This window comes from Salmo salar, chromosome 19, assembly GCF_965601325.2.
Source record: "Salmo salar chromosome 19, fSalSal1, whole genome shotgun sequence".
Taxonomy (NCBI): domain Eukaryota; kingdom Metazoa; phylum Chordata; class Actinopteri; order Salmoniformes; family Salmonidae; genus Salmo; species Salmo salar.
The window spans coordinates 20222952-20367130 of record NC_138309.1 but is presented as its reverse complement, the minus strand read 5'-3'; the positions used below and the strand labels follow the sequence as shown (position 1 = coordinate 20367130).

General features: G+C 43.0%; 2 protein-coding genes across 6 annotated transcripts in view; one reads left to right on the top strand and one right to left on the bottom strand.

Moving 5' to 3' along the window:
* LOC106578559 (rho GTPase-activating protein 12) overlaps nucleotides 1-13348 on the top strand; it is a 110889-nt gene extending 97541 nt beyond the window's left edge. For 4 of the 5 annotated variants that reach the window (XM_014157542.3, XM_014157543.3, XM_014157538.3 and 1 more), the window contains 10 exons: nucleotides 2602-2683; nucleotides 3067-3195; nucleotides 4000-4203; nucleotides 4493-4595; nucleotides 4724-4843; nucleotides 4978-5076; nucleotides 5257-5334; nucleotides 5545-5679; nucleotides 8661-8766; nucleotides 9109-13348. In XM_014157542.3, coding sequence (XP_014013017.1) covers nucleotides 2602-2683; nucleotides 3067-3195; nucleotides 4000-4203; nucleotides 4493-4595; nucleotides 4724-4843; nucleotides 4978-5076; nucleotides 5257-5334; nucleotides 5545-5679; nucleotides 8661-8766; nucleotides 9109-9283 — 1231 coding nt within the window. In that variant the 3' untranslated portion in view covers nucleotides 9284-13348. The remainder of the gene's footprint in view (nucleotides 1-2601; nucleotides 2684-3066; nucleotides 3196-3999; nucleotides 4204-4492; nucleotides 4596-4723; nucleotides 4844-4977; nucleotides 5077-5256; nucleotides 5335-5544; nucleotides 5680-8660; nucleotides 8767-9108) is intronic. The other variant, XM_014157541.3, reaches the window with a different exon arrangement.
* A 35551-nt stretch (nucleotides 13349-48899) lies between these two features.
* LOC106578558 (zinc finger protein 438) lies at nucleotides 48900-141291 on the bottom strand. Its single transcript, XM_014157536.3, has 5 exons — nucleotides 141170-141291; nucleotides 78400-78518; nucleotides 64731-64818; nucleotides 58126-60039; nucleotides 48900-52466 (listed from the first exon to the last, which is right to left on the bottom strand). Exons 4-5 carry the CDS (start codon nucleotides 60009-60011, stop codon nucleotides 51869-51871), a joined length of 2484 nt encoding a protein of 827 aa, XP_014013011.2. The 5' UTR covers nucleotides 60012-60039; nucleotides 64731-64818; nucleotides 78400-78518; nucleotides 141170-141291; the 3' UTR covers nucleotides 48900-51868.
* Between the last annotated feature and the right edge of the window lie 2888 nt (nucleotides 141292-144179).

Below are 144179 nucleotides of genomic sequence, written 5' to 3'. Positions count from 1 at the left end.
CAACATAATGGTGTTGAGAGCAATGCGGCGGAGGCAGCAGCAGAGTTAGGAGATGAGGAAACAGCCCTTGCCTTAATTGTCTAAGAAAAGTGAGAGAGGAAACCCAAACTTAATTAGGTCTTTTAAAAAATGTAACCTTTCGGTTACTGACCCAACGCTCTAACCACTAGGCTATCTGCCGCCCCTACGGTCCATATTCAATAACCTAACTGTTAAATGTGCCTGGCTTTATAAATCACCCATATACAGTGCATTCGGAAAGTATTCAGACCCCTTGACTTTTTCCACATTTTGTTACAGCCTTATTCTAAAATTGATTAAATTAATACATTTCCTCATCAAGCTACACAAAATACCCCATAATGACAAAGCAAAAACATGATTTTAGAAATGTTTGCAAATGTATTAATAATAAAAAAACAGATACATTATCTACATAATGTTATGAGACTTGAAATTGAGCTCAGGTGCATCCTGTTTCCATTGATCATCCTTGATGTTTCTACAACTTGATTGGAGTCCACCTGTGGTAAATTCAATTGCTTTGGAAATGATTTGGAAAGGCACACACCTGTCTATATAAGGTCCCACAGTTGACGGTGCATGTCAGAGAAAAAAACCAAGCCATGAGGTCGAAGGAATTGTCCGTAGAGCTCCGAGACAGGATTGTGTCCAGGCACAGATCTGGGGAAGGGTACCAAAAAACTTGTGCAGCATTGGAGGTCCCAAAGAACACAGTGGCCTCCATCATTCTTAAATGGAAGAAGCGTACATGTCACGTAAAGAGAGCAAGGTTTGAGGGAATAGGGAATGTTTTTCCTAAACAAATTAAGGATTTTGGTAACACAACTTTTCAGTCAGAAATGTCTGTAATTATGTTGCAGCTTCAGCAACACAGACTATACACACTGATGTTCTGTGGTGGTCCCTGCAGCCGGGAGGAGAGAGAGACAACAGGTGCTAGTCACACAGTCACAGGTTTTTTGTTGTTGTTTTTTTAACAGTGCAGCAAGTCTGCGCCAGGCCTGGCACAATCAAATCAATTGCGGTTGGACTCCCTCGTCATTTGTGTGTCTTAATTATTTAATCAAACAGCTTGCTTAAAGTATCAGACAAGCTGAGTGCATGTAGTTGATTTAATTAAAACACATAGGATGTGTCTATATATGGAAAAATACACTAAATCAAGAACAGATGACTCTTGATCAACATTTTTTTTTTTTGGACAGCCCTAGTAAATATACACCATCAACTTAGTGAATATCATTGGTGTTTAATATGAGGGTTTCAGCATGAAATATGCTTTATTTATTTTTTTACACAGTATGTATTTGTTGTCAATATTTTTGCGTCAAACTAGTGGCAGTTGTGAAAAAAATCTATAGTTGGGATTGTTGCAGAGTTCATTCAAATAATGCCATTGGTGATTAGATGCTTTTTCCATTAATTAGGCTATTTTCTCTTGAACCATATCGCAGGGTTTCCTGAACTAGGGTTCATGACCCAATTGGGGGTCGCTTGCTTTGAAAATGGGGCTGCGAGAGAAAGTTTGTGTTTGGTTCATAGAACAGGGGTTACGTCAGTAACCTCCGGTAGCCGCTAGATGTGGTTGTAATAAACAGAGCTGTTTCTGTTTTCTTCCTACAAATGTGGGTTTAAGCTACAAAATATTATGACCCGATCACTGAAAGATAAGACTCTCACGATCACGTACGTTCTGTTTCCCTCTGCTATACGCACAAGCCGTTAGAACCTAGTGGACAAGACCAGGCACTCAATCAGACTGGGGGTAAAATAACATCATCAATGATGATGATCTTTTCTACACAGAAGATCATACAACATTATTGCCTGATGATCTTCTGAACTTCCCAGTACCTTTCTGATGCATTTCAGTCACTTCACATCATACTGTCTTCAGATTGAAATACTGTAGAAAATACTGTCAGACTGATTTGTAGTAGACTGTCATAGCCCAAATTAAAAAAGTAAACATTTGCCGTGGCCCAGTTGGTAAAGCATGGCTCTTGCAACGCCAGGGTTGTGGGTTTGATTCACGCGGTGGGCCAGTATGGGGGAAAAAGTACAAAAATGTATCCACTCACTACTGTAAGTCGCTCTGGATAAGAGCCTCTGCCAAATGACTAAAAAGGTTTTTAAAAAATCATGGAAATTATTCCATAACTTTCTTTACATGGTGGGGAATGTTTTTATCTCAAAGTTGGGTCATGGGCCAAAACGGTTTGGGAAGCCCTGGTCTATCTACTAGAAACTCATGGACAATATGTTCAGATATAAAAACTGAAGACTTTATATTCATATTTTTTTCCCTAAAAGTTATTCAAGTAAACATTACCAAAGTTACGATAGATGATCATATATTTTCTAATTACCAAAATGATTGAAGATTCCGGTTGCTTTGCAACACTAGTTGGGACTGGTTGATAAATGGTTGTGTTGTGACGTGGTTGATGGTTTTATAAAGGGTTGTGTTGTGACGTGGTTGATGGTTTTATAAAGGGTTGTGTTGTGATGGTTGAATAATAGACGTGACATGGTTTATGGTTGATAAATGCTTGTGTTGTGACGTGGTTCTAACAGGAAGAACTGGACATCTTCGTGGACAGTACTCCAGGGCTCCTCACTGCTCTTCGCTAAAGGACAGGGGAGTGGCACCAGCTGGGTACGTACCCCATCAGCCGCCTTGTTAGGAACCATCTTGGGTTAAAACAAATGTGGCAGAGTTTGTACAGTTGACTTCAGTTAATTTTTTTCTGAAATAAAGTTAGAGATGAATACCTCCCCTACTTTTCCAATAACCTGCAGGAGTTTTTCACCTCAAAAGGAGGGTGGAAGTTTTAGTGCCTAAGAACTACTTGGTTGGCTGTCTATCTCTATTTAGTAGTAGTGCTAGTGCACCATACGGATTTCTATCTGTTCTTTAGTTTCCCTTGTCCCTTCTTCTTTCATCTGTCTGTGACTCTATATTTCTCATTTGCCATCCTTCTCCTCTCCTCTTACTCTCTTATTTCCCTCTCCTTCTTCCTTTCCTCTCCTCATCCAAAGCCGCACTACCGTAGTGGCTCCATCCCTGAGCTGCTGCTCACTCTGCTGGCCAACTGGAAGCGTTCGGTCAAGCCCTGCCCAGCTGTCTCCTATGTCCACTCTGTCCATGGGCGTGCCCCAGCTGCCACTGTATGTCTCCTCTGTCCCTGTGCATGTGTTCCATTTGTCCCCCTGCCTGTCCGTCATGATCACACTATCCCCTCGCCCTATCCCCTGCCTGCTGCTCATAACCTAGCCTGATTGGTTGACCAAGGGATGTAGAGGAATGCGTTTCCTCTGCGCCCCCCCCCCCCCCCCCCCATCTCTATGGGCACCATCACTGTTCATGACACAAACTGTTCACACCCCTCTTGTTGGTGGAGATCATTTTGCAGGTTTAGAGCTTATTTTTTTGCAATTCCATACATTTTGCCATGTCTAATGTGTATTCATATGATATTTGAGTGATTCAAAAATGTCAACAATATCTATGGGCAAAAAAACTAAAGAAAAAAAAAAACTTAAACTGAACATTTCTGACAAGTTATAAAAAGCTCTCTAAGGTACGCCCCTCCCCCCCTTTGTGCCCCACAGTTTGGGAACCACTGGCCTAGATAAAGGTGTTGTTGATATGCATACAATACTAACCTACTGAGTACAAAACAATTCGATAACAGTTGAACTTCCCCGTACGGTACTAAATGTCCAGCTTGCAACACAGTGGTGTGAATATGATCACCCGTGGTTTATCTTCAAGTCAACGTAGCGGTTAATAACTACATGTAACTATAACACAGTAACTTGTAACAACACTGCTTTGGTTGTTTTTAATGCAACTTGAAATAACAACTGCGCGAAAAATATTCCTGAAAGATTTACCACTATTACTATCCTTGAGTTGGAAAAACCCAGCTCTCATCTGATTTGTCTGAATGTTGAATTATTTCCTTGTAGAAGTTTGTGGGTAACCAGTCGAAGCCGGAGTTCACTGTGGATCTCAGAGGGGGGTCAGTTGATTGGGCATCCAAGGATAAGTCCAGCAAGAAGCACGTCATTGAACTGAAGACCCGCCAGGGGACGGAGCTGCTGATCCAATCAGAGATTGACAGCGTCATCAACGACTGGTACCGAACCCTGACAGACACCATCAGCACACATGTAAGGGGACCTCTCTCTCTTCAGTCCAGAGCTTAGTATCTACCACACCTATAACATACTATTTCCCAAGTCATAATCAAATCCTGCACTAGCTTGCTCTGTTTAGATGTCCGTCAGAGGGACTAGTAAAGTACAGTACAAGCCAATGACGCTCTAGAATCTCTGTAATGAGGGTCTTCTGAATATTCATTTATTTGTATCTGTTCAGTTCCGCGTCCCTCCATTAGAGGGTAGAACTGGTCCAGGTTGACTTCCCTAACGGAAGTTGTGTGTGTTTGTGTGGGGACAGGCATGGGAGTCAGATGAGGCCATAGAGGAGGACATGCCTGAGTCCCCCGGAGCAGAGAAACAAGACAAGGAGAAGGACCACCGAGACTCCAAGAAAAACAGAGGTGCCTTGACTAAATACGCTGTGAGAGGGTGTGTTTGTGCGTGCGTGTGTTTTAGTGATCTTAGAAGGTATTGTCACCAAATGCCCTCTTGGTACCTGCATAGACATTTTCCTTCCATATGGTTTCAGCGATGAAGACGTCTATCAGTATGGACTCCACTGACCAGAAAAAGACTAGAGTGAAGCTGAAGAAGTTCCTGACCCGCCGACCCACCTACCAGGCCGTCAAGGACAAGGGATACATTAAAGGTATGGATGGAGATTTGGTTATGGGTTCCGAGAATGGACCTGCTGCTGTCCTCAACTAGAGGAAGCTAAACGTATTGATAAAACCCTTGATAACGAAACATTGTAATTTGACGTCTCTCTGTGTTGTTTCTCAGACCAGGTGTTTGGCTGCAGTCTGAGCAGCCTGTGTCAGAGGGAGAACACGTCAGTGCCCAACTTTGTCACCACGTGCATCGACCACGTGGAGACCACAGGTACGAGCCATACATCTCTGTTCCTTTATCTGTTCCCTCTCTCTGTCTTTTGAGTTATGATTACAATTTTTCCAGAGATGAGATGTCAAGATTTTTGTAATGATGTGTGCTGAGTCACAAACACGAGTTCTAATGCTGTTTCTCTCTCTCTGTCTGTCTCGATCTCTCCATCTTCCTCAGGTCTGAGTATAGATGGCATATACAGAGTGAGTGGGAATCTAGCTGTGATACAGAAGCTGCGCTTCGCTGTGAATCACGGTAGGGCATAACTCCCTTCAATGATATAATATGATGTTTTAGCTTTTTCCAGTAGCTTTGGTACATGGTTAGTGACGAAGCTACTGGAGGTATAGTCATTTTGTAAAGAGGTTTGGGTGTCAGTCAGTCCAACATTAACTTGTGTTGTGACTCTCAATTCTTGAACAGACCATGATCTCTTGTCTTAAAAGCTGTGTCTCTGTGTCCCAGATGAACAGTTAGAGCTGGAAGACAGTAAGTGGGAGGACATCCACGTCACCACGGGAGCCCTGAAGATGTTCTTCAGAGAGCTGCCTGAACCACTCTTCACCTACGACTCCTTCAACGACTTTATCAACGCCATCAGTGAGTAGTAACACACTTAACTACACTGTAACACACTTTACTGTGTTGTATAACCCTGTACTTTACTGTATGCTTGTCCTACTGAGCCACTGTTTCTAATAGTTACATTAAGGTTTGATGGTTCACCTAAAGACAATGTCCATTAAGACATTGACTTCACGCTCAATTTACCACTTTGTTTAAGTGATTCCAAATATTTGCTGTTTGAAATGTGTCCACAAGATGGCGCGCTTATCATTTGAATTCACCCAATTAAATTAGGATAATGTAAATCGGGGTTCTTTTTTTATTTTGGGGGAGGGACACAAAAAACTCTCAAAACACCAGCAAATCAGCTCCAAGTGATTTTAATTTTGGAAATCTGTTCCAAAGTATACCCACGCATAATTAAGCAATAAGGCAGTGCTGTATCATGAGTACAGTCACAAGTAAATGGCATTGTTTTATTTATCTGTGACTGTCTGTATTCATGATACAGCACTGCCCCACGTGCTTTATTGGTTTTACAAAACTGTTACCAACATATTCAAATAACAATGAATTAAACAGTTTCATTAAAACGTTATTTTGACAAGTTAGTTGTTTTGGTCATTTTGCTACAGACATGAAACAGTCCGTAATTTTTTTCCGCATAGTTGCGATGCAAAAGGACTGGTCGTCCCTTCTAAACAAAATGTTTGCTCTGCAGGCTGGGTAACGTTGTCACTAGCCAACTTCAGCTGAGTCACGCCAAACATTGAACCTGGAATTGACAGTACACTAGCAGCATTTCAGTGTGTTTGAACTTTTTTTCTATTTGCATTTACATGGATGTGTCCAGGATAATGAAGATGCGTGATTTCGCCTGGCTCAGAAATAATCTATGGTACAGAGATGGAAATTCAAAAGTGAAACATTGTTTCCGAGGTCGGACAGGGAGACAGCGAGGCTTATATTAACCCCCGATGTACTAAATGTTAGGCTGGAAGCGAGGGGAAATAATTTGCGAGTTGAGATCAATACAAGAGATGATTCATACAGAAACATGCACATGATATTATTATGAGACCCAGTGATTATTGTCAGATGGAACTGTAAGCAGGCCTAGTGTGCCTGTGGTGGCCATTACAACACGACTAGGAATGCTGCTTGTCCAATCAGCATCCTGGGTCCAAACAACTAGTTTTATAATGGAGAGATACGGTACCAATCAAAAGTTTGGACACACTTACTCATTCAAGGGTTTTGCTTTATTTTTTTACTATTTTCTACATTGTAGAATAATAGTGAAGACATAATAGTGAAGACATAAAAACTATGAAATAACACATATATGGAAACATGTAGTGACCAAAAAAGTGTTAAGCAACTCAAAATATATTTTAGATTCTTCAAAGTAATCACCCTTTGCCTTGATGACAGCTTTGCACACTCTTGACATTCTGTTAACCAGGTACACCTGGAATGGTATTCCAACAGTCTTAAAGGAGTTCCCACATATGCTGAGCACTTGTTGGCTGCTTTTCTTTCACTCTGCGGTCCAACTCATCCCAAACCATCTCAATTGGGTTGAGGTTGGGTAATTGTGGAGGCCAGGTCATCTGATGCAGAACTCCATCACTCTCCTTCTTGGTCAAATAGCCCTTACACAGCCTGGAGGTGTGTTTTGGGTTATTGTCCTGTTGAAAAACAGATGATAGTCCCGCTAAGCGCAAACCAAATGAGATGGCATATTGCTGCAGAATGCTGTGGTAGCCATGCTTAAGTGTGCCTTGCATTCTCAATAAATCACTGACAGTGTCAACATTAAAGCACCATCACACCTCCTCCATGCTTCACGGTGGGAACCACACATGCGGAGATCATCCGTTCACTTACTCTGCGTCTCACAACGACACGGCGGTTGGAACCAAAAATCTCAAATTTGGACTCATCAGACTAAAGGACAGATTTCCACTGGTCTAATGTCCATTGCTCATGTTTCTTGGCCCAAGCAAGTCTCTTCTTCTTATTGGTGTGCTTTAGTAGTGGTTTCTTTACAGCAATTCGACCATGAAGGCTTGATTCACGCCGTCTCCTCTGAACAGTTGATGTTGAGATGTCTGTTACTTGAACTCTGTGAAGCATTTATTTGGGCTGCAATTTCTGAGGCTAGTAACTCTAATGAACTTATCCTCTGCAGCAGAGGTAACTCTGGGTCTTCCTTTCCTGTGGCAGTCCTCATGAGAGCCAGTTTCATCATAGCGCTTGATGGTTTTTGCGACTGCACTTGAAGAAACTTTCAAAGTTCTTGAAATTTTCCACATTGACTGACCTTCATGTCTTAAAATAATGATAGACTGTCGTTTCTCTTTTCTTATTTGAGCTGTTCTTGCCATAATATGGACTTGGTCTTTTACCAAATAGGGCTATCGTTTTATACCACCCCATACCTTGTCACAACACAACTGATTGTCTCAAATGCATTAAGAAGGAAAGAAATTCCACACATTAACTTTTTACAAGACACACCTGTTAATTGAAATGCATTCCAGGTGACTACCTCATGAAGCTGGTTGAGAATGCCAAGAGTGTGCAAAGCTGTCATCAAGGCAAAGAGTGGCTACTTTGAAGACTCTCAAATATAAAATATATTTTGATTTGTTTAATACTTTTTTGGTTACTACATGATTTCTTCAATGTAGAAAATAGTAAAAAATAAAGAAAAGCCCTGGAATGAATAGGTGTCTCCAAACTTTTGACTGGTACTGTAATTGTGATCGTTTACAGATGTAAGCAAGGTTTAAAATGATAATGTTTTTGTCAAATGTTATCTGTTTGTGATTCTTGCAGTCAATTTCAAGTCTAACAATTATTTGTAATTATGTTCTAGCCCCCTGACCATCCTCTCAATAAAAAATTGGCCCGTGGCTGAATCTAGTTAATGATCCCTGATGTAAATTATGTGTTTTTCCTTATGTAGTGAAACTAATGGTGTACTTTTACTTTTCCCTCTCTTCCAGAATGCTCGGATTACAAGCAGCGAGTAAACTTAATAAAAGACTTAATCAAGCAGTTGCCAAAACCGAATCATGACACAATGCAATGCCTCTTCAAACATCTCAGAAGGTAAGCAAAAGGCCTGCTACATTTCGGCTAAGCTGCGATATTACCCATAGTATTTTTATCGCATTTTGCATATTAAGTTTTTCGAATACTAGCAGTAGCTTACATAATACATGTAAAGTTTTGTATCCAGCGTGTACCTGAACCCTTTGTTGACCAACCAACATATGTATTGTGATTTCTAAATGATAGGCCTATCTCACCATATCGGATCAAAGGGCAGTTCGGGAAAATGTCAGATGGGCTGGTCCATCTTTAGCCCAGTGGGCCTGTCTAAATTGGGGGGATTACTCCTTCTAGTCCGTCCCTGTATCTCACTCTGTCCTCTCCTTCCTGTCTCTCCAGGGTGATTGACCATGGAGAGGCCAACCGAATGACGACCCAGAGCGTAGCGATCGTCTTCGGCCCCACCCTGCTCAGACCTGAGACCGAGACTGGGAACATTGCTGTTCACATGGTATATCAGAACCAGATTGTTGAGCTCATCTTACTGGAGTATGAGAACATCTTCGGCAGGTAGAAAAGAAACACCTGATGAAGAGACCTGTGAGAGAGAGAGGATGGTCTGGTGACTGGTCGGACCCAATACTGCTTATTTTTGTGACGGAAACATTGCTGCTGTGGACCAAGCGATTTAAAGAAAGAAAAACTAAAATGTAATTATTGTTCATTTGATAATAAGATTAATAAAGGAAGCTAGTGAACGACTTTGCACTTAACATTTTGAGAGAGCTAAGTATGATGTAAATAAATACAGATTTCATTCACTTGGGTTACAATGCCTGCTGCGAGTAGCAGGGCGGAGCCATTGCTTCAGGAGGAGGGTGTTGATTGGTTGGTTGGTGAGCTGGCTGGATCGTGTCGTCATTGCCGTGACAATGGACGGAGTGCAGTGTGAATGGCGTGGATGGATCTCCCTTGATTTGATCCAGTGGATTTGAGTATTCAGGGTATAACTGTTTTACACTGGATTCCTATGGCCAGTATTAAGTACAGACAACACACAACAAGAGCTTGGTGAATAAGACTTTCATTGTTTTGGACTGGAGTGGAACTGAAGAAGAGTGTTATGGGATACATTAATGTGGCCCGCCGGAGTGACTTCCTCCTTTCTCTGGTGACGCCACTCCAGATCATTCAAACAGCAACAACTACCCACTGAATGACTGGCTGGGTGGTCTCTCCCTCTGTCAAATCAATGGAAGCCCATATCCTGCTACTACCATGTGTTATAGTAAAGACCAAGCTTGGTTGTGTGTATTAAGACTACTCTCATTGCTTTGTGTTGGAATAATATTACGCTGAACATCTGAACTGTATATTCTCAGTTTTGTGGAACATTGACCTCTGATAGGGCTGTTGGGTTGACCATATTACTGCCACACCTGCAGTCATGAGTCATGACTACAGTAAAATTCCACGTGACAATTGAGTCACAGTAATCTCCTTTTATGCACTCTGGACATGCTTTAGTAGTATCCAACTTGCTAACTACCATCTGATCCTAATGGCCTGGTTCTCTGGGCTCTATTGTCCCTCTAACCACTCTGACATTAATGCAAATTCAATTGAAATATCACATCAAACACTTATCATCAAAACAGCGGGCCTATACAGTGTAAAACTCACCTCACTGTGATGATCAATTTGAAGAAAGACGTTCAACTGCAGGTTGAAACATTGTAAAACATGGTTGGTTTGGATGTTGTTTCAAAGCCTAACACAACGAAATGGCCACCGCTTTCAAAGGTGATGATTCATTCTAAACATCCATATGCATATTAGAGCTTATGCATATTCTTATGAGCCCAAGCCCCTGCCCCATTAAAAAAAGAAACTGAATAAAAATGATGATTCTGCTGTTATACAATTCATAGTCTACCACATATTACCATGGCAGAAAAACATGAAACAAAACTGATTTAAGATGTATTTGGTACATAATTTGTCTAGCCTTTTGAGTTTGGACTGTATTATTATGCATACTGGATAGGACGTTACCTTATGCTACGCTCCAACATGTCTATCCATGAGTCTGGGAGAGAACGTGTTGGTTCATTGATTGGGCAGGGCGGTTTAGCCTACAATTATTGATTTTGTATTTGATTTTGAATAGCCTAGTAATAGGGATTTTTTTGAAAAATGTTTTCATAATTCATTGGGTGACACATTACCTTTTAGCTATATCTCACCACCATGCATTTCCATCTCCTCCTCTCTTTATTAATTTCTCGTGCGCGCAGACAGTTTAGGGAAATATGTTTCGTTGCGATGTTCCCGAACAGATTTCACTTTTTTGGGCAAATGAAGCACAGGAACAAGGTTGGAGATCCAATGCCATACAGTGTTTTTAGTGGAATGTCACCAATCGGGCAGCGAGAGCATGCTCCTCAAACAGTGGTTGATACGTGTAGAGGAATAAGTGTTTTTATTTCTTTCTCAGCTGCTCATATGAAGCACAATTCCGCTATAAAACCGAAGTAGCCTACAAAACGGACCGTCGGGAAAGCGGGCTGCCTCCATTCGCTGTGCATACAGATGACATGTATTTTTTTCCCCCTGTTCCTGCCCATTTAATAATGGGCCATTCTAAATCGGAGCTAATTTGACATATTAGTCACGACAAGATTAAACTGAGAATAATCTGATGGGTGAAAATATGAGCACTTGATGGTAGAACAGCTGTGCAGTCTGAGGCAAGGAACAGAGCAAGCTTTTTTTTTGGTACTTTCTCCAATCATCAATCATCAATTAGTCGCACCATGCAGCCCATACATGTTTTGATTTCTAAGTCATTCTAAGGTTTGTATCATCCACAACTAAAGTTGCCAAATAACTCTAAATCTACCATATAGGACTGGTTTCAAATGATGACTTTTATGCTCAACATAGACATTCATATGCGCACTCGCGCCGTAGTGGGAAAAATATCCTTTCTATTTTATTCAGCTAAGTTCAATTATACTCTTCTTACTATAAAATCATATAAAATAATAGCATGGGACTTATAACCATATATTGTCAGCTAATTGGACAAGCCTACAGCCTATGTCACAGAGCATAGCCAGATAACTAACATACAGTAAGTAGTATGTTGTTCTTCTGAAATATATTTTCTACATATCATATTTCTTTAGATCTGACTAAATTAAATAATGGATTTATTGTGATGGTATATATTGAATTGATTTATTAGGTTTTTTTAAAATGTCTGTTCCAAAGGCATGCATCAGCAAGCCTTTGCTGGAGGCCTGGAGATGCTAATTGAGTTTCTTGTTAATTACCGGTCAATTACCATGAGAGGGGCAGCCTTTTGCTTGATAATAACCGGCTGACAAAATTTCATGACCGCCACAGCCCTACCTCTGACTTCTGTGATATTATTGTATGTGCAGTATAAAGCCCAAGTGGTATGGATGAATACAGAATCAGTATTAAATATGGGGTCTCTTCGAAGGGACCCCTGGATCAACTGGATGGGACATTACTCATATGTATTGCTTATATTTCCCCTACTTTATAATGACAAAATAATTCACCATAAAATTCATTCCAGGGAAATTAACTGGACCCGCCGCCAGATCTACCCTTTGACCCCAGTGAAATCATCAACAGTGGTCAGTATGTCACATGACTGGCTTTGGGAAACATCAAAACAAACCTGTATTTGGTGGGATAAAACAGTAAATAAACTGCTTTATGTTATGATGAACAATGAGCTGAAGACCATTTTGTGTCCCAAATGGCATCCTATTCCCTATGTCGTGCACTACTTTTGACCAGGTCCCATATGGATCTGATCAGATGAAATGTAGTGCACTATAGAGCGAATAGGGAACCATTTAGGATGTAGCCTAAGATCTTCCCGAATGTGTACAGATGTGTGTCATTGTGAAGTCTAATGTGCTTGGTATGGTAGGCCTCTGCTAGTGACAGGCCTTCTTCATATTTGTAAAGTGGACATGTAAGTAAAGTGTTGAGTGGTGATTCTCTCCCTCTCTTCCTTTCTTCCCTCGTGTCATGGAGTTACTGCAAACAGGACAAGAGAGATGAGGATGCCAGGGAATAGCAGTCAACCCTAGCATTACTATTTCAGATCAATTGTTGAGTCCCAAATGGCACTCTATTCCCTATTTAGTGAGCTAGGCCTCAGTGCCTGCTTTACAATCCCTCTGCTTACCTAAGCTAATATGAACTGGACTGGGACTAGAGAGAAAATTGTACTGGAAAAATAGTATTACATTAAATTAAAGTTGACTGCAATGGAAGGTAGAACGCAAAAAAAGCCTCTGAATATTATGTACAGCAACCTACATCAAAAAAATTGTCATTGTTCAAAGTCCCTTATAGTAATTCAAGTATGTATGCTTTGATGGTGAGTGGTTGGTTCAAGTGAAATATCATTACATGATTTTGTAAATCTGAATTGTCCACAAGAATACATATTGATGCTTACAAAAGAGGAAGTGGTTTTGAAAGTGTATCTGGATTTTGGCGCACGGTCAGCTGCACATTTTGAATGTACTTTTCAGACCAACTGCTGTTTGTGACATTGCTATGTCTAATAAAAAAAAACTAAGTGGGACAGACTCAACAGTGTAACTTTTTCACTTTCTGTTAAGGGTGGCAAAGAATAACACTAGTAACTCACTACAGTACAGTCGTATACGTAACAAGTCTGATTCTCTGCCTTCTTGGGACAGGTCTCCCTTGTAAGAGATGTTTCTTACCACAATGGGATCGACCTGTATAAAGGCTAAATAAATCCATTGCAGGTAAACTGGGCCAGAACTGGACTAATAAACACAATGTGCCGATGAAGGTTTGAAAGCAGCAGGTGGACTTCCTATATCGGCTCTGACCAGAACATCAGTCGATAAAGAAACATGAGAGTCTGCTTTCTAGGCGTCTCAATTAGCGTCCCAATCAACAGCAGCTAATTGTCTCTATGCTACAGTGAACATCTCATTGACAGCTAATGGGACTTCACACAATTATAATTTAACCATGACTCATGAATCACACATTTAATAACCATTATGCCTGTGTCCCAAATGAGACCCTATTCCCTATGTAGTTCACTACTTCTGACCAAGTCCCATAGGGCTCTGGTCCAAAGTAAAATACAGAATAGGGTCTCATTTGGGGATACAGGCTGCCTTTTTCAAAGATTTTCTGCTGGAGGCCTGTAATGACAACACACAATTAGTGCTAAGTGATTATTTTATTTAGTTGCAGTAGTCTATGCCCCTGTATTTTTGCAACTGCAGCCATTCAGTCTTTGAATGTCATTACTATTTAGGTCCGTGTTTCCCAAACTTGGTCCTCGGGACCCCAAAAGGTGCACGTTTCGGTTTTTGCCATAACACTACAAAGCTTGATGATTAGTTGATTATTTGAATCAGCTGTGTAGTGCTAGGGCAAAAACCAAAACGTGCACCCCTTGGGGTCCCGAGGACCGCGTTTGGGAAACCCTGCATTAGGTCAAATCCAGCTCCAATCCTCAAGGATGTAGTAGCATAATTGACGTCTAATTAGATAATTGCACTAATGCCAGCTTTGATGAAAAAGTACAAGTCATAATATGAAGTGCTGCTGTGGCCCTGAATGAGTTACACAGAGAGAAAGACTATTTAGCAGTGTCCCTTCCCCTGCTGTGTGTGTGTGTGTGTGTGTGTGTGTGTGTGTGTGTGTGTGTGTGTGTATTTCAAGTTTTTTTTGTCACATGCACTAGTACAGTGAAATGCCTTTCTTGCTCTTTCCCAACAATGCATTAATCAATATCAGTAGTACTGTAAATAAAAAGTCAAGTAGAACCAAAAACACATGAGAAAAAACACTGCCAGATCACTGACGACCTCCCTGTAGGCTGTCTCATTGTCGCCGGTGATCAACCGGTGCTGGTGTTAGTCGTACAAGGCCACGCAGTCGTGGGTGAACAGGGAATACAGGAGGGGACACCCCTGTGGGGTTACGTGTTGAGGATCAGCGTGGCAGAGGTGATGTTTCCTACCCTCGCCAGCTGGGGTCGGTGGGTCAGGAAGTCCAGGATCCAGTTGCAGAGGGAGGTGTTCGGTCCCAGGGTCCCAAGCTTGGTGATGAGTTTGGAGTGGACTATGATGTTGAACGCTGAGCTGTGGTCAATAAATAGAATTCTCACATGGGCATTCCATGTATCTAGGTGGGTGAGGGCAGTGTGGAGTGCAATAGTGGTTGCGTAGTCTTTGGATCTGTTGGGGCGGTATGCAAATTGGAGTGGGTCTAGGGTTTCTGGGATGATGGAGTTGTGTGCCATAACCAGCCTTTCAAAGCACTTCATGATTACAGATGTGAGTGCTACAGGGCATTAGTCATTGTGGCAGGTAGCTTTAGAGTTCTTGGGAACAGGAATGATGGTGGTCAGCTTGAGACACGTAGAGATTACAGACTGGGACAAGGAGAGGTTGAAAAGGATTGTGAATATACCTACCAGCATGTTCTGCGCATGCTCTGAGACCGTGTCCTGGAATACCATCCGGCCCTGCAGCCTTATGAGTGTTGACCTGATTTAAAACCTTACACAAGTCGGACTCATAGGGCGAGATCACCCAGTCCCCTTTGTCAGCGGAGGCCCTCATGCACGACTCGGTGTAGTTTTTGTCCTAGCGTGCATAACATTTGTTGAGTTCGTCTGGTAGAGAGACATCGTTGGGCAGATCACTGCTGGGTCTTGTGCCCCAAATGGCACACTATTCCCTATGTAGTACACTCCTTTTGACCAGGGCCCATAGGGAATCGGGTGCTATTTGGGATGCAGACATAATCACAAAGGCTATTACCTCAGGCTAACTAGCGCTGGTAATTCCAATATGTATGGAAAACATAACATAGATTATGGGTGTAGGACAATAACTTAAAGGTACTATCATTAAACGAGTTGCATTTCAATAAGTGTCTGAGAGGAAAATGAACAGTTCACAGAGATTAATTGGGCAATCTTTTCTCACAGCAGTCTGCCCCTTTCTTCCTCAACCATCTCTCCATCTCCTTCATTTTGTTTTTCCTTCCCAGCCCCACAGTCTATCTTTATGCGCCTCATTAATGTGTCAGTGTGTTTGATTTCCCCAGATCCCTATGTGTGGTACCTAACTCCAGCCTTCTCAGGGGGTAAATGGGTGGGGGACTGTATTGGGTGCGTAGGCTACTACAGTAGCCCAGGTCTGGATGATGACGCTATTTTACTATAGGCCTACCAGACACTGACATAGGCCTACCAGGCACTGTCATAGCCCTACCAGGAACTACACTGCCTGCCTGCTGAGGGTAAATACATGTATATCTGGAGATCTAGTATTATTTGTCAAGGGGTACGGATACAGACTGCCTTGTATTTATTGCCTATTTAATAGACTTGATATTATTACTGAAAGGAGGGAGAGAGAAAGATCTATGTCACTAGCCCCACTATGGTACTTTCAGCATTCTGCAATTACCTTATGTAAATCCTGGCCTGGAATAATGCGGCTGCCTGCTATTTAAAATGCATTGAATTTCCATGGAAAATGATCCACTACTGCCGCTTGAACCTCGTTAATAACGGCGACAAGCCAGATGACATTTGGAATACTTACACGCTTACATAGCATTGCAAACACTTCCTTCGGCACCTCACTTCCTAATTCTCTCTCCTGCTTCCACACTTTGTGACCACACATTTACAAAAAGGATAACTTTGAATGAAGTACTCTGGCAAATTAGTTATTTCATTAAGTGAATGGGTTTTCCTGCAAAAGACAGACTAGGAAGTGTTCCATCTTTGATCATGCGGCGAGCTTGAAGTGGAGTGCACTGGCTCTAGCAAACATCAATGAAATAGGTTTAAATTCCACCTTCTATTAACTCATAGACTGCACTATTGTCAAAGTCAGATTGGAACGGCAGTGAATTCCTGTATGAACTAAATCACTGTGTGGACCATTGACTCTGGATCATGCAACATCCAAAGGTGTATACTGTAGACAAAAATGTTAGTCAGTTCCAATACAGTAATTGATGGATCTTGGCCTAGGAAAAGTTTGGACAGGTTATTTTGATGCACAAATCAAATCAAATGTTATTAGTCACATGCGCCGAATACAACAGGTGTAGACCCTACAGCGAAATACTTACGAGCCCCTAACCAACAATCCAGTTAAAAAAAAATACAGATAAGAATAAGAAATAAAAGTAACAAGTAATTAAAGAGCAGCAGTAAAATAACAATAATGAGACTATAAACAGGGGGTATATATACAGTCAATGTGCGGGGCACCGGTTAGTTGAGGTAATATGTACATGTAGGTAGAGTTATTAAAGTGACTATGCATAGATGATAACAACAGAGAGTAGCAGCAGTGTAAAAGAGGGGGAGGGGGAGCAATGCAAATAGTCTGGGTAGTCATTTGATTAGGTGTTCAGGAGTCTTATGGCTTGGGGGTAGAAGCTGTTTAGAAGCCTCTTGGACCTAGACTTGGCACTCCGGTACTGCTTGCCGTGTGGTAGCAGAGAGAACAGTCTATGACTAGGGTGGCTGGGGTCTTTGACAATTTTTAGGGCCTTCCTCTGACACTGCCTGGTATAGAGGTCCTGGATGGCAGGAAGCTTGGCCCCAGTGATGTACTGGGCCTTTCGCACTACCCTCTGTAGTGCCTTGCGGTCGGAGGCCGAGCAATTGCCATACCAGGCAGTGATGCAACCAGTCAGGATAATCTCGATGGTGCAGCTGTAGAACCTTTTGAGGATCTGAGGACCCATGCCAAATCTTTTCAGTCTCCTGAGGGGGAATCGGTTTTGTCATGCCCTCTTCATGACTGTCTTGGTGTGCTTGGACCATGTTAGTTTTTTGGTGATGTCGACACCATGGAACTTGAAGCTCTCATCCTGCTCCACTGCAGCCCCGTCGAAGATAATGGGGGCGTGCTTGGACCTCTTTTTCCTGTAGTCCACAATCATCTCCTTTGTCTTGATCATGTTGAGGGAGAGGTTGTTGTCCTGGCACCACACAGCTAGGTCTCTGACCTCCTCCATATAGGCTGTCTTGTCGTTGTCGGTGATCAGGCCTACCACTGTTGTGTCATCGGCAAACGTAATGATGGTGTTGGAGTCGTGCCTGGCCGTGCAGTCATGAGTGAACAGGTAGTACAGAAGGGGACTGAGCATGTACCCCTGAGGGGCCCCTGTGTTGAGGATCAGCGTGGCGGATGTGTTGTTACCTACCCTTACCACCTGGGGGTGGCCAGTCAGGAAGTCCAGGATCCAGTTGCAGAGGGAGGTGTTTAGTCCCAGGGTCCTTAGCTTATTGATTAGCTTTGAGGGCATTATGGTGTTGAATGCTGAGCTGTAGTCAATGAATAGCATTCTCAAATAGGTGTTACTTTTGTCCAGGTGGGAAAGGGCAGTGTGGAGTGCAACAGAGATTGCATCATCTGTGGATCTGTTGGGGCGGTATGCAAATTGCAGTGGGTCTAGGGTTTCTGGGATAATGGTGTTGATGTGAGCCATGAGCAGCCTTTCAAAGCACCATGGCTTCAGACGTGAGTGCTACAGGTCGGTAGTCATTTAGGCAGGTTACCTTAGTGTTCTTGGGCACAAGCACTATGGTGGTCTGCTTAAAACATGTTGGTATTATAGACACAGACAGGGAGAGGTTGAAAATGTCAGTGAAGACATTTGCCAGTTGGTCAGCGCATGTTTGCAGTACACGTCCTGGTAATCTGTCTGGCCCTGCGGCCTTGTGAATGTTGACCTGTTTAAAGGTCTTACTCGGCTGCGGAGAGCGTGATCACACAGTCGTCCAGAACAGCTGATGCGCTCATGCATGTTTCAGTGTTATTTTCCTCGAAGCGAGCATAGAAGTGGTTTAGCTCGTCTGGTAGGTTCGTGCCACTGGGCAGCTCTCAGCTGTGCTTCACTTTTTTAGTCTGTAATGGTTTGCAGGCCCTGCCTTCCGACGAGTGTCAGAGCCGGTGTAGTACGATTCGATCTTAATCCTGTATTGACGCTTTGCCTGTTTGATGGTTCGTCGGAGGGCATAGCGGGATTTCTTATAAGCTTCCGGGTTAGAGTCCCGCTCCTTGAAAGCTGCAGCTCTAGCCTTTAGCTCAGTGTGGATGTTGCCTGTAATCCATGGCTTCTGGTTGGGGTATGTGCGTACGGTCACTGTGGGGACGACGTCATCGATGCACTTATTGATGAAGCCAATGACTGATGTGGTGTACTCCTCAATTCCATCGGAGGAATCCCGGAACAATAATACACACATAATGACACAAACTGCCTATCAATACAGAGAGAACATGTGTGAGAACATGTATTCTCTTATTTATTTACAGTACCCTGAACAAATGGTGCCTTTATGTCAGCTTGGATAGTGTTGAACACTCCTGTTCCTTTGCAGTTGATCATACCTGTTCTGTACTTATGCAGTCAGAGTGAGCTGGTGACGTAGATAATGTTATTAGAGTCCAACAGAAGGTAAATGCTATCATTTCGCCCATCTCCCTCTCCCCCTCCAAGCACCAGGCATGGCTAATGTTAGAGATGGATGCATGGGGGCCAGTGGCACATCGCTCCTCGTAACTGTCAACTAGCCAGCTCCTCTGGTGGGAAATACAGCCCTCTGTTTGCTGTTATATATTGGTCTGTTAAAGCAGTTAAATTGTCAAATAAAATGTCCTCTGACTTGGTATGCGAGTGGTGTTTTTATGCTCTTGTCAAACAAATGTCATGGAATTTGGACGGTTGACATGTATGAGGCATGCCATCTGTCATTCCTGAAATTCTTCGTTTTTTGGGGTATAAATCAAACAGAATAATTCCTTATTGAAAATGATCCAGGGAACAGGAGGGATGAAGCCAATCTTTTCCTGAGCACAGAGATTAATTATGCTAATGAATACCTATCAATCGCCATTTGAAAAAAACATGGATATTAACTGAGAAAATGTGGGTAGAAATGCCTTAAGTAAACGTCCACACTGACTGACTGACTCAAGCAACCCAGAAAAGCCTCTCCCAACCCCCCTGCTCCTGTCCTGACACTAGCAGCCCACCTGCATAAAGAAAAGACTAAAACACTGAGGTGACATCAATGATTCATGGCTCATAATGGACAGCCCCATACCTCATCCCCTACAGGCCCTGTGAGAGGGAGATCAGGGGCTGTTCTGGAACCACACAGGACCTGATAGAAAAACACCAGCAGCATATGGCGCATTTCACTTCAAACACTCACCCTGGGAGTCTGGGGCTGCAACCCAAATGGCACCCTATTCCCTACATAGTGGCTACTTTTGACCTGGCGCCATAGGGCTCTGGTCAAAATAAGTGCACTATGTCGGGAATAGGGTGCCATTTGGGACACAGAATTGGCTTGTAGCCTTCCACACTGTGGTCTGCTTGTCATGAATTATAGAAATGAGCTAATTGTTTTCTCATTTGGAAATTCAGGGGCCTGGCCCTCTATTCTCCACCCGTTTTTTAATAGCCTCTGTGCAGTGGTTGGTACATGATTCAATAGGACCTACCAGTACGTCATTCTGACATTTTTTCCAAATCAGAGGTGGTCCACTTTTTATCAAAACGGAGCAGGGGCAAAGTTTAAAAGCGGACCTCAGATCGTAAATTAACACATACAGGTAACTGCCAAAATAAAGTAAACACCAAAATAAAGTGTCTTAATAGGGTGTTAGGCCACTAAGAGCTGCCAGAACAGCTTCAATGCACCTTCGCATTGATTCTAAAGTGTCTGGATCTCTATTGGAGGGATGCGACACCATTCTTCCACAAGGAATTCTATTATTTGGTGTTTTGTTGATTGTGGTAGAAAACACAGTCTCAGGTGCCACTCCAGAATCTCCCATAAGTGTTCAATTGGGTTGAGATCTGGTGACAGAGACACACTTTAAACCCCCATGCTCCTTTGAGACCCCTCTTTCAAAGTCACTGAGATCTCTTCTTCTAGCCATGGTAGCCAAAATAATGTGCAGCTGGGCATTTTTAAACACTATATATACACAAGTATGTGGACACCCATTCAAAGGAGTGGATTCAGCTATTTTAGCCACACCCGCTGCTGACAGGTGCACACAACCATGCAATCTCCATAGACAAACATTGACAGTAGAATGGACTTACTGAAGAGCTCAGTGACTTTCAACATTGAACCATCATAGGATGCCACCTTTCCAACAAGTCAGTTCATCAAAATGATGCACTGCTAGACCTGCCCCGGTCAACTGTAAGTGCTGTTATTGTGAAGTGGAAACATCTAAGAGCAACAACAGCTCAGCCCCGAAGTGGTAGGCCACACAACCTCACAGAACGGGACCGCCAAGTGCTGAAGCATGTAGCGTGTAAAAATCGTCCGTCCTTGGTTGCAACACTCACTACCGAGTTCCAAACTGCCTCTGGAAGCAACGTCAGCACAAGGACTGTTCGTCGGAAGCTTCATGAAATGGGATTCCATGGCCAAGCATCCGCACACAAGCCTAAAATCACCATGCGCAATGCCAAGCATCAGCTGGAGTGGTGTAAAGCTCACCGCCATTGGACTCTGGAGCAGCCGAAACGCGTTTTCTGGAGTGATGAATCACACTTCACCATCTGGCAGTCTGACGGACGAATTTGGGTTTGGTGGATGCCAGGAGAACGCTACCTGCCCCAATGCATAGTGCCAACTGTAAAGTTTGGTGGAGGAGGAATAATGGTCTGGGGCTGTTTTCATGGTTTGGCCTAGGCCCCTTAGTTCCAGTGAAGAGAAATCTTAATGCTACAGCATACAATGGCATTCTAATCGATTCGTTGCTGCCAACTTTGTGGCAACAGTTTGGGGAAGGCCCTTTCCTGTTTCAGCATGACAATGCCCCTGTGCACAAAGCGAGGTTCATACAGAAATTTGTCGAGATCGGTGTGGAAGATCTTGACTGGCCTGAACAGAGCCCTGACCTCAACCCCATCGAACACCTTTGGGATGAATTGGAACGCCGACTGCGAGCCAGGCCTAATCGCCCAACTTCAGTGCCCGAACTCACTAATGCTCTTGTGGATGAATGGAAGCAAGTCCCCACAGCAACGTTCTAACATCTAGTGGAAAGCCTTCCGAGAAGAGTGGAGGCTGTTATAGCAGCAAAAGGAGAACCAACTCCATATTAATGCCCACGATTTTGGAATAAGATGTTCGATGAGAATGTATCCACATACTTTTGATCATTAAGTGTATGTGACCCTAAGCATGATGGGATGCTTGCTTAGTGAGTACCACTTCCTCCCAATTCGGTCCGTACCTGGCTGGAACACGTGACCGCCCTCCTCAAGCAACTTAGCCGATCAAAAGCTAGCTAATGAGGCGACGTGAGTCACTTAAGTCTGAGGAGTACGTTTCACACATCCCCAGAAACAGAGAAGAAGCCATCTGACATTAGAGGTAGCATGTTAGCACGAATGTGATGTGACAATTCCCGCAGAGTTTGTGTGTGTGGAGGAGAACAAGGTGTTCTGATTAATTTGGGAGATGGAGGAGATAGCGGTTTTACAACCTCTCATTAATTCTCTTCTATAGAATCTAGTACAGTAGCTTGCACATACACATGCGCGTGCGCACACACACACACACACACACACACACACACACACACACACACACACACACACACACACACACACACACACACACACACACACACACACACACACACACACACTAGCAAAACCTGTTAACATGAATTCCCCCGATGGAGTCCCTGGCTCTGGTGAGTTAGATACTAATTAGGCCATCTTGATGAGCGTTTTGAACATGCTCTTTAGGAGAAACCTATTTCATAATTAATAGTGTGTCTGTGTGTGTTAGCTAGCCAGGAACCTCAAATAAACCCCAAACAAACCTGAGTAGATCAACGATCTAGTAATACTTCAACAATCACTGCACCTGGTACTCTACTTCAATCTCTCCTGCCCTCTGTGCCGCTCCTTGATTCAGAAACGAGACAATATTGATTCCAGAAAAATGCAGAAGCACTCTCTCTCAATTCCCCGGGCTTGTATCCTGCCATCCTCTCTCTCCCTCTCTATTCTCTCGCTTTCGGCCTCCCCTCCCTCTCTCAGCCACAGGTAGGCTATTCCCTTTTGAGGCCACATGCGCTGCTTGCCTTGCCAGCTCTCTCATAAGCTCATTGGGTTTTGCCTCCGCGTCGTCTTATTTCATTAGCTCACACATTTTTACGGACATATATAAATTGCTTTTACATCACTGCCAGGGAACTACGCAGGAAAAGTGGGTCGATCATATATTATGTTGATCCTCCTTGGCTCCAGTTAAACCTATACATTACATTTGAGTTTGTCGCAACGCAGTGCAGCACTGGCAGAGCCTGGTATAAGAGGTATAATTCTTCTTTGTTGTGCTGTCATGAGTCTAATCTCTCCACAGGGACATCAGCTCTGCTGTCACTGGCTGGCTGCAGGGTGGATGGAGAGATGGAGAGATAAAGGGGTAGTATGAGGAATGCGGGGATAGAGGGATGAGTAATCGAGGGATATGAGAGCTAGAGTAGCCAGACATTGTTCTCTACTTTCCAGAGATAGAGAGACTTCCACTAAATTTAGGCCTATACTATGTGCTTTTAGAATCTGCCACCACCGTCACAATGACATCGCCCAGTTTTTATATCCACTCTGAATCCAACATTCTGCATCCCACCCCCTTCTTCCTCCTCATCCTGAATGGAATGTTTCTAAATTGAATGCATCACAAACCTTAAGATGGCTACTAATAAGGAAAGGCCATGAAATCGTTGGACTGAGTCAGTATGTCATCACTCCGTTTCTTTATTACTGTACAAGCAGGGATGTTGCTTAGGACATGAAAATATAAAATACAGCCACTTCATTCTCCCTCAATATGGTGTAGGTTTATCTGTGATTGATAAAGAACTTTATTGGTCACAACAACTTCTTCCTAAAAACCTACCAGAAAACCACCTTTTATCATCGGTCCACCTCCTTGCAATGTCTTAATCTCACCACTAGGGGGCAGTGAAGAACACGTTTTAGCCATCATCTCCAGTCAGTCGACCCAGATGCTTCTTTCTCAATACCTGCCTCGGGCTGTGCTGTTGTTTGTTCTCCTCGGATTAAGTTCCTCAAACCTCCGTCCTCCTCCGCAACTGAGAAAGAGCCTACAACCCAAATTGCACCCTAATTGCACCCTATTCCCTACATAGTGCACTATGTTTGACCTGAGCCCAAGGGGTGCACTAAATATGGAATAGGGTGCCATTTGAGACACCACCAGAAAGAGATGGCAGCAGTGCTCTCCAGCTAAATCCTTTCTGGTGTAGCCATGTGGGTACACAACACACCCCCTCACTGCGGTTTGGTTCAGTTCTCCTAGCTCTCCATGTAAGTCAGCCATATTGATGCCAGGCGATTCATGTGATGCCAGGCCCTGATTATTGAAGGCAGGGGAGGGGGGTTTGGTCCCAGGGTGGAGGCGGTGTACATGGGGAGGTTTGTTAGTGAAGTCCCTCTGGCTGTCTCTGAGGTGGAGCCTCAGCCTGCGGTAATTGATTTGTCAATCTGGGACCATCTGGTGTGTCACAGAGAGGGAGATGAGGCTCAATCTGCTCTCCTGACAGAGAGAGGGACACCAGGCCACTCTGAAAGAGCAGGGGTAGGACAAATAATAGGCTCATACACTCACACACACCATTTTGCTTTTAATACCCACCACCAGAACTGCTATTGGTGAATATATGCCCTATGAAGGGATGGCCTGTGCTTTGAGATCCCCCTCTACATGCCCATGCTGGTATTGTGACCATTGTTAACAACACGCTGCCTAATTGTCCGCCAGCTCCTATCAGCCCTCTGTAGTGCGCATCACTGCACGCTCCCTGTGACTGTGACATGGCTGGGAGGGTGACATACGGTGGGACAGGGCATGGAAAGGTATCGGAGAGAGCACCCAAACGGAAACAAACAAATGCCTTAACCCCACTACAGGCCCCTGGGAGTCGGGGGTTAGATCTGGTCATGTGGACGCTGTGGCCTAATGACTAGGGTTAGCTTGAGGGGACAGAGTGATATACATTGAGTGTACAAAACGTGAAAGACACCTTCCTAATATTTAGTTGCCCGCCCCCTTTTTCCCTCAGAACAGCCTCAATTCGTCGGGGGAAGGACTTTACAAGCTGTCAAAAGCATTCCACAGGGATGCTGGCCCATGTTGACTCCAATGCTTCCCACAGTTGTGTCAAGTTGGCTGTATGTCCTTTGGGTGGTGGACCATTCTTGATACACACGATAAATCCTTTAACCTGTCTCCTTCTTTTCATCTACACTGATTGAAATGGATTTAACAAGTGACATCAATAAGGGATCATAGCTTTCACCTGGATTCACCTGGTGAGTCTGTCATGGAAAGAGCATTTGTCCTTAATGTTTTGTTCACTTAGTGCCTTGCAAAAGTATTCAGACCCGTTGGTTATTCTTCAAATTTTATTTTGTTACAAAGTGGGATTAAAATAGATTTAATAGAAAAAAAGTCAATAATATACACAAAATACTCTGCCAAACTGGAATAAAAATGTGTAAGATTAATATAAAAATTCAAATCAGATAAAAAGTTACATGGACTCTGTGTGAAATAATAGGGGTTGACATTATTTTTTAATGACTACACCTTCCTCTGTCCCCCCTACATACAACATATGTAAGGTCCCTCAGTCAAGTATTGAGTTTCAAGCACAGATTCAACTACAAAGACCAGGAATACTATTTTTGGCCCAAATCCAAAGTCTTATGTTTGGGGCAAATCCAACACAACACATCCTCCTTATTTTTAAGCGTGATGGTGGCTGCATCATGGTGTGGGTATGCTTGACACTGGGGAGTTTTTCAGGATAAAAATAAACAGGATAGGGCTAAGCACAGGCACAATTATAGATTTGACACTGGGGGAGAGGAATTCACCTTTCAGCAGGACAATAACCTACAACACAATGTCAAATCTACACTGGTTGCTTACCAAGAAGACACTGAATGTTCCTAAGTTGCCAAGTTACAGCTTTTTATTTAAATGATTTTTTAAAATTTCACCTTTATTTAACCAATTAGGCCAGTTGAGAACAAGTTCTCATTTACAACTGCGACCTGGCCAAGATGAAGCAAAGCAGTGCGACCAAAAACAACAACAGAGAGTTACACATAAACAAACGTACAGTCAATAACACAATAGAAAAGAAAAATAGAAAAAAATATGTACAGTGTGTGCAGATGTAGGGAGGTAGGCAATAAATAGGCCATAGAGGAAAATAATTACAACTTAGCATTAATACTGAAGTGATTGATGTGCAGATGATGATGTGCAAGTAGAGATACTGGGGTGCAAAAGAGCAAGAGGGTAAGTAATAATATGGGGATGAGGTAGTTGGGTGGGCTATTTACAAATTGGCTGATACAAGGTACAGTGATCGGTAAGCTGCTCTGACAGCTGATACTTAAAGTTAGAGAGGAACATATAAGACTCCAGCTTCAGTGATTTTTGCAATTCGTTCCAGTCATTGGCAGCAGAGAACTGGAAGGAAAGGCGGCCAAAGTAAGTGTTGGCTTTGGGGATGACCAGTGAAATATACCTGCTGGAGCGTGTGCTACGGATGGGTGTTGCTATGGTGACCAGTGAGCTGAGATAAGGCGGGGCTTTATCTAGCAAAGACTTATAGATGACCTGGAGCCAGTGGGTTTGGCGACGAATATGTAGCGAGGGCCAGCCAACGAGAGCATTCAGGTCGCAGTGGTGGGTAGTATATGGGACTTTGGTGACAAAACGGATGGCACTGTGATAGACTATATCCAATTTGCTGTGTAGAGTGTTGGAGGCTATTTTGTAAATTACATCGCCGAAGTCAAGGATCGGTAGGATAGTCAGTTTTATGAGGGTATGTTTGGCAGCATGAGTGAAGGAGGCTTTGTTGCGAAATAGGAAGCCGATTCTAGATTTAATTTTGGATTGGAGATGCTTAATGTAAGTCTGGAAGGAGAGTTTACAGTCTAACCAGACACCTAGGTATTTGTAGTTGTCCACATATTGTAGATCAGAACCGTGCAGAGTAGTGATGCTAGTCATGCACTTAGTTTGACTAGCATTTAAAAGCAGTTGGAGGCCACGGAAGGAGTGTTGTATGGCATTGAAGCTCATTTGGAGGTTTGTTAGCACAGTGTCCAAAAAAGGGCCAGATGTATACAGAATGGTGTCGTCTGCGTAGAGATGGATCAGAGAATCACCAGCAGCAAGAGCGACATCATTGATAAAAACATAGAAAAGAGTCGGCCCAAGAATTGAACCCTGTGGCACCCCCATAGAGACTGCCAGAGGTCTGGACAACAGGCCCTCTGATTTGACACACTGAACTCTATCTGAGAAGTAGTTGGTGAACCAGGCGAGGCAGTCATTTGAGAAGCCAAGGCTATTGAGTCTGCCGATAAGATTACGTCGATTGACAGAGTTGAAAGCCCTGGGCCTACTGTCTTTTATCGATGGTGGTTATGATATCGTTTAGGACCTTGAGCGTGGCTGAGGTGCACCCATCACCAGCTTGGAAACCAGATTGCATAGTGAAGAAGGTCCGGTAGGATTCTAAATGGTCGGTGATCTGTTTGTTAACTCGGCTTTTGAAGATTTTAGAAACAATGTCTATAACAGTTTGGGTCTAGAGTGTCTCCCCCTTTGAAGAGGGGGATGACCACGGCAGCTTTCCAATCTTTGGGGATCTCAGATGATACGAAAGAGAGGTTGAACAGGCTAGTAAGAGGGGTTGCAACAATTTCGGTGGATCATTTTAGAAAGAGAGGGCCCAGATTGTCTAGCCCGGCTGATTTGTAGGGATCCAGATTTTGTAGCTCTTTCAGAACATCAGCTGTCTGGGTTTGGGTGAAGGAGAAGCGGGGGGGGGTGGACTTGGGCAAGTTGCTGCAGGGGATGCTGAGATGTTGGCTGGGGTAGGGGTAGCCAGGTGGAAAGCATGGCCAGCCGTAGAAAAATGCTTATTGAAATGATCGATTAGCGTAGATTTATCGGTGGTGACAGTGTTTCCTATCTTGTGGGCAGCTGGGAGGAGGTGCTCTTATTCTCCATGGACTTTACAGTTTCCCAAAACATTTTGGAATTAGTGCTACAGAAAGCACATTTCTGTTTGAAAAATCTAGCCTTAGCTTTCCTAACTGACTGAATATATTGGTTTCTGACTTCCCTGAAAGTTGCATATCGCGGGGGCTATTCGATGCTAATGCAGAATGCCACTGGATGTTTTTGTACTGGTCAAGGGCAGTCAAGTCTGGGGTCAACCAAGGGCTATATCTGTACTTAGTTCAAAATTTTTTGAATGGGCCCATGCATATTTAATTAAGATGGTGAGGAAAGCACTTTTGAAGAGCAACCAGGCATCCTCTACTGACGGGATGAGGTCAATATCCTTCCAGGATACCCGGGCCAGGTCGATTAGAAAGGCCTGCTCGTTGAAGTGTTATAGGGAGTGTTTGACAGTGATGATGGGTGGTCGTTTGACCGCGGACCCATTACACACGCAGGCAATGATCACTGAGATCCTGGTTAAAGACAGCAGGGGTGTATTTGGAGGGCAAGTTGGTCAGGATGATACCAAAGAGGGTGCCCATAGTTACGGATTTAGGGTTGTACCTGGTATGGTCCTTGATAATTTGTGTGAGATTGAGGGCATCTAGCTTAGATTGTAGGACAGCCGGGGTGTTAAGCATGTCCCAGTTTAGGTCATCTAACAGTACGAACTCTGAAGATAGATGGGGGGGGGGGGGGGGGGGGTGATCAATTCACACATGGTGTCCAGGGCACAGCTGGGGGCTGAATGGGGTCTATAACAAGCGGCAACGGTGAGAGACTTTTGCTGGAAAGTTGGATTTTTAAAAGTATAAGCTCGAATTGTTTGGGCACAGACCTGGATACTATGACAGAACACTGCAGGCTATCTCTGCAGTAGATTGCAACTCTGACCCCTTTGGCAGTTATATCTTGTCGGAAAATGTTATAGTTAGGGATGGACATATCTGGATTTTTGGTGACTTTCCTAAGCCAGGATTCAGACAGTGAATAGAACAAACTTAGGGAGGAGGCTTCTAATGTTAACATGCGTGAAACCAAGGCTTTTACGGTTACAGAAGTCAACAAATGAGAGCGCCTGGGGAATGGGAGAGATGCTGGGGCCTGCAAGGCCTGGGTTAACCTCTACATTACCAGAGGAACAGTGGAAGAGTAGGATAAGGGTACGGCTAAAGGCTATAAGAACTGGTCGTCTAGTGCGTTCGGAACAAAGAGTAAAAGGAGCAGATTTCTGGGCGCGCAAGAGTAGATTCAAGGCACAATGTACAGACAATGGGGTGGTTGGATGTGAGTACAGTGGAGGTAAGCCTAGGCATTGAGTGACGATGAGAGAAGTTTTTTCTCTTGAGGCACCATTTAAGCCAGGTGAGGTCACCGCATGTGTGGGGAGGGTGGAACAAAAGGGCTAGCTAAGGCATATTGAGCAGGGCTGGAGGCTCTACAGTGAAATAAAACAAAAATCACTAACCAAAACAACAATAGACAAGGCATATTGACATTATGGAGAGGCATGTGTAGCCGAGTGATCATAGGGTCCAGTGAGTAGCTAGGTGAGCTGGAGGCACGGCGATTCAGACAGCTAGCAGGCCTTACATCTGCTTGAAATACTATGGCAAGACTTGAACATTCCTGTATTGCCATGATCCCCAACACCTTGACAGAGCTTGAAGAAATGTAGAAAGAATAATAGGCCAAATTTGCACAATCCGGGTGTGGAAATCTCTTAGAGACTGAACCAGTCATAGCTGTAATTACTGTCAAATGTGTTTCTAACATGTATGTACTCAGGGAGCTGAATACTTATTTAACGACTATATTTTATAAAAAATAAAAAGGTTGAGATGCTGGGACAGATTCAGATCATTCTGTCATTTCACATGTAATCCCATGAACACACACACACACACACACGCACATCTACAACCTTCTCATAAGGTGAAACCACAGAGACTGGCCTTACTCCCAGACACAACAACAGATAGCTCGTATCCAGCCATGCCTCTCTGCTCTATCAGCAAGAAGAGTGGGAGGAAGACTGAAACTCCAGATAATGTACAAAACAACAGGTGCTGCCTTAGTGCATTTTTGACATGCTTTGATAAATGTGCAAATTCTTTCATATCTAACTGGATGATGGTGTGCTTAATGGAGGAGAGAGAGAGAGGTAGAAAGAGAGAGCAAGAGAGGCAGGCCTCAGTAGCAGCAAGGTGGACCTCTGAAATTTGTAGTTTGAGGAACCCCCCCCCCCCCCCCCCCTCCCTCACGGAGGAGTTGAGACAAAGCCAGGGTCAGAGTTCATATGTCCGAGGCGTGATTTCCAAGGGAGCGTTCAGGGGTCAACCATAGCGAGAGGAGAGAGCATGACCAGAGAGGAAGAAGTGAAGCTAGAGGGTTTACTCTGCCCCAAATCTGTCCACGAAAATAAGACCAAGAAGTGAGGAATTGTTGTATGGAGGTCAATGAGAGTGTGTCAAATTTAGTCAACAAAAATGTGAGTTGCTATGTCGCTACGTGGGACTTATTTGATCAAATATACATTTTGTAATGGTTATGAAGGCACTGATATAAGTGGGTGCACGTGGCATTTCGGCAACTTTATATCAAAGTTGTGCCTGTTGTTCATACGCGTATCTGCCCTCTCATTGGCTAGAAAGGTAACACCTGAAATCACCTCCTCTCTCCTGCCTTCCATCTTTAAGGACATTTCGAGCAGTCACGCAACCATCTTGTCAATATAATAGATCATCTGTGGCATGACACAACCCTAACAAGAGGAGGAAGGAGGGGGAGGAGGAAGAATAGGAGGAGTACAGGGAGGAGGAGGGGGAGGAAAAGGTGGAGGATAGGAAGAAGGAGAACAAGATGTTCCCGGTCAGGCTCTAAGGGAAGAATTGAAGTTTGAAACCCGCCTGGAAACATACTACAGAAATACATATAGTGTGTGCAATACTCCTATAATGTGAAGAATGGATTAGTTTGGCTAGGGTCAGGGTTGGTGTTCCTCAGGGTTTTGTTGTGTCACCACTGGAGGTCTCTGTGGTGCTGTCTGTCCAGAGAGGTGTTACAGTAAAGAGTCTGTTGCTCTTTTTAAAAACTACAAAGAACTTCTTCTACATTGAGTCAAAATGATTGGGATTAGTGTATGGGAAGGGTCCACTTAAACACAGCTGAACGGCGAGCAGAAAGATGTCTGACTCTGAATGCATATGAAAAGGTTTCGATCTTCTCTTATATTGGGATAGACCAAACCTTCATGACACGGATACCGTAGCTGGATTTTGTTCTTGTATGACTCTCAGGCGTAAGTTGGGATATTGTTTCCAAGCTCCATTGAAAACAGGTGCTGAGTCTCACCAGTTGTTCTTTGTCCTAGCAAAGACTTTGGGGTTTTGAGAGGGGAGCCAAGCCAACACCTGCCCACATCTCTCACTGCTTCCACAGGAAAACACAAACCAGCCATTAAGAAGAATAACAACACATATAACTGTAACTTGAAAACGAAAAATGCAAATTCCACTTTATACCCTTGATAATAGTCCTTTATCTTGACAGTGATAAATGGGCTATACTATAATCACAGCTAGCTGTAACTGTGTAAATTATGGAGGGTGGAGAGGAGATGAGATGTGTGCGTTTGGTTTAACTCTGGGCACAGCTGTGCAGGGGGGGTCTGATGTCATGTTTAATGGGGGTCCGTGGGGATGTGGAGGGGGGAAACAGACGGGGGAGACGAAACCAGATCCCTGGCCTCCTCTGCCTTGCAACTCTGAGAGGACGACAGCGTGTAGCCACCTGCTGCATACATAGCACAGATCTGACCTCTCAGTTGGAGGAGAGAGAGAGAGGGAGAAAGAGAGCGAGAGAGGAAGACAGAGTAGAAACGGTCATCAAAATTGTGAAACGTTTATAAAAACAATTCTAATAAATTAAAAAATCCAGCAGATATTGACTGAATTTGAGCACAACACATTTTTCTGGCATGGACACATAATGGAGTTTAAGGATTTTGGTGGGAATTCAGGTATTACATTTATTGTACAATGTAACTTTGTTTTCTTAAAATGCACTCATACATACATTTTGTAATGGTATCTGGTTTAAAAAAATATATATATTTTGTGCTAAAAGAAAGACAATTATGTGCCCAATTTGTGGGTGTATTTGCATATATGAAACAACCATAAAGGGGTGGAACAGGGCTGCACCAAAAACTTGCTCTGTCTGAGCCTAGCTGCACTCACCTGCGCTGTCTAGACTGCCACATGAATTACTGTTGTTGTCATACGTTCTGTTGCATAATTAAACAAGTGTGTCAACAGCAGATACCCTTGGATGAAAAATGTACACGTTTGGCTCTAGATTACACCTATCTACAGTGCATTCAGAAAGTATTCAGACCCCTTGACTTTTTCCAAATGTTGTTACGTTACAGCCTTATTCTAAAATATATGAAATTGTTTTTCCCTCATCAATCTACACAAAATACCTCATAATGACAAAGCAAAAACATTTTTTTAGCAATGTTTGCAAGTGTATTAAACTTAAATATGACATTTACATAAGCATTCAGACCCTTTACTCAGTACTTTGAAGCACATTTGGCAGCGAATACAGCCTCGATTCTTCTTGGGTATGACGCTATAAGTTTGTCACACCTGTATTTGGGGAGTTTCTCCCATTTTTCTCTGCAGATCCTCTCAAGCTCTGTCAGGTTGGATGGGGAGCGTCACTGCACAGCTATTTTCATGTCTCTCCAGAGATGTTCGATCGGGTTCAAGTCCGGGCTCTGGATGGGCCACAAAGACATTCAGAGACTTGTCCCAAAGCAACTCGTAATTTATCTTGGCTGTGTGCTTAGGGTTGTTGTGAGGTCCTAAGAGCTCTGGAGCTGGCTTTCATCAAGGATCTCTCTGTACTTTGCTCCGTTCATCTTTCCCTCGATCCTGACTAGTCTCCCAGTCCCTGCCACTGAAAAACATCCCCACAGCATGATGCTGCCACCACAATGCTTCACTGTAGGAATGTTGCCAGGTTTCCTCCAGATGTGATGCTTGGCATTCAGGCCAAAAAGTTCAATCTGGGTTTCATCAGACCAGAGAATATTGCTTCTCATGGTCTGAGAGTCCTTTAGGTGACTTTTGGCAAACTCCAAGCTTCTGTCATCTGCCTTTCACTGAGGAGTGGCTTCCGTCTGGCCACTCTACCATAATGGCCTGATTGGTGGTGCTGCAGAGATGGTTGTCCTTCTGGAAGGTTCTCCAATCTCCACAGAGGAAATCTAGAGCTCTGTCAGAGTGACCATCGGGTTCTTGGTCACATCCTTGACCAAGGCCCTTCTCCCCTGATTGCTTTTCCCTCTACACAATCCCGGACTAACCTTTAGCGTTCTTATAGATGCAACGGTAAGGCAATATATTCCATAGAGTACCACAGTATGAGTCATAATACCTATAAAACCTAGCAGTCAAATATGGAAATGATTCCAATCATTTTTCAACCGTCAATTTTTCCCATAGGGGGTTTTAGAAACACTTAAAATAAGGTCTGTGTAATGAACTATCTAATGTTAAATAAAGGTCTGGCAAAGAACTATCTAATGTTAGATAAATGGATTAATGAATAAATTGGCTAAAGTTCTTTAAATTGACAATTCTGTGAACTGTCTTGTACAAGTTTTAAATTGACACAATACCTGTTTAGCAAAGGTTTCAGCTTGAGATGACGTGCCGGAGCTTGCTGGCAGATGTGATGGCTTAACACTGCTTAGAGTCTTTTGACACGTCATTCTAAGTAGCATAATGAAAAAAATCCCCATCAAAATCCGTCAGTTTAAACTAGAGATATATTTTTTTACATGGGCTGCGTCTCAATCCACACATCCGCCTATGTCGTCCTTCCGCATATGCAATGGAAAGTGGCAGAGCTACAGCGCTGTTTGTCAGGCCAGGAGACATCCCAAAAATGTGTTATTCAATGCGTTTCTATGGGCTATAGTAGTAAAGGCCAAATTCAATATTTTATATTTTCATATTTTTGGGGCATACCCAAAAAGCTAACTGATTCCATATAGCAGAACCCCCCCTCCCCCCAACAGATTAGATTTTTAAGAATTTATATTTTGTTGGTGGTGGACTGTGGCCTCCACTACCTCCTTTATGTCATTGTGGTGGATTACACTGCTAGAAAAACAGCTAAATTCTGTAATATACTGTACAGAGAGATTTCTGTCCACTTACAGTTGGGGCTCACTGCATGGCCTTGAGAAACCTCTAACAGTTGTTACGTGTGTAGCCAGTGTCGTACGACACCATGAGATGTACAGTGTGCAAGAAATGACATCGGCTACTGCATATATGGATTATTCACTTAAAACGTGTACTTATTATTGGAGTGCAAAAGTGAGATACATTTGATAATTGGGTTGGTGGTAGATGTAAGGAGCGTAGAGGATGGGTTGCGAATGTGAAAGAAGATAGGGCATGGGTGGGGGAGTTTGGAGGGAGAGATGAGAGATGGAGGGATGAGAGAAGAAGAGAGGGGGGAGCAAGAGCCATTAGGGTAGAAGAGGGGTGTGTTTCCTCCCTCTCCTGCTGTCCTGGGTTCATCACTAATGCCATAATACACCCAACTTTATGGGCCAGGGGTCCACCACGGGCTGTAAGCTGACTCTGTGGGGCAGGTGTGTGTGTCCGTGCACATATTGTAGGTGCGTGTGTGTCTGAGTGTGTAGGTGCGTGTGTATGAGGGGATACAGGAGGAAGCAATGAACATGCACCTCTGGGTGTGTGTTTTATGCCAACATGGTCTCAGAGCATTTCGTATTATTCTGTACGTAAATCTGAGACACTCCATGTAGTATGATATGTTACGTTTCTTATGGTATGTATTCATTTGTGGATTGCTATCATCCATTTTGTGTGACATGTTACAAATTACAATTCGTACAGAATGTTGAGAAGTTGCAAAATGTGTGATATGGTATGAATACCAATTTACTGTGGCTAACGTTATCTTGGTGGCTTAGTGGTTAACACTAACGTTAGCTAGCTCTAGGGGTTAAGGTTAGGGGAAGGGTTAGCTGAAAGGTTTAATGTTAGGGTTATGGGAAGGGTTAGCTAACATTCTAAGTAGTTGCAAAGTATCTAAAAAGTAGTATGTACTGTAGCTGCAAAGTTGCTGAAATGCTAAAGTTGTCCGTGAAGCGATTCGGACAAGCAACCTTTGGGTTGCTAGACGTTTGCGTTATAGGCCCACCCTCCCACCTTAAGTAACCTTCTGTCTTATGTAACCAAACTTAACATATCATACTCATTTCAGTGTCCCGCATTTACGTCTATGAGACCAGTCTGGTTCTGCAGGAGAACAGAATAACAGGGGCAGCGCATCTCCGTCCGCACAAACCAATGTCTGCTTTCCCCCTTAATGGATGGGATCAGGTTTTCCTCCCCCTGCTTCTCCTTTGAAATGAGCACGCTTGCATGTGAGTCTTTTTCCTCTCAACCGCTGTACAAAAACCTAAATATGGAAACCATGATTGCAAATTGTTTAGACAACCTGAAATGGTTTATCCTGGGGCTTTTCAAACAGAGTTCCCAGATCAAAGCAGAAGAAACATGAATCATACAGTATTTCTGTAAAGAAACTATGCTTTTTCCTCCCTCTGACATACAGTGCCACAAACAAGAACGCAAAGAAAACAGAAAAGAAAACAGTGCAACTTGGTAAAGGTGCTTGTATCAGAGAGCTCACAGATCTCAGTGAAAACTCTTGATCATAACAAGGCCTCAATGAGATCATTAGAGACTGCATTGCCGCGTTTCTCTCTTCACCAGAGAGCGATAGTGTATCAGTGTAGGCAGTACTCTAAGGTTGCGTCCCAAATGACACGCTATTCCCTATAAAGTTTACTACCGGTCCTGGTCAAAAGTATTCCACTAGAAAGGGAACGGGTACACATTCTAACTGGCCTGTCCTGGTAATATTGCCGGGGCTAACAGGACTCTCTGCCTGACGGTAGATACTCCTGAGAGACATCACATCATTCTGCTACAGCCCTCTCTCTCTCCCTCTTCTCTCTCTCCTCTCTCTTTTCTCTGCTCTACACCTCCCCAGTGGTCAGTAGCATCTATCAGTGGTGTCGCTTCTCTGCTACAGCAGTAGGCAACTAATCGAGAGGGTTAGCCTATATTCCCCCAGGAGAAATAGTCTCCAGATTGCTAATTGGTGAAAATGTCTATTGCTTTCCCTTCCTTTTACTCTGTGTCAAAGGTTCTTCTCATACCTTAACCAAAAATATCTTCTGGTTTACCAGACAACCATATATTTTGGCTAATCGTTCCTACTTTCCCTTCTGTATTGTCTGTTTTAAAGCTTACAGCTATGCAGTACAACCAAGGTGTCCACGATTTCAGAATTATTTTGGCGTTCATTCAACCTTTAGGATTTTATTTTAAGCTTTTAAGTCCCTGAAACGCCCTCTTCCTCAACCTTTCTTCCTTTCTATGGCTCTGTCATGAGTTCTCTACAGAAGACTTCTTTAGAGAAGTGAAGCTGTGGTGATGATGATGTCGATGTCTGCTGTGATGATGTAATCTGGGATGGTGTCAGTTTGACGTACACATGCTCTATGAGGTGTTCCAGTACACATGGGGGGTGATGTCAGTGTGTCATGTCACCAAGAGTTCCATCATAAGTCAGGCATTACACGGCACACTGGTACCCGTCATTTCCCTTATTAGAAGTGTTGTGAAGCAGGGAGTTATGACCAAATTAAGTTTCAAGTTTTATTAGTCGTACTTACAGGATACACATGGTATACTGTACACCGTCCAGCGAAACGCTTACGAAACGTTTACTGCAGTCCGTCAATGTGGATCGGGGCGTGTTCCATCCTCTGCTTCCTGAAGTCAACAATCGACTCGGGTGACAAGCCTGACATAAAAAATACCTGACATCACTTGGTGTATCCATTACCCACACCTCACCTCACACTTTGCAGGCATCACACATTCCCGTGCCGCATGTTGGCCTCATGCACGTCAATAAGTTTCTCCTCAGTAGAAAAGGCCAATCTGTAACACAGATCTTCTTCAAGCTGTCATGTAACCCTTTAATTTAACCCAGCCCACTACTTTTGACCAGGAACCATAGGGCTCTGAAAGTAATGTACTATATAGGAGCCTTTTGCGACGCAGACTGTGTTAATAACAGGTTTAGTGTGGAGGATAATTCCTTCTTTGTTTCCTCACGGTTAGCTGATTGTTATGGCTGAGCCTTTAGGACTCCTTAGCCACCTTGACCATGGGCAGGTGTGCAACCCACCCCTAGACACTCACTCACACTCGTACACATGCACGTACACAAGTATGCACACGCACAAACATATACGTGCGTACTCATGTAGATGTGTGTGCATGCATGTGTGTGCACAAATGCAGCCAAGTCAGCCCCTTGCTCCCCTTGTGATCTGCAGCCCCCCCTCCGAGGTACACCTCATTTGCTTCATGGTGAAGGGGCTGATTAAATATTGAAGGTATGGAGTACATTCTCTGGCATCAGGTGTAAAACACTCCTATAATCTTAGATAGCTGAGCTGCACTGTGCTGTGGAGAGCAGTAATTACACCGGAGTTAACTGTCTGAAAGAGAAAGGGGTCGCAACACTAAGAACCACCCACCTCTGTTCTTCTCGCGCACGCGCACGCACACACACACACTGATCTCTTCCATACCAACCCTGCATTCCAGCTCTGCTGTCTTTCTCTGTATTTTCCTCAAACTTACTGCTTGGCCCTTTGAGGCCTTTGTTAGCAGCAGCATCATAACTGAGAGAGGAATCATTTTATTTTTGTCTTGAATAGATTCAGATTGGGTGAAGTGAAATAGGGATTTACCTCTGGGTGAAGTGAAATAGTTGTCTCTGGTTTGAGAAAGGTTAGAGAGTGCCCTTTATCTGTACAATGACACATATTGTCTCTGTAAGAATAGGACAGAGAAGACAATGGAACAGTAGGCACTCCTAAGCACCTCCATACGTTTGACACTCTAGTGACAATGCCAAAGGAATCTTAGCACTGTATGATGGTGATTCTCCAAGTCACCATTTAGTCATTATTGATGTAGGAAGTAAAGGGACTAGCTTTAAGGTAATTTTAAGACCTCGTCATACCTCTACCCCGCTCCTAATCCACAGAGCCTAATTTTTTGTAGCTAGTCTGACAGACTTACATTCATTCTTTCATTACATGAAGTCACCTCCTTTATAGGGATTCCCCTTCTATAATGGTGACTATACAATGCTCTAGCTCTGGTTTCAATGTGATGTGGCGCGTTCCCTAAGGAGGCTCTGGTTATCTCCCAACGTAACCAAATACAGCACGTCGTCTTTAGACACACAAAGAAGTGACATGCTATCTTAAGTGAAGGCATATGCCTGAGCTTAAACTCCTTTAACCCTATGAGTTTAAATCCCAGAATAAAGCCTTTGGTTTTCTGACTGAATATATTAATGCTTCAGAATATCCTCCCTCCAGACATCAATGGAAGAGTCACACAATTACCCCTTCGCAAGGTATAATTTTTAGAGTTTGTGGATGACAGTAATAACCTGTTTGTTCTGTGGCACTCTGCATGGTGCTGCTGGGGAACAGAAACAGACAGGAGAGCTGAGCAGTTAATGGCTCAGTTAAATGGAATGGCAGCTTGTTTTTGTGCATATTCAGGGACTGTGGACAAAAGTAGTGCACAATATAGGGAATAGGGTGCCATATGGGACAAAGTCAGAAACAGATTACTGTATACTGTACATCAAATCTATTTATTTGGATGTACATGTCTCAGCGTTTGATGATAGGGACTATTCTATATTAATGCCAAAATAAATCACAACGATTTAAATGTAATTGAATTTCTTTTGGCACTAATATTGCTCCATATTTCACTCCATTGTTTTCTAATCCAGGGGTATCGTATAAGATTCAGCAATCCTCTGCAGTGGAGTAACGATAAGTGAGCTTTTCAGCATCATTCTGACTATCTACCTTGTTAGCCTTGTCATGGAAAACACTGTGCGGTCACACACAGACACACACATACACATACACATTCCACCACACCATTCATTTCATCCCATATGGAAAATGTGTCATTTGTTACACGTGTCTGCAGTTAGAATGTGTTTCAGTCAAGATCAGTTCAGTGCAGCTGAAACAATGTCTCAGGTACACATCTAGGGTTGTTTCATCATTTTGATACAGAGGATGGGAGCACTTATCTCTTCAGTGTTGATTGACAGGTTGGATGAGATCAGAAAGAGACTCACGTTTGATCCTAATACTTTTAAATCCAGAGGGAATAATGAATGGAATCAATCTGACAGTTTCTTCACTTCATTCTCCACTTGTTGTTTTCCCAAAATGTAAGTCTTAGTTTCCCATAATCTCTCGTGTGCAGATTCTGCATGTAGACCGAAGAATCTGTCGTGACTGAATGGGATGCATGAGATCAGGAGTAGTAGTAGTTTCAGTTTTGGGGTTTTCGTCAATGGTTATTTGGACGTATCAGGGCGAAGGCGGTGCTTAAACTGGTTTGCTTCGGGTGCGTTGCAGCGATCTGAAGGGGCTTTCCTTTCGCCAAGGTGGAGACTCAACATTTTTCCCATAGCTCCCTGGAGGATTCAGCCCTTTTGGCCTGCAGTGAAACACGATGCTTTTGCTGATCTGACGGACAGGCCGGCTCTACTTGGCAGGTCCTAGTTCTTGGCGTCTCCCGTTGCCCGCAGCGATGCCATGGAACTAGCTTTCAGGTCAGGGTCGGGGGGTGGCGATGGGCAGCATGCCTCCTTCCAAGAACATTTCTTTTTCATATTATCTCAGAACAATAGGTCATTTCCTGTGAGCTCGATCCTGCAAAGCAGTGAAAGTTTTGCCAAGCTCCAGGAATCAGGCAGAGAGTGTAGCACACAATCATATATATACACACACACACACACACACACACACACACACACACACACACACACACACACATTGGCGTCAGAGAGGCCTAGCATTGAGGTGATGGATTGGTATGGCAAGAAGAGGTTTTCCATCCAGGCACCATTAAGTCTCTTCTCACACAGTACCTAATCTGATCTGCCTTGAAGCACATTAGCTAGAGAAGATCGGTAAACGCTTTACTTGAACCCATCTCTATAACACCTTCATAACAGTGCTATGAAGCTTCATAACGGTGTTGTAAAGCTTCATAACATAGGAGATTCATTATTACTGGGTTATTATTCTAGGAAGGAGGAAGCTACATTTACGGTCCTAATATGCCAACCTCACCATTCCCTACAACTGGCTATTGTCCGCCAGCCACTCTAAATCATTGAGGTTGCTGCCTGGTTTCTTTTCAGCCAGCGTTGGTGGTAGTTTTGATGGTGGTTTCAGTGATTTCTCAACACCGACTGACTAAACACAGGATATTAAAAACACAGTAAGCACAAAGGATATTAGAGGAGGTCAAATGAGGAGAGGTAGCCTCACAGTCAATCTCACCCCTTTCAGAGATCAAAAACCATTTTGGCAAATGTACCAATTAACATTTCACAATCACAGCAGAAGCTTTTGAAATACCTCTCGGTAAAGTGAGTGAGTGGGCAGGCTGACTGACTCTCTCTCAGTGTTGCGTAACAACGCTCGGTTCCGGTGTTGTATTATTGAAGCATTTGGCTCTGATTATCAGGCGAATGAAACATTGAGATGTTAGTGTGATTTCCCCTGGGAGCTTATTGTGTATGTGTGTGTGTGTGTGTTTCTCCAGGGAGGTTTGCTAGCTGTGCTTCATAAAGCTGCTAACAGGTGTTTATTGGGAGGAGGAGATCTTTATTAAAGCTACAGTCTGGGATTCAACAACAAAGCACCACTATAATTGAAATGACTATTGAGCAAATTCCCAGATCCCAGTCTGTAGATTTAAACAGCATCGATGCCAATTATACTCAGACTGCCTTATTGTTTCATCTTCCTGTTTTATGTACTGTTGGTGTGTATTCATTTAATCCGAACAGGTAGCTAGCACTCTAGGTTTATAATAGCTTCCAATGTGCTTTAGAGGCCCTCGCTTAACCGTTCTCCTTCGGCACATGGTTGGTGAGATGGTGTAACATCCCCCAGAGTGTATAAATGGCGTGCTATAGCGAGGCGTGGTAGAGAGCAGTTAAAACCAGTCAGCCATTTAATATGAGGAGCGCTCTAAACAGCAGTTTCTTGCTCTCTCTCTCTCTCTGTTTCTGTCTCTCTCTCTTTCTCTCTCTCTCTCTGTCTCTCTCTCTTCCTCTACCTCTCTCTCTCGGTCTCTTCCCCTCTCTCTCTCTCTCTCTCTCTCTCTCTCTCTCTATCTCTCTCTCCCTTTCTCTGTCTCATTCTCTGTCTATCTCTCATTCTCTCTCTCTCACACTCGCTCACTCTCGCTCACTCTTGCTCTCTGCTCTGCAGCATAACATGGTATTGATTATGTTGATGGACAGAAAAAGTGTTGCATGTCAGGCCTGTGTAAGAATGAGCACTCTGTAGTAGGTCACTGTTCTATTATCTTCTATTCCGTAGGACCCAGGCAGGCAGGATGGAGATGGAGGTGTTTTGGATCCGTGCCACCACAGGGGGAAGGTACTGTCTGTTGAGGGGATTATTACCGGAGAGTGACTGCTACAGTGCCTTTGGAAAGTATTCAGACCCATTGACTTTTTCCACATTTTGTTACGTTGCAGCCTTATTCTAAAATGTATTAAATAAATAAAAATCCTCAGCAACCTACACACAATACCCCATAATTACAAAGTGAAAACAGGTTTTTAGAATGTTTGCAAATTTATTTAAAATACATTTACAAGTATTCAGAGCCTTTGCTATGCGACTTGAAATTTAGCTCAGGTGCATCCTGTTTCCATTGATCATCCTTGAGATGTTTCTACAACTTGATTGGAGTCCACCTGTGGTAAATTCAATTGACTGGACATGAGTTGGAAAGGCACACACCTGTCAATATAAGGTCCCACAGCTGACAGTGCATGTCAGAGCAAAAACTAAGCCATGAGGTTGAAGGAATTGTCCATAGAGCTCCGAGACAGGATTGTGTCGAGGCACAGATCTGGGGAAGGGTACCAAAACATTTGTGCAGCATTGAAGGTCCCCAAGAACACAGTGGCCTCCATCATTCTTAAATGGAAGAAGTTTGTTACCACCAAGACTCTTCCTAGAGCTGGCCGCCCGGCCAAACTGAGCAATCGGGGGAGAAGGGCCTTGGTCAGGGAGGTGACCAAGAACCCAATGGTCACTCTGACAGAGCTCTAGAGTTCCGCTGTGGATATGGGAGAACCTTCCAGAAGGACAACCATCTCTGCAGCACTCCACCAATCAAGCCTTTATGGTAGAATGGCCAGACGGAAGCCACTCCTCAGTAAAAGGCACATGACAGCCCGCTTGGAGTTTGCCAAAAGCCACCTAAAGACTCTCAGACGATGAGAAACAAGATTCTCTGGTCTGATGAAACCAAGATCGAACTCTTTGGGCTGAATGCCAAGCGTCATGTCCAGAGGTGAAGCATGGTGGTGGCATCATCATGTTGTGGGGATGTTTGTCAGTGGCAGAGACTGGGAGACTAGTCAGGATCAAGGAGAAGATGAACTGAGCAAAGTTCAGAAAGATCCTTGATGAAAACCTGCTACAGACCGCTCAGGACCTCATACTGGGGCGACGGTTCACCTTCCAACAGGACAATGACCCTGAGCACACAGCCAAGACAGCACAGGAGTGGATTCAGGACAAGTCTCTGAATGTCCTTGAGTGGCCCAGCCAGAGCCCGGACTTGAACCTGATCGAACATCTCTGGAGAGACATGAAAATAGCTGTGCAGCTGCGCTCCCCATCCAACCTGACAGAGCTTGAGAGGATCTGCAGAGAAGAATCGGAGAAACTCCCCAAATACAGGTGTGCCAAGCTTGTAGCATCATACTTATGTAAATAAGGTATTTTTAAAATAAATTAGCAAACATTTCTAAAAACCTGTTTTTGCTTTGTCATTATGGGTTATTGTGCGTAGATTGATGAGGGAAAAAAAACAATTTAATAATTTTCATAATAAGGCTGTAACCTAACAAAATGTGGGAAAAAGTCAAGGGGTCTGAAGACTTATCGAAGGCACTGTATGTCCACATAAGAGGTTGTGAATTGGGTGCCATTTGGAAGGAGAGAGAATATATCCAACAGAACCCCTTCAGGATCATCTGTCCAGGGGCCCAAAGTGACTACCCTCATTCACTGTCACCCTCTCCCTCTCTCTGTCCCTCCCTCAAGGGCTGTGCACGTTTCTGCTGTGTTGAGCAAATGAGCAGCAGCTAGCCTCAGCCCCCCCTCCCCCCCCCCCTCCCTCCCTCCCGCCCTCTCGTCAATTTAATTTTCTCTACATCACTGTAGATTCATCACCTCTCTGCGTTTCTCTCCCGAAAGCAGTGAAAAGGAGGGGAATTATTCCTGGGCACTGACAGGAGGAGCATGGAAGCCCCCAGGGGTGTTGGGGGGGGGGGGGGTGAGAGGGGTAGAGAAGTGTGCAGTCAGGGGAGTGTGGATCGAGGAAGTGAGGAAGAGGGGGAGGGAAGGAGGGGAAGAGAGGGCTCATCGAGCCTGAAAAAAATGTGACTCATCTAAATGCTGCAGAGAAAAATTGATTCTGACTACTCTGGTCGGGTGGACGGTGCATGAAGCCCAGTTAGAGCTCACCCGCGTTGGGGATGAATGGGGCTAGGTTGGGTTGGGTGGGTGGAGGTGGAGGTGTGGAGGATTACCCATTAGTCATACATGCATGAACACACACACAGTAGTGCATGCTAGTGCACAAAAGAACAGTCATACTTGTGAAGTGGGGTTTGATTGGTTAATATCTAGCTACCTGGTTATATTATCTTGTCTAACGCACACACGTGTCTTAGTGAAATTAATTCAAGTGAATTATGACAGATTGAAACGATGAGAGTGTAAATGGATGATCCTGAATGCCACCTCCCCCTCCTTCAACACCTCTTTTATCCCTGCCATCATCATCGTTATTCAATGACACCATCACATGTCCTACTATATGCAGGAACTAATTAACCTATCAAATCAGCCAGGGGAATGTCCCAGCTTGTCTGTGTAATTGCAGGTGGGGGTTTTGAGGGATGAGTGGGGAGATGGGTGTGAGACGGAGTTTACCCTGCTCCTCCATCAAAGACACACACACACACACACACACACACACACACACACACACACACACACACACACACACACACACACACACACACACACACACACACACACACACACACACACACACACACACACACACACACACACACACACACACACGTACGAGCACACACTCACACACCGATGCTTTACATAAAGCTGGGCAGAGGGCCATGCCTGCAACTATACAGTAGCTACCTTAATAAATACATTACCTATTGAGATGCAGCAATGCCTGGCTACACACTAAACTTGCTAGTTTTGCGCCACAGCAGACAGGGCCCTTTGTGTGTGTGTGTGTGTGTGTGTGTGTCCATCCATCCGTCCATCCATCCATCCTCCTGCAGGGTTATTTCATTAACCTTATTTGTAAGATTGCTCAGTAAATGTAGGTTACCACTCAGGCAGACATAATTCCCTAAAGGCAGAGAGACATTAGAATCCCGTTATCTCTGTAGAGTCCCTGGAGCGGAGTGGAGCATCGCTCTGACTAGGGAAACATTCTCCACGTCTCCTCTGCTTTCTATACAACCGGATGCATTGATGGCAGAGGGGTTGAAATAGCTGCAAATAGCTGTTTATCTGGCCTGAGAAAAGAGATGGGTAGCTAGAGAGGGAGGGATGGGGCTGGACAGAACAGAACCCTTCAGGGCTGTCATGACTTGAGACACAGCCATAGCAGCCCTGTGTAGCTCCTGGGTAGCCCCTGTGTAGCTCCTTGTGAAACCCTGTGTTAAGTGAGTGACCTATAGATCAGGGCTCAGGGATATTGAGTTATGTGTCTCACTCTGAGGACCCTGAGCAGATGGTTGAAGTCCCACTAAGAAACATACAGTACTGTTCACTGGTTACATCTAACCCATCCATAGGGGGATAATATATTCCACATACAGGACAGTATCATTAGTATTTTGTATCACATGGGTAACAGTTTCATTTCACTTTAACATGGACTTTCAGTTATCTGTATGCACTGTACCAGAATATAAATCCTGGTTCATCCTGGAATCAGACATTATGTATTTTCCGCCCACCTAGCACATCGCCATTCTGTCATGATCAAGTTTTTTCTGCTCTGCTTTTGTTCTTTAGTTAATATCAATTTATCATTTGTTTGAGTATACAGTAGCCTACAGCTTACCTTCTCTCCTGTCTCCCGTAACTGCTCTTAATTGAGACACATACATCATCAGGCCAAAGCTCTGTGCTAATACGATATTCTCTTGTAGCTACTGTACCATAGTCTACCTGTACCGCCAGTGTCCACATCTCGCTCTTTATCCTACTGGGCTTCATTTAGATACTGGGTAGAATTTCTTTCTCTCCATCCCTCTCTATCTTCATCTCTTTTTCACCAGCCTCTCTCTCTCACCCTCCATCTCACCATCCCTCTCTCTCTCTCTCCATCCCTCTGTCCATTCGTCTCTTTCTCATCCAGCCTTTCCATTTCTCTCACCATCTCTCTCTCTCTCTGCTCAGCCTTTCCTTTTCTCTCTCTCTCTCTCTCTACATCCAGCCTTTCCATTTCTCTCTCCAACTCTCTCTTTCTCATTCTTTCTCTCTCCCTCTCTCTCTCTCTTTCTCTCTCCATCTCTCCCTCCATCCAGCCTTTCCATTTCTCTCTCTCAATCTTTCTCTCTCTCTCCATCTCTCTCCAGTCTCCCGTCCGTTATCTATTATTTACGCTGGTCTCTCTTGCTGCTCATTAGCTGGATGATATGGGAGGGTGTGGAGAGCAGAGAGCCCAACAGCTTTGAAACATGAGAAGACCAAGAGGGAACAGAGCAGACTAGAAGGAAAATTAGACCCTTCCGTGGGCTCCATAAGTGTGTGTGATCTCTGTGAAATACTGGAGTTTTACAAAGCCACCATACGTCCAGTTATGAAAAATCTTTTAGAGAAACCAAAGACCTGCTTTGATTATGACAGACTGATTGATCCAACTTGTGCTTGTACACATTGGTGTGTCACAGATGTTAAGTTTTGAGACAAATATGAGGCTCAAAATCTAGTAAATACACTCAACAAAAATATAAACGCAACATGTAAAGTGTTGGCCCCATGTTTCATGAGCTGGAATAAAAGATCCCAAATAGTTTCCATATGAACAAAAAGCTTAATTCTCAAAAATGTTGTACACAAATTTGTTTACATCCCTGTTAGTGAGCATTTCTCCTTTTCCAAGATAATCCATCCACCTGACAGGTGTGGCATATCAAGAAGCTGATTAAACAGCATGATCATTACACAGGTGCACCTTTTTATGGGGACAATAAAAGGCCACTCTAAAATGTGCAGTTTTGTCACACAACACAATGCCACAGATGTCTCAAGTTTTGAGAGAACGTGCAATTGGCATGCTGACTGCAGGAATGTCCACCAGAGCTGTTGCCAGAGAATTTGTTAATTTCTCTACCATAAGCCGCCTCCAACGTCGTTTTAGAGAATTTGGCAGTACGTCCAACTGGCCTCACAACCACAGACTAAGTTTAACCATGCCAGCCTAGGACCTCCACATCTGGCTTCTTCACTGGCGGAATCCCTTGAGATCAGCCAGCTGAGGAAACTGAGGAGTATTTCTGTCTGTTATAAAGCCCTTTGTGGGGAAAAACTCATTCTGATTGGCTGGGCCTGGCTTTCCAGTGGGTGGGCCTGGCTCTCCAGTGGGTGGGCTTATGCCCTCCCAGTCCCACCCATGGCTGCGCCCCTGCCCAGTCTTGTGAAAATCCAGAGATTAGGGCCTAATTGGGTTTAAATTGACTGATTTCCCTATATGAACTTTAACTCATTCAAATCATTGAAATTGTTGCATGTTGCTTTTATATTTTTGTTCAGTATATATCAAGATCTTGCGAGAGAGAGCATGAAAGGAATACTTGACAGAAGGCCTGTCCAGTCCAAGGGTTGGGTGTTTTCATCAGGTTTCACCCCTCTACCTTGTTGGCCAGGACATCTGTGGTCAGTACGGGTCACATTTTACTAGCCCATAAATCTGTCCCTGTGCTCCCCTGGTGAGGTCAGCTTCGATAAGCCAGCCCAGGACCCCCTGGGTGGTGTTTAAGGGGTCACATTACTACTCTACTGGCTCCTTCCAGTCACGTCAGTCTCACTTTTCAACCAAGCTTACTACTCGGGATTGAGACCAACTCTTTACCCGTTGGTCCTACATTTGAGAGCCATAAAATGGGGCACCACAGTTAGCAAAATGTATTTCTGAACACTTTTGAGTCCATGTTCTCTTTTCTGATAGGGGTGCATACAGACATGGAGGTGATGTAGCAGGAACAGGCAGTCCCCCGATACCTCTAGTGGTGTGTGTGGTACCTCCTATCTATCCAACTGATCCTGTTAGAAGTGTGGGGGGGGTTGAATCTTTGATCTCTCCCCTGTGTAGAGGCTGCTCTCCTGTAGAGGTGGGAGGCAGGAGGTTGTCAGTGTGACGGCTGTGGTACATGTTCACTCTGATTAAAGAGAAATATGCATCACACAGCGTTATAGAGCTTTCCTTTTTATCTGCTCCTCTCACCATGACGACAGTATGTAGATTGGGGTTGATAGCATTTTCCAGTCGTAACACTGACTGAGGTGTTACACAGTAAAGCTGCAATGCTGTTTAAAACATGGGTTGCACTTGATGTGGATGTTTTGTATTGTGTATGTGACAGACATTGCTCTCTCTGTGTAATTCATGTTGTCAAGTTTGTCCACGAGCACCTGAAATCACACCAGAGTTCACCTCTGACCCTTTAACCTGAGGTCATGTTCCCCCAACACAATTAGAGCAGAGGGCCTGCATTCCACAAGGCAGTGATGAAAGCACTACAGGAGGGTATCATGCTTGAGTTTAAAGAGCGAGCAATGACCTTTCCTCATTGGAAGAACCACGAGGAAGCGGAACCAGCTCTGGAGTAAGTCAATTTATGATTTCAAGAACTAAGCGATCCATTGCAATGGAAACACAACAGGAACCAGGAATTTCCAGAAGTTTCACCTGGTTCGGCATCCTAGCGGAGAAAGGCCGTATGACAGAACAGGAGAGAGGGAGCAGTACAAAGTGAGGGTGTAAAGAGAGAGGGAGAGGTAAAGCAGAGGAGATAACTCCAACCGTGGAGTTTATCATTATCATTCCGATCCATTAAATATGAATCCATCATGAGGTATGTGATTATTTTGATTCACATCTCATTCATGCACACAACATCTCTGCTAAACCTCAATTGGAAGTCTTCTGGAAAATGGTTCCAATGGGTGATGGTTTGATGTAGCAAGACATGTTATTCTTAGTAGTTAGATGATAGTGTGGGAAGTGGGCAAGATAAAATCAAAGAGATTACCAAGGTTACATGTTTATGTGACCATACCTTTCTCAGATTCATAATACAGCCATTCCAACATATTCCCCTCCCCGACACACACTCATCCAATCATGGGGAGATTGGACGTTACCCTCTGTCAGACAGATGGGAGGGTACTTCACCGTGAAGGTATTGAGGTAAGGCATATGTAGGCGCTTGATAACCCCCTGGCAACTCCACTTAACATGGTCCAGACACAAACACTCCTCCCACCACTAGACCCCTCACTGCACAGTCAATTAATCCCATTCCAAGCATCTTTTGATGGATACGCACGCACACACCTCCCACATTCTCTCGGTCTATGATGGGGTTATCTGCTAGAATGGAGGGGCACAACGAGACATATGAAGGAAAATAAACAACATGAGCATGGATTCATCCTCCAACTTTATTGTTACGTACAACAGGGTTGGTTTTACAGTTACCTGAGCAGGGAAAACATATTGTTACTAGAAATAAATATGCATTTATTTGTTATCTTGTTAGATTCATCACACAGTCCTTGTCATATTCAAAAAAGCATATATCTGTTTTATTCTGAGAAAGGTAAGGTTTTTAGGTTCACAAACAGCCACAATCAAACACTTTCAGCCAGTCAACACAGTCACCATTTTGTGAAAGACATATTAGCTATGTGATTACTTTTCACACCATTGATTTGTACGTGCTGCAAGTCTAGCCTAGTCTCACTAAGGGAGGTGAGTTCTTTCTCATTGTTACTTCTTCCTGATATGTGTCCCAAATGGCACCCCATTCCCTACATAGTGCACTACTTTTGAAGAGGGCACTGGGGGTCATGGTTAAAAGTAGTGCACTTCAGTATATAGGGAATACAGTGTCATTTGGAATGCACCCTGGTTTGTGTCAGACAAGCAAGGAGAGCTATACTCAGCTTAAGTTGCCGGTTTGATAACAAAATCCTTTCTAGTTCGTTTCCTCCATTGGAACAAAGCAGAATATTCACTATATATTCTATGCAAATATATATTCTCAATATACTGTATTTATACATGGCTATATATAATCTATAATCTAATCTATAGAAGTCTATATTCAATACATATATAGAGAGAGAATTTGGTAGGGTTTTGAAACATTCAAGGTACATTCACTTAACTTACCCTGTGATTTTTTTGTTGTATGAAAAAGGTTACACAGTCTGACAAATGTTTAAACCACATCTACTACCCCTTTACAATGTACTATCCCAACCAGGAAACAACACTGAACATTCCTCATTTGTAAGAAGCAAACAGAAGAGAAAACAGGTTTTTCTGCTGGGTTTCCAATCACAAATAGGCATAAAACATGCATACAAGTTTACTTCAGTCTCTATAACATGTTTAAATGTTTTAATCACAGACCTCAGGTGCCTCAATTCCACAGGTTTATACTGAATAATAGCTAGCAGCATTAGTTCAATGCTTTCATAACTTCTTCATAATGTAATAGTAACGAATAGATCTAGTTTTGTCAGTGGTTATCAATCATTCACCCTTTCCATTACCACGGAGTACACAAACAAAAATATACAGACTAGCCAGGTGAATCCAGATGAAAGCTATGATCCCTTATTGATGTTAAATCCACTTCAAGCCTTGAGACAAGTGAGACATGGATTCTGTGGTGTGTGTCATTAAGAGGGTGAATGTGGACATCCAGGACATCCAGCCAACTTGATACAACTTTGGGAAGCATTGGAGTCAACATGGGCCAGCATCCCTGTGGAACGCTTTCGACACCTTGTAGTCCATGCCCCGACGAATTGAGGCTGTTCTGAGGACAAGGGGATGCAATTCAATATTAAGAAGGCGTCCTTAATGTTTGTACACTCAGTGTATAAAATAATATATAATCTGTTTAAATGTCGATGTTGGTTATTAGCCAGATGTACGGGTAGATCTCGAGACTATAATTTTTCAGAAGGCCTCAGACGTTTCAGTCAGGTGTTGGTGTACTGAGAAGTTTTCCTCTCTAGGTCAAAATAGCTAGTTGAATTGGAAAGTTTTGTCCCTAAAGCCACAACCTAGACTTCAGACTTCAGTCAATAATTTACCATAGATGGGATGACTGTTTTCAAGGCCAATAGATTTTAGGTACAATATGCCTGTGTTTCTAACAGTATTATGTTTATTCACATAGTTTTAACAAACAGATATACATACACAGGATCAGTCAAGTGTGAACACGCCTACTCATTCAAGGTATTTTCTTTATTTTGACTATTTTCTGCATTGTAGAATAATAGTGAAGACATCAAAACTATGAAATAACACATATGGAGTCATGTAGTAACCAAAAAAAAAAAGTGTTAAACAAATAAAAATATATTTTTTATTTGAGATTCTTCAAAGTAGCCACCCTTTGCCAGCTAGGCACACTCTTGGCATTCTCTCAACCAGCTTCATGAGGTAGTCACCTGGAATGCATTTCAATTAACAGGTGTACCTTGTCAGAAGAAGATATTCCACAAATGAACTTTTGACAAGGCACACCTGTTAATTGAAATGCATTCCAGGTGACTACCTCATGAAGTTGGTTGAGAATGCCAAGAGTGTGCAAAGCTGTCATCAAGGCAAATGGTAGCTACTTTAAAGAATATAAAATATATTTTGATTTGTTTAACACTTTTTTGGTTACTACATGATTCCATGTGTTATTTCATAGTTTTGATGTATTCACTATTATTCTACAATGTAGAAAATAGTCAAAATAAAGAAAAACCATTGAATGAGTAAGTGTGTCTAAACATTTTGCTGGTACTGTATATATAGTACATATGCAATACAAAACAACCCAATCCTTTCCATTTTATTAAACAAAAATATTAAAACATAGTAAAAACAAACACAAAATCAACACAAAACAAAAACAGTGCAGTCCACAAAATACCCAAATAATAATTTGTAATGTATCAAGTAGATTCTCTAACTAACTAACCTGTGCTGATCTCTGTATGGACTAATACCCTTTCACCATACTGAGGTGAGCTGTACTTGCCTGGTTAGTGGTTACCCAGCCACCATAGTTGCTGGAAATGTACTGGACTAACTGGGTGTGTTTGAGAGCAGCCCACAGAGCATGATCGGCTCAGACAGACACAATTCAAGGTTCAAGGTCATATTTATTGTAGTCAGCCTGCCCCGATTATAAGATCTCACAACGCCTGGAGAAGTGTTTAACATCTCAGAAACCACATTGATATGATATATCAATCTTTTAAATGCACTGTTCTGGCAATTCGCTTCCTTACAGGCTAGAAGGAATAAGTAAAGTCAATATTCTGAGATGTGCAGCGTGACTGCAACAGAGATGACCTGGAACGTGTCCAGTGCCATGTTAACATGTGCTGTGGTCGGGCGAGTCCATCCCCCTTTCCCCCGAGTAGGAGCCGAGGGCCTCCCAGAGTACCTGGGTCTCCTCACAGTGGTGGTGGCCCCTCCAATGCTCCATCAGCTCCTCTTTACTGTCCAGGACCTGGCTGCACAGCACACAGTTAAACACCAATCCCTGCCTCAGGACCCCTCTCCCTCCCCGGGCTGAGGGGCCAGTCGGCTCCCCCTCTCCATCATCCTCCGGTCCCCCCTTGTGGTGGGAGAGGATATGACGCTTCAGCTTGGAGAAGGAGAAGAACTCTTCATCACAGCTCCCACACCGGACTAGGTTCCTCTTCTCATTGAGCTGGCGCCAGTAGTGGGCGGCGTGTTTCACCAGCTCATCCTCTGCCTCCCGGCCCCCCCGCAGTGACCTTCCCACCCCCCCAGCCCCGTCCCGCAGGCGCACCTGGACCTCCTCCCCATGCACATAGAGCAGGTGTAGCTTCATGTCGGCGAAGGTGGGGGTGATGGCCTGACAGCGGCTACACTTGATCTGGAGCTCCACCGGGTCCTCTCGCTCCTCCTGGCCCTGCTCGTCCCCCGGGTCTGGAGACATGGCCCTGGAGACACGAACAACATGGAGAGACATGATGGGAGGAAGAACTGGTGTTTTATGACAAGTGAAGGGCCAGAATGTTCTATTTTGATGTGCTGAGAAGCTAACAATATTCTAAGACAGGTATTCCCAAACTGGGGTATTTCTTCACATTTTCAAACAGTCCATTTATATTTTCCAACAATACATTTGGGTCAGTTTTTTTTTCTCCCCCCCTGAGAAACCTCGTTTCACTGCCAAAAATAAAATGAAACCATCTAGTGTTCAGCAAAATAACAACAATGTCAAATACAGGTAGCCTAGTCAAATAATTAACAGTTACTCTATCGCGGGAATTCCACTAACGGTCCGTATGTAGCCAAACATAGCTGCTGCTTATTCCGTTGGCTCGAAAATGGTTAAATGGTTAAAAGAAAAGTAAGGCCTGCGTCAGACACATACCAGCTCTACTGGTAGTACTGCTACTACCAGCAGTACTACACCTGCACCTGTCGACGGTACAAGTTGTTCTGCTTCCAAGACCACATCCAATGCTAGCATCAGTAATTCTACATTTGTTGTTAGCCCAGCTACTGTAGCATGAACACTGACAGTTGTGAATCTGATGCAGCCGAAGAGCTACTGCCCCCTTACCTGGGAAAGCACCGAACAACAGAGAGGGATGTTGGACAATTGAAGAGGTGCAAATATGATGAGAACTACATTGAGTTGGGGTTCACTTATATTTGGAGTAGTGTCTTCCCTCAGCCACAGTGTGTTATATGTGCAAAGGTACTATCTCACAACTCGATGAAACCTATAAGCCATGGGAGTTTTTGGAGCGAGAATTAAGACGACTTGAGTAGTAAGACGTATAAAAACAACAGATACCATTAATAAGAAGGGGCTAGAAACACCTTATATGGTGAGCTACCGAGTGGCTAGGACAGGCAAGCCCGTTACTACTGTGGAGGACTTAATTCTTCCTGCTGCCGTGGATATGGCTGGGAAAATGCTGGGGGAAAAGGCCAAAAAAACTATACAGACAACGCCTTCATCAAACAACACTTTCACGACACATCAGTGACATGGCAGGAGATGTTTTGAAACAATTACTGCTTCGCATACAAGCCAGTGAATTCTATGCGTTACAGCTGGATGAGTCAGACGTGGTGGGCCTGGCACAGCTCCTGGTATATGTCCATTACGTTTATGGGGGGTCAATTAAGAAATACATCCTCTTCTGCAAACCACTGGAAACCAGGACAACAGGAGAGGATATTTTTAACATACTGGACAGCTTTGTGACATCAAATGGACTTTGGTGGTCAAGATGTGTTGGTATATATACTGATGGCGCAAAAGCCATGACGGGGAGACACAGTGGAGTGGTAACGCGCGTGCAAGTAGTTGCTCCCGACGCTACTTGGGTACACTGCAGCATCCACCAAGAGGCTCTTGCTGCCAAAGGAATGCCTGACAGCTTGAAAGACGTTTTGGACACGACAGAGAAAATGGTTAACTTTGTTAAAGCAAGGCCCCTGAACTCTCATGTATTTTCTGCACTATGCAATATGGGCAGCAACCATGTAACGCTTTTACAACATACAGAAGTGCGCTGGTTATCAAGAGGCAAAGTATTGACAAGTTTTTTTGACTTGAGAGACGAGCTTAAAGTTTTCTTTACAGACTATAATTTTCACCCAGATAGGCCAGTCGTGTGAGAAACTCGTCATCATGCAAGCGGTCAGACAAGTGATGTTTTTTCTCGCCTGAATGATCTGAATCTAGGATTACAGGGACTCTCCACAACTATATTCAATGTGCGGGACAAAACTGAGGTTATGATTAATAAGTTGAAGCTTTTTCTGTCTGCATTAACAAGGACAACACACAGGTCTTTCCATCATTGTATGATTTTTGGGTGCAAATGAACAAGCTTACGGACAATGTCAAATGTGATATAGCGAAGCACCTGAGTGAGTTTGGTGCACAATTACGTAGGTACTTTCCCGAAATGGATAACACAAATAACTGGATTCGTTATCCCCTTCATGACCTGCCTCCAGTCCACTTACCGATATCTGAACAAGAGAGCCTCATCGAAATGGCAACAAGCGGTTCTGAGAAAATGTAATTTCAATCAGAAGCCACAGCCAGATTTCTGGATTGAACTGCACTCAGAGTATCTTGCCCTGGCAAATCGTGCTGTTAAGACACTGATGCCCTTTGCAACCACATACCTACAGTTGAAGTCAGAAGTTTACAAACACCTTAGCCAAATACATTTAAACTTAGTTTTTCACATTTCCTAACATTTAATCCCAGTAAAAATTCCATTTTAGGTCAGTTAGGATCACCACTTTATTTTAAGAATGTGAAATGTCAGAGAGAATGATTTATTTCAGATTTTATTTCTTTCATCACATTCCCAGTGCGTTAGAAGTTTACATACACTCATTCAATATTTGGTAGCATTTCCTTTAAATTGTTTAACTTGGCTCAAACGTTTCGGGTAGCCTTCCACAAGCTTTCCACAATAAGTTGGGTGAATTTTGTCCCATACCTCCTGACAGAGCTGGTGTAACTGAGTCAGGTTTGTAGGCCTCCTTGCTCGCACACACTTTTTCAGTTCTGCCCACAAATTTTCTATAGGATTGAGGTCAGGGCTTTGTGATGGCCACTCCAATACCTTGACTTTGTTGTCCTTAAGCCATTTTGCCACAACTTTGGAAGTATGCTTGGGGTCATTGTCCATTTGGAAGACCCATTTGCAACAAAAGCTTTAACTTCCTGACTGATGTCTTGAGATGTTGCTTCAATATATCCACATAATTTTCTTGCCTCATGATGCCATCTATTTTGTGAAGTGCACCAGTCCCTCCTGCAGCAAAGCACCCCCACAACATGATCAAATCAAAATCAAATCAAATCAAATTTATTTTTATATAGCCCTTCGTACATCAGCTGATATTCTCAAAGTGCTGTACAGAAACCCAGCCTAAAACCCCAAACAGCAAGCAAAGCATGTGAAAGAAGCACGGTGGCTAGGAAAAACTCCCTAGGAAAAACTCCCTAGAAAGGCCAAAAACCTAGGAAGAAACCTAGAGAGGAACCAGGCTATGAGGGGTGGCCAGTCCTCTTCTGGCTGTGCAGGGTGGATATTAAAACAGAACATGGTCAGATGCTGCCACCCCCGTGCTTCACGGTTGGGATGGTGTTCTTCAGCTTGCAAGCGTCCCCCTTTTTCCTCCAAACATAACAATGGTCATTATGGCCAAACAGTTCTATTTTTGTTTCATCAGACCAGAGGAGATTTCTCCAAAAAGTATGATTTATGTGCAGTTGCAAACCGTAGTCTGGCTTTGCTTCTTCCTTGCTCAGCTGCCTTTCAGGTTATGTCGATATAGGACTTGTTTTACTGTGGATAGACATTTACGTCATTTAGCAGACGCTCTTATCCAGAGCGACTTACAAATTGGTGCATTCACCTTATGATATCCAGTGGAACAACCACTTTACAATAGTACATCTATATATTTCTTTTTGGGGGGGGGGGTTAGAAGGATTACTATATCTTATCCCAGGTATTCCTTAAAGAGGTGGGGTTTCAGGTGTCTACGGAAGGTGGTGATTGACGCCGCTGTCCTGGCGTCGTGAGGGAGCTTGTTCCACCATTGGGGTGCCAGGGCAGCGAACAGTTTTGACTGGGCTGAGCGGGAACTGTGCTTCCGCAGAGGTAGGGGGGCCAGCAGGCCAGAGGGGGATGAACGCAGTGCCTGTTCAGAGCCTGAAGGTACGGAGGTGCCGTTCCCCTCACAGCTCCGTAGGCAAGCACCATGGTCTTGTAGCAGATGCGAGCTTCAACTGGAAGCCAGTGGAGTGTGTGGAGGAGCGGGGTGACGTGAGAGAACTTGGGAAGGTTGAACACCAGACGGGCTGCGGCGTTCTGGATGAGTTGTAGGGGTTTAGATACTTTTGTACATGTTTCCTCCAGCATCTTCACAAGGTCCTTTGCTGTTGTTCTGGGATTGAGTTGCACTTTTCGCACCAAAGTACGTTCATCTCTAGGAGACAGAACACGTCTCCTTCCTGAGCGGTATGATGGCTGCGTGGTCCCATGGTGTTTATACTTGCATACTATTGTTTGTACAGATGAACACGGTACCTTCAGGCGTTTGGAAATTGCTCCCAAGGATGAACCAGACTTGTGGAGGTCTACAATTTTTTGGCTGATTTCTTTTGATTTTCCCATTATGTCAAGCAAAGAGGCACTGGGTTTGAAGGTAGGCCTTGAAATAAATTCACAGGTACACCTCCAATTGACTCAAATTATCTCATTGCTTTAGATCAGAATCTTCTAAAACCATGACATCATTTTCTGGACTTTTCCAAGCTGTTTAAAGGCACAGTCAACTTAGTGTATGTAAACTTCTGACCCACTGGAATTGTGATACAGTGAATTATAAGTCAAATAATCTGTAAACAATTGTTGGAAAAATTACTTGTGTCATGCACAAAGTAGATGTCCTAACCAACTTGCCAAAACTATAGATTGTTAACAAGAAATCTGTGTAGTGGTTGAAAAATGAGTTTTAAATGACTCCAACCTAAGTGTATGTAAACTTCCGACTTCAAATGGATGTGGGAGTGGATTCTCGGCCCTCACTAGCATGAAAACTAAATACAGGCACAGACTGTGTGTGGAAAATGATTTAAGACTGAAACTCTCTCCAATACAAGCCAACATTGCAGAGTTATGTGCATATTTTCAAGCACATCCGTCTCATAAACCTGTGGTGAGGTATTCACAATTTTCGATGAACAAATAATGTTTTATATGTAAGATGGCTAAATAAAGAGCAAAATTCTTGATTATTATTATATTATTATTTGTGCCCTGGTCCTATAAGAGCTCTTTGTCACTTCCCACGAGCTGGGTTGTGACAAAAACTCACTCATTCTTAAGTTATAAATGTAATGAATGTATCGTATAGTGTGTGTGTGGCAGGCTTACAATGATGGCAAAAAACAACATTTGAGAGTGCGCTGACCCTGGTGCTAGAGGGAGTACGCAGCTGGAGGTTGAATGTTTGAAGAGGTACGGAACTATAAAACGTTTGGGAACCACTGTTCTAAGACATTCAATGGTCACAGTGACCAAACATCAAGACTCAAAGAGTTCTATTGATGAGATAAATATACCGATATTGTTAAGATATTCTGCTGATTATTCCCTATTGGAATTTGGCCTCCAAGTACCCTCTCTAAGGCCAGAGGTCACCATAAAGCAGGTCTTAGTAACTGAGATCTGGGCCCTTGAGCCACAAAATAAAAATCACCCATGGGTGTCCTTAAGCAATTAAGACATTTCAAATGTATAGTCTATTCAACCTCTAGGTCTCAGCCTTGATTGAATGTTTTGACTCAGGACAGGGAAGGACGAGACAACCAACAGATAAGGAGTATTTAGGTTTGCTCTCCCCGCTGGAGGGGGTGAGATTCTCTGCGAACCTCTTAAGAGGAACATGGCTGTCTTCCCATATGTCTGTCTACGTCTGTTAAAGTTCTATTAAGGTGATCACCTTATTTTTTGCATCTAGCATTTCTCCACATGTTGACTGGTTTTCAATTCATAACAGCATGTAGGTACTGTTAATAATGCTGAATATTTAGGTACCCACCCCTCCACAGGCACGTCGTCTTCATGCTGGCTGACGGATGGCTCCACGGTCAGGATGACCTTATGCACCTCCCTCAAATGGCCGAAGTACACACCCACGTAGCCAAACGCCTTCTCACAGAAGTCACAGCGAAGCGTCCGCCGCGGTCTCCCGTCAGAGTGATGCAGCTTCATGTGGGTGCTGAGGGAGCCAGAGTGAGCATAGGCCTTACGACACACAGGACACAAGTAAGGCCTGCTGTTGGTGTGACTGTTCATATGGCTCTGGAGGTGGTGTTTGAACTGGAAGCAGCGGCTGCAGGTAGGGCAGCGGTGGAGGGGCTGGCTACTGCCCAGGTAAACCCTCTGTGAAGGGCCCCCTTTCAGGTATAGCGGGGTAGAGGCTGGCTGGGGCTGGGGAGGACCGGACTCCAGGACCTCGGCAGAGAGCTGATGCCCCACGAGGAGCTCTGAATCCAGGCTGTCAGAGGAGGTGAGGGAGGGCAGGCTGACCAGCTGGGGTACAGTCTCCATCAGCAGCATGTGGTGAGGCTTGGGTCTGATGCTGCGGTACTTCTTAGAGATGTCCACCTCCCTCTGCTGTTTAGACTGCGGGGAGGAGATGACGGCTGAGAGAGAAGGCTTCTCTGGCACCCTCCTCCGAAAGAATGACAAGGACCTCTTCTTCCTCGCCTCAAAGGCCAGAATGTCCTCCATTGTCTTCCTCTTCCTCCCCCTCTTCTTGCCTGATGGTTTCTGGATCTGTAGCGTTCCCAGCAGCGACAGGGTGCCTGTGGTCTTGGCCTGAGGCTGGCTCTGCAGTAGGGAGTTTGGCATGTGGTTCTGACATAGGGCCTCAGCAGTCTCCGGGGTCTTGGATTGGGGATCAGAGGGATAAGGGGAGAGGTCGGGCTGGCTAGGGAAAGCCTTCTTGGGGGACATGGCATTGAGGTTGAGTTTGGCGGTGGGTATGAGGGTGCTTTTCATCTTGGAGTAGGGAAGGATGGGCAGCTTGCCCTTGGTTGGGGAGGGGATGATCTGGACAGCTTTGCTGAAGATGGCTGGAGAGAGGACAGTGATGCTGTTACTAGCTGGCTGTGGATGGGGCTGTTGGGCTACAGGCTTGGGTTGGCACGGCCTGATAGCAACCTTACCGCTGCTCTCCTCCTGTGATGGTTCGATCGGGGAACTTTTAGTAATGCCACCAGATGGGTAGTGGAGTTTCTGCAGCATGCTGGTGACAAGGCCGGGGGCGTGGGCAGGAGTGGACCGGTGGTCGGGGGTGGTGTCCACCACTGCTATTCGCTCCAGCGGAGAGCCAGAGTAGAGCATGGCGTTGTCTGGGAGCAGGGCTGTGAGGGCGGAGAGCTCAGAGGAGGCTGAGGAGGCGATCAGTGTGACCTGTTCTGATGGCTCCTCCTTGGGCTCAGCCAACAACATCTTCTTCTTTACGGCTGCTATTGACCGATGGTCCCGGGTTGTCAAGGCAACCTTGGTGGGTGTCTTCACCCCCCTGGCGCTGCCAGCGGTGGGCGTGGCTGATTTGACCTTCTCCGGGGTGTTCTTGGTCTTCATTGGCTGGTACCTGGGGATGGGCAGCTTCAGGTTCTTCTGGATTGGTTGTTGCTGCTGCTGTTGTTGCTGCTGTGGCGACTGAGGGGATACGGAGGGTGGCAGGGCCACCAGAGAGAAAGTACCCTCCTGCCCTGCCACCTGCATCAGGGCATAGTTCTGGGCCGGGACCAGGATAGACTTGGGGCTGACGGCTGTGGAGGCTGTGGAGGCTGCCTCCGGGAGGGCAGAGGGGTGTTGGCAGGACAGGATGGCGGCTGGGGAGGGAACCACTGCTGCTGGGGCCTTGGGGGCGATGCTTCTGAACTGGAGGCTCTTCATCATCTGGCCTGGCATGGAGGTCTAGACCTAGACCTGTCTCAGTCTGTCAATACAACAACAACAGTCAAGTTAGAGAAGTATTCCCCAACATAACATTGTAGCATTTTTGGTCACAGTCTCCAATTATTATGTTCTCAGCAGGAGGGTTGACCTTAGTGTTGTTAATGGGGTCGTTACACAGCGGTTCATAGTCTAGATGAGACACAGGCTGCAATCCCAAATGGCACCCTATTCCCTATATGGCCCACTACTTTTGACCAGGTTCCATAGGGCTCTGGTCAAAAGTAGTGCACTATTTAGGGAATAGGGTGCTATTGGGATACAATCCTGAGTTGAGAGACAGACAGAGGCAGGCAGACATTGTCACTTACACAAACATGTCTAAGGCTTCCACAATAACTATTATCCTGTGGTTCCTGCTGCACACACGCACACTGAGCCCCCCCCCCCCCCCACACACACACAATCTACCCCCAGGAACAGATGGAGTGCCCCCTTTGATTTGGGCCCAGCGTGCAGCCTGGTTACCATTGTGGCTCGGTGGGGGTGCTCCCTGTACCCCCCACCACCCTCCCTGTAGCCCCCGCCTCCCCCCTGTACTTCCTGGACGGATCAGTCAGTAGAGTGTGAAAGCTGCCCTAGGGCAAGACAGGCAGGAGCTTTACCACCACATTAAGAGGGGTTACTCTCTCTGTGTGGTGTGTGTGTGTGTGTGTGTGTGTGTGTGTGTGTGTGTGTGTGTGTGTGTGTGTGTGTGTTGTTCACTCCTCATTCTCTCCTGACCAGCATTAGTAAAGCCTGGCTGTGGGGCTAAAACAGCCTTACTGACAAAGCCCCTCATTCTCAGACCCTAATGTCCCATACTGAGTAATGATATTTCACAGTACAACACCAGGGATTATGATTTTAAAGTAGGCTTGTAATTCTGGACGTCGAAGATAAAAATCCCAAGAAAGGGTTGAACAAGCTTTAAGTGGTGTCCAGGTAAATGGTTAATACTATTTAATAAAAGGTGAATGAACTTTATCTGAGCTTTTTGACATCTGTACTGTAGTTCCATTTCAGTATAACAAATATCCACATACCCGCTTAAAAAGAAAGATTACAGCGGAATGTTTCGACTGGACGTGATTGTAAACTAATGATTTTGACAGGAGTTGAATTTCCCCCCAAAAATGTATCAAACTTTCAATACCAATACCAGCCTTATCGTGGTTTGATGTGTCCAAGTTCTGTGCAAGATACCAGCCACATTCAGAATAACCACCAGGCTCTAGATTTAAATAAAAAGGGAAACATTTCACAGTATCATTTCTCTCACGTAACCTACACCCAACCATTCTATCGGCTTTAAAAGGACATGGGCTGAACCAAAAGGTTGCTTTCATTTCAAAAGGGAAACGAGAGTCAAAAGCACATTGTTCAACACCTGGAAGTATTTCTGAGTGAGAGCAGAATATGTATACAGTGTCCACACAGCATCTTAACTCCATGCAACTGAAAATATTCCCTCTCTGTTTGGATAGTCGATTCCAATTCAACTGCGAGTTTGGCCGGGCGTTCAGTAGAGTAGTGCGGTGGGATTCAAATGGTGTCTGTGTGTGTGTGTGTGTGTGTGTGTGTGTGTGTTCGTGTGATTTTGACAGTGGCAGGCTAACCTTCCTCCCATCAACTCTGAGTTTACAGTTGAACCCCAAAAGAGAAAGGGAGGGAATAAAGGGAGGGAGTGTATAAAGGGGGGCACGATATAGACTCACACCTTTACTCTCCCCCATTCCCTCTCCCTCAGTTTGGCACAAAGCAAAGATGTCTGTTGACACCAAGCCTACCCCCCCCCCCCCCCCCCCCCCCAGAAAGGAGAGTGGGGCCTCACACCTTCCCTCCCGAAAACTCCTTATAGAACTATGAAAGCTATGCTGCCGAGACGAAGCCAAGCAACCAACCACAGGCAGCGTGTGGGCCTGCTGTCTGCTTGAATCAGACTGATGACTTCTCACAGGATAGATTGTTCTCACTCAGTCTTGCGACCCAAAGACAACGACGAGATGGAACGGAGAATGAGGGAGAATAAAATGAGTAGACACTAAGTGTTCTGAGTTGATCAGAATTGATAGCAGTGGAACACCACTTCAGCTGCTGTGTTAGAACTGAGGACTAGCTGCAGCTACGCTCCTAAGAGTGCATGCCAAATGACACCCTACATAGTGCACTACTTTTGACCAGAGTCCTATGGACCAAGGGGCCAGGGTTCTGGTCTAGAAGCACGGTTTCGACTGCTCCTACAGTCTTGCTTCGGTACTGCAGTTTAACTGACGTCCGGTCCAGAAAGACAATTTCCGTAGACGGCAACATAGAGAAGTCAGATTCGAAAATTCCTAATAAGACAATTTAGTCATCTTTGTGCACAAAACATCCATTGAATTATTCAAAGAATTGTCGCTGAGGACGATTTTTCCCCCCCATCACTCACAGCCGAAGACGACATTTTAAAGTGCGCATGTGAAGTGTAAACCGGATGTAACCCGGATATAGACAATGCATGAAAGTAGATTACATTGAAAACAACGGTCGGACATCTTGGACGCAGTCGCCAGTTCTTTTGTGCCTCAGTGCTATGAACCTTAGTCAAAAGTAGTGCACTATATAAGGAATAGGGTGCTATTTGAGACACAACCCTAGTCTCCAGAGGATGTGTGTGCTGCTTTAAGAAAACCCATCAGATGATCTTCCAGACCAGGCCCAGGGCTGCCACAGGAAGTACACTGGTGGGACAGACAGACAGGACTGGAGTGGTTCTGATGAAGACTATAACCTCAGGCTAGCTACATCCTGTTGTCCAGTCAGTGTGTTTAAACCACAAATTCAAGATCCAAATCTAAATACAAGAACTGCCTCCTTCCATCTCTCCCCTCTGCCTTCTATGTCTTGCACCGCACCCTGTTCCTCTCTCTCTCCCTCTCTCCCCAGTGTGCGTCCCTATCTGCAGAATGAGGATGCCAAAAACCATCCCTCCTCCCCCCATTAGCCACATGTCGACCTGCCCTGAGGGGAGGGGCCTCACTGTTGAGGTCCCCAGTGTCAATCACATTATAGCTACGCAGATGATGAGAAAGAAAGAGAGCGCAAGCAAGAAAGAAATAGAAAAAAGAGAAAACAGAGGGAGAGAGAGAAAGATAGTGAATAGGTAGTAAACCCCTGTAACAAATCGTCCTCTCTCTCAGTTCATGGTAGGGGGTATTAGTATGGCGGTGTAGTGGTGAATCTGGGGTAGTGTATTGTAAATTAGGGGGTGGTGTAGTGGTGAATCAGGGGGTAGTGTATTGTGAATTAGGAGGTGGTGTATTGTAAATTAGGGGGTGGTGTAGTGGTGAATCAGGGGGTAGTGTATTGTGAATTAGGGGGTGGTGTATTGTGAATTAGGGGGTGGTGTATTGTGAATTAGGGGGTGGTGATATAGTAGTGCATTAGGTGGGTCTCCCCTGCACACCTGCGTTGGATGATAATGACATGAGCACAGCATTGAGCAGCAGCAGACATAAACACGGGCTCGGCCCAGAGGCAAGCTGGTGGGGTTAACTGGAGCGAGAAAGCAGGAGGGGTTTTACCAACATGAATCCCACCCCACAGATTTCTGACTGCTCCTCCCAACATGGCCTCATATTAGACAGCTTCGTTGTTGTTGTTTCTGCTGTTGTCATTCCTTTGGAGGGCATTTTGATTACGTGAGCACACATACAAGGATGAGATCAATGTTAATACAGGGCAGGTTAGCAACATGAGTATGAGCAGAGGCTCTTAACATAAAACAAATTTGCCAGCAATCCATTTATTTGTATCTGATAATGTGTTTATACTGTATGAATTAACCTCAATATACTACTTTTGTATTTAACAAGCTTTCTACATCAGCATCATATTCCTTGTCTTTCCCCGTAGAGACGTCTCTACCCAAGTCTCAAAGGGAACATGAGGTCACAAACGGAGACACTTAATCTAGTGCAAGGCTTCAAAATCTACCAGGGTTCAGGGGTGAGGGATGGGCTGAGGACAGATGGACAGGGCTTCCCTGGCAGTAGAGGAATATATAGAGAGTGAGAGAGACAGACTGATAAACAGAAAGCGAGACAGAAATACCAGGAAACTGTGGCTATGTCGTCCGGGCCAGACCTTCCCAGGGTTACCCAGATAAGTAGGTAAGGCCGAGAGGTGAAAGGTCAGACCTGGTGTTTACGTTAACAGCCAGGTCGCCAGGGTTACGGTAGGGCCAAGGCAGTGCTCTAGTCGGACTGGTTCACTTGACGTATCCATCCGCGTGGAATGGAATGTGCTGAGGAGGCCGGGTGGATCAGATGGATGGTGGATGGATAAGGCCCAGTGGTCAATGGGTCATGTAAGCATGGTTGTGCTGCAGACAGATAGACTGAGGCTGAGTCCCCAATGAGCTCCAAATGAGCCCTGGTCAAAAGTATTGCAATATAGGGAATAGGGTGTCGTTTGAGACACAGCCAGATAGGGAGAGCAGCCAGTCGCCCAAACAATACACAGACCGGCCACTGACCTGATGTCTCCCTGATTGGTTGACATGTGGGAACATAGGCCTATAATTTGTTGTAATGACAACCCAGTTAAGAACGAGCATATCAAGCACAATGTTGTGGTCTAGGAGCATGCATTTCCTCTCGCTCTCTCCACTGTTTTGGCCCTTGATCGTATTATGGTTTTGGCCCTACTTACTTTGTGCTTGAAGGTTTCAGTCAGAGTGTGGAGTCCAGTCTTCTGTTTGGCTCCAGACTGGTCATGGCTCTGTCCCAAGGCAGATGTCCTGAATAAACAAGAACAAACAGTACAAGAAATTACAGAGAATGAAATGAACTGAATTGTGTTAATTCTATCTTCATCCACTTCCACAAGACAACTGATAAATAGGGGTAGTGTGTATGGAGCGTCTCAGAGTAGGAGTGCTGACTTTGGATCAGCTTTTCCTTTTAGTTCACAATGACTAAGATTAGATGATGCAGATGGAGCAGTGCTGGTCTTGTCTCAGTCAGTGGAATAAAGAGAGAGGAGGCTTCTCTTGATTCTCTGCTTCTTTTCGTAGTTAAAAAAAAAAAAATCTATCAAGAAAACCTGGTGCTTCACGCAGAGCTAGAACAAACAGAACCTTCAAACAGCAGGAGGACTTACAGGGAGAGAGCCGTACAGCAACCACACAAAGAGACAGGCCTGGTGAGAGACATGTAATCCCGCCTGTAGGTGAGAGTGCTCATCTGGGGCTGAAAGATAAGAGCTGCATCCTAAGTACCACCTTATCCCATACATAGTGCACTTATATTGTCTGGTCAAAAGTAGTGCACTATATAGGGAATAGGATGCCAGTTGGAACATAGGCTGGAGGAGGACGGGTGGAGGACGGAGGGGGGTCTGGAATGGAGGGTCAGGGGGAGAGGGAAGGGGGGGGGGGGACAACAGCAGCAGCCGGCCCAATAGAGGCCAGGCCAACCTCCCCCAGGTCTTAGAAAGGATGAAAGCTCTGGATCTCTGCTAGATATGGGCAGGATGCGGGGGGAGGGGTGCCATGTCCAGCGAGCATGTTCCCAGCCACCTTTCCATAATCACGGTACTCTCCTCTACAACACCTCACAGCTAAAGCTCTCTGAGTGTCTGTGGTACCAGAGCCTCAATTATATTAGGACCTGTGTGGTATTTAGTATGAGTGTGTACACTAGGTATTGGGAATTATCTACACTAAAACCGATCTTACAGCACATGCCATTTCAATATCAAAACACAGAGCTGCATTCTACATATCCACCAAGCGGGAAGGAATCAGATAACTCTATATTTGTTTGTGTCGTGAGTGCACTCAAGATGCATCTGTGCTCGATTGCCTTTTCCTACATGCGTACTAAACACTACTTTCTCCCGTGGAGGTTAGGGATTCGTCCAGGACGTGGGGGGAGTGTCTGTGTGTGCGTGTGTGTGTGTGTGTGTGTGTGTGTGTGTGTGTGTGTGTGTGTGTGTGTGTGTGTGTGTGTGTGTGTAGAGCAGGATCTCTGCTGTCTCTCTGAGGAGCGCAGGGTCGGTCAGGGGGGAAATTAAAATCAGTGTTTGCAGAACTACTTGTTTCATCCCAGAGCAGATGGAGGGAGGGAGGGACAAGGAGGTAGTGACCGCATGGGGAGGAAGAAAGGAGGACAGAGTTCTTCAGCTTTAACTCTTACAGGACAGACACAGAGGTGTGGGGGGGAGTGCAGTGGGGGAGGGCAGAACATACTGAGTGTCCCAAATGGCACCCTATTCCCTATATACAGCACACATACAGGTAACTGCCCAAATAAAGTAAACACCAACATAAAGTGTCGTATTTGATGATTTCTTCTAGACATGGTAGCCAAAATAATGGGCAACTGGGCCTTTTTATACACGATGCTACCCATGGGATGGGATGTTAATTTCTTCCTTAACTCAGGAACCACACGTGTGTGGAACCAGCTGCTTTCAATATACTTTGCATCCAAAGTAGTGCACCACATATGAAATAGGGTTCCATTTGGGATGCAAGCCCATGGTATTCAGCGCCACGCAGAGTGGACACACAGGAACAGAAGCACACCACCGTATGACGTTTGCTGGCACCTGTCCTGAACAGATCAATGAAAGAAATCAATTCCAATTACGATCTAGCCGCTTGGCTCTAAATAGGGATGTGGATCAATCAATATCCATCTCAATGGAAAAAAAGTGTTTGTGTGTTTGTCAGCGTTCAGATTTCCCCCAAAAAACTAGCAAGGATTCCATTCAGCTAATTTGTTAATTAAGCAAAATGTTGCTTAAATGTAGATTCACCTAAATGACATTACCACGAGAAGCACCGCAGATATTGGGATGAGCGAGATGCAAGACTTCGCTCTCACACAGGCACACACAGCATCTGTGCATGTGCATTGGTTTGCATCACGCTGTTACAGCATGGTAGCCAGGGGACCAAAACAGCTGAGAAGTTGAGCCTTGCGCTTTAACGCTCTTAGTTGTTGCAGAAATTGACCCTCTATGCCGTTTCCTTTCTGCATCTAAGTCATATCGCTGAGCCTACCTTTAATTGTTACAGTAGTAAAGACAGGATATTCTGGCTACTTTGTGATAAAATCGGATCAGTTCATGCCGATCTCTGTATGTGATTTTTTTTTATAACATTCTCAGGCCAAATATGGCTGTAGGCTTCCGTAGAGTGATAATTCTGTCGGAAGGAGCCACCGTGGACAGAGTTTTCCTGTGTTGAACAGAGTGGAGGAGAAAGGCACTATGCTGTAAACCAGCCAATCACCTTTGACCTGGCGTAGCTGTTGACGAGGCTGTGAGTGTATATGTCATTTCCATAACACTACCAGGGTTCTGTCACAGCTACACACACACAAAGCCGTGTGTGTGGGAGCGAGCGCGTGTGTAGCTGTGACAGAACCCTGGTAGTGTTATGGAAATTACATATACACTCACAGCCTCGTCAACAGCTACGCCAGGTCAAAGGTGATTGGCTGGTTTACAGCATCCTGCCTTTCTCTCCAACACAGGAAATGAATACCTCTCTGTCCATGGTGGCTCCTTCAGAATGATCACTCTATGGAAGTCTACAGACATATTTGGCCCCGTCTGTCACCGGGCCTAGGTGATGTCACTGTCACCTCTGTGTTAGAGGTCAGATAGAAGCGCTTGTGACCGTGTAGTGTTCCTGTCTCAGCTCTCTGGATGTGTCCCAAATGGCACCCTATTTCCATACAGTATAGGGCACTAGTTTTTAGCAGAGCCCTATGGTCCCTGGTCAAAAGTAGTGCACTGTAAAGGAAATAGGGTGCTATTTGGGAGACAACTTTTGGATGAGACATCCCCAGAGGGTTACGGAGAAGGAAGTGTGTGTTCGTCATCTTACTGTGTTCCACAATAAACCTTTACCTACCCTTTAATTTCGCTATAGGGCTCTGGTCAAAAGTAGTGCACTAGGGAATAGGATGCCATTTCAAATCAAATCTAATTTTACTGGTCACATACACATATTTAGCAGATGTTATTGCAGGTGTACCAAAATGCTTGTGTTCCTAGCTCCAACAGTGCAGTGATATCTAACAATTCACAACAATACACACAAATCTAAAAGTAAAATGGAATTAAGAAATTTATAAATATTAGATTGAGCAATGTAGGAGTGGCATTGACAAAAATACAGCAGAATACAGTATATACATATGAGATGAGTAAAGCAGTATGTAAACATTATTTAAACATTAAAGTGGCCAGTGATTCCAAGTCTATGTATATGGGACAGCAGCCTCTAAGGTGCAGGGTTGCGTAACCGGGTGGAAGCCGGCTAGTGATTGCTATTTAACAGTCTGATGGCCTTAAGATAGAAGCTGTTTTTCAGTCTCTCGGTCCCAGCTTTGATGCACCTGTACTGACCTCGCCGTCTGGATGATAGCGAGGTGAACAGGCCGTGGCTCGGGTGGTTGATGTCCTTGATGATCTTTTTGGCCTTCCTGTGACATCGGGCGCTGTAGGTGTCCTGGAGGGCAGGTAGTTTGCCCCTGGTCATGGGTTGGGCAGACTGCACCACCCGCAACTGCAGGACTCTCCAGAGGTTGGTGCAGTCTGCAGTTGCCATACTAGGCGGTGATACAGCCTGACAGGTGCATCTGTAAAGGTTTGTGAGGGTTTTAGCGGCCAATACAAATTTCTTCAGCTTCCTGAGGTTGAAGAGGCGCTGTTGCGCCTTCTTCACCACTCTGTCCGTGAGGTAGAGTGGTGTGTAGGCCGAGGAACTTGAAGCTTTCCACCTTCTCGTCTGTGGATCTATTGGGGCGGTAAGCAAATTGAAGTGGGTCTAGGATGTCAGGTAAGGTAGCGGTGATATGATCCTTAACTAGCCTCTCAAAGCACTTCATGATGACAGAAGTGCTACGGGGCGATAGTAATTTAGTTCAGTTACCTTTGCTTTCTTGGGTACAGGAACAATGGTGGACATCTTGAAGCAAGTGGGGAAAGCAGACTGGGATAGAGAAAGATTGAATACGTCCGTAAACACTCCAGCCAGCTGGTCTGCACATGCTCTGAGGACGTGGCTAGGGATGCCGTCTGGGCTGGCAGCTTTGCGAGGGTTAACACGCTTAATTGTCTTACGTCAGCCACAGAGAAGGAGAGCCCACAGTCCTTGGTAGCGGGCTGTGTCGGTGGCACTGTGTTATCCTCAAAGCGGGCGAAGGTGTTTAGCTTGTCCGGAAGCAAGACGTCGGTGTCAGCAACGTGGCTGGTTTTCCCTTTGTCTGATTGTCTGTAGACCCTACCACATACGTCTTGTGTTTGAGCCGTTGAATTGCGACTCCACTTTGTACTGATGTTTTGCCTGTTTGATTGCCATACGGAGGGAATAACTACACTGTTTTGTATTCGGCCATGTTCCCAGTCACCTTGCGATGGTTAAATGCGGTGGTTCGCACTTTCAGTTTTGCACGAATGCTGCCATCTATCCACGGTTTCTGGTTTGGGTAGGTTTTAATAGTCACAGTGGGTACAACATCCCCTATACACTTCCTGATGAACTCAGTCACCGTACCCGTGTATTCGTCTATGTTATTATCAGAGGCTACCCGGAACATATCCCAGTCCGCGTGATCAAAATAATCTTGAAGCATGGATTCCGAATGGTCAGACCAGCGTTGAATAGACCTTAGCACGGGTACATCCTGTTTGAGTTGCTGCCTATATGAAGGGTGGAGCAAAATGGAGTTGTGATCAGATTTTCTAAAAGTTGAGTAGCAATGGTCCAATGTTTTACCAGTACGAGTACTATAGTCAATGTGTTGGTAGAACAGTAGTGTTTTCCTCAAATTCGCTTTGTTAATAATCCCCAGCTACAATAAATGCAACCTCAGGATATGTAGTTTCCAGTTTGCATAAAGTCCAGTGTAGTTCTTTAAGGGCCATCGTGGTATTGGCTTGAGGGGGAATATACACATCTATGAATATAACCGAAGATAATTATCTTGGGAGGTAATACTGTTGGCATTTGATTGTGAGGTATTCTAGGTCGGGTGAACAAAATAACTTGAGTTTCTGTATGTTATCACAATCACACCATGAGTGGTTAATCATGAAACGCACACACCCCCGCCTTTCTTCTTCCCGGAGAGTTCTTTATTCCTGTCTGCGCGATGTACTGAGAACCCAGATGGATGAATGGGGACAGTATATCCCAAGGGAGCCATGTTTGAAACAGTATGTTACAATCCCTGATGTCTCTTTGGAAGGAGATCCTCGCCCTGAGCTCATCTACTTTATTATCCAGAGACTGAACATTAGCGAGTAATATACTCGAAAGCAATTGATGGTGTGCACGCCTCCTGAATCGGACTAGAAGTCCCCTTTGAATACCTCTTCTCCGCCGGCAGCCTCTGGAATAAGTTCAATTGCCCGGGGGGGTACAAACAAAGGATCCAATTCGGGCGCCTGGTCGAATTGCTGGCGAGCTACCGCCGCTCTGATATCAAAAAGTTATTTCCGACTGTATGTAATAACACCCACAAAAATCTGGGCTAATAATGTAAGAAATAACCCCAAAAAACTAAATACTGCAAAGTTGCTAAGGAGCTAGAAGCAGAGCTGCCATATCTGTCGGCGCCATCTTACTTACTTGGAACGGAGATGTGGAATAGCCAAAACCCAACTAAAGCATGGTAAGAAGGAAGAGAGGTGGGATGGGGGGGTTTGTGCTGTCAGAAAATATATAGATGTGAGCCTAACTAGAATAGAAAGATGAGAAAGCACAGGAAAGAAGTAACAAGTGATGCGATGCTCTCCTTACAAAGTGGGCTTTCCCTTTTTCTCCTTCCCAAAGGCACACTCCTTAACAAACAAACAAACACACAAACAAACACATCAAGAACCTCTTCACACTTACACTTTTTGTAAAAATACAGTCGGCTACAGATATTGAAGAATGAGGATGTTTTGACTTAATTGAAAGAGAAAAAAGAGTTTACTTTCTGTTCATTCTCTTTTATTTATGACCTTTTCTGTTGGCCATGAACTTTCTCAACCAGGTATTACTGTATTATTCTGGGCAAAATATACATACTCCGCATAGGCCTAAATGAATTAAAATGAATGTGCCAAATTACTTTCCATGTTCTGAAATAGCATGCAGAGCTCTGTTAGAACTCATCGAAACTCCGCAAGGATTTCAGGAGCCCAAACATGAATTAGATGTGTGGTATGAAACATTTTGTGATATCATATATGCTGAAATGGGAAAAAAATTATGTGAATAAAGAATACACCCAAGTCCAGGAAAGTTTACAAACCGAACAGCCTTACTGGAATGACTTAAGGGACCTATGGTCTGTAATGAGCAAGGCTGAGCACTTCTTTCTAAAGGGTAAATATAGGAATACAAGATTTCTTTTTATTAAGGAATTGAAGAAAAAACAGCATGCTTAATAAGACTCCATCTATTCAAACTGAAGCTTCTCTAGGCTACCGGCAGCTGTGGAAATCAGACTGAGAACAGACTAATTGTCCACTTTGACAAATCATGAGGCATTTTTGTTTGGAGGGGGTGGGTTTCCATATAAAACAGTTAATCACAGTGAACTCGCATGATATTGATAAAAATGAAGCCTGCTTTTTTGTAATGTTGTAAGGTAGGCCTACTGTACTTTTCTATTCATATGAGGGGGTTAATTGTTCATTTTTGATAGGCTAATGTTGAAGACATGCTGATATAGCAACTCTGTGCTTTGTACTGAAGCTAAAATGTAATGAATGTAGCCTACAGATGAGAAAATAAACAGTACATGCTTGTGAATTGTTGCATTATTCAAGCATGTAATATGGTTTGGTTGCATTATTCAATTGTGTAATATGTTGTAAAAGAAAAGCTTCTGTCATTGTTGAATAGTTTGTGCTTACTGGCTACTGTGATATTTACGGTCAATTTGAGCTGCTGACTAAGAATGGCACGTTGCCAGCCACCACCAAAGACAAGGCAAGGATGTACTGTAATGTGAATTGAAAAGGAGAATTCTCTTTCACCACCCCGCTCCTCAGACTCTCCTTCATGTCCCGTAGTGGGAATAGGGCGTAAGAAAACACCTGCTTCTCTAGTCCCACCTAAATGACAACATCGCAGTGCTATGGGAGAACTCGTTTAATGGGGCTCCTCTGCTAGGAAGGAAAGGATCTTGTGGCTTTCTAATTTTAGGCCCTATGTACTGTATACACAGAGCAGACGAAACGGGAGAACGAGGGGTGCAGTCAGAGAGGTGGGGAAATTCTCTTTCTGTCTGTGTGTGTATAAAACACAGCTCTGTCTGTGTGAGCCGGTTCAGGGACGTCACGAACGGAGGGACAGAGAAACAGAGAGGAGAAAGGAAAGAAAGAGAGGAGGAAAACAATCCCTCTATGCAAGGGCAGTGCACCTCTATCACTGGACTGGGTGGTGAAGGACAGAGTGGCTTTGACCGCACCTCAAGGAGCTGTTTGAAGCGAAGGGCAGCTTCATGCTTCAAAGAAGGGCGATCTTACGGTGGGGGAGTGGTAGTGCTAGCAGCGTCAGGTATAGGTAGCAGAAGGGCTAGCGTAAGAGGCACCCAGTCTGTCTCGCCATCCTCTTTTTCTTTAATGATGACTGCTCCCTGAGACCTGGTTGATGAAGATCACAGGAATATGCAGATCATCCCACAGGTTCTCCTCTAAGAGGTGATATGAAGTTTCCAAAAGCAGGTCAAGGCAACACCCTCTTAATTTACATAAAAAGTACTGTAGCCTGGAGTATTAGTACTTAGAGCCTGATGCTAGTATAAAAATGGGTCTTGTGGTTCAAAAAAATAAAAAGTAAATATTTGTCACATGGTTCGTAAAATACAAGTGTGGATTAAGGGTGAAATGCTTACTTCCAAATAATGCAGAAAAAAAAGAAAAATAATAAACAAGGAATAAATACACAATGAGTAACGATAACTTGGCTATATACACGGGGTACCAGTACCTAGACGATGTGCTGGGGTACGAGGTAATTGAGGTAGATAGTGCTTTCGTAAAGTATTCAGACCCCTTGACTTTTCCCACAATTTGTTAAGTTACAGCCTAAATCTAAAACTGCTGAAATTGATACCCCATAATGACAAAGCAAAAAGTAATTTTAGAAATTTTTGCAAATGTATAAAAATATAAAACTGAAATTTCACATTTACATGAGTATTCAGACCCCTTTCAGGTCTCTCCAGAGATGTTTGATCAGGTTCAATTCGGGCTCTGGCTAGGCCACTCAAGGAACTTGTCCCGAAGCCACTACTGCATTGTCTTGGCTGTGTTCTTAGGCTCTGTCCGGTTGGAAGGTGAATCTTCACCCCAGTTTTAGGTCCTGAGTGCTCTGGAGCAGGGCTGGGCGATGTGGCCAAAATATTATATCACGGTATGTAAAACTAAAAAAATAAAAAAAGATTCATCAAGGATCTCTCTGTACGTTGCTCCATTCATCTTTCCCTCAATCCTGACTAGTCTCCCAGTCCCTGCCGTTGAAAAACATCCCCACAGCATGATGCTGCCACCACCATGCTTCACCGTAGGGATGGTACCAGGATTCCTCCAGACTTGACGCTTGGCATTCAGGCCAAAGAGTTCAATCTTGGTTTCATCAGACCAGAAAAATCTTGTTTCTCATGGTCTGAGAGTCCTTTAGGTGCCTTTTAGCAAACTCCAAGCGGGCTGTCATGTGCCTTTTACTGAGGATTGGTTTCCGTCTGGCCACTACCATAAAGGCTTGATTGGTGGAGTGCTGCAGAGATGGTCTTCCCTGTGGCTCAGTTAGTAGAGCATGGTGTTTGCACCGCCAGCATGGTGTGTGCAACGCCAGGGTTGTGGGTTCGATTCCCACGGGGGGCCAGTACAAAAAAATAAATGCATGAAATGAAATGTATGCATTCACTACTGTAAGTCGCTCTGGATAAGAGCGTCTGCTCAATGACTAAAGTGTAAAATGTAATGGTTGTCCTTCTGGAAGGTTCTCCCATGTCCACAGAGGAGCTCTGAAGCTCTGTCAGAGTGATCATCAGGATCTTGGTCACCTCCCATGATCAAGGCCCTTCTCCCCTGATTGCTGGGTGGCCAGCTCTAAGAAGAGTCTTGGTGGTTCCAAATTTCTTCCATTTAAGAATGATGGAGGCCACTGTGTTCTTGGGGACCTTCAATGCTGAATAATTTGTTTGGTACCCTTCCCAAGATCTCTGCCTCGACACAATCCTGTCTCGGAGCTCTACGGACAATTCCTTCGACCTCACTGTTTGGTCTTTGCTCTGACATGCACTGTCAACTGTGGGACCTTATATAGACAGGTGTGTGCCTTCCAAATCATGTCCAATCAATTGAATTTACCACAGATTGATTCCAATCAAGCTGCAGAAATACCAAGGATGAGCAATGGAAACAGGATGCACCAGAGCACAATTTCAAGTCGCATAGCAAAGGATCTGAATATTTATGTAAATAAGGTATTTGTTTAGCAAACATTTCTAAAAACCTGTTTTTGCTTTGTCATTATGGGGTATCGTGTGTAGATTGAAGAGGATAAAAAAAAATGTTATACATTTTACAATAAGGCTGCAAAGTAACAAAATGTGGAAAAAGTCAAGGGGTACTTTCCAAAGGCACTGTATGTACATCTTAGTAGGGATAAAGTGACTAGGCAACACGATAGATAATAAACAGTAACAGAAATGTATGTGATGACTCAAAAGAGCTAGTGCAAAAAGGGGTCAATGCAGAAAAACTTTCATCACATTCCCAGTGGGTCAGAAGTTTACATGCACTCATTCAGTATTTGGTAGCATTTCCTTTAAATTGTTTAACTTGGCTCAAACGTTTCGGGTAGCCTTCCACAAGGTTCCCACAATAAGTTGGGTGAATTTTGTCCCATTCCTCCTGACAGAGCTGGTGTAACAGAGTCAGGTTTGTAGGCCTCCTTACTCGCACATGCTTTTTCAGTTATGCCAACACATTTTCTATAGGATTGAGGTCAGGGCTTTGTGATGGCCACTCCAATACCTTGACTTTGTTGTCCTTAAGCCATTTTGCCACAACTTTGGAAGTATGCTTGGGGTCCTTATCCATTTGGAAGACCCATTTGCAACCAAGCGTCAACTTCCTGACTGATGTCTTGAGATGTTGCTTCAATATATCCACATAATTTTCCTGCCTCATGAAGCCATCTATTTTGTTAAGTGCACCAGTCCCTCCTGCAGCAAAGCACCCCCACAACATGATGCTGCCATCCTTGTGCTTCATGGTTGGGATGGTGTTCTTCAGCTTGCAAGCCTCCCCCTTTTTTCTCCAAAAAGTACTATCTTTGTCCCCATGTGCAGTTGCAAACCGTTGTCTGGCTTTTTTATGGCGGTTCTGGAGCTTCTTCCTTGCTGAACGGCCTTTCAGGTGATGTCGATATAGGACTAGTTTGTTAACAAGAAATTTGTGGAGTGGTTGAAAAACAAGTTTTAATGACTCCAACCTAAGTGTATGTAAACTTCCGACTTCAACTGTAATTAGCAGGCAGCACGTGTTTACTGTCCTGTTGCGAACAGTGCATACTGACATCGCGTACATAAAACAACTCACACTGGGGTGACCGTTAGATATATTTGGAACTCACATATGAAAAGGTTAACTGTAAAATTACAGGAAGATTTTTGAATTAAGAGATAATTACTGTAATTTTACTAGAATTTGTTCATTACTCTGAAAAAAAGGAAATTACTGTAAAATGTTACAGTGAAGTTTGTCAAATGACATGTGTACATGTAGGTAGGGGTAAAAGCAACTAGCCAATCAGGATAGATAATAAACAGAGTAGCAGCAATGTAAGTGGTGTGAAAGTATGTGTGTGTGAGCGTATGTAGTGCGTGTGTTGGCGTGTCAGTGTGTGTGAGTGTGTGGGTAGAGTCTGTGCAAAAAAGGGTCAATGCAATAGTCTGGGTGGCCATTTGATTAACTGTTTAGCAGTCTTATGGCTTGGGGATAGAAGCTGTTCCGGTGCCTTTTGGTCCCAGCCTTGGTGCATCGGTACCTCTTGCCATGCGGTAGCAGAGTGAACAGTCTATGGCTTGGGTGGCTGGGTCTTTGGCAATTTTCTGAGCCTTGTTGTGCTGGCACCACACAGCCAGGTCTCTGACCTCCTCCCTGTAGGCTGTCTCGTCGTCGTCGGTGATCAGGCCTACCACCGTCGTGTCATCAGCTGGTGGTGTTGGAGTCATGCATGGACACACTGTCGTTGGTGAACAGGGAGTACAGAAGGGGACTAAGCACACACACTGGGTTCAACATTTATTTTCAATCCTTCAATGACTAACTGTGCTTGTTTGAGCTAGCCTGGCACAATGGAACCAATGGAATAGTCCAAAAACGGCAAAACCCACACGTCTAGGCACTCCAATCAAATGCTGAAAAGTATTTGAAAATAAATCAAATACCACTTGAACCCAGGTCTGGTTAGTTAGCGACAAACTGAAAAACGCAGTGCTCATTCCTGAGGTATAGAGAGGGAAAGGTGAAAGGACGCCTGTCTCCCTCTCGTCTCAGCAGAGTTAGAAAAGGTTACTGCACAAATTGAGCAGCTGCTCCAGAGTCTTTGATGGGCATTAGAACCTGGGAAACATTGTCTGGCAGGATCAAAGGGAACCCTGGGTAATTACTGTAGTTACCTTCAGTGATGCTGTTAAATTAACCACACACACAGACAGACACAACCTTACCCTCACTAGCTAGTTTTAATGGACCTCAAAAGAGGAGGCATAAAGCAGAGGGAACACAGTGGCAGTGTCTCAATCGAGGCAGATAGCTTCCTTTCCTCCATGACCCCCAACCTGTCATGGCAAGGACAGGAGGCCATTCAGGATCAACTCATTCAGTCCTGTCAGCCATTACAGTACAGAGTTGATGAAAAGAGGAGATGGTAAAAGATGTGATGGCGGCGTTAGATTATCTATTTTTATAACGAGGTCAATGATAGCTGAGGGATTTGACTCTCCTGGGAGGAGGAGAGGAGGATCACACACAGGAGATGAGATGTGGATACGTTCGTTTGGCGCTCTTTTGCTCTGGCTGTCTGTGTAAACAGGACATGATAAGAAGCGAGGGTGGGAAACGGTCATCTCTGATTCCAGGATATTCGAGGTATGGCAGGCTTTTAGGGAGTTTCTCCCCCTTTACGTCGACAGATCTTTGTGATGCATGGAGAAGCTTTTAATCTTTCCTATGACATAACAATATTTTGTGCAAGTCTATCTCAAACTAGGGCTGGGCGGTATACCGTTTTTTGCGATATACCGGTATTGATGCACGGACTGGTTTGGGTTTTTACTTTACCTTCTATAACGGTATTTGAATGTTTGGTTCGCTAAATATAGTTTACTCTGCCACTTGAGTCATCTCTCTCCACTCTCTCGCACCATGCTGCTTTCCACACAGACCTAGCCCCGCCCCGGTCACTTAAGGAGCGTATTTGTTGTTGCTCGACCATGAGACACTTGCGTTCAGTCTCTGCATGGTCAATGCAGCACATGCAACAATGTTGATGACTACATTGCAGTTTCAACTTTGCTTCCTAATATAAATCCACCAGCGTTCTACAATTACACTATTAGTTTGTGTTTCTTACATCTGCAAACAGCTAGTCCTGTTGGGCCGCTACCTGGGGCGCATCCATGGGGCGGCAGCTAGTCCTGTTGGGCCGCTACCTGGGTAGGCAGGTAGCCTAGTGGTTAGAGCGTTGGGCCAGTAACCGAAAAGTTGCTAGATCGAATTCCCGAGGTAAAAATCTGTCGTTCTACCCCTGAACAAGGCAGTTAACCCACTGTTCCTAGGCCGTCATTGTAAATAAGAATTTGTTAACTGACTTTCCTAGTTAAATACATTTTAAAAATGCTAATTGCTAGTTAGCTGGCTAGCTAATAAATGTACTGAGTCACATTAAATGTAGCTAGTTATACAGCCTGGTACCAGTGATGGTGTAGGCCTAAATCAGCATGTTGTTTGTGCAACAGTATCTTTTAAATCAAAGAGGATTCGGCGAAGTAGCTAAGAGAAAACCTTTAATGTAGCCAAAGATTATAGGGTCCCCTAGAAGTTTTTTTAACTGAACAGTATAAAACAAATCAGAATGGAGAGAGACCCATTGAAATCACTTAGAATGTGTTTCCACCCTGGGGTCACACACTACTCATAAAGCAAATTTAGAACTTTTATTATTCAACGACATAAAAGACAGTCCAAAATGTGAAAAAATATTGTGATATTATATTTTTGTCATATCGCCCAGCCCCATCTCAAACACACAGCATAAATGAAAAATGTAATAAAATAAATGTATTACCAATGGCATTGTTCCGTCCTCCTTCTGTTGTGGCCCCTTCTTTCTATGTGGTGGTCCCTCCTCTCTTCCAGGGTCGGTGCCAGAGGTCTGCTCCTCTCCCTGAACCTCTCCACGGGCCCCTGGAACACAAACCGTACATATAGGCTGAATTAACTAAATATACTACTGTAAAATCACATTATTTCTGATAGTATTTTTAAGGCATCCATTAGACACACAGATTGTGGTGACGTGCGGCCGAGCGCCTGCTGCTCTGCCCCAACATTAGACAAAGGAACGTTTCGTTTAACACACCAGGCTACCAGCCAGGTGGGTGGTTGGGGACCCCTGGCCACTCTGTCAGGCTCTATATTAAATACATCAAGAGCATTCTGTGTAAATTATTCAGTTAACACACCTTATCCTCTTCCAACAACCTTGTTAGAGAACCTCAAGAGTGAAAAGCAAAAGAAAGGGAGGGGGAAAAAGACAAGGGAAGGAAAAGAAGAAAAACAACTCATTCACCTGCAACTCAGCAAAACTCCGGGTACATCTCTAAGCACTCAGCCAGAGAAGAGAGATAATTCACCCTGACACCTCCATTGTTTCAGAGTAACGGTAACACGCGCACATATACACGTGCACAAACACACAACAGTGTTTTCAGTACATATTTATAGAAAAATGGCTCTAGATCAGGGATGGGCAAGTTTGATGTGGGCCACAAAAAATTTTTACTCATGAGGGGCCGCAGTGACTCGTGGGTCTGTGTACCCACATCCATACACTGTTTTCATTGGTCCGCGGGCCTACAAAAGGGAATGATGCCTCTGTTCTTCTGTAGTTTTAAACACAAAGAAATGCTTAAGTCAACCCATATGCAACTGTGACGACTCTCCCACTCTGTCTGCCGTATTCTCTCTATTTGCTCTTGTTTCCTTATTAGGATGCCGGTGGGCGGAGTTGGGAGGGTCGTCAGCTACATGGGAAACACCTGGGACCGGGTGTGTGTCCCAGGATAAATGCACCTCTTCCACATTCATTGGGGAGACTCTCTCCATGCAGACACAGACAGATTTTGGTTGTGGCTATTTGGTTTGTGTGCGTTGGCACCTTTCAACACCCCTCATTATCACATGTATACACGCGACCACTCACACTACTGACTAAACACACACCATTGTTAATTGTATTTACTTTACTTCAGTTAATAAATATATTTTGTTATTCTTTATCTCCACGTTGTCTCCCTTTATGTTACGGGCTTCGAGCCGGTTCGTGACACAACATATGCACAGTATATAGGAAAGGAACACTAAAATCTACACATACAGGGACGGTTTCCCAGATACAGATTGAGCCTTATCCTGGATTCAAAAGGAAGATCTATGGAGAATATCAATTAAAAGTGCTTCTTAGTCCAAGACTACGGTTTAGGATTGGGCGGTATACAGATTTCCATACCATGCCTCTGCCATCCAGGGTTATACGGTATTACCGGTAGTGCACACAAGGGTGCTATTTTTTGCGGGGAAACAGAAGAAATCCCCAAAAACATCCCTTACCAAAATTCTAACAAGTACTAAGGAACTCTCATAGTGGATGCTAGGTAAATGCTAACGAGCGCATGCAAACATTTACTCCTAGGACAGACAACCCAGCTCATAAAGTATCTCAACGCAGTTTACAGCACGCACAAATATATTAGGCAGCTGGGATCTTAATCCAAGAGGGGATTGTCTCTGCTGCTATTACCAAGAAGCTTGATCTCGCAAGCTAACATCAGCCACTTTAGTTAACAAAACCCAGCTGGAAATAACTTATTTAGATAGTTAACATATATAGCTGGCAAACTGTAGTAAATTTCATAATTTCACTGCACTTAAATTGCGCTGCAGGGGTGACTCACCTCACAAAGCTCCCATTTTGCTCCCATTTTTCTTTGTAAGCAAACACATGTTGCTGGTTCAAACCTCTGTTTTGGGAAAATAGTACTGGTAAACTCATAATGAACAAAATGATGAACACAATCTGCTGTATCTATTACCTAGTGCACAAGTTGACTGCAGGTATTTTTTTTTTTAAATAACACATTTAGGGCTTTCCGAGTGGCGCAGTGGTCATTATAGTGCTAGCTGTGCCACTAGAGATTCTGGTACGAGTCCAGGCTCTGTCGCAGCCGGCCGCGACCGGGAGACCCATGGGGCGACGCACATAGGTCTCCAGGGTAGGGGAGGGTTTGGCCAGCAGGGATGTCCTTGTCCCATCGCGCTCTAGCGACCCCTTTGGCGGGCCGGGCGCATGCACGCTGACACAGTCGCCAGGTGTACATTGTTTCCTCCGACACATTGGTGTGGCTGGCTTCTAGGTTAAGCGGGCACTGTGTCAAGAAGCAGTGCGGCTTGGTTGGGTTGTGGTTTGGAGGACGCACGGCTCTCGAATCCGTACGGGAGTTGCAGCAACGAGGCAAGACTACCTACCAATCTGCTACCACGAAATTGGTAAGAAAAAGGGGTAAAAAAAAAAAAAAGCCTAACATTCAAAGCCCAAAAAACATCATCAGAATGCTAATAAAATGCTAACAAGCCAATTACTAGAATCCTCAGAGAATGCTAAACTAAACTACACAAGTAACTCAAATGTTACTCAGTTTGCTGCACACACAAAACTAATATTAGCCAGAAAGGCCCTTGATCCAGCAGGGGATTCTCTGCTGTTACCAAGTGAATGCTTGATATTGGAAGAAGCTAGCTAACCACTTACCTAACTGAATTCCACAAAAAAAAAATCCCTTTTTCAGGACCCTGTCTTTCAAAGATAACTCATAAAAATCCAAATAACTTCATAGATATTCATTGTAAAGGGTTTAAACATTGTTTCCCATGCTTGTTCAATGAACCATAAACAATTTACATTTACATTTTAGTCATTTAGCAGATGCTCTTATCCAGAGCGACTTAAGTTTTTTTTTTTGTACTGGCCCCCCGTGGGAATCGAACCCACAACCCTGGCGTTGCACACACCATGCTCTACCAACTGAGCCACAGGGAAGGCATAATTAATGAACAAGCACCTGTGGAACGGTTGTTAAGACAATAACAGCTTACAGACAGTAGGCAATTAAGGTCACATTTATGAAAACTTAGGACACTAAAAAGAGGCCTTTCTACTGACTCTGAAAAACACCAACAGAAAGGACCCTGCTCATCTGCGTGAACGTGCCTTAGGCATGCTGCAAGGAGGCATGAGGACTGCAGAAGTGGCCAGGGCAATAAATTGCAATGTCCATACTGTGAGATGCCTAAGACAGCGCTACAGGGAGACAGGACAGACAGCTGATCGTCCTCGCAGTGGCAGACCACTTGTAACACCACCTGCACAGGATCAGTACATCCGAATATCACACCTGCGGGACAGGTACAGGATGGCAACAACAACTGCCCGGGTTACACCAGGAATGCACAATCTCTCCATCAGTGCTCAGACTGTCCGCAATAGGCTGAGAGAGGCTGGACTGAGGGCATGTAGGCCTGCTGTAAGGCAGGTCCTCACCAGACATCACCGGCAACAGCGTCGCCTATGGGTACAAACCCACCGTCGCTTGACCAGACAGGACTGGCAAAAAGTGCTCTTCACTGATGAGTTGCGGTTTTGTCTCACAAGGGGTGATGGTCGGATTCGCGTTTATCGTCGAATGAATGAGCGTTACACTGAGGCCTGTACTCTGGAGCGGGATCGATTTGGAGGTGGAGGGTCCGTCATGGTCTGGGGCGGTGTGTCACAGCATTATTGGACTGAGCTTGTTGTCATGGCAGGCAATCTCAATGCTGTGCGTTACAGGGAAAACATACTTCTCCCTCATTTGGTACCCTTCCTGCAGGCTCATCCTGACATGACCCTCCAGCATGACAATGCCACCAGCCATACTGCTCGTTCTGTGCGCGATTTCCTGCAAGACAGGAATGTCAGTGTTCTGCCATGGCCAGCGAAGAGCCTGGATCTCAATCCCATTGAGCACGTCTGGGACCTGTTGGATCGGAGGGTGAAGGCTAGGGCCATTCCCCCCAGAAATGTCCGGGAACTAGCAGGTGCCTTGGTGGAAGAGTGGGGTAACATCTCACAGCAAGAACTGGCTAATCTGGTGCAGTCCATGAGGAGGAGATATTTCTATTCAAGCATATTGGATGACTGTCATTCATATTCCATTCACCCAGTTCAATGTAAACGTGATAGGTTTAGGCTACTACATGTTCCTCAAATTTCCCCTAAACATCATGAGGTTGCTTCAACCTAGCCTATTAATGAAAGTTTACAACGTTGGTGCACACTGGTCGAGATAAAAATTTGAGGTGACAGACTGACACATTCAATACCGCCTTGCACACTCTTGCCTGCATCTAGCTTATCTAGGGTGTAATCATTAGTCCAACAGTTGCAAACAACTGTTTGTCTATTGTATGTTTATTCCCATTTCGTTTGCTTACGTTTTTCAACAGAATCGGTGGAATGAATACACCCCTGATCACGCGTAAACACAGTTCACTTTCAGAGCAGCCACGTTGTATTCCTTCTAGCATCTATTCACTCTCCTTCTCTCACTTTTTCCCTTCACTTGTGGACTTCAATGCACAACACATCAGCTGTATGTAACCAGGCAAAAAAAAAAATATTCCAAGCCAAACTATATCATAACCGCTACACAAAGCCTACATCGTTGTCCCCATATTAGCGAAAGTAACGTCAGTCAACATAGCTAATAGAACTAAAGCATTAGTAAACTCACTACAATCATGCAGTAACATTACAGTGTACAGTCAGTAAGCAGTTTAGCACTTACACCGGCGGGCCCCGCTGGCAATACATTTGTAAAACCAAAAGCTTACCTTGACTTGGAAGAGTTCCAGTGTTGTGTTGGATAGTCATAGCTAACATAGCATCCCTCTGTTTGAGCAGGGGCTAAACTAGCTAGCTGCATTTGGACGGAAGCCAGCTGTCCTCCGGCTACACCATAGTGCTACCCTACAGTGTGCTGTTGAGGCTACTGTAGACCTTCATTGCAAAACAGTGTGTTTTAATAAATAATAACAGAAAGTGGTTGAAAAACGCAGAGTAATATGCATGTTCTTTCGAGAGAGAGAGAGGGAGAGAGAGAGAAAGCGCTAGTCCCAGGGCTGTGAGGCTTTAAGTCAACTGACCGACACTCCTCATTATCAACTCACACAGTACGAATTGGAGCTAACAGGCTTTGGCCCCGGCAGACAGGCCCATGAGACTCTGTGTGTGTGTGTGTGTGTGTGTGTGTGTGTGTGTGTGTGTGTGTGTGTGTGTGTGTGTGTGTGTGTGTGTGTGTGTGTGTGTGAGTGAGAGACATTGTGCTGAGGAGCAGTGAAAGGGGTCAGTTCTTAAACCACAATCCTTTCCAAATATCCCCACAGGCTTTGTAGGATGACCAGAGCATTCTTCTGATAGCTACTACCCAAGTAGCTAATCTAATTCCCACACACTAAACTACTGCTGTGTGTATTTTGCTATTTGTTAGTGGCGCAAGGTTGCTACAGCATGTACAAAAGGAGGTAAAAGGTTATGCTACTGGTGGTTTATATATTCTATGACATTACATTTTATGTACCAAGATGTTCAAATAAACCTTCAGTTCAAACTTCCATTCTGTTTTTCCTCCCACCATCCCATGCAGCTATCAGGTTCATATTCCCTCCATAAGGCTGGGGCTGGCATTTACATTGGCCTCTCCCTCCCTCCGCCATCACCATCCAGGCCAGGGCTGTAACCAGTAACCACCTTGCAATGTAAATTATTACATTTGTGAATCAAGCTTTCCACCTCAAACAGGCTGTTTATACAGGCCCGGAGATAAAGAGCAAGTGTGTTTTCCTGGGGGTGTTGAATGTCATTAGCCTACGCTGAGGCTTTGTGTGTGTATGTTATTCATAATGACATTCTATCTACATACTACGTGGCTATGCCTCTCGTTCTGCGACTTAATAAACTCAACATCAACTCAGCTGCAGGTCAGGGGAATGGCGATGGATTCAAAATATGATGTTTCTTTAGATGGAGGTGACAGAGGAAACGGGTTGCCTTTTGTTTTTATAGATGAAATTAATCTAAAAGCTCCTGAAATCATTTTCACTTCAGTTCCATTTTACTCACAAATGTATATTGGTTAACCGTTTGGTTCACCATCTGACTGCATCCCAAATGGAACCCTATACCCAGCCCCAGGTCAAAAGAAGTGTACAATATAGGGGGTGCCATTTGACACACAATCTCTGGCTATTAAAAAATAACTGATGTTAGTTTTATGCTATAGCACAGAACATTTCATCTTGTCATTGTTTTCACTATAAAACAAAATGGTCAATCAGCAGGTGGTCCAAGTTCCCTTCCCTCACCTTTCATGCTAAAGTCTTCAACTTGGAGACAAAAACAAAGAGCAAGGTGTATTTTTGTAAAATCACATACAGCTGCACCGTACCACTGAATCCCAAAATTAACCTCGACCACATGAAAACCTGCTGTCTCCATTCCGGGTAGGGCAGGAAAATTACACCCCTCCACTTCATGCCTTGGTATTAAACCTCAATTATAAACTGGGTGGTTTGAGCCCTGAATGCTGATTGGCTGACAGCCGTGGTATATCAGACCGTATACCATGGGTATGACAAAATATGCATTTTTACTGCTCTAATTACGTTGGTAACCAGTTTATAATAGCATAAAGGCATCTCTGGGGTTTGTGCTATATGGCGAATATACCACGGCGAATATACCACGGCTAAGGTCTGTATCCAGGCACTCCACGTTGCGTCGTGGTTAAGAACAGCCCTTAGCCGTGGTATATTCAAATCAAACGTTTGTCACATGCGCTGAATACAACAGTGAAATGCTTACTTACAAGCCTATAATCAACAATAAGTAAAAAATAGATAATAAAACTAACAAATAATTAAACAGCAGCAGTAAAATAACAAGCGAGTACAGTTTGTACTGGTACTGTGTCAATGTGCGTTGGCACCGGGGGCAAACCACCCCGTTTATAATATTGGCCATATACCACACCCCCTCGTGCTTATTGCTTAATTAGAGGATGGCAGTGTTGTCACAGATGTCACCATTGGTTCTGTTGTTGCCAAGGCAGGGTGCTTCACGAAATAGACTCGCATCTAAAAACACCTCTAAAGTCAGTTTGTTAACTTTGTGTGTAGAGGGCTAGAGTAGGCCAAGCCTTGGCTGATGGGTAGTACAAAGAAAGTTGTTCATCCCATCCAACTGGAAAGTACTGGGCAGTCATGCTGCCTCACATGGTGGCACAATGTACAGTTCAAATGTAGTCAATCGTTCAATCACCACCATTTGGACTCGTACTACAGGGCCTAGCCTACATGTTTAGCCCTGTGTATATAAAAGAAAGAAGAAAACTCGGTATGATATACAGTGCCTTCGGAATGTACTCAGAGCCCGGGCCTTTTTCTACATTTTGTTACATTACAGCCTTATTCTAAAATTGATAAAATGAAACAAATTCCTCAGCAATTTTCACACAATACCCCACAATGACAAAGCGAAAACAGGTTTTTGGAAAGTTTTGTTAAATACCTTATTTACATAAGTATTCAGACCCTTTGCTATGAGACTCGAAATTGAGCTCAGGTGAATCGTATTTCCATTGATCATCCTTGAGATGTTTCTACAACTTTATTGGAGACCACCTGTGGTAAATTCAATTGATTGTACATGATTTGGAAAGGCACACACCTGTCTATACAAAAGGTCCCACAGTTGACAGTGCATGTCAGAGCTAAAAACCAAGCCATGAGGTCGAAGGAATTGTCAGTAGAGCGCCGAGACAGGATTGGGTCAAGGCACAGATCTGGGAAATGGTACAAAAATGTCTGCAGCATTGAAGCTCCCCAAAAACACAGTGGGCTGCATCATTCTTAAATGGAAGAAGTTTGTAACCACCAAGACTCTTCCTAAAATTATAGCAAGATGATGCCGACAGAGATGGTCGCCTCGCTTCACGTTCTTAGGAAACTATGCAGTAATTATTTTTTTTTTTTTACTTGTTAGATATTACTGCACCGTCGGAACTAGAAGCACAAGCATTTCGCTACCCTCACATTAACATCTGCTAACCATGTGTATGTGACCAATAAAGTTTGATTTGAAGTTGGCCGCCTGGCCAAACTGAGCAATCAGGGCAGAAGGGCCTTGGTCAAGGAGGTGCACAAAGAACCTGATGCTCACTCTGACAGAGCTCTAGAGTTCTTCTGTGGAGATGGGAGAACCATCCAGAAGGACAACCCTCTGCAGCACTCCACCAATCAGGCATTGATGGTAGAGTGGCCAGATGGAAGCCACTCCTCAGTCAAAGGCACATGAAATCCTGCTTGGTGTTTGCCAAAAGGCACCTAAAGACTCAGACCACGAGATTCTCTGGTCTGATGAAACTAAGATTGAACTCATTGGCCTGAATGCCAAGCGTTACATTTGGAGGAAACCTGGTACCATCCCTACGGTGAAGAATGGTGGTGGCAGCATCATGCTGTGGGGATGCTTTTCAGCGGTAGGGACTGGGAGACTTGTCAGGATCGAGGTAAAGATGAACGGAGCAAAGTACAGAGAGATCCTTAATGAAAACCTGCTCCAGAGTAGGGCTGGGCGGTATACCGTTTTTTGCGATATACCGGTATTGATGCACGGACCGGTTTGGGTTTTTACTTTACCTTCTATAAAGGTATTTGAATGTTTGGTTTGTTAAATGTGATACGCAGTGTGTAACGTCCATTTTTATAGTTTACTTCTCTATTTGAGTCATCTTTCTCCACTCTCTCTCCATGCCGCTTTCCACACAGACCTAGCCCCTGTCACTCAAGGAGCACATTTATTGTTCCTTGACCACGAGACACTTGCTTTGGTCAATGCAGCATATGCAACAATGTTAATGACAACAATGCAGTTGTCACTTTGCTTCTTAATATAAATCTGCTAGCGTTCTATAATTACACTATTAGCTTGTGTTTCTTTCAACTGCAAACAGATAGTTTGTCTTTTCTTAGCAAGTTGTTCCTAAATCTTGTTAGCCGCTAATGCTAATCACTAGCTAGCTAATACATGTACTGAGTAAGAGCAAGCGCAATTAGCTTATACAGCCTGATAATACCAGTGATGGTGTAGACCTAAATCAGCATGTTGTTTGTGCAACAGTATCTTCTAAATCAAAGAGGAGTACGCAAAGCAAGAATACGTTAGCTACATGAAGTAGCTAAGAGTAAACATTCAATGTAACCAAAGATTATAGGGTCCCCTATGAAACACCTATAAACACTTTAGTTCCTACCCTGTCACAATAACTCCTCCCTGGCAATTTCATTCATTCAGTCAAACAACAGTGTATTAAAAGTGCCCACTATTATATTCTAACTATACAATAAGAATATACATTCTATTTCCATGATTCCAACAGTTAAGATTTATAGCAAAACACTTGGGTTAAGTCAAATTGCAACATGTGTTTAAAAATATGGCCCAGATTGCTTGCCCATATCGTGCAGCCCTACGTGGCAGTGTGGAAATGATCTCAAATGCAGAAATTGATGAAAAGTATGCCTTTTTTGGGGTTGAAGTTGCGACCGAATGGAGAAAGACCCATTGAAATCACTTAGAATGTATGTGTTGCCATCCTAGGGTCATGCACTACTCATAAAGCAAATTTAGAACTTTTATTTTAAAAAAACTAAAATAGTAAATTCTTTTTTTATTTCCCTGATATAATATTTAATATCACCCAGCCCTACTCCAGAGCGCTCTGGACATCAGAATGGAGTGAAAAATTCACCTTCCAACAGGACAATGACCCTAAGCACACAGTGAAGACAACACAGGAGTGGCTTCGGGACAAGTTTCCGAATGTCCTTGAGTGGTCCAGCCAAAGCCCGGACTTGAACCTGATCGAACATCTCTAGAGAGACCTAAAAATAGCTGCGCCGTGACACTCCCCATCCAACCTGACAGAGCTTGAGAAGATCTGCAGAGTATTTGGGGAGGAACTAGGCTGTAATTGCTACCAAAGGTGCTTCAAAGTACTGAGTAAAGGGTCTGAATACTTACGTACAGTTGAAGTCGAAAGTTTACATACACCTTAGCCAAATATAAACTCAGTTTCACAATTCCTGAAATTTACTCCAAGTAAAAATTCACTGTCTTATGTCAGTTAGGATCACCACTTTATTTTAATAATGTGAAATGTCAGAATAATAGCATAAAGAATGATTTTATTTCAGCTTTTATTTCTTTCATCACATTTCCAGTGGCTCAGATGTTTACATGCACTCAATTAGTATTTGGTAGCATTGCCTTGAAATTGTTTAACTTGGGTCAAAGGTTTCTGGTAGACTTCCACAAGCTTCCCACAATAAGTTGGGTGAATTTTGGCCCATTCCTCCTGACAGAGCTGGTGTAACTGAGTCAGGTTTGTAGGCCTCCTAGCTCGCCCAAGCTTTTTCAGTTCTGCCCACAAATTTTCTATAGGATTGAGGTCAGGGCTTTGTGATGGCCACTCTAATACCTTGACTTTGTTGTCCTTAAGCCATTTTACCACAACTTTGGAAGTATGCTTGGGGTCATTGTCCATTTGGAAGATCCATTTGCGACCAAGCATTAACTTCCTGACTGATGTCGCTTCAATATATCCACATCATTTTCCTCCCTCATGATGCCATCTATTTTGTGAAGAGCACCAGTCCCTCCTGCAGCAAAGCACCCCCACAACATGATGCTGCCACCCCCGTGCTTCACGGTTGGGATGGTGTTCTTCAGCTTGCAAACATCCCCCTTTTTCCTCCAAACATAACGATGGTCATTATGGCCAAACAGTTCTGTTTTTGATTCATCAGACCAGAGGATATTTCTCCAAAAAGTATGATCTTTGTCCCCATGTGCAGTTGCAAACCGTAGTCTTGGCTTTTTTATGGCAGTTTTGGAGCAGTGGCTTCTTCCTTGCTGAGCGGCCTTTCAGGTTATGTTGATATACGACTCGTTTTACTGTGGATATAGATACTTTTGTACCCGTTTCCTCCAGCATCTTCACAAGGTCCTTTGCTGTTGTTCTGGGATTGATTTGTACTTTTTGCACCAAAGTACGTTCATCTCTAGGAGACAGAACACGTCTCCTTCCTGAGCGGTATGACGGCTGCGTGGTCCCATGGCGTTTATACTTGCGTACTATTGTTTGTACAGATGAACGTGGTACCTTCAGGCATTTGGAAATTGCTCCCAAGGAAGAAGCAGACTTGGAGGTCTACAATTTTTTTGGCTGATTTCTTTTGATTTTCCCATGATGTCAAGCAAAGAGGCACTGAGTTTGAAGGTAGACCTTGAAATACATCCACAGGTACACCTCCAATTGACTCAAATGATGTCAATTAGTCTATCAGAAGCTTCTAAAGCCATGACATAATTTTCTGGAATTTTCCAAGCTGTTTAAAGGCACAGTCAACTTAGTGTATGTAAACTTCTGACCCACTGGAATTGTGATACAGTGACTTATAAGTGAAATAATCTGTCTGTAAACAATTGTTGGAAAAATTACTCAGATGTCCTAACCGACTTGCCAAAACTATAGTTTGTTAACGGTAAATTTGTAGAGTGGTTGAAAAACAAGTTTCAATGACTCCAACCTTAGTGCATGTAATATTCCGACTTCAACTGTAAATGTGATATTTCAGATATTTTTTTAAATAAAATAGCAAAGATTTCTAAAAACTATTTTTGCCTTCTCATTATGGGTTATTGTGTGTAAATTCATCAGGGGACAAAAACATATCATCGATTTTAGAATAAGGCTGTAACCTAACAAAAAAAAAGATAAACTCAAGGGTCTGAAATTACTACTTTCCGAAGGTACTGTACACACACGTACCGGCACCTAAGTGTCGAGATAATATCGTACTGTGAGGTCCCTGGCAGATCCCAGACCTGTCCCTATGGTTCCCTACATTTGACCAGAGCTCATAGGGTCCTCCTCCTGCCATGGTTGAGCTAGGCACAATACCGTGAAACCACGCAGACTAGTCACTCACCATCCCAATTCCCTGTGAGATGGGGCAGGCGAAGCCTGCAGCATTCTCCCCCTACAAGCCTGTCTGTCCCTGGTCGCTCTACTTGTTCGTACATTAGGGTCACTGGTAATTCATGTCTTACAAAATAGACACAGTTCAACTGTTCAGCCAGGGACAACAGAGACTGCTCGCAAGTGCCAGCAGCGTTCCTTCCCTTCTCTTTGTTACCGACAGGAGAAAAGTAGATCCACTGTGCGTGAATACATTGGAGCTGCGAGACACTTCTAACCAGAGTAACATTACTGTGTGTCAAGAAGCAAGCTGCTCAGTGCCTACAGAAGTCAACCAGGGGGAGGCATTTCATTTTTACTTTGAGAAACTGCAGTAGATTCACTAAAGATCGTGCAAAAAATGTTGAAAAGATTGAAACAACATCTCACACAGGTGCAAACCCAGAGACACAGATACTCGGTAAAGTGGAACAGAAACCCTGTTGGATTATGAAGACAAGACTTTGAGCGCCAAGCTCCCAAAACTTAACGAGGGAGAGATCAAAAGCCTGTGTGTTCCTGGCGAGCGGAACCAATCAGCCAGGAGGGCCCGGCCAGGAGAGGAGAGGAGAGGAGGATGAGAGGAGAGACAAGCGCTTCCCTTTTAAATTGATCCCACAGAGACCCTGGTGGTGGTTACCCTTGACTCAGGAGAGATAACAACTCTCCAAGCCCCACGGATCTGAGGAGACTCGGTGAAGAGAAACCGGAGAGGGAGGGATAGAGAGAGAGAGAGGGATAGAGAGAGAAGGAGGGATAGAGAGCGAGAGAGAGGGATAGAGAGAGAGGGAGGGATAGAGAGCGAGGGAGAGAAAAAAATTGCGAGAGAAGACAGAGTTGAGGCTAGGATAGAGAGCAGGGTGGGGACGGAGAACAGAACAAAGAGCTGATCACAGTCTCTGGGGCAGTCAGTCAATGTGTATCCAGACAGCATCTGATCCAAGCCCTCCCTTGACATGATGCCAACATACAGACATGGATTCTGGAGTATCAACTATCAAAACTAACCGATGTTACATGTCCTGATGATGTACTTTAGCAGCAGTGTCTATTTACTCTGTCCTGTTCTGGCAGATTAAGCCTTGGCTCATTAAGGTCTGAGATTAGACTCTAGACCACACCATTCTGTTTAATCCCCTTCGAGCATGGAGCTCGAGGGAACAATGGTATCACTTCAGCCCAGAGACCCAACATGCTGCCAGACTCAAAACACAGCCTGCCCAGTGACCAACACATCAGCTCAGACACACTTTGCTGTGTGTCTCCTATCCCTTTTCGCTAGTCTTATCCCTTTATTGCATTAATAAAGGTGATTCAGTACTCAGTTGATCTCTCTAGCTGCTCGCTATAAAGATCTTCTCGCTCTCCCTCCATTTCTCTCTCTCTCTGTAGACACATGAAGCCTACCTTTCAGAGAGGTGAAGGGTAAAAAGCTATGTGTTGTAACTACATCTTGGTGGGAGCCCTTTATACGTACAGTGCCTTCAGAAAGTATTCACACCCCTTGACTTTTTCCACAATTTGCTGTGTTTCAGCTTGAATTTAAAATTGAGTAAATGTAGATTTTTTGTCACTAGCCTACACACAATACCCCAAAATGTCAAAGCGGAATTATGTTTATAGAAATTTCTACAAATTAATGAAAAATGAAAAGCTGAAATGTGTTGAGTCAATAAGTATTCAACTCCTTTGTTATTGCATGCCTAAATAAGTTCAGGAGTTACCACAAAGATACAGTTACAGAGTTTAACATTGTAGTTACTCCACAATAGTAACCTAAATGACATACTAAAAAGAAAGAAGCCCGTACAGAATAAAACATATTCCAAAACATGTATACTGCTTGCAATAAGGCACAAAAGTAAAACTGAAAAGATTTGGCAAAGAAATGAAATACTTATGTCGTGAACACAAAGCGTTACGTTTGGGGATAATCGAACACAACACATCACTGAGTGCCACTTCATATTTTGAAGCATGGGAGTGGCTGCATCATGTTATGGATATGCATGTCAGTGGCAAGGACTAGGGAGTTTATGATAAAAAGAAACAGAATAGAGCTAAGCACAGGTAAAATCCTAAAGGAAAACCTGGTTCAATCTGCTTCTAACAGACACAGGGAGACAAATTCACCTTTTAGCAAGACAATAACCTAAAACACAAGGCCAAATCTACACTGAAGATGTGGTCTAGTTAGTTTTGACTTAAATCGTCTTGAAAATATATGGCAAGTCTTGAAAATGGCTGTCTAGCAATGATTAACAACCAACTTGACAGAGCTTGAATTAAAAAAAAAAGAATAGTGTGAAGATATCGTACAATGCAGGTGTGCAAACCTATTAGAAACTTACCCAGAAAGACTAACATGTATTGACTCAGGAGGTTGAGTACTTATGTAATCGAGATACAGTATATTAGTGTTTTATTTTTCATAATTTTTTCCAAATGTTAGGATTTAATGTAGATTGTTGACAAAAAAAATTACAATTTGTAGTCCCACTTTGTAAACCAGCAAAATTTTGAAAAAGTCAAGGGGTGTGAATACATCCTGAAGACACTGTAAAGGCTTTACATGCCCTCTCCACACTAAAACACATGCGCTCTCTCCACAGGCCTTAGAGGTGCCTCTGTGATGTAGTCTCCTTACAAGAGGAGAAGATGTGTCCCGGGGGGAGTTGAGAGGTGAGAAGCAGGAGTTGAGGTAAGGGGGAGCTAGCAAAAGTAATGTAAAGCGGATCTATAGCATTCCAACTAGAGGTCGACCGATTAATTAGGACCGATTTCAAGTTTTCATAATAAATCGGTAATCGGCCTTTTTTGGACACCGATTATGGCCGATTACATTGCAATCCATGAGGAAACTGCGTGGCAGGCTGACCACCTGTTACGCGAGTGCAGCATCAAAAGAACCTTGTGGCTGCAAGGTAAGTTGCTAGCAAGCATTAAACTTATTTTATAAAAAAAACAATCAATCTTCACATAATCACTAGTTAACTACACATGGTTGATGAGATTACTAGGTTAACTAGCTTGTCCTGCGTTGCATATAATCAGTGCGGTGTCTGTTAATTTATCATCAAATCACAGCCTAATTCAACTTCGCCAAACGGGTGATGATTTAACAAAAGCGCATTTGTGAAAAAAGCACATTCGTTGCACAAATGTACCTAACCATAAGCATCAATGCCTTTCTTAAAATCATTACACAGAAGTATATTTTTTTTAACCCTGCATACTTAGTTCAAATAAATGCATGTTAGCAGGCAATATTAACTAGGGAAATTGTGTCACTTCTCTTGCGTTCAGTGCAAGCAGAGTCATGGTATATGCAACAGTTTGGGCCACCTGGCTCATTGCGAACTGTGTTTCTTCCTAACGAAGACCCTAATTAATTTGCCTACACTACAACCTAAAACTTCTTAACTGGGAATATTGAAGAACTGGGAATATTGAACCACCAGCTTTCATATGTTCTCATGTTCTGAGCAAGGAACTTAAACGTTAGCTTTTTTACATGGCACATATTGCACTTTTACTTTCTTCTCCAACACTGTGTTATTGCATTATTTAAACTAAATAGATTTTATTTATGTATTATATTAAGTTAAAATAAAAGGGTTCATTGCTCATTCAGTATGGTTGTAATTGTCATTATTTCAAATATATATATAAAACTCAGCCGATTAAATCGACACCTGCACATGATTTGGTCACACCAATTTTATTATATATTTTTTTAAATAATTGATAATGACTCCAATAATGTGCCTGCATTCTATACAGAACCAGGCTAATAATGACTAGCCATCTTTTAAATTAGAATGCCCTTGTGTTCTTACGTTGATTTGGATAGATTTACTCTAACAGCAAAGAGACTTAATGTATTTATTGCCGTTTACAAAGTGCCATGTGTTCTTTTCTGCTAAATCCTCTAGAGAATTTGAAAAAAATAAAAATACTTTACAAAAATGATACTCCCAAACACCCCTCCCCCTCCGTGATTTCCCCCAGTTTTGTCAGTTTTTTTGCATTTTGTTTTATAGAAAAACACAACAACGCTTAAACCACATCAGGTGACCATTTTTGAGAAATTTGAATTTTTTGGTGTAGTTACCCTTTAATTCAGGTGCACACCAGCCAGACTGTTGTGTTTGGCTAGCCGTGTTTCTGTAGCCATAGGCGGCACAAGAGTTTCTCATTTTCACCATAAAAATGCACTGTTATAATAAATCATTCCATGCATCATCACATTTACAAAATTATGTAAGATAGCCTACTATTCATAATGTGATGAGTAGATTGGATAGTCAATTTAGGCTTATAATATAACAAATCACTGTTGGCAAAAAAGACCATTCACTGCATGGCTGAGCATGTAGTTGCATAGAGTGGGCCAAGGCTATAGTGCATTCGAAAAGTATTTTGACCCCTTCACCTTTTCCAATTTTGTTACAGCCTTATTCTAAAATGGATTAACTAGCTTTCTTTCCTCATGAATCTACACACAATACACCATAATGGCAAAGAAAAAAAACTGTTTTTGAAAGTTTTGCAAATGTATTAAAAATATATAAAAAACAGAAATATCACATTTACATACGTTTTCAGACCCAGCGATTACATCCTTGAGTCTTCCTGGGTATGATGCTACAAGCTTGGCACTTGGAGTTTCTCCCATTCTTCTCTGCAGATCCTCTCAAGCTTTGTCAGGTTGGTATGGCAACTGCTCTGTATTGGACAGCAAGGCACTAGAGGGTAGTGTGTACAGCCCAGTACATCACTGGGGTCAAACTCCATGCCATCCAGGACCTCGATATTTTGGCCTACTTTATGCACAACTATTTCAGATCTCTAGAAATGTTAGATCAAGTTCAAGTCCGGGCTTTGGCTGGGCCACTCAAGGACATTCAGAGACTTGTCTAGAAGCCACTTGTGCATTGTCTTGGCTGTGTGCTTAGAGTCATTGTCCTGTTGGAAGGTGAATCTTCACCCCAGTCTGAGGTCCTGAGCGCTCTGGAGCTGGTTTTCATCAAGGAGATCTCTTTACTTTGCTTTGTTCATCTTTCCCTTGATCCTGACTAGTCTCCCAGTCCCTGCCTCTGAAAATAATCCCCACAGCATGATGCTCCCACCACCAGGTTTCCTCCAGACGTGACAATTGGCATTCAGACCAAAAAGTTAAATCTTGGTTTCATCAGACCAGAGAATATTGTTTCTCATGGTCTGAGTCCTTCAGGTGCCTTTTGGCTAAATCTAAGCGGGCTGCCATGTGCCTTCTGCTGAGGAGTGGATTCCGTCTGGGCCCTCCACCATAAAGACCTGATTGGTGGAGTGCTGCAGAGATGCAGAGATGGTTGTCCTTCTGGAAGGTTCTTCCATCTCCACAGAGGAACTCTGGAGCTCTGCCAGAGTGACCATTGTGTGCTTGGTAACCTCCCTGACCAAGGCCCTTCTGCCCTGATTGCTCAGTTTGGCCGGGCGGCCAGCTCTAGGAAGAGTATTGGTGGTTCCAAACTTCTTCCATTTAAGAATGATAGAGGCCGACACAATCCTGTCTCGGAGTTCTACGGAGAATTACTTCGACCTCATGGCTTGGTTTTTGCTCTTACATGCACTGTCAAATGTGGGACCTTAGACAGGTGTGTGCCTTTCCAAATCATGTCCAGTCAATTGAATTTACCACAGGTAAACGCCAATCAATATGTAGAAACATATCAAGGATGATCGATGGAACCAGGATGCACCTGAGGTCAATTTTGAGTCTCATAGCAAAGTGTCTGAATACTTATGTAAATAAGGTATGTTTTTTTATTTTTAATACATTTGCAAAAATTTCTAAAAACCTGTTTTTGCTTCGTCATTATGGGTTATTGTAGATTGGGATATGGCCGATATTCTCCACTGGTACCAACACGATAGGCTTGCAATACTGTTCAATCAATTAAGATTATAATTTGTATAACTATAAAAGAAACAGTCTATTAGTCTTCTCTTTACAGCAATAGCTATTTGCTTTCTAAACTCTACTTTTCACTGACAGTCGCAACTCAACAATCTATGTGGTATTAGCCACGCGCTGCCCAAATTGCAGGCCCTTCCGACTGTAGGCAATGCGATTGAAAAAAAATCCACAACTTATTTTTTTAAAAAGAAGCTAATCATCCTCTGTGGCCAAATCATGCTTCTGGTGTAGTAGCCTATTTTGAATGATTTTATTGTTTCCTGTATAGACAGGAGTAGGCTAATTAGCTTACATAATGTTGCCAATTTAATTTTACTTTAGGGGAAGCTTAGCTTATGGACACGCCGCCTAGGTCTGTAGTGCACTTGTGATGGAGTTTTCAAAACAAATGGCCACTGGATTGATGCAAATCATAATGATTCTGCCAGGTAGGCGGAGGCTACTTTATAGTTACCTGTTAATTTCCATTTCCATCAACGGTACAGCTATACAAAGTGGTAGACATTTGGCCCTACGTACACTGCACACACACAGATGAGGGCATTCCCTTGCCGTTGTTTCCTCCTCAGAAAGTTGGTATATTTTTTGTCAATTGCACATTACTGTTTGAATTAATCATGATAATAAAAAAGCAAATTGTGAAACTAACGTGACCAGGTAAAAAAAAGAAAGAAAAAAAAAAAAAGTGTGTCGCACTGCCAAGTCAAATGGTCGCAAATGCGACACTTTTGGTCGCAGTATCGAACCCTGCACTTGTACAAATACGGAGTCCAATGGAGCATCTCTAATTGGACAATATCAGGTAATAAATGTTTCCAAACGTTTCCTCCCTACTGAACACCACCCTGGTTGTAGTACTTAAGGCCATCACCATGGGCAGCGGGGTGAAGAAGACACTCAAGACAGTAAATAATCTGAAAGACTTTCAAGTACCGCAGCGTTGCGGCCGCCAGTATTTAGCGAGACTATAATTGGCTCCAGTCAAAGCACTCAGCTCAAGCTGTGACAGATAGCCAGCACGGGGCATGAATAACTTACAGCCTCATAAATAACTAGATCACTACTAATATCATTAAAGTACCCCCTGGTTGGCACAGCCACTCCTAATTCCTCCACACAGCTACGGCCTGCCTGCCTCCCTACCTGTCGCTCCCCATAACAAACGCGCTACAATCACATCAATATTTTGACATTTCATTCAGCTCACTCTCCAGGTCGATGCAATTTTTTTAATTAGTTGAATAGAAAATTGGCAGGAGAGGCAAGATTGGGGTTTCGTGGCTGCCTGGGTCTCTATTGCCACAGGTAACCTTCTTTTGAGGGACTTAGCACAGAGAATTGATTGCTTGCAAGAGCAGACTCATCATCTCGGCTCATTTTCTGTGCAAAGCAGGCAGAGCATGGGAGAAAAAAAAGAGAAAGAGACCTATTTATATCGGTGGAGGAGAGAAGGAACAGGAGAGGGGGATTAGTCTATCATTAGGATGAGGAGCGGAGGAGAGTAGAAAACATTTCTGGGTTTAAAAAGCTGACAAACACAGTTTACTCTCTCCCTCCCTCCCTCCCTCCCTCCCTCCGCCGCAAGCACGCCTCTTCTTGACATCCCCAAAGTACCACAGAATGAGGGGAGGTGGAGAAGCCAGGTATGATACTGTATGTATCACATAATAGCCTATTGTAAAAATAGGGCGAGGAATGTTTCCCAACCACGTGACCTGATCAGGAAAAACTCAGTCCTATTACCACATTTTCCACCCACCTGGTTCAGGCAGCGGTTCTCATGGCCAGTGATTTGAATGCAGGGAAACTGAAATCCGTTTTACCAAATTTTTACCAGCATGTCACCTGTACAACTAAAGGAGACAACTCTAGATCACCTTTACTCCACACAGAGAAATGTTTACTAGGCCCTCCCTTGCCTTCCGTTTGGCAAATCTGACCATAACTCTATTTTCCTGATTCTGGCTTACAAGCTAAAAATCTAAACAGGAAGTACCAGTGAATACGGAAGTGGGCCGATGCAGCGGATGCTAAATTACAGGACTACTCTGCTAGAACAGACTGAAATATATGTTCCATATTCATCCGATAACATTCAGGAGTTTACCACGTCAGTCACCGGCTTCATTAATAAAGTGCATCGACGGCATTGTCCCCACAGTGACCGTACATACATATCCCAACCAGAAGCCATGGATTACAAGCCACATCTGTACAGAGCTGAAGGACAGAGCTGCAGCTTTCAATGAGCGGGTCATTCATCCGGAGGCTTAAAAGAGATACCGCTACGACCTCCCATGAGCCATCAAACAGGCAAAGCGTCAATATAGGACTAAGATCGAGTCCTACTACGCTGGCTCTGACGCTCGTCAGATGTTGCAGGGCTTGCAAACTATCACAGATTACAAAGATAAACCTAGCAGCGAGCTGCCCAGTGACGTGAGCCTACCAGACAAGCTAAATGCTTTTATGTTCGCTTCGAAGCAAGTAACACTGAACCATGCATGAGAGCACCAGCTGTTCCGGACAACTGTGTGATCTCACTCTCCTTAGCTTATGTGAAAGACCTTTAAACAGGTTAACATTCACAAGGCCACGGGGCCAGACGGATTAACAGGACGTGTACACAGAGCATGTGCTGACCAGCTGGCAAGTGTCTTCACTGACATGTTCAACCTCTCCCTGATCCAGTCGGTGTTTTAAGCAGACCACCATAGTCCCTGTGAGCAAGAACACCAAGGTAACATGTCTAAATTACTATCGCCCCGAAGCACTCACATCTGCAGCCATGAAATGCTCACAACACCATCATCCCAGACACCATGGACCCCACTCCAATTCGCATAACTCCCCAACAGATCCACAGATGACTCAATATCTATTGCACTCCACACTGCCCTCTCCCATCTGGACTAGAGGAACACCTATGTGAGAATGCTGTTCATTGACTACAGCTCAGCTTTCAACACCATAGTGCCATCCAAGCTCATCACTTAGCTCAGGACCCTGGGACTGAACACCTCCCTCTGCAACAGGATCCTGGACTTCCTGACTGGCCACCCCTAGGTGGCGACGGTAGGCAACAACACATCCGCCACACTGACCCTCAACACGTGAGACTGTCAGGGGTGTGTGCTTAGTCCCCTCCTGTACTCCCTTTTCACCCACAACTGTGTGGCTGTGCACGACTCCAACCATCAAGTTTGCTGATGACACAACGGCGGTAGGCCTGAACACTGACGATGATGAGACAGCCTATAGGAAGGAGGTCAGTGACCTTGCAGTGTGGTGCCACAAAAGTACGTAAAATACAGAAATTAGGTAGGAATCAACATGGTAGGGATAAAAACACAGCAAACAGAGCACATAGAAGGCAAAGTATGTGGGTATGTGTGGGTGTATTGTGATAGAAGGTGGGGTGTGTGTTTTTGTGTTAAGTGAGTGAAAAAGGAAAATGGTTACATGGGTTCTGGCATTTGCGTGTCTAAGAGCTAGAGTTGCAACAGAGAGAGCTTTCAATTTTGTGCAGATATAGCACATACATTTTAAAATAAATAAGTAATATTTATAAAATAAATAAGTAATATTTATAATCTATTGTCTTATCATGATGGAGCGGTCCCCCAACCTTGTACACTACACACCCACCTACACACTAAGGAAAAATCCTTATCTGTTTTATAGGCCTACTGCAAGTGGTCTAAATGCAGCCAAGACAGAAAGATAAACACGGTCATAGACCCACTAATGCAGCACTACCCACTCAAAAGTCTGAGTCTGCCTGGCAGGGTTTGTCCAACAAAGTCAAAGCTGGTGAGCATAATATACAAGGAATTTCTCAAAGCTGCTAATGAGAACCTTGATGATTTTGTGGCAGTGGCAGTGCTGGCAACACTAGCTGCAGTAACCCATGGGGGGGGGGGGGGGGGGGGGGGGGTCACACTCGGTCAATCATAGAGGGGGCAAATTACTGTGGCCCTGGTGGCACAAAATAATAAAAAGATCTGACTACACAGAGATGCTTGGAAAAATAGTCACAACGGGGGACCCCTGTGTGTGTGTGTTTCAGGGTAGGGGGTGTATCTGAGCGCCATCAGCTAGAACTTGACATTGGTTAAATCAAATCTCCCCATTCTTGCTCAATTTTGCATGCCTTCTCAAACAGCTATAACTGCATATAAATTCGCACATCAAGTCTTCTCTTGAGTTGGGCTCGGGATGGAACAACTGTTGAACATCTGAGCTTGTGGTTTTTGTGGGGGAAGGGTGGGAAGTGTGTGTGTGTGGGTGTGTGTGGGTGTGTGTGTGTGTGTGTATCCAACATCTGTTGCTATGGGGAAATGAAATTAGGGACAATACAGGATGAATTACAATAATTGCTTTGCCAAAATAATGATTGCTTTCCATAAATGTAATTTTGTAATGCCAATCCTGGTTATAGGTAACAATCCTGGTTATAGCTAACAATTCTGGTTATAGGTAACAATCATTCATATGAACTGCCAACATTATTACACATATTATTTGTTAAATGTGTAAATAAATGTTTTAATATACAGTACCGGTCAAAAGTTTGGACACACCTACTCATTCAAGGGTTTTTCTTTATTTTTACTATTTTCTACATTGTAGAATGATCGTGAAGACATCAAAACTATGAAATAACACATATGGAATCATGTAGTAACCAAAAAAAGTGTTTAACAAATCAAAATATATTTTAGGTTCTAGATTCTTCAAAGTAGCCACCCTTTGCCTTGATGAGAGCTCTGCACACTCTTGGCATTCTCTCAACCAGCTTCACGAGGTAGTCACCTGGAATGCCTTTCCAACAGTCTTGAAGGAGTTTCCACATATGCGGAGCACTTGTTGGCTGCTTGTCCTTTACTCTGCAGTCCAACTCATCCCAAACCATCTCAATTGGGTTGAGGTCTGGTGATTGTGGAGGCCATTTGATGCAGCACTCCATCACTCTCCTTCTTGGTCAAATAGCCCTTACACAGCCTGGAGGTGTGTTGGGTCATTGTCCTGTTGAAAAACGAATGATCGTCCCACTCAGTGCAAACCAGATGGGATGGCATATTGCTGCAGAATGCTGTGGTAGCCATGCTGGTGAAGTGTGCCTCGAATTAAAAAAAAAAAAAATCACTGACAGTGTCACCAGCAAAACACCCCCACACCATCACACCTCCACCTCGCTTCACGGTGGGACCACACATGCGGAGATCATCCGTTCACCTACTCTGCGTCTCACAAAGACACAGTTGGAACCAAAAATCGATTCATCAGACCAAAGGACAGATTTCCACCGGTCTAATGTCCATTGCTCGTGTTTCTTAGCCCAAGCAAGTCTCTTCTTCTTGTTGGTGTCCTTTAGTAGTGGTTTCTTTGCAACAATTCGACCATGAATCAAGTAGATCATGTAGTGGGGTTCCCGAGTGGCGCAGCAGTCTAAGGCACTGCATCTCATTGCTAGACGCGTCACTACAGACCCTGGTTCAATTCCAGGCTGTATCACAACCGGCCGTGATTGGGAGTCCCATAGGGCGGCGCACAATTGGCCCAGCGTTGTCCGGGTTAGGGTTTGGCCAGGGTAGGTCATCATTGTAAATAAGAATTTGTTCTTAACTTGCCTAGTTAAATAAAGGTCAAAAAATATAAATTAAGGCCTGATTCATGCAGTCTCCTCTGAAAAGTTGATGTTGAGATGTGTCTGTTACTTGAACTCTGTGAAGCATTTATTTGGGCTGCGATCTGAGATGCAGTTAACTCTAATGAACTGATCCTCTGGGTCTTCCTTTCCTGTGGTGGTCCTTGTGAGAGCGAGTTTCATCATAGTGCTTGATGGTTTTTGCGACTGCACTTGAAGAAACCTTCAAAGTTCTTGACATTTTCCAGATTGACTGACCTTCATGTCTTAAACTAATGATGGACTGTCGTTTCTCTTTGCTAATTTGAGCTGTTCATGCCAAAATATGGACTTTTACCAAATAGGGGTATCTTCTGTATACCAACCCTACCTTATCACAACACAACTGATTGGCTGAAATGCATTAAGAAGGAAAGAAATTCCACAAATTAACAAGGCACACCTGTTAACCTGTTAGGGCTAGGGGGAAGTATTGACACGGCTGGATAAAAAACATACCCGATTTAATCTGGTTACCACTCCTACCCAGTAACTAGAATATGCATATACTTATTACATATGGATAGAAAACACACTACATTGTCTAAAGCTGTTTGAATGGTGTCTGTGAGTATAACAGAACTCAAATGGCAGGTCAAAACCTGAGAGATTCCTTTACAGGAAGTGGCCTGTCTGACCATTTCTTGAACTTTTCCATCTCTATCATTTACTAAGGATCTCTGCTCTAACGTGACACTTCCCACGTCGTCCATAGGCGCTCAGAGCCCGGGAAAAAACAGAATGTCGTCATTCCAGCCCCAGGCTGAAACACATTATCGCCTTTCTCAAGTGGCCGATCAAGGGACACTGGGCTTATGCGCGTGACCCGACCGCCCCCGCCTTTGGGATTTTTTCCTCTGTTTGCCGAAAAGGAGATTCCCTGTCGGAATATTATCGCTTTTCTACGAGAAAAATGTCGTAAAAATTGATTTTAAACAGCGGTTGACATGCTTCGAAGTACGGTAATGGAATATTTAGAATTTTATTTTCACGAATTGCGCCATGCGCGCGACACTTCTTTACTATTTCGGATAGTGTCTGGAACGCACGAACAAAACGCCGCTATTCGGATATAACGATGGATTATTTTGGACCAAACCAACATTTGTTATTGAAGTAGCAGTCCTGGGTGTGCATTCTGACGAAGACAACAAAAGGTAATCAAACTTTTATAATAGTAAATATGATTATGGTGAGTGCTAAACTTGCCGGGTGTCTAAATAGCGAGCCCGTGATGCCTGGGCTATGTACTTAGAATATTGCAAAATGTGCTTTCACCAAAAAGCTATTTTAAAATCGGACATATCGAGTGCATAGAGGAGGTCTGTATCTATAATTCTTAAAATAATTGTTATGCTTTTTGTGAACGTTTATCGTGAGTAATTTAGTAAAATGTTAGCGAATTCCCCGGAAGTTTGCGGGGGGTATGCTAGTTCTGAACGTCACATGCTAATGTGAAAAGCTGGTTTTTGATATAAATATGAACTTGATTGAACAAAACATGCATGTATTGTATAACATAATGTCCTAGGGTTGTCATCTGATGAAGATCATCAAAGGTGAGTGCTGCATTTAGCTGTCTTCTGGGTTTTGGTGACATTATATGCTGGCTTGAAAAATGGGTGTCTGATTATTTCTGGCTTGGTACTCTGCTGACATAATCTAATGTTTTGCTTTCGTTGTAAAGCCTTTTTGAAATCGGACAGTGTGGTTAGATTAACGAGAGTCTTGTCTTTAAATAGCTGTAAAATAGTCATATGTTTGAGAAATTGAAGTAATAGGATTTTTAAGGTTTTGAAAATCGCGCCACAGGCTGGCAGTGGCTGTTACGTAGGTGGGACGCAAGCGTCCCACCTAGCCCATAGAGGTTAATTGAATTGCATTCCAGGTGACTACCTCATGAAGCTGGTTGAGAGAATGCCAAGAGTGTGCAAAGCTGTCATCAAGGCAAAGGGTGGCTACTTTGAAAAATGTAAAATAGAAAATATATATATATTTAACACTTTTTTGGTTACTACATGATTCCATATGTGTTATTTCATAGTTTTGATGTCTTCACTATTATTCTACAATGTAGAAAATAGTAAAAATAAAGAAAAACCCTGGAATGAGTAGGTGTGTCTAAACTCTTGACTGGTACTGTGTGTGTGTGTCTGTGTGTGTGTGTGTGTGTGTGTGTGTGTGTGTGTGTGTGTGTGTGTATATATATATGAAATAGAGGGACTAACATTACAGATACATAGCAATAAAAACAGTACCATAGATGCACATAATACATTAGAGGAAAAACAAAAAGTAATGGAGGAACTTACTCAAGAAAGCTCAAGTGTAATATATTATACAAATAATGCAAACTGGATGGAATGTGGGAAAAGAATGCAGCAATTTCGTTTTGAAATCTTCAACATAGAAAAGCTAACAAACATAATTTACTGAAACTTGTTACAAATAACAAAGTCACCCATGATTCACCAAACAATATTTGGAAAGAGGAAGACAATTTTAGTTTGTCTCCTCCATTTCCACTAACCAAAGTTAATTGTAAGGATTTTTCCCTATTAATAATGTAAAATTAACAGCTGTAAATAAATACTCATGTGAAGGCCAAATTACAGAAGGAGAACATCTTGTTGCAATTAAAGCCTTTAATTCCGGGAAAACTCCAGGGCTGGATGGCATACCAGTTGAGGTATACCAAACCTTTTTTGATGTACTCAGAGGACCATGTTTTAACTACTCCTATAAAAATTGTAGATTATCAGACACTCAACAAGTAGGTCTGATTTCATTATCACTGAAACAGGTCTCAAGTGGTAAATATAAAAATCCAATCCACTTAAGAAATTGGATGCCCCTTACACTTCAATGTTGTGATGCAAAAATTCTAGGAAAGTGCATAGCGCTTAGAATAAAAAAGGTATTGTCGGATATTATTCATCCTAATCAGACAGGTTTTTTACATGGACGATACATTGGAAACAACAGAACACTGAAAAATCTGGGAACCAGGCCTGCTATTCATAGTTGACTTTGAAAAGGCTTTTGATAAAGTACGATTGGAATGTATATATAAATAACTGGAATATTTCGATTTAGGAGAATCTCTATTACAAAGGTTTAAAGTTATGTATAGTAATCCTAGGTGTGAAATAGTAAATAATGGCTACTTCTCAAAAAGTTTTTTAAAAAAACTGTCAAGAGGATAACTAGTAATTATGGCCATCGAAATGTTAGCTATTAAAATCAGATCCAACAATAGTATCAAGGGCCTAGAAATACAGGGCTTAAAAACAAAGGTGTCATTGTACACTGATGATTCATGTTCTCTTTTAAATTTGAATCCCTCCACAGCCTCATAGATCATCTAGATACTTTTTCTAACCTCTCTGGATTAAGACCAAATTATGATTATGTACTACAGTCGTGGCCAAAAGTTGAGAGAATGACAAATATTAATTTCCAAAGTTTGCTGCTTCAGTGTCTTTAGATATTTTTGTCAGATGTTACTATGGAATACTTAAGTATAATTACAAGCATTTCATAAGTGTCAAAGGCTTTTATTGACAATTACATGAAGTTGATGCAAAGAGTATATTTGCAGTGTTGACCCTTCTTTTTCAAGACCTCTGCAATCCTCCCTGGCATGGTGTCAATTAACTTCTGGGCCACATCCTGACTGATGGCAGCCCATTCTTGCATAATCAATGCTTGGAATTTGTCAGAATTTGTGGGTTTTTGTTTGGCCACCCGCCTCTTGAGGATTGACCACAAGTTCTCAATGGGATTAAGGTCTGGGGAGTTTCCTGGCCATGGACCCAAAATATCGATGTTTTGTTCCCCGAGCCACTTAGTTATCACTTTTGCCAAGGTGCTCCATCATGCTGGAAAAGGCATTGTTCGTCACCAAACTGTTCCTGGATGGTTGGGAGAAGTTGCTCTCAGAGGATGTGTTGGTAGCATTCTTTATTCATGGCTGTGTTCTTAGGCAAAATTGTGAGTGAGCCCACTCCCTTGGCTGAGAAGCAACCCCACACATGAATGGTCTCAGGATGCTTTACTGTTGGCATGACACAGGACTGATGGTAGCGCTCACCTCGTCTTCTCCGGACAAGCTTTTTTCCGGATGCCCCAAACAATCGGATAGGGGATTTATCAGAGAAAATGACTTTACCCCAGTCTTCAGCAGTCCAATCCCTGTACCTTTTGCAGAATATCAGTCTGTCCCTGATGTTTTTCCTGGAGAGAAGGGGCTTCTTTGCTGCCCTTCTTGACACCAGGCCATCCTCCAAAAGTCTTCACCTCACTGTGCGTGCAGATGCACTCACACCTGCCTGCTGCCATTCCTGAGCAAGCTCTGTACTGGTGGTGCCTCGATCCCGCAGCTGAATCAACTTTAAGAGACGGTCCTGACGCTTGCTGGACTTTCTTGGGCACCCTGAAGCCTTCTCCACAACAATTGAACCGCTCTCCTTGAAGTTCTTGATGATCCGATAAATGTTTGATATAGGTGCAATCTTACTGGCAGCAATATCCTTGCCTGTGAAGCCCTTTTTGTGCAAAGCAATGATGACGGCACGTGTTTCTAGGCAGGTAACCATGGTTGACAGAGGAAGAACAATGATTCCAAGCACCACCCTCCTTTTGAAGCTTCCAGTCTGTTATTCGAACTCAATCAGCATGACAGAGTGATCTCCAGCCTTGTCCTTGTCAACACTCACACCTGTGTTAACGAGAGAATCACTGACATGATGTCAGCTGGCCCTTTTGTGGCAGGGCTGAAATACAGGGGAAATGTTTTTGTGTGGGATTCAGTTCATTTGCATGGCAAAGAGGGACTTTGCAATTAATTTGATCACTCTTCATAACATTCTGGAGTATATGCAAATTGCCATCATACAAACTGAGGCAGCAGACTTTGAAAATTAATATTTGTGTCATTCTCAAAACTTTTGGCCACGACTGTATATTACGTAATGATCACAACAAAAAAATACAGCTTTTATATTACCGTGTAGTTACCAATAAAATGGTCTGATGGTGAAGTGGACATACTCTGTATTCATATCCCAAAAGAAAGAAATTCTCATATTACAATAAATGTTTATAGAAAGTCAGCAAAAATAGATAAGATCTTGCTACCGTGGAAAGGAAGATACCTGTCTATTTGTGGAAAAATGACCCTGATTAACCTCTTACATCTAGACGTTCCGCTAGCGGAACACCTGCTCCAATATCCAATGATAGGCGTGGCGCGAATTACAAATTCCTCAAAAATACAAAAACTTCAATTTTTCAAACATATGACTATTTCACAGCATTTTAAAGACAAGACTCTCCTTTATCTTACCACACTGTCCGATTTCAAAAAGGCTTTACAGCGAAAGCAAAACAGATGTCAGCAGAGTACCAAGCCAGAAATAAACAGACACCCATTTTTCAAGCTAGCATATAATGTCACAAAAACCCAGAAGACAGCTAAATGCAGCACTAACCTTTGATGATCTTCATCAGATGACACACCTAGGACATTATGTTATACAATACATGCATGTTTTGTTCAATCAAGTTCATATTTATATCAAAAACCAGCTTTTTACATTAGCATGTGACGTTCAGAACTAGCATACCCCCCGCAAACTTCCGGGGAATTTGCTAACAATTTACTAAATTACTCACGATAAACGTTCACAAAAAGCATAACAATTATTTTAAGAATTATAGATACAGAACTCCTCTATGCACTCGATATGTCCGATTTTAAAATAGCTTTTTGGTGAAAGCACATTTTGCAATATTCTAAGTACATAGCCCAGCCATCACGGGCTAGCTATTTAGACACCCGGCAAGTTTAGCACTCACCAATATCAGATTTACTATTATAAAAGTTTGATTACCTTTTGTTGTCTTCGTCAGAATGCACTCCCAGGACTGCTACTTCAATAACAAAATGTTGGTTTGGTCCAAAATAATCCATCGTTATATCCGAATAGCGGCGTTTTGTTCGTGCGTCCCAGACACTATCCGAAATGGTAAATCAGGGTCGTGCGCATGGCGCAATTCGTGACAAAAAAAATCTAAATATTCCATTACCGTACTTCGAAGCATGTCAACCGCTGTTTAAAATCCATTTTTATGCCATTTTTCTCGTAAAAAAGCGATAATATTCCGACCGGGAATGTCCATTTAGCTAAACAGAGGAAAGAAAACAAAGCTTTCGGATGACGCGGGCACGAGCCTGAGTCTCACAGTACTGTAACCAGCCACTACCCAAACGTGCTACTCTTTTTCAGCCAGAGCCTGCAATGCCACGATTCAGCGTTTTGCCGCCTTCTGAGAGCCTATGGCAGCCGTAGGAAGTGTCACGGGACAGCTAAGATCCTCACTCTTCAATAAACAGAGACAAGAAGAACGACACCTTGTCAGACAGGCCACTTCCTGCATGAAATCTTCTCAGGTTTTTGCCTGCCATATGAGTTCTGTTATACTCACAGACACCATTCAAACAGTTTTAGAAACTTTAGGGTGTTTTCTATCCAAAGCCAATAATTATATGCATATTCTAGTTACTGGGCAGGAGTAGTAACCAGATTAAATCGGGTACGTTTTTTATCCAGCCGTGAAAATACTGCCCCCTAGCCATAACAGGTTAACTCTTTAGTCATATCCCAGTTTACCTCTTTGCTTATGGCCTTGCCTACATCTAGCGACATGTTTTTTTAATTATGTGAGCTAATAATATTCCATTTGATTTGGAACAGAATGCCAGACAAAATTAATGCAGTTATCTAATGAATACAAATTCAGAGGGCAGAACGTATTAAATATTACAACATTAGGCCTCTCACTAAAGGCTTCAGTCATTCAAAAGTTAGGTTTAAATCTGAACTGGGTCTCTAGCAGATTAGTAAGAAAGTCTCAACACATGTTCAAGAATGGCCGTTTCCCCTTTATTCAGATTATAACCTCTCACTTTCGGTTATTTGAAAATGAAATCTTCAAAATAATCTATTTTTAAAACAAGCCGTAGAAAGTTGGTTAGAATTTCAGGTCAATCCACCAGAAAAGACAGAACAAATACTTTGGTTAAACTCAAATATTCTAAATTGATTAAAAAATATATATATTTTGGGATAAAAAATCTTTGTAAATGATATCATAAATAGGATTTGTGGAGTTGTCACACATGCAGCTAACAAAAATATAAGTGTCTGCTCTACTCAAAATTACAACCCACTCATTGCAGCATTACCGCAAAAATGGAAGAGGCAAGACACCATTCTGTATACTTCTGGCCCTTCTTTGGACACTGTTATTAACAACCCTCCTGGCGAGCTTCAATGCCATACAACTCTCCTTCCGTGGCCTCCAACTGCTCTTAAATACAAGTAAAACTAAATGCATGCTATTCGACCGATCGCTGCCTGCACCTACCCACCCGTCCAGCATCACTACTCTGGACGGTTCTGACTTAGAATATGTGGACAACTACAAATACCTAGGCGTCTGGTTAGACTGTAAACTCTTCTTCCAGACTCACATCAAACATCGCCAATCCAAAGTTAAATCTAGAATTGGCTTCCTATTTCGCAACAAAGCATCCTTCACTCATGCTGCCAAACATACCCTCGTAAAACTGACCATCCTACCAATCCTCGACTTCGGCGATGTCATTTACAAAATAGCCTCCAAAACCCTACTCAATAAATTGGATGCAGTATATCACAGTGCCATCCGTTTTGTCACCAAAGCCCCATATACTACCCACCACTGCGACCTGTACGCCCTCGTTGGCTGGCCCTCGTTTCATACTCGTCGCCAAACCCACTGGCTCCAGGTCATCTGCAAGACCCTGCTAGGTAAAGTCCCCCCTTATCTCAGCTCGCTGGTCACCATAGCAGCACCCACCTGTAGCACGCGCTCCAGCAGGTATATCTCACTGGTCACCCCCAAAGCCAATTCCTCCTTCGGCCGCCTCTCCTTCCAGTTCTCTGCTGCCAATGACTGGAACGAACTACAAAAATCTCTGAAACTGGAAAAACATATCTCCCTCACTAGCTTTAAGCACCAGCTGCCAGAGCAGCTCACAGATTACTGCACCTGTACATAGCCCATCTATAATTTAGCCCAAACAACTACCTCTTCCCCTACTGTATTTATTTATTTAGCTCCTTTGCACCCCATTATTTCTATTTTTACTTTCTTCCACTGCAAACCTACCATTCCAATGTTTTACTTGCTATATTGTATGTACTTCGCCACCATGGCCTTTGCCACCATGTACTTCGCCACCTCCCTTATCTCACCTCATTTGCTCACATTGTATATAGACTTATTTTTCTACTGTATTATTGACTGTATGTTTGTTTTTACTCCATGTGTAACTCTGTGTTGTTGAATGTGTCAAACTGCTCTGCTTTATCTTGGCCAGGTCGCAATTGTAAATGAGAACTTGTTCTCAACTTGCCTACCTGGTTAAATAAAGGTGAAATAAAATAAAGAAAATAAAGTGTAAGGGGAAAAATGTAAGGAACTTGTATGTCGGCAAAGACCAAAATTGGAAGAAAAAAAATTGTGATAAGTAAAAAAAAGTATACCAGTTTCATTTAAGGACCCCCAAAAAAATGACTGCTGTGCCACAAAATAGTTGGGAAGAGATTTGATGTACCGATTCCATGGCACATGGTTTATGAACTGATACACAAAACAACACGGGATTAAAAACTTAGACGTTTTCAATTTAAATTATACAAAATTCTTGCAACCAATAGAATGTTACATATAAGGGGGATACAACCATCCCAGGTCTGCCGATTTTACTGCGAAGAGAAAGAAACATTAGATTATTTGTTTTGATACTGTTCATATGTAGCTTGTTTTTGGTCGCAAGTACAGGGATGGCTAAAGAATTGCAACATTTACCTGGAGCTAACTATGCAAATAGCACTGCTGGGTGATTTAAAAAGTCATGGTCAACCGATTAATAAGATAATACTACTCTTAGCAAACATTTTTATCTTTAATTTACAATATGTAGAATCTATGAGAATAGAATGGTTCAGAACTTTTGTGAAACACCACAGTTGAAAAATATATGGCAAATAGAAATCAAAACTGGATGGTGTTCAGAGATAGATGGGAGGGGTTGAGTGGAGCTGAAGGATGGGACTAAAAAACAAACAAGATAACTAATGTAAACTATAACGTGTCCGTAAAATGTATATAGTATGTACAGTTGAAGTCAGAAGTTTACATACACTTAGGTTGGAGTCATTAAAACTCGTTTTTCAACCACTACACAAATTTCTTGTTAACAAACTATATGTTTTGGCAAGTCGGTTAGGACATCTACTTTGTCCATGACACAAGTCATTTTTCCAACAATTGTTTACAGACAGATTATTTCACTGTATCACAATTCCAGTGGGTCAGAAGTTTACATACACTAAGTTGGCTGTGAATTCAAACAGCTTGGAAAATTCCAGAAAATGTCATGGCTTTAGAAGCTTCTGATAGGCTAATTGACATAATTTGAGTCAATTGGAGGTGTACCTGTGGATGTACTTCCAGGCCTACCTTCAAACTCAGTGCCTCTTTGCTTGACATCATAAGAAAATCAAAAGAAATCAGCTAAGACCCCAGGGAAAAAAATTGCAGACCTCCACAAGTCTGGTTCATCCTTAGGAGCAATTTCCAAATGCCTGAAGGTACCACGTTCATCTGTACAAACAATAGTACGCAGGTATAAACACCATGGGACCATGCAGCTGTCATACCACTCAGGAACGAGACGCGTTCTGTCTCCTAGAGATGAACGTACTTTGGTGCAAAATGTGCAAATCAATCACTGAACAACAGCAAAGGACCTTGTGAAGATGGAGGAAACCGGTACAAAAGTATCTATAGCCACAGTAAAACAAGTCCTATATGAACATAAACTGAAAGGCCGCTCAGCAAGGAAGAAGCCACTGCTCCAAAACCGCCATAAAAAAGCCAGACTATGGTTTGCAACTGCACATGGGGACAAAGATCGTACTTTTTGGAGAAATGTCCTCTGGTCTGATGAAATAAAAATAGAACTGTTTGGCCATAATGACCATCGTTATGTTTGGAGGACAAAGAGGGAGGCTTGCGAGTCAAAGAACACAATCCCAACCGTGAAGGCCGGGTTAGCAGCATCATGTTGTGGGGGTGCTTTGCTGCAGGAGGGACAGGTGCACTACACAAAATAGATGGCATCATGAGGTAGGAAAATTATGTGGATATATTGAAGCAACATCTCAAGACATCAGTCAAGAAGTTAAAGCTTGGTCGCAAATGGGTGTTCCAAATGGGCAATGACCCCAAGCATACTTCCAAAGTTGTGGCAAAATGGCTTAACCTGTTGGGGATAGGGGGCAGTATTTGCACGGCCGGATAAAAAAAACGTACCCGATTTAATCTGGTTACTACTCCTGCCCAGTAACTAGAATATGCATATAAGTGTTTGATTTGGATAGAAAACACCCTAAAGTTTCTAAAACTGTTTGAATGGTGTCTGTGAGTATAACAGAACTCATATGGCAGGCCAAAACCTGAGAAGATTCCAAACAGGAAGCGCCCTCTCTGACCATTTCTTGGCCTTCTTTGTCATCTCTATCCAAAACAGAGGATCTCTGCTGCAACGTGACACTCTAAGGCTCCCATAGGCTCTCAGAAGGCGCCAGAACGTTGAATGATGACTCTGCAGTTACTGGCTGAAAAACAATAGCGCATTTGGTAAGTGGTCGATCTGAGAACAATGAGACGGGCGCGCACGTGAAGAGTCCATTTTACTTTTTCAGTCTTTGAACGAAAACAACGACTCCCGGTCGGAATATTATTGCTATTTTATGAGAAAAATCGCATAAAAATTTATTTTAAACAGCGTTTGACATGCTTCGAAGTACGGTAATGGAATATTTAGATTTTTTTTGTCACGATATGCGCCGGCGCGTCACCCTTCGGATAGTGTCTTGAACGCACAAACAAAACACCGCTATTTGGATATAACTATGGATTATTTGGAACCAAACCAACATTTGTTGTTGAAGTAGAAGTCCCGGGAGTGCATTCTGACGAAGAACAGCAAAGGTAATCCAATTTTTCTTATAGTAAATCTGAGTTTGGTGAGTACCAAACTTGGTGGGTGTCAAAATAGCTAGCCTGTGATGGCCAGGCTATCTACTCAGAATATTGCAAAATGTGCTTTCACCGAAAAGCTATTTTAAAATCAGACACCGCGATTGCATAAAGGAGTTCTGTATCTATAATTCTTAAAATAATTGTTATGTTTTTTGTGAACGTTTATCGTGAGTAATTTAGTAAATTCACCGGAAGTGTTCGGTGGGAATGCTAGTTCTGAACGTCACATGCTAATGTAAAAAGATGGTTTTTGATATAAATATGAACTTGATTGAACAAAACATGCATGTATTGTATAACATAATGTCCTAGGAGGTTAGTGCTGCATTTAGCTGTGGTTTTGGTTTTTGTGACATGCTAGCTTGAAAAATGGGTGTCTGATTATTTCTGGCTGGGTACTCTGCTGACATAATCTAATGTTTTGCTTTCGTTGTAAAGCCTTTTTGAAATCGGACAGTGTGGTTAGATTAACGAGAGTCTTGTCTTTAAAATGGTGTAAAATAGTCATATGTTTCAGAAATTGAAGTTATAGCATTTTTGAGGTATTTGTATTTCGCGCCACGGGATTCCACTGGCTGTTGACTAGGCTGTTGACTAGGGTGGGACGTTTCCAGAGAGGTTAAGGACAACAAAGTCAAGGTATTGGAGTGGCCATCACAAAGCCCTGACCTCAATCCTATAGAAAATTTGTGGGCAGAACTGAAAAAGTGTGTGCGAGCAAGGAGGCCTACAAACCTGACTCAGTTACACCAGCTCTGTCAGGAGGAATGGGCCAAAATTCACCCAACTTATTGTGGGAAGCTTGTTGAAGGCTACCCAAAACATTTGAGCCAAGTTAAACAATTTAAAGGCAATGCTACCAAATACTAATTGAGTGTATGTAAACTTATGACCCACTGGGAATGTGATGAAAGAAAAAGAAGCTGAAATAAAATCATTCTTTATGCTATTATTCTGACATTTCACATTCTTAAAATAAAGTGGTGATCCTAACTGACCTAATACAGGGACTTTTTACTAGGATTAAATGTCAGGAATTGTGAAACACCACGCCAAATACATTTAAACTCAGTTTATGTAAATTTCCAACTTCAACTGTATAAACTGGAATTAGAAGCCTTAGAGTTGTTGTCCATTAGTTTACTCCAACTAGGGGAGGGTTGGTAGGGTTAGGGAAAATAAATTGACATCTTTTTTTTTTTTTTTTTTTAAATGGGGGATTGGAAATGATGCAGACAATTACATTGATGGAAGCCACAATATGCAATATTAAATCTGACCTACCCCCTAAAAAAAATGACAACAACCTCTCCCTCAACGTTAGCAAGACAAAGGAGCTGATCGTGGACTACCAGAAACGGAGGACTGAGCATGCCCCCATCCACATCAACAGGGCTGTAGTGGAACGGGTTGGAGTGTTTCAAGTTCCTCGGTGTCCACATCACTAAGGAATTAACATGGTTCACACACACACCAACACAATCGTGAAGGCATGACAATGCCTCTTCCCCCTCAGGAGGCTGAAAAGATTTTGCATGGGCCCTTAGATCCTGAATCTTTTTTTTACAGCTGCACCATTGAGAGCATCTTGACTGGCTGCATCACCGCTTGGTATAGCAACTGCTTGGCATCCGGTTGCCTAGTCATTCGACCCAATACCCATATGTACATGTCTACCTCAATTACCTAGTACCCCAGCACATCTACTAGGTACTGGTACCCTGTATATACAGCCAAGTTATCGTTACTCTGTGTATTTATTCCTTGTTATTATATTTCAATTTCTCTCTCTGTATTGTCGTCAAGTAAGCCTTTCACTGTTAGTTTACACCGGTTGTTTACTAAGCATGTGACAAAAAGTTTTATTTAATTTTAGGTATCCAATAGTAATGGAAAGGCCTGGGAGGCCACAGGTTTCCCAGAGTTCCTGTGAGAGAACAACCAGGAAGGAAAGCCTCTTTCCTGGGGCTTTAGAAGGCTCAAGGCAGGGCGCTCAGAATTCTCCCTATCCGCTCTTCCTACCACAACTCCTCACCCCCTGACCCTGACGATCATGTGTCCGCAGCTTCACCGGGGCGAGAGCGGGGACAGGAACCACACAGGAAACAGAGCTGTAACCCAACACACGGGGGGGGGGTGAAAAAACCTGGAGCGGTAAGTAGACTTTGCAACCAGAACCAGCACACCACCACATTGTATGTCGGCAACAAGCTCAGCTAGCAAGGGTAGGACAGCCCCATACTGCCTGGCCTGGCCTACCATCAGTCCTAATGGAGCCCACGTGGTGCAGCTATCCGGTGGATGGGAGATGCTTCCTGTGTGAAAGCTGTGATAGAGCTTTGTGGGTTAGTGCTGCTGGCAGGTGTTGGTACAGTGTGTTTCACTGGACTGGTCTGTTGAAGTATACCTATAGTCTGTAGTGCTGAGCGATAATACTTTTTGAGGTTGGTTTGGTTTCGGTTCAATTCTATAAAAGGATCACCGTTTTCGGTTTTGATCATTTGTTTCAACATGAATGATTAGAGGTTTTTTATGGAAACTCCAAAGCCAAAAATAGTGAACATTTAATTGCCAGGTCAACATAGAAAAATTGGAAATTACAATGAAATAATAAAATATTTCAGTTGGGTATATTACTTAGTTATCTTTGAGAGGGGCAAAAAAGACAACAAAAATGTGTCATAAGGAATAATGTTTTGAAGTGTCTGTCCTATATCTAGGAGATATAAGAAAGCTCAGGAAATATTTTTGCTTTTCTGGACACATATTTAACCCCTTATTTTTGTTGGCACAAAATTACCTCCATACTTCCGTTCATTTGTATGGGTTACCTTCAAAACGAGTCCCGTCACACTTGTGGGGTCATAGATCAAAACAAAGAACACCATCAGGTTCGAGAGATTCCCATTTCCAGTGGGGTCATATTAGTTTGTAGCGCAAACAGATCGGACGCAACAGATGTTTTAGTGAGAAGACGGGATGTCTAATGGTCTGACAAATACCGCTGTAGCTCGGCCATCGTCCACCGCAGGTGCGGGAGGCTGACATAGAGAGATCTGCCTATCTTAAACTGATGGGTTTTGATGGGATTTTTTAAAATAATATTACTTATACTGAACAAAAGTATAAAAAACGCAACATGCAACAATTTCAAAGATTTTACTGAGGTCCAGTTCATAGAAGGAAATAAGTCAATTTAAATGAATTCATTGGGCCCTAATCTATGGATTTCACATGACTGGGATAACAGATATGCATCTGTTGGTCACAGATACCTTAAAAAAAAAGGCACGACAATGGCATCTCATCACAGTATCGCTGTGCATTCAAATTGCCGATAAAATGCAATTGTGTTTGTTGTCCGTAGCTGCCAAATTCTTCAAAACAACATTGGAGGTGGCTTATGGTAGAGAAATTAACATTCAATTATTTGGCAACAGCTCTGGTGGACATTCCTGCAGTCAGCATGCCAATTGCACGTTGCCTCAAAACTTGAGACATCTGTGACATTGTGTTGTGTGACAAATCTGCACATTTAAGTGGTACTTTATTGTCTCCAGAAAAAGGTGTACCTGGGTAATGATCATGCTGTTTAAATCAGCTTCTTGATATGCCACACCTGTCTGGTGGATGGATTATGTTTGCAAAGGAGAAACGTTCACTAACAGGGATGTAAACAAATTTGTACACAATTGTGTGTGTATGGAACATTTCTGGACGCTTTTATTTTAGTCCATGAAACATGGGACCAACACTGCATGTTGCGTTGATATTTTTGTTTTGTGTAGTTGTTAAATAACCAAATAAAAAGTGAAATTTCAGTAAAATCACTCAGCACTAATAGTGTGGGGGGGGGGGGGGGGGGGGGGGCATGCTCCCGGACACCCGCTGCAAGGTCACTTCTGGTGACTTTTTAAAAAGGACATTCCACTCCAAAATGCATGAAAATGGAATTATGTTGACACCATCTGAAAAATAACGCCACTGCACTGTAGGGAGATGATAAGGAGTAAGCGGTGGCTGTACGCTCGTGGCTCTCGCTGCTCGCTCTGCTACAAATATACGTTGTAACTAGTCACTCCGATCTTAAAGGGATAGTGTGACATTTTGTCAATTAAGCCCCTTTTCTACTTACTCAGATTCAGATGAACTAATAGATACAATTTGTATCTGCATGCAGTTTGAAGGAAGTTGAAGGTAGTTTCGCGAGCCATTGCTAAGTCTTTGCGCTAACGCTAGCTAGCATTTGCGCTAACGCTAGTTTGCAACTTCCTTCAAACTGGACGCAGAGACATAAAATGGTATCCATGAGTTCATCTGACTCTGGGTAAGCAGAAGAATGGATTAATTGCCAAACTCTTAGACTAAAACTCTTAGACTAAAACCATGTCTCGGCAGAAATATATATATTTTTTACATGTTTTTTTGTGGCGGCGACACGGGTGCCGTTGATATATGAATATAGGGGAAACACTGGACAACAACGTTGGGACGTATGTAAAGTAGGAGTTTTGCAGCTAGACTAAAGACCACCTTCCTAATTTGTTTCATGTTTGCAGAGCCCTGAGATCACGGTTGACGTTGGGAACTTAACATCAGGGTAGCAGTCAGTGTTCTGGCTTCTGCAATCATTTGTTTGCTGCTCTGGGAGCCTGGAAATGATTAGGCCTCATAGGACAATTAGCTGGAGCATCACTGGGCTAAATATAGGGCTTCCTTGGCAGGTCTGATCCTGGGTCAGGTCCATGACAAGAAGTCCCTCGTGTTGTTTATCTAGTCTGGGCTTGATGCATTTTATACAAATCACATGAATCACTAGACATTCCATTCAGTCGGACAAGACTACGTGAACGCAGCCCAAACATGTCCGTCAGTCCGTCCACCAGGTGTCGAGAGAGAGAGATGGACCGGTGTGGGACAAAATGTGGTGGGAGAAAGAAAAAAAGAGAACGTGGGAATGAGACTGCAGGACATTTTGGGATGCAGAATTGTTTTTGTTTGGCAAACAATAACTGTCTCAAATTGCAGAGAAGGAATCTCAGCTTGTAAATTCTCAAGGATGATCTGATTTTTAGTTCCATTGGAATAGATCATCTATTGTAATTTAGCATAGCCATATCTCATGCTTATACGTTTGACAATTTTCTATTGACGGACATATGCAAAAATGTGTTTCTGCTATGTCAGAAGAACCTCTCAGCTAGGCTAGTTAAGGTAGTCAATGGAACACATTCTTCATTTTGACAGCTCTTGGCTGAGTCAATGAGTGGCCTCCATCATTGGGCTTAGCTACCTCACCAACACTAGAAGTTCTTAAACCTAACTCTTAGCGCAATGTATAGGCTACTGCAGGGATGATCAACTAGATTAAACCGCGGGACAATTCTTTCTTGAGCGGATGGTCAGGGGGCCGGAACATAATTACAAATCATTTGTAAACTGCAAATTGACCGCAAGAATCCAAAAGGATATAATGTTTAATTAAAACAATCATTTCAAACCTTACTCACATTTGTATGCGATCACAATGTCTCTCTCTATTATTCGTGGGAATACTTTGGAACAGATTTCCAAAATTAAAAAAATCACTTGGAGCTGATTTGCTGGTGTTTTTACAGTCTTTTATGAAGAAAAATAAAATACATGTAAAAAATAAAAACTTTTATAAAAAAATAATAATAATTTGCTCAGAAAACTTGTTGGGCAAAATCAAATTTGGCCCGCAGTTGGCAGTTGGGGAAGCCTGGGTTACTGTATCAGACAGTGTAGGCTACAAGTGAAATTCGGCATTGCTTGTTTGCACTAAAATGTCAGGGTTGCATACATCCAGAATGTTTGTTTTAGATCTTAGCCAATTCAACAAACATGGTTCAGGAAACATGATTTCCCATGGCATGGTGGTAAGGAATTAATGCAAAAAACTGTGAGAAGAGATTTTATCCTTAAAAAACACAGGAGGTTCGCCCACTTGTTCACCTGGGATAACTCTTGGCCGGTGCAGGCTAACTAGAAGGTTATAGAAGCCTGGGAATGTTTAACATCAAGAAGGCAATCAGAACATAGCAAGAGCACTGGGAATACCGCAGGAAACATGGAGAGTAACCCTTTCCTGTCTGCCAAAGGAAAGAATGGAAAACCAGGAGGAAGACTATTGAGAATTTGACTTATTCCTGATCCAAACTAATGTGAGTGAAGGCATTGTCGGCATTTATAGGTATGAACTGTAGAGAAAAAAAAGAAAATAGGATATAGAAATTGAGGCAAGTTAGCACTTTAAGTTAGACTTACACATTAAACAGACCTCTACCTACATCAGAGGATGTCTTCGCATTTGCAGATGCCATTTTTTTTTAATGTATACTGAACAAAAATATAAAACGCAACAATTTCAAGTATTTTACTGAGTTACAGTTCATATAAGAAACATCTGTCAATTGAAATAAATGTATTAGATCCTAATCTATGGGTTTCACATGTCTGGGAATACAGATATGCATCTGTTGGTCACAGATACCTTACAAAAAAGGCACGACAATGGCACATAAATGGGACTCAGGATCTCGTCACATTATCTCTGTGAATTCAAATTGCCATCGATAAAATGCAATTGTGTTCATTGTCCGTAGCTTATGCCTGCCCATACCATAACCCCACTGCCACCATGTGGCAGGGCGAGCAAACCGCTAGCCCACACGACACCATACACGTGGTCTACGGTTGTGAGGCTGGTTGGACGTACTACCAAATTATTTAAAAACAACGGAGGCGGCTTATGGTAAAGATATTAGTAGAGAAATTAACATTAAATTCTCTGGCCAGAGCCCTGGTGGACATTCCTGCAGTCAGCATGCCAATTGCACACCCCCTCAAACCTTGAGACATCTGCAGCATTGTGTTGTGTAACAAAAATGCACAATTTAGAGGGGCCATTTATTGTCCCAAGCACAAGGTGCACCTGTGTAATGATCATGCTGTTTAATCAGCTTCTTGATATGCCACACCTGTCAGGTGGATGGATTATCTTGGCAAAGGAGAAATGCTCACTAACAGGGATGTAAACAAATGTGTGTTTATGGAACATTTCTGGGGTCTTTTATTTCAGCTCATGAAACATGGTTCCAACACTTTACATGTTGCGTTTATATTTTTCTTCAGGATACATAAAGCGTTTCAGGAAACAGAGGTTTTCTTTGTAACCCAGGCAGAGAACACTTATCACCAGTAACTCTTGCTTTAAGTAGCCCTATGCTATGGAAGTCACGTGACTGTGCTTACTGTAAGGGGGAGCCTACAGTGTGCGACAGACAAGAAAACCAAAACAGAATCATATATAGAAATTGGCGGTCACCATGATGAATGCTCCAGTCCAGATGATTTCAACAGACTTCAAAATAAAGACGAATGAACTAGATGATAAAGTTGAACTATGAGAAGGTCAAACCACTAACTGTGATGTCAAATATAGACAACCTAACTCAGTGTACATGGCACATTTCTAAGCAAAACATACTGGATGCTCCAGAAAGAAGCCAGAAAGTACTTTGTAAGGGAGCATTTACTGTTTTCCGTCAATACTATAGACTAAATATGAGGAATTCTGCTTGCTATGCCAGAACAAAGATGTTGCAGATTTTCTAATCGCATTGCGTTAGACTACATCACAACAAAGATGATTTGCATCATCACATTTTGCATCATTGATGCAATCATGCCAAACACATAGTATTGCATAGACTTAGTTTACATGTTGCGTTTATATTTTTGTTCAGTATATATTGAAGTGTGTCCTTGGAGTGACATCATTTATTGAAATAAATTCAGTCGAAATATGTATTGCAAATAGATAATGAACAGTCATTCAGAGTGCATAGAGGGGATTTTTTACTTGGCGTAACATTGCGCTCTTCAACAGATGTCCCGGGTGACACAGGAAAGGGCAGAATATAAAAGAGAAAATGTGATTGTTACGGTTTAATTCTGCCCCCTTTCATGAATGGAGCCGGGATTTCCTTTTGAAGGTTGATTTGAATATAGACAATTTGGGGCTTTTGCTCTCTGTCTCTGCAAAGATTACAATCTTAATTACTTTCTTAATTAGCTGTGATTCTCAGGGAAAACGTGAGTCATGTCGCTTTTACACAATCTCAGGACATTGAAAATGTAGCCTAGTTCTACATCCTCACACTGATTATCAAGTCTGTCTTTTGCTGACATTTGGAGGAAAAAGCTCACCTTCAGCACATACAAGCTCTGTAATAATAGCCCATCTCTAATTCCAGTGGGTAGAAACGTGAACTGGTCAGCTTTTACTTGTTCAGTATTGCAGACTTATAGGACGGTCACATTCCCTGGATTTACGTTGATCGTTTTCTGATGAAAAAGGGCCGGCTTGTGGCAGAGAGAGGCAGACAACATCCTTCCTGTATAATGCTCCCTAGTGGCGCGGTGGTCTAAGGTACTGCATCTCAGTGCTAGAGGCGTCACTACAGACCCTGGTTAGATTCCAGGCTGCATCACAACCGGCAGTGATTGGGAATCCCATAGGGCAGCACACAAATTGGCCCAGCGTGTTCCGGGTTTGGCCAGGGTAGGCCGTCATTGTAAATAAGAATTTGTTCTTTTAACTGACTTGCCTAGTTAAATTAAGTTGAAATAAAATACATTCTCAGGAAAGCTTGTGATAAATATGGTTCCTCCATGAAGATTCTCACCTGGTGGATCAATGAAGCATTTAGCTAATCAAGAGGAAAGTGGCCGTAGGAAGAATAAGGATAGACGTGAGAGACCATGGAGCAATCGGTGTTAAGTAAATCCAAATGGGTTTATTATTCATTGGATAAATGGACCAGATGGATAGGTTGAGTTACCTTTCTCAGGCCATCACAATATTACTTGTCTCAGTAAATTGACCATGTCTGTTGGTCACAGACTAGCAGCATACACCATAGCATGAGAGAGGTGTTTATTACCTTCATTTAAACAGGAAGGTTATTGAGAAAACATTCCCTTTTCTAATAAAGACCTGCCCAAAAGGTGTGTCACGCTTGGTCACATTGCCTGCTATGGTGAGAGCTAGCAACGACTGGAAAGACTGAGAAAGACGAGAGCAAGGGAATGAGAAGGAGGAGTAAGAGGGGATTTCCACATAACACGATCATTCGCATAGCCACTCTAGCTTCGCCTTCATGTGGGTGCTAGCAAGCAGGGTAGGTAGTGCTAGTATCAACAGCCAATCCAGTAGCGTCTGGAAGTTATAACGAGCTTCGATTGGTCGATAGTGTCACGATATCACTGAGTATTTGCATAAAGTTCAGCTTTCCCCTACTTCGGTCCTGCCCTGTTCATGCTCCCTCGCCCATGCTCGCATTGCCCCCTGCCCACTTCACTTCCCTCCATTGAAAATGAAACGGGGCTCCGTTGTTTCATTGCCCCCAACATGTTATGTGGAAATGCATTGTGAGAGAGAGCGACAGAGAGTGCAGGAGAAGGTAAGGTCCAGCTGAGCCAGCTGCATGCTATTACGCCATTCTCCCTCCGCAGGAAATGAGCAATCATTTAACACTGACAGGTACATGCTGAGCCTCGCCATCTCTGCTCTAAAACATACCAAATAATGTATTCCAGCAGTTTAACATTAACCCTAAGGCTCGCTGTACCTTTTTCAAGGTTGATCTCATACCCTTACAGTGTGCGTGCATGTGTGTGCGCGCACACGCACACTACAAGGGTCTGTTGCCTCTAAGACAGGAAAAACACAACAGACAAAAACTCCTAAAACGTCTGAATCACTTCTCTGGTCATGAAAAGCAGTAATTTAGAGGTCTCATGTGAGCTGTAGAAGGCTTATTAGTGTGTCCAACTTGAACTAGGGTGTAGCTGAAGGCCTGCCTTAATGCACTGTCAGGTCTCTCACTCTAAGGAGGGGAGAGGCAGAGCCATCATGCCAGGTACTGGATCTGAGGGACTATTCAGTCGCTCTCTCCACAGTGCTGGGTGAATGAGTCGAACTGCAACCAGGGAGTGATCATACTTCATCACAACAAGAGGCCAAGGGCCTCACTTAAAAATATTGCGTAGAAACTAAATCTAAAATAGTACTTACGAATGGAATTTAGAATGGTCGTACGTATGCATAGAAAAAGTAGGATTATTCCAAAAAATCCTACGAGCATCATACGCATACTGAAAGGAGATAACCATTGGTAAATAACAATTGTCCTCAGCCTCAGTGCTCGTGCACGACCTTAACCATATATGGTCAAAATCATTCCTTTAACCCGTTGGGAATATACAATGCCGTACCATGAAATACAACTGCGCATCCAAAGAAAGCGAAGAAAAATGTGAAATTCCAAAACTAAAATAGAGGCAGTGGTGTAAAGTACTTAAGTAAAAATACCCCAAAAAACTAATTAAGTAGTATTTTAAAGTATCTGTACTATTTATATTTTTCCAACTTTTACTTCACTACATTCCTAAAGAAAATAATGTACTTCTTACATTTTCCATGACACCCAAAGTTACTCGTTACATTTTGACAGGAAAATGGTCCAATTCACACACTTATCAAGAAAACATCCCCGGGCATCCCTATTGCCTCTGATCTGGCGGACTCACTAAACACAAACGCTTCGTTTGTAAATTATGTCTGAGTGTTGGCGCATGCCCATGGCTAACCGTCAATAATTTAAAAAAAATATAGAATAATTGTGCCGTCTGGTTTGCTTAATATAAGGAAGTTTAAATTATTTATACTTTTACTTTTGATACTTAAGTACATTTCAGCAATTCCATTTACTTTTGAAACTTAAGTATATTTAAAACCAAATACTTAGACCTTTACTCAAGTAGTATTTTACTGGGTGACTTTCACTTTTATTACTTTTACTCAAGTATGACAATTTAGTACTTTTTCCACCACTGAATAGAGGTGCCAGTGTCAGAGATTGAGTACAACCAAAAGGTTTTATTTGACTCGATCAGTTGTGGCTTGACCAGTAAAAAATAAATAAATAAATAACTACAAAGAGAGGACCAATTCAATCAAGTTGCTTTAGCAACAGGAAATATACTTCAAATAAGTAGAACACTCATCAATAAGCCATCCATTCTCAACAGCTCCCTCCTGTAAGAGTATAGGCCAACATTGCTGTTCTGCAGAATGAACGAATCATACGTTCCATCTGGCCACCGAATTCACCTGCACAAAAAGAGTGGAAGCCTTTTCTGTTCACATAATTGAAATTGTTTTGTGATGGTGATTTTATGGAGATGTGGGTGCCGTCTATTGCTCCGTTCGTATTTGAGAACCCATTGATGGCATCATGGCAAAGAAATACCTCTTGACTTCAACCTGTTGTGCGATGGTGTATGGGAATTGCATGTGTTACTGTTTGTTTTGCCGATGATTGCATCAAAAACATTGGCTTATTAAGGTGCTGAGAGATGACGGTCAACAAGCTCCTGCTGAAAAGTGCCCGTTGCCAAATACCTGAGGGTGGATAGCACTTGGATGTGCACCGGAATGGCATTTGTTCACCTTTTTAAACTAGGTATTTCTTAAATCCTCGCAAAAATTCTATAAAATTGGCTTTTTGGAAACGATAGCTGATGAGCAAATCTGTACTTTCTGCAGAAAATGTCCCACCGGTCTCTAAAAACATGCTCTCTGCAAAATGCAGCGTGTGCCAAATCTTTAAACAGAGCAAAATTAGGCATCTTTCCTTCTAGTTCCCATTATCTCAGTCTTTTATAGTATGTCAACAATGGTTTCACTTTCACACGTACCTCTCATTTAACAAATTACTGTACTTTATATGGAGAATTATTGTAACAAACTATAAAGCATGTCAAGATACAGTATGTTGAATTCACAATGGAAATACAATGAAATCAAAAAATGATTTAATTATTACTCTCACAATTTCAACATATAATTTCCCCATTCTATGCTTGACAAGCAGTTCCCTTATTCCACCACTTGGCACTGTGCTACTCATGGTCATGGCTGTGCGTACATTTCCGTGCACTCTCAAGCAAACGTTCATACTGATATTTCACACTTTGCATGAAAATCATCCCATGCATGGTTTACGCACTGATTTATGCCTACGCACGGTTGATAAATGATCCCCAGGAGTGGGATCTCCCTATTCTAACAAAACAAGGCAAGGGACTATTCATCTCAAAATTCAGCCCCAAAATGTTCAGATGCAGCAGTTTGTATCTATTAAACTGTCCGCTTCATTCCTAGTGACATTAACAGCCTGATTTCAAAACAGCAGCAGAACGCTGCACCGTAATCAGAAAGACTTTCTGGAATAAGATCACAGAAATGGAAGATCTCCTTGCTGCCTATGAATTCTAAGATCTGAGAGAGAGAGAAGAATCTTCCTGCTGTCTAATTGAACTCTTCAGGGCAAAAAGATGCCCTGGATCTAGGTTGTCCTAAATATTCTAAACCCCATCTATAATTCTACATGACAAAGTCACATAAAACATCTCTCCTGTGCAAATAATGCTGCTGTGCCATACATTATGATGCACGAATGCACACACACTGCACAGGGGAGGGAGGACAGAGTGGAAGGCAACGAAACAGGCTGCAATAAACAGGAGTCTGTCTGCAGCCCTGTTGTTTTGTCTGTGACAGAACCAACAACCCCTCAGGCACAGGACCCGTCTCTTGCTCCCTTGCTACTAGACAATTATTCCCAAGCACAGATGTCTAATTACTATAAAAACAACTATAGAGATGAGGAATGAACAGATCACCGCCCCGAGCCCTCCGCCTCCCCGACAACATGGCTTCCCTTCTCAATTACACTGGATTACCTTCGATAGGCTGGCTGACCTGTAACATCAGATGCTGCTAAAGCTACTGTGTCTAGTGATGCTGTTGACATAATGCATATAGTGAACCCGAACCTAGGTAACCTTCTGCCTAGGGAAACTATTATGCATAGGCATTTGTCGATCATAGGCTTGAATAAGGAATGGAATGGCCCAAGTCTAGTCTGACCTGGAAGTTTTGTTAGTAACCCACACAATCGCGACGTGCAAGCAAAGACACACACAGCAGAGATCCCACACACTACAATATCTCACAGACAGCTTCGCAGATATTTGGTTTCATTCAGCATCCATTTATCAGCCAATAAAGATCAGCCACTGAAAATCCTACAGCGTCATGCTTTGACCAAGAAGCCTCTGTCCAGACCGACCACTCACATCCCATCCCTTCCCAGTTCCCACATCCCCCAGCACTGCAGCAGGGCTATCCTTAACAGAGTGGCAGGAAGGCCCGCATCTATGGCCTACATCAATCACTTTTATGGGAGTAGGGTGGTGTAAGGTTTAACAAGACATTTTACTCGTCAAGAGACCCGACATTACACAACCATAAAACGATGAGGTCCACAAATCTCTGTCTGACATTGTGAGCAGGCCTTGTTGTGCGGTCGGTCTTCGATGGACGGCATTGCCTCTAAATAGAATAGGGGAGTCAAGATTCTGGGTTGCCTTGCCTACATGAGCTGCAAAATATCTTGCAAAATAAGAAAAATACTTTTTTTTTGTTTTGTTTTAACAATGTACCCAGAAGAATTATATTCAAGCACAAAAGGTATATTTAAAATAAAACCATCCAAGATCTTTAAAATAAAACCATCTAAGAGATCTATGATCATCATTTCTCAAACTGCAGGGTGAAAGAGCCTAGCTAGCTCCTAGGTCCACATCCTCCTCTGTAACAGAGCATGAAATACAGCTCTGGGGTTTATAGAGAGCCAGCTGAGCCACCATTCACCCGACTGTGTCATTTTCCTCGGAGCCTGTGCCATAGCTGGAGCGGCTCCACTGACCAGGGGCGTCTGTGGTCTGCCCTGTGCGCCAGGCAGTCGGCCTGGTCTGGTAGTGGACCGGTGAGGCACTGCGGCAGGGCAGGCTCCCTGCCCCTGACGCAGAGCACCCGCGCTGGGGAACATCTGAGTAATGTCAGGGTAACCTGATCCAGCCAGAGAGGAGGAGGTAGGGAGGGGGAGTGAGCTAAGCTGACGCCTAAATCATAGCAGGAGGATGGAGGGAGAGAGAAAGAAAGAAAGAAAGAAAGAAAGAAGAAAGAAAGAAGAAAGAAGAAAGAAAGAAAGAAAGAAAGAAAGAAAGAAAGAAAGAAAGAAAGAAAGAAAGAAAGAAAGAAAGAAAGAAAGAAAGAAAGAAAGAAAGAAAGAAAGAAAGAAAGAAAGAAAGAAAGAAAGAAAGAAAGAAAGAAAGAAAGAAAGAAAGAAAGAAAGAAAGAAAGAAAGAAAGAAAGAAAGAAAGAAAGAAAGAAAGAAAGAAAGAAAGAAAGAAAGAAAGAAAGAAAGAAAGAAGAAAAGAAAGAAAGAAAGAAGAAAGAAAAGAAAGAAAGAAAGAAGAAAGAAAGAAAGAAAGAAAGAAAGAAAGAAAGAAAGAAAGAAGAAGAAAGAAAGAAAGAAAGAAAGAAAGAAAGAAAGAAAGAAAGAAAGAAAGAAAGAAAGAAGGCCTGGAGACAGGAGGATGAACGTAAACTAAACTTCTCCCTCCTGCCTCTGAGCACACGTACGTGCCACACCCACTGCTGGGCTAGGGAGTTACATAGAGATGACAGGGAGTGGGCATGGAATTCAAACTTACTGCATGCCATGTCATATCATGTCACGGACATATTTCAATACATAATGCCTACACGAAACAAACTACACGTACGTTTTCTCCCATGCTTGCGCAATTAAGTGACTTAGCAGGCATAGATTTGAAAAATATGAATAAATAAAACTATGAGTATTTAGAGGGGAAAAGCCCAGCACATGTAGGCTATTAATGTGCATCTCTACCAGCCTATATGGACCAACGTCGACTTGAATCTATCATATCCTAACTAAACAAGGTATTGTCTTTTCTGCTTCTCCTCACCGGTGACCCAGGCATCATTACAGCATTTCCCTTGACTCCTTCCTTACAGAGCTTCGAGTTTACATAATGAGAGACGGTTTCATTTCACATGCTCTCAGTCCAGCTAGGTGCTTTTATGACTGAAACAGGATGTCGTGAGTCGGCGTCATTTCAGCTTTCTCATGTTATTATTACAACTTCATTACTGAACACCGGACACACGGTTTCCTCTTATCAACTGATGGTGGCTCAGAACTGGCGCCAGAGAACGTGATTATTACATGGAAATACAGTACGTTCAGCCTATTACTGGACAATAAACCACTGAAATACCGATGAATAACTGAAGTGGCTTACTAAGCATAACGTGTCACATACACTGAGTATACCAAACATTATAAACACCTTTGTATTGAGTTGCATCCCCTTTTGCTCTCAGAACAGCCTCAATTCGTCGGGACATGGACTCTACAAGGTGTCTAAAGCGGTCCACAGGGATACTGGCCGATGTGAACTCTGCTTCACACAGTTGTGTCAAGCTGGCTGGATGTCCTTTGAGTGGTGGACCATTCTTGATACACACAGGAAACTGTTGAGCGTGAAAAACCCAGCAGTGTTGCAGTTCTTGACACAAATCGGTATGCATGGCACGTACCACCCAGTGGTATAAAGTACTTAAATCAAAATACATGAAAGTACTACTTTAGTATCTGTACTTTACTATTTATATTTGACAACTTTTACTCTACTACATTCCTAAAGAAAAGTATATACTTTTTACTTCATACATTTTCCCTGACACCCAGAAGTACTCAATACATTTTGAATGCTTAGCAGGACAGAAATTCTAAAATTCACCCACTTATGAAGAGGACATCCCTGGTCATCCCTGCTTGCCTCTGATCTGGCGGACTCACTAAACACATGGTTTGTTTGTAAATGACGTCAGAGTGTTGGAGCGTGCACCTGGCTATCCGTAAATTTAAATAAACAAGAAAATGATGCCGTCTGGTTTGCTTAATATAAGGAATTTGAAATAATTTATACTTTTACTTTTGATACTTAAGTATATTTTAGAAATTACATTTACTTTTGATAGTTAAGTATATTTTAAACCAAATACTTTTATATGTAGCCTAGGCCTACTGGTTGTATGAATTTGGGATCCATCTTCCCACAACTGTCCCAGAGTCTGTTGGGAATAGGCAATTTCTTTCCCGACAAGCTGACCAATAGAATAGGTCAACTTTTCTACTATAAGGGATAGTAAGATTGATTCATTACTCATCTTGTTGAATGAGGAAAATTAAATATGGACAGTTATTCTAACATCTTCAAAGTGCACGTTACAATTCGGTAAGTAGGACTTGACATCGTTGCATCCTCGACTTACATGTTCTGTTAATATGAATGACTATAATCTAAAAATATGATTTCTGTCATTCTGAACACCGTGGTTGGAAGCCCTAACCAGGTTATGCACCTAATGCATAGGGGTCCGGCAGATTTCTCAAATTTCTGGCAAATTAAAATGTTGCCGGTCAAATGTCCGGCACCACATTTTCCTAACAGAAACGCGCTACTACCTTTCAAAAGGTACTTAAATATTTTCTTGCCTATTCACCCTTTGAATGGCACACATTCACAATCCATCTCTCAACTGTCTCACGGCATAAAAATCCTTCTCCCCTTCATCTACACGGCTTTAACGTGACATCAATAAAGGATCATAGCTTTCACCTGGATTCACCTGTTCTGTCATGGAAAGAGCAGATGTTTATAATGTTTTGTATACTCAGTGTTTAAGTCGACTCTATTAAAAGTGTACATCAAAAACTGACACGTTCTTGTCAGAAAGTTAAACCACGTCCACTTCACACACTGTCAACTGTCACCATAAATACACGTCCAAACGACGTCCATTCCTTTATTACGAAGTCAGGAAGCATCTTGAATTCAAATTTAATTCCCTATTTTCTAGGGAGCACAATTTAGGCCTAACCAGTGACTGACTGAAACATTCACTAGCCTATTTCTGTACCTGTACCACATCCAGCCATCCACAATATGGACCTTATTCATTATTCAGACTTATATGCACTTTCCTTTTCCTCTGACAAGCTGTTCTTCTGCAGGCCTGAATAGATATTAAAACCTCTTGAGCATCTGATCCCGTTAGCGGGATCAAAATCCAGCGAAAAATCATATCGCCAATTAGCATTAAAAAAATATCATAATTTTTTACAAAAATAAAAAAATTTTTTTTTTTTTTTTTTATAGATACACCTCTCCTGAATCGACCCACGTCGTCCGATTTCAAAAAGGTTTTACAGGAAAAGCAAATCATTAGATTATATTAGATGAGTCCATCGTAAAAAGCAGCTTCATAGCCATTTTCCGACCAACCACTTCCATCACATATAATCAATAAACAGCTAAATGTAGCACTAACCTTTTACAAACTTCATCAGATGGCACCCCTAGGACATCATGTTATACAATGCATGCATTCTTTTGTTCAATAAAGGTCATATTTATATATAAAAACAGCATTTTACATCTCTGTCTGACGTTGACTACCTAATTTCCCCTCAAAAGCGTCCCGGTAAACAATGCTACGTTTCAATAAATTGCTATACTATAACGATTTTTTAAATGTATATTGTCAATCTAACATTTATAGATGAATATCTCTTGAGAACACCCGTCATACCAGATTTTAAATTAACTTTACTGGGTAATCACACTTTGCGATAAAAGGAGATGCGATACTCAGAAAATCAGCTAATATACAGTGCTCGGCGCCATCTTGGACGCAACAGTATGAACCATCTCATCTTCTATAATATTGTCAATAATCGCCTACCTTTAGTTGTCTTCATCAGAAAGCATCCCAGGTCCACAACAGATGTATTTTCGGTCAAAAAGTCCATACTTCACGTTCCATTAGCCTGATGTTGGTAGCGCGTCCTATGGCTCTCTCCAAGCGCAGCTCTGAAGTTCATAATGAAAGCAATCCTCGCGCATGTAGGTTCGTTCAAACATGTCAAACGTTGTATAAAATAAATCTTCAGGGCCTCTAACACCAAGAGAGCCAATAAGATTCGAGGGGGATGATGTCATGGCCTTTAAAACCGTTTCCAAAGGTGGGGGCAGACATGGCCGCCGGCGTCATAATGGTAATGGCCCATCCCCTGTGACCAATTTCAAACTCCTGTCATTCACTGAGTTTTGACTCTATAAGGCTCAAACCACTGTGAAAGGACTGGCGACATCTAGTGGAAGCAATAGGAAGTGCCAAAATATTCCTAAACCCCTGTGTTTTTCAATGGGATAGGTTTAAAGTCAATACAACACATCAGGTATCCACTTCCTGTCAGAAAATGTCTCAGGTTTTTGCCTGCCAAATGAGTTCTGTTATACTCACAGACACCATTCAAACAGTTTTAGAAACTTTAGAGTGTTTTCTATCCATATATAATAAGTATATGCATGCCCTATCTTCTGAGTTTGATTAGTAGGCCGTTGAAAATGGGAACGATTTTTTTTCAAAATGCGCTGTGGCGCCCCCTATCCTAGGGTATCCTCAAGAGGTTTTAAGGCCTTCTGATTAAGGTAGGGCTGAGTCACTAGAATCTTTCATGAAACACCTTCCAGGTAGAAAACATCTTGAGGTAGGTTAGGCTGGTCAACTTATTTTACAGATGTTTTCATCATTCAAGCTGATAGGCAAAGAGACTTGAGGGAAATCCAGCAAAAATTGTAGGCTATATAATTTTGGCAAAATGTTAATACTGGATTGAATTTACCATTTTGTAAAATGTGCATTTCTAAGAAAAACTTGATGTCCCATTTGACAGCAAGATTACAACCTCAATGACCATAACATTGAGAATACATTACACATAAAATACAGAATGTACTGTATATGGATGTGTATACTTTGGCATGTAGGTATAGTCTCACCTTGCATAGCAGCTCTCAGTTTATACCATGATATGATACTTCTCCCATACAGGCTAACTAGTCTCCAAGACCGACCTCCTGTCTTCTATCATAAAGACTTGGCACGCGTCTAACATACCTTCTTGTTCTTTCAACAATAAACACAAGGGTGAGCTTTAGAATTTAAAAAGTCTACAGAGTTGAGATGAGTAGAGCTAAGCATAAATTCACTCTTCGCTCTTGCAACAAATGGGCGATAGCGACATAATTGACCGGAATTATTAAATAAACAGACAAGTTTCTTTCGACCCTCATCACCCCCTCCTCCTCCTCCCTTTCCCCTGCCTCTCTCACCCCTTTCCCCTCCTCACCCCTTTCCCCTCCTCTCCCCTCCTCCCTCCCTCCCTCCCTCCCTCCCACCACCCCTCTCCTCTCACCACATGTGAAACCACACTGTAGCTCCTAACATGCCAAAGTAAGCGCTCCACATCTTTCAAACAGAGTGTGTTTACAATAGATCAGAGTCCCACACTTCCACTGGATTTCACTGTACTGTATTGGACTTTATTAATAAAATAAAACAGAGGGAATCCCTTTTTAGTGTAACATGATATATAAGAAATGCATGACCAAAAGTATGTGGACACCTACTCGTCAAACATCTCATTCCAAAATCACGGGCATAAATATAGAGTCGGTCCCCCATTTACTGCAATAACAGCCTCCACTCTTATGGGAAGGCTTTCCACTAGATGTTGGAACATTGCTGTGGGGACTTGCTTCCATTCAGACACGAGAATTATTGAAGGCAGGCACTGATGTTGGGTGATTAGGCCTGGCTTGCAGTTGGTGTTCCAATTCATCCCAAAAGGTGTTCGATGGGGGTGAGGTCAGGGTTCTGTGCAGGCCAGTCAAGTTCTTCCACACCGATCTCGAGAAACCATTTCTGTATGGACCTCGCTTTGTGCACAGGGGCATTGTCATGCTAAAACATTTAAGTGCCTTCCCCAAACTGTTGCTACAAAGTTGGAAGCACAGAATCATCTAGAATGTAATTGTATGCTATAGCATTAAGATTTTCCTTCACTCGAACTAAGGGGACCAAACCATGAAAAACACTCCCAGATCATTATTCCTCCTCCACCAAACTTTGCAGTTGGCACTATGCATTGGGGCAGCTAGCGTTGCCTTGGCATCCGCCAAACCCATATTCATCCATCGGACTGCCAGATAGTGAAGCCTGATTCATCACTCCAGAGAAAGCATTTCCACTGCTCCAGAGTCCAATGACGGCGACCCTAACATCACTCCAGCCGCCGACGCTTGGTGATCTTAGGCTTGTGTGCGTGCGTCCGCTCGGCCATGGAAACCCATTTCATTAAGCTACCAACGAACAGCTCTTGTCCCAAGGACCGATGATTTTTACACGCTACGCACTTCAGCACTCGGCAGTCCTGTTCTGTGAGCGTGTGTGGCCTACCACTTCTCGGCTGAGCTGTTGGTGCCCCCAGACGTTTTCACTTCACAATAACACCACTCTCAATTGACCAGGGCAGCACTAGCAGAGTAGATATTTGACAAACTGACTTGTTCGAAAGGTAGAATCCTATGACGGTGCCACGTTGAAAGTCACTGAGCTCTTCAGTAAGGCCATTTGACTGCTGATGTTTGTCTATGGAGAATGCATGGCGGTGTGCTCAATTTTATACACCTGTCAGCAACAGGTTTGGCTGAAATAACCGAATCCACTAATTTGAAGGGGTATCCACATACATTCATATATATAGGGTATCATTAGCAACACATGCTATTCGTAGCTATGAAATATACAGGCTGTGGTCCAGTCAATAGAGAGATCGGAGTAGGCCTATTTGTCCACATGCTGCTCATGGAAAGCAAAATAAAAGCGATTTGGTAAGGATATCACCCTGGAACAAAACATCTTCATTGTTTTGTCTTGGGCTAAGATTTTAAAATGGCTCTTCCTTAGTGGAAAGTTCCCCCTTTTCCACCCTGCCATCATAAATCCACCTCAGTGAATCACATTATAGGCCTCCCTCTCTTGGTGTGTCCTCAGAAACACTGAGTGTGCATATTCAATGTTTCTCCTCACATTTATGCCTAGGCCAACTGCCATTCATCTGACTGAATTCAGTTATTTTCTCTGTCATCATGAAATAGGAAATGCAATGTTTTAAGGGGAACATGTTTACAACATCTATATTATAATATGCTGCGCATTCTAAGCTGCGGGAGGATCTACAATTTTGTACCGATATCCTTCATTTTAGAATCAAAAGAAGCGTGCCGTCCTCTTACATTCCACTTGCCACTTTATAATGGGCTGGGTTTTGTATTTATTTTGTTTTTTACGGTTTCTGTGTTTGAAATGGCATGGTTATTAATGGAGATTCAGCTGTCATAACGCAATTGATAAGCATTTGTAGGCCCGTTTTGAATATGTAGAATGATGGCTAATTTAACCTTGCTACAGAATTGTTAACAGGATACAGTTGAAGTCAGAAGTTTACATACACCTTAGCCAAATAAATTTAACTCAGTTTTTCACAATTCCTGACATTTAATCCTAGTAAAAAATTCCCTGTCTTAGGTCAGTTAGGATCAAAACTTTATTTTAAGAATGTGAAATGTCAGAATAATAGTAGAGAGAATGATTTATTTCAGCTTTTATTTCTTTCATCACATTCCCAGTGGGTGAGAAGTTTACATACACTCAATTAGTATTTGGTAGCATTGCTGTTAAATTGTTTAACTTGGGTCAAACGTTTTGGGTAGCCTTCCACAAGCTTCCCACAATAAGTTGGATGAATTTTGGCCCATTCCTCCTGACAGAGCTGGTGTAACGGAGTCAGGTTTGTAGGCATCCTTGCTCGCACACACTTTTTCAGTTCTGCCCACAAATATTCATTAGGATTGAGGTCAGGGCTTTGTGATGGCCACTCCAATACCTTGACTTTGTTGTCCTTAAGCCATTTTGCCACAACTTTGGAAGTATGCTTGGGGTCATTGTCCATTTGGAAGACCCATTTGCAACCAAGCTTCAACTTCCTGACTGATGTCTTGAGATGTTGCTTTAATATATCCACATAATTTTCCTGCCTCATGATGCCATCTATTTTGTGAAGAGCACCAATCCCTCGTGCAGCAAAGCACCCCCAGCAATGATGCTGCCACCACCGTGCTTCACGGTTGGGATGGTGTTCTTTCGGCTTGCTAGCCTCCTCCTTTATCCTCCAAACATAACGATGGTCATTATGGCCAAACAGTTCCATTTTTGTTTCATCAGACCAGAGGACATTTCTACAAAAAGTAGGATCTTTGTTCCCATGTGCAGTTGCAAACCGTAGTCTGGCTTTTTTTTAATGGCGGTTTTGGAGCAGTGGCTTCTTCCTTGCTGAGCAGCCTTTCAGGTTATGTCGATTTAGAACTCGTTTAACTGCGGATATAGATCATTTTATACCCGTTTCCTCCATCTTCACAAGGTCCTTTGCTGTTGTTCTAGGATTTATTTGCACTTTTCGCACCAAAGTACGTTCATCTCTAGGAGACAGAACACGTCTCCTTCCTGAGCGGTATGACGGCTGTGTGGTTCCATGGTGTTTATACTTGCGTACCATTGTTTGTACAGATGAACGTGGTACCTTCAGGTGTTTGGAAATTGCTCCCAAGGATGAACCAGACTTGGAGGTCTACAATTTTTTGTCTGAGGTCTTGGCTGATTTCTTTTGATTTCCCATGATGATTTCCCATGATGTCAAGCAAAGAGGCACTGAGTTTCAAGGTAGGCCTTGAAATACATCCACAGGTACACCTCCAATTGACTCAAATTATGCCAATTAGCCTATCAGAAGCTTCTAAAGCCATGACATCATTTTCTGGACTTTTCCAGCTGTTTGAAGGCACAGTCAACTTAGTGTATGTAAACTTCTGACCCACGGGAAATGAAATACAGTGAATTATAAGTGAAATAATCTGCCTGTTGGAAAAATTACTTGTGACATGTGTAACCGATGTGAAATGGCTAGTTAGTTAGCGGTGGTGCGCGCTAATAGCGTTTCAATCGGTGACGTCACTCACTCTGAGACTTGAAGTAGGGTTTCCCCTTGCGTTGCAAGGGCTGCGGCTTTTGTGGCGCGATGGGTAACGATGCTTCGTGGGGTGTCAGTTGTTGATGTGTGCAAGGGTCCCTGGTTCGAGCCCGGGTTGAGGCGAAGAGAGGGACGGAACCTACACTGTTACATTGATGCTGTTGACCCGGATCATTGGTTGCTGCGGAAAAGGAGGAGGTCAAAGGGGGGGTGAGTGTAACCGATGTGAAATGGCTAGTTAGTTAGCGGTGGTGCGCGCTAATAGCGTTTCAATCGGTGACGTCACTCACTCTGAGACTTGAAGTAGGGTTTCCCCTTGCGTTGCAAGGGCCGCGGCTTTTGTGGCGCGATGGGTAACGATGCTTCGTGGGGTGTCAGTTGTTGATGTGTGCAAGGGTCCCTGGTTCGAGCCCGGGTTGAGGCGAAGAGAGGGACGGAACCTACACTGTTACATCATGCACAAAGTAAATGTCCTAACCGATTTGCCAAAACGAGTTTGTTAACAAGAAATTTGTGGAGTGGTTGAAAAACGAGTTTTAATGACTCCAACCTAAGTGTATGTAAACTTCCTACTTCAACTGTATGTGATTCTCCATACCCGTTACAAGTTCGCTAATGGAAAGCCTTGCATGGAATTTTTCAATTAACTTGTTAAAACCTGTTGGGGCTAGGGGGCAGTATTTTCACAGCCGGATGAAAAACGTACCCAATTTAAACGGGTTACTACTCTGGCCCAGAAAATAGAATATGCATATTATTAGTAGATTTGGATAGAAAACACTCTGAAGTTTCTAAAACTGTTTGAATGGTGTCTGTGAGTATAACAGAACTCATATGGCAGGCAAAAAACCTGAGAAAAATTGAATCAGGAAGTGGGAGAAATTAGAAATGTAGTTTTTCTTTTGAATCCCTTGAAAAACTACAGTGACATAGGATTTACGTTGCACCTCTCAACTCTTCCATTGGCTGTCAACAATCTTTAGGAACTGGTTTCATCCGTCACCTGTTACCGGGCAGAAAATTGTGGCTCAGTCAATCACTAGCCAGTCTGAGGACAGGTGTCTTATGACGCGCATGCACATGACTTCGTTGTTTTTTATTTTTCTTCTGGGATGAATACCTATTGCCCGGTTGTAAAATTATTGCAATTTTACGTTACAAAATACCCTAAATGATTGATTGTAAACAACGTTTGACGTGTTTCTACAAACGGTAATGGAACTTTTAACATTTTGTCTATGGATTTGCGTCCACGCCACATGGCATTGTAAAGTGTTCTGGATGGGTCAACAAAACGGATGTATTTGGACATAAATGATGGACTTTGCAGAACAAATGAACATTTCTTGTGGAAGTGGGTGCCCATCCGAGTGCATTCCGCTGAAGATCAGCAAAGGTAAGTAAACATTTTGAACATATTTTTAGAGATTTGTCGACGCTGTGGTTGTAGACTAACTGTATAGCTTAGCATTGAAGGCTAAGTTCTGTACTCAGAATATTGAACAATGTGCTTTTTTCCCGTAAAGTTATTTTGAAATCTGACAAAGTGGTTGCATAAAGGAGTAGATTATCTCTAATTCTTTAAATAATTGTTATACATTTTTTCAACATTTAGGAGTTCTTCTGTAAATGAAATGTGCCTATTCACCGGTAGTTATGGGGAGAAAACATTTTCTGAACGTCATGCGTAATGTAAAAATTGGGTTTTTGGATATAAATATAAACTTGATTGTCCTAGGAGTGTCATCTGATGAAGATTGTCAAAGGTTAGTGCTTAATTTTAGCTGTATATCTGGTTTTGTGATGGCTATCCGTGCTTGGAAAATAGCTTTTTTTTTTGCTAAGGTGCTATGCTAAAATAATGTTTTGCTTTCACCGTAAAGCCTTTTTGAAATCAGACAATGTGATTGAATAAACGAGTAGAGTATCTTTAAAATGCCGTATAACACTTGAATTTTAATTTTGAGATGATTTTGTTTTGAATTTCGCGCCGTGCTCTCTCACTGGTTGTTGTCCAACCAATCCCTTTAGCGGGATTGTATCCTCTAGAGGTTAATGGCGATACTTTGTTCATTCTCGAATTTCTGAACAAAAACATCTTAGAAATGTCTGTGTCCAGTTGCAGGTGGTTCTACAAAAAAACAGTGAAAAGTCAGAGAGATATTAAATCGACGCTTTGCACAGAGTGAGGAGTTCCCTTGCCATTTTAGCTGACGGCAGGTTAGTAACTTTTGCAACCAAATGATTTTATTGTGCCTGTCCGGTCGCATACAAACTTATGGTCACACAAGGTGCCACTGGTGGATTCAAAATGAGTAGCCTAACAGTTATTTACATGGCCCCAGTTGCATTTTTAAACAAATGTATTTTTCTGTACGAAATCAATCATATGTATACATAGGGTGACAGTGAGCAATTGACCGTGAGCAAAATAACCACAGACGGGAAGTTGACAATGGCTTATTAATAAGCATAAATAAACTGTATTTCTATTTGCAGTCCTCAAAGACAAATTTCAATTCAATCTAATTAACCAGATCCAATGATCTACCGCCCGCAAGGCTGGGTGCCGCTAGTGCAAGGGGTGGGCAAAGTACTTTTTTCTCCCCAATTTCGTGGTATCCAATTGGTAGTTACAGCCTTGTCCGTACGGGAGTAGCAGCAATGGGACTCGGGAGAGGCGAAGGTCGAGAGCCGTGCCTCCTCCGAAACACAACCCAGCCAAGCCGCACTGCTTCTTGACACAGTGCACCTGGCTACCGTGTCAGCGTGCACTGCGCCCGGCCCACCACAGGAGTCGCTAGAACGCGATGGGAACAAGGAAATCTTCGACCTGACAAACCCTCTCCTAATCCAGACAATGCTGGACCAATTGTGCCCTGCCTCATGGGTCTCCCAGTCACAGACATCTGTGACACAGCCTGGGATCAAACCCTGGTCTGTAGTAACGCCTCAAGCACTGCGATGCAGTGCCTTAGACCGCTGCGCCACCCGGGAGGCCCCAGCAAATTGTTCGAACAAACAATTGGTCCCCCAAAAATGCGGCCAGCCGTTGAATTTCCAAATCCCGATGTGGCCCTCGACCCAAAAAAGTTTGCCCACCCCTGCGCTAGTGCATCATTATAACATTGCGCTAACAAATAGTATTATACCTCCCTGAGCGGAAGTGAGAAACTGAAATCATCACATGAGAAAGGCCATACTACAGGTGTGCATCCTATTTGTTATTTTACCTTTATTTAACCAGGTAGGCCAGTTAAGAACAAGTTCTCATTTACAACTGCGACCTGGCCAAGATAAAGCAAAGCAGTGCGACAAAAACATCAAAGTTACACATGGGATAAACAAACGTACAGTCAATTGCACAATAGAAAAATCTATATACAGTGTGTGCAAATGTAGTAAGATTAGGGAGGTAAGGCAATAAGTAGGCCAGAGTGGCGAAATAACTACAATTTAGCATTAACACTGGAGTGATAGATGTGCAGATGATGATGTGCAAGTAAAGATACTGGGGTGCAAAAGAGCAAAAAAATACCAATATGGGGATGAGGTAGTTGGGTGTGCTATTTACAGATGGGCTGTGTATAGGTGCAGTGATCGGTAAGCTACCCTGACAGCTGATGCTTCAAGTTAGTGAGGGAGATCGAAGTCTCCAGCTTCAGTGATTTTTGCAGTTCATTTCAGTCATTGGCAGCAGAGAACTGGTAGGAAAGGTGGCCAAAAGAGGTGTTGGCTTTGGGGATGACCAGTGAAATATACCTGCTGGAGCGAACTCTGAAAATGGATGGGGGCAATCAATTCACATATGGTGTCCAGGGCACAGCTGGGGGCTGAGGGGGGTCTATAACAAGCGGCAACAGTGAGAGACTTATTTCTGGAAAGGTGGATTTTTAAAAGTAGAAGCTTGAACTGTTTGGACACAGACCTGGATAGTATGACAGAACTCTGCAGGCAACTCTACCCCGTTTGGCAGTTCTATCTTGACAGAAAATGATGTTGTTGGGGATGGAGATTTCTGAATTTTTGGTGGCCTTCCTATTTTCTCTTCTTACAAAACCACTTACGGCACAAGTAGTGAACGTTTCAACAAATGATTCAATTTGCCTATTCAACCGTGGCACTGGGGATTTATCTACAGTCCACTATCAGTTCCACTGTATCTCTCTGGCACCTGCACAGGTAGATGTAGCCACGCAGTTACATGATTCCTATCATACTGCTTTTCCAATTGCAAATACGAATGGCAAAATAAAGCTAGTCTGTTTTCTTATGTTGGCTGATCGTGAAGGTGCCATGGACGAAATACTGACCTATATGACGGTTGTCACTAGTTACCACAGCCACAAAATCAAACCCCGTCTATTTCTACAATGTATCTTCTTAAAATGTGATTTAAACCTAACATTAACCACACTGTTAACCTGTATGCCTAACCTAAAATTCAGACCAAAAGTCAACAACAACAAAAGACATTTTACGATAGAGCCAATTTTGACTTTGTGGCTGTGGTAACTAGAGGAAACTCTTATGCATTATGACATGACTTGATACATGACCTAGTCTACTGTAGCTAAATGCATGGCACAAAAAGAATATGCACGACTTTCATGTTTGAAAATCAGTTGAAATCACACATTCACAGCTATTTCGCACACCTAAACACACTGGTTGTACACTGGTAGCGTGTGTTTTTCCTGATATTCAATGTTATGAAAAGGCCAAAGAAGCCTGCTATCGCTCCCTCTGTATCCTTACTTTCCTATTGGCTGAAATTAACATCGTAATATCATTGCACAGCAAGCTCATTACCATTTGGATTTATTTTCTATTGGCAACGGTGAAAGGCTTAGACGAAATTGTAGAGTTACTTTCAGACATCTCACCTGTATCCCTGGTTGTTTTGGAGGCTTCTTCGTTAATTTGTCAATTGCGACATATTCATTTCTTGTAGAACGGCAGACCTTCATAACTGTTTGTCTACAGCCATTTTGAGCTATACCTCGAGCTAAAGATGACGGGGGAGAGAGTAGTAAGTCGCTGCTCTTTCAATCAAAATCTTACTCAAATTTATGTTGGTAATAGTGAGACAAATAGAAACTGAAAACATCGTTTGATTTTATTTCGATTTTTTTTCATGCATTTTGTCAAGAATGGAATGTGTTACAATCGCATAGTTCCCGAAACCCCCTTTTTGAGTGAAATGGTATGTCTCTTAGAATACTCGGTTAGCTCGTCAAATGTAGCCAATCAGCGACGTTGAAATGTAATCCTCCAAATTATCAATATAAAGGGGATTTGACGCTTGCAAGTACAGTAGAGGTATAATGATAAAACATTTCAGACAGTTTTTTCATCTTCAATCAGTATTTGAATTTACCATTATGAACAGCCCTGCAATGCTCTGTGCTCCCGGTCAAGATCTCTGCATACACAATATAATAAGTAGCCTATGCTTTCCTGTTTTAGAATTCAATGTGAGTTTCACATAGGCATGGGTTGTGTTACTGTAGTTGGACCGCAAACAGTTTGGGCGTAGTCATTCTTTTTCATATTTTTCTATACACAATACAGTAGGTTATATCAAATTATGAGAATCCTTATCTTGTGTTACAGTAGTAATACTGGTAGTATAGTATAGCCGTAGGCTATTCTGATGACAGTTTCCATTATAGAAGCACACCATGTTGCTTCGTCAACGTGTAGGCTATTCTGTTCCACAAACAAACAACTCCCTGATGGTGTAGAACAATATGCTGCTGCCTCCCTGGATGTATTCAAGCATGATGTTATTAGTTTTGCTGGGATCAGAGTCACTTCAGGCTACACGTGTCCTGTTCAGTTAACCGCTGTCACAGCCTGTAGTGTATGGTCCCTGGCAGGTGGTGTTGCTCACTGCTGTGGCGGTGTAGTGAGGCAGAGCGAGAGAGGCTTTTCACAGTCTGAGGAATCGCCTTCACACACGCATGCACATGCATTGCACACACACATTCTCTCGATCAGTCCCACATGCAAAATATAGTGTTACAGATGTTATTATCGAATACACATATTACAGGCTGAAGCATGGTTTGCTTCCTATAGGATGTTGTTACTGTTGGTGCAACACAGTTATAGGTAATGTATAATGAATGATGTGGTGCTGTGTTGTTATATTTCATGCTGATTGCGACCAGAGGCAGCTTATCAATATTTCACATCTCCCAAAGCAGGAAGTGAAAAATATAGGTGACTAGCTTCTAATGAAATACTGAGGAAGCATTACTTTTTCCCTCAGACATACTGTATTATTACAGAGAACAGATAACTATGCACAGAGATCCTATTAAATTACTAATATGTTCTAATATGTAATTATATGTTACTATTGCCATTTGAGCAGGACCTGGCTTAGAGGTCCTGTGCCTATGAACAATAGACTTGAAACAGTTGAAAAGTAGGTGGCACTTTACTCGTTTTTGGGTTCAATACCTTAATCTTTGCTTCATTTTTATTTATTTATTTATTGTAATTTAGCAGACGTTCTTATCCAGAGCGACTTACAGGAGCAATTAGTTTAAGTGCCTTGCTCAAGCGCACATCGACAGATTTTTCACCTAGTCGGCTGGAGGATTTGAACCAGCGACCTTTCGATTATTGACCCAATGCTCTTAATCTGTAGGTGAAGGTAATTCTATTTACCTTCATCACTAAATAGAATTAAGAATGGCCTGTGCTGTGGCAGTAATGACAGTATTGATCAGCTCACAGAAACCCTTTCAGGCTGGTAATCACAAAGCAGCTTCTGTGGATGGAGGGATAGGGTGAAGGAGGAGTGAGACAGACCAATATGTGGTTTGCCCATTTATCAGGTAATCCTTACCCATTACGAGTCAGATACATGCCTACATAGCTGACTGATAGGGCACCATCTTACAGTGTACCTTTCTCTGCTCTTTATCTCACCACTATATCTCTCTCCAATCTGGAGCTTGTATCTCAGCCCAACTGCAGCCCCGCTACTTATGCTGAATGCCTGAATACAGTTTATATGCAATCAGACATTCATGTCAATTAATTTGACCCAAAACAAGGGGTTACATTTCATAGTAATTTTTGTTGCAGCTTTATGGAGATAGAGGGTGATCTTGCAAAGATCCCCATGCCAATTCCCTCTTACCATAAATACAAAATAATTTAGGCTCCAGAACCATGCTCATTATGTCAGTGTAGTGAAGAGGTTTGATGTTTTGAGATGAAATGCTTTAAGATTAAATATTCATTTTTTTATATTGGTTAATTATGTATTTATGTGTCCACTGTCAAGTTGAAACTCATGCTCCAGTGAGGGATGTTTCAGGCGTATGTTTATGCCAATGTTGCGGAATACATTTCCCCCTTATTATAGGATTTCTGAGGTAAACTCGTATGCAACCTTATGGAAATATTAAATGAGGAGAGTGCATAACACACCTCACTGGACACATTGTGTGAGTGTAATTATTTCGCCTCTATGGCCTATTTATTGCCTTGCCTCCCTACTCTTCTACATTTGCACACTTTACATATAGTTTTCTATTGTGTTATTGACTGTACGTTTGTTTATGTGTAACTCTGTGTTGTTGTTTTTGTCGCACTGCTTTGCTTTATCTTGGCCAGGTCGCAGTTGTAAATGAGATCTTGTTCTCAACTGACCTACCTGGTTAAATAAGGGTGAAATAAAAAATAAAAAAAATAAAAAATAATCCTGCACAGCATCCTCTGAGGTGAATGTTTAGGTCTTTATTGAGCACATTCTAATAGGTCATTGTTGGCCGGCAAAATGTTGTCCCTTCTTTTATAATTCATCATGGAATATACTGTAATTCACTCAATTATTATTCATTTACTCTAGTATTATGGGTGGAACAAGCCATT

Coding starts and splice junctions, on each gene's coding strand:
- LOC106578558 (XM_014157536.3), bottom strand. CDS start 60,011: ATGCCAGGCCAGATGATGAAGAGCCTCCAGTTCAGAAGCATCGCCCCC. Junction 52,467..58,125: donor GACGACGTGCCTGTGGAGGG/GTGGGTACCTAA, acceptor TCGTGTCTCCAG/GGCCATGTCTCCAGACCCGG.